Below are 144,179 nucleotides of genomic sequence, written 5' to 3' on the forward strand. Positions count from 1 at the left end.
TTGTGCATGTATATAGCATATTCAAGTTCAATTTCTCTTGTAACAAAATGTATGTAACAAACAAATGCTGGGTTCTAGGTGGTAAATGAAATTTTTCATGGTAATTTTTTCTGTTCCACAATATCAATCGCGTAATCCTGCTTTATTTTCTATATTAAGAGGGAGGATAAATATTACTAAAAATGGTTTTGTTAATCGTTTGCCTAAGTTATACCACTCACTATGTACAGTTGATGGATCTGTTGATATTTTTTTTTTATTCACTTGCTTGTTTCCGTCACAAGATTTTGTCTAATGTCAGTAATATCTAAATGTTGTCTTGTTATCTGTTGATTTTTGCTTGTATATTATATATTATATTTTATGACTTTCAACCCTGTTAATGCTGACGTTTGGTCACTATAGGGTGATGATGAAAAAAAAAAAAATAAATAAATAAAAAATATTTTGGTTTGGCACACATGGCATTTCATAAGTTTAATTAATACTTGAGCTAGAGAGACAAAAATCAAAATGAACATAAACAGACCAATAATAACTACAACCAGACTCATTAGGGCAAGTCTAAACCATTGTAATGTGTTATACACAGTACATTATATAATTGTTACCCACCATCTATTTATTGAACAATAACCAATACTTTATAAGTAAGTTTGTATCACAGTTCACACTTCAACTACAATGTTCTTAAGCTCTGTCTACACTATCAAACTTTATGTGACAAAAAAATGTAATGTGCCCATATATGGACATGATGATGTCATATCATTACCATATTTGAGCATATCACTACCATATTTGAGCATATCACTACCATATTTGAGCATATCACTACCATATTTGAGCATATCACTACCATATTTTGTTTGGTACATCACACTTTTTTTGTCAAACTAGTTTGATAGTGACAGAGCTTTAGCTTGTTAACAAAAATGATTTGAAATGTTTTAAAATAAAATGATATCCATTTCAATATATGTATATATATATATTTGAAACGATAAAGATGAGGAAATCTGTGAGAATGAGAAAAAGTCGCCCCAACCGGGCGGTTTAGAATTAATGTTCTTTGCCTGATTTGTTTATATATATATATATTTGTAAAAGGAATGAATAAATGTGGGTGACCCCCACGAAAGAGAAAAAAAAAATTTATCCAAGAATTTCTCTGTCAATCCACTATTTTACTGCAAATGCTGCAATAAAATATTACTTTAGCTTGTTAAATATTAATACACATGTTTTTGCAGTAAACCGTGTGTATGTATACTGTACCCAAAATACCTAAATAAAGTTAAAGGGTAAACAAAATGTAGTAGTAGTAGTGTAGTAAAATTCACAATAAACTACTTGAATTTATTTTTTTTATACAAATTTTATTTTTAAATCTACCTCTTATTACAAGAAGGGTCCTATATACAGTCGCTGTACCAAAAATACATTAATAATATCTACATTGCTGCGCCGTATAAGAAATGACAAAATTACAAATGAATTATTTGATCAAATTTGGACAGTAAAGCTGCCTGAATTGAAAAAAGAGGTAATAAAATAACCATTAAATGAAACTTCTGAGGACAGGTTATAAAATTGAAAGACAAAATAATATGATTTATATATCCTATAGAGAACAATTTGACGATTTCAGGTGAATTTTGTTTGTAGTTGTTATTGTAAAGGTTACAGTAGGAATTGAGTGAGAAAGATCTTTGTAACTAAACTTTTATCTGTCAGTATTGTGTAGTCACATCACGGATTCTGTCCATCGACTGGTAAAAACCTGGTAAAAACCAGAGCTTAAAACATATATTTTTATGTCAATTTTTTTATTTGACAAAAAAAAGGTAGATTTCTATTGATTGATTATTATTTTCATAGCACATATATTTTTAAATTATTTTTTTATCATTTTACTATACTGGTTATATAATAAAACATTTATCATTTATTTGACATTATAATATTATCAATAATGTTTTTAAAGGTTGACATTTCTTGATAATAGTTGATTATTATTTTTAATAGCACATACATTTTGTATTTGTGTTGTTTTAACAGTTTATTTTGCTACAACTGTCGTGTATGTATTGTCATGTATTAGAGTTTGTTTCTGTCATTATGAAGCGCTTTATAAATTTAATTTATTATTATTATTATTTATTTGTCTAGAACCAAACGCAAACAAAATCTTTTTTCTTTATAAAACACAAGAAAAAGATTCCATTAAAAAAGCAAAGTATAACAGAATACTTATAATTTCAAATTTCCGTATTCCAGTATCAACGACTTTGTCTATGAGCACATGTGCAATTATAAACCAATTGTCATTATAATAATTGCATTGTAAATTAGTTAAATACATTTTAAAGTATGTTTGTTCTGCATAATGCCTGCATCAGTTTTTCTTCACTTTAATTCAATTACCTACTGTCAAGATTTTTACATCTTAATAGCAAGACATGAATACTAGTTCAATCTGAGCAATGACCAATGCAATTTTTTTGTCGTTCCTTTTCAGTAACTGTTATAATTCTGAAATAATTGGCCTTGGGGTAAGGATATTATTATTGTCTTCCTTGCTTGTCTGTGTAACAATTAACCAATGTGTATTCGTTTGTATACTATTCTGATTTGTCATGGGAATATTAAAAATCGCGACCTTTTATTTTCATGACGCGTCATGCGGCTATAATAAAAAGATTGAAAATTATTAAAGTCTTGCTGTGGATTCTATAGACAATTCTCTTGAATTCAAAGAAGACGTCCCATTGGGACATTGGGAAATAGGAAATATCTCCACTTTTGTGGTTTCTCTAAAAAATGATCCAACAGGTAGTGTTGTTAACTCGATGATAGTGATAAACGAAAACAGACCAGAAAACCGGGGTAACCCTTACTTTAATTTCAAAAGATATACTGGGTACACACAAGCCAGATGTGTACACTGGACCTCCTGTTTTAAATCGTTCTCTAAAGAAAGCTTGTTCTGCCACCATAACTAGATCTACAGTATGGTAGAGGAGTGGCTTGAACCTGTGCCAATATTATGGCTGTGGTTTGCAGAGTCCCGGTTATAACCGCTGGGACACTCGACTCGACTGAAGAAAAGAAAACATACATACTATTGATTAATAAGAAACTTCCTGAAAATGAGTAAATACAATCCTAAGTTCACTTGTACTTTTGACAGCATCCTCTTTTTAAAATGTTACTTTCAACATTTTCTAAAGACATTTTAAATATCCTTGGCTTACACTTTGGTAAACAGAAACACAACAGGTTTGCTTCAGTAGAGGGGTAAAAAAACATAAAAACTCTCCCTTTCCACCATGAAATATACGATGACAAGACCAAAGTAGAAAGCAGGTTATAATCAAGTGAAAATACTGCAGTAACATCCTTGGAAAATGATTGGGATGAACGTAAATATAAATATTTCTGGCATAGTAACTGTGCTGAATTGCATACAACTACTTCCATCTCCCCTAAGCAGTCACCAGTTCTTAAAAATGCATGCGAGCCAGTGTGTGTATACTGCACCTCATGCGAGGAAACTTTTTCTACCACAAGTACTATGATTAAGGGGTGGCTTGAGCCTGTGCCAAATTTATGGCTGCGGTTTGTGCGTACAGTATACACAATCTTACGCAAGATTGAAACCATTGCTTTGAAAGCAAAACAAATATCACAAAACTACACATTGGAGTTTGCCTGGATTTGGATCAGAGTCTATCAAAATGATATACACTAGCTAAACCCAGGGGCCCTAAGCACAGCCCAGAGGACGAATACACGAATTAAAATATGTTGAAAAAAGTCTCTACTAAACCAGGAACCTCGGACCTCGGTTACACCAGTGAGCTTGTGTACAGGATTTTGCCAAAATGGTGAGATTTTATGTTACTTTTTTTACTCAAATAAAACATTTTCAGGAATCATGCCAATACTTTGTCCATGGTGGTCATTATAAGTAATAAGATGATATATCAATCTGTTATCAATGTGTATTTATCTGACTTTGGCATTGAAATACTTCATATCACATACACATATATCAATCAGCTATGTCAGTTTTAGTAATAATTATTAGATAGCAGTACATTAAATATGTAGGCCAAGTAAAGAAAGCACTGAGAAAATATTTTTGCGACTGATCCATCAGTCTTAGCTGTCATGTTTTAGATGGACACTGGCATAGCTTCACAAAACGTGGTATCAAACATACGGTATTTAATATAGTAACGACAGGTAACTCTATACAAAAATTCATTCATCATAATAATAAACAGCTGTGATATTTATTATAGATTTATATGGATGGTAGAATAGCCCTATGAATGATTTAATTGACACTCTGATGAACAAGCTTTAAAAAAAATACAGGTTAAATATATATGATTTTCCAAGACACCATAATACCTACATTCATAATTTAAGCTCAACCCCACACACACAAATTAGTTATCTTGAAATTCGTTGTTTAAAAGCTATGGGTTCTTTAACAAACATCGTGTACCTCAAAATGAAAATTATAAACAATGCTATTTACTTATAGATTGTCATGAAGAGACAAATGTCATAAATGCCGCCCTCTACAATGTTCTTGAGGTTGTCTAAAGCTCTGTCTACACGATCAAACTAGTTTGACAAAAAAGTGTGATGTGCCAAAATATCAATTTTTTTGGCCACATAAAGTTTGATAGTGTAGACAAGACTTAAGGTAAACAGGAGCTGAGAGTGGGTAACTAAACAGCTCAGTTAAAACATAATTTAAAAAAAATAAAAAAATATTTTTAACAAACTTTAAAAATTTACGTTGTTAAATTGATTTTATGGAAAAAAAATCACCCCAGAGGGACAACCTTTATCGGTATTTCCCCTGTCAACAAATCTTCTACAGGGTTGTAGCCACCACTATGGTTGGGCTGTCGTCATCGTACAATCTCCATTTACGGGGGTCCAACGGGACTCAAATCGCCTATATTGATAAATCAAAGTGGTTACGGGATCGCCATCGTCTCCCCAGATCAGCTTCTAGTGAGATGGGGGTATAAGGTTTCAACCTGACCACCTTTTGACAGAAGCCTTCAACAAGCCCATGGGCCACACAGAGGATTTTTCCCTCTTAATGTTCGATCAACAACCGCATCACTCCTGTTATAGCTTTGCAATGCATGCTTTAAAGTTAACAAATTATGGTTTTCAAGGTATCACAATTTACGATATTTTATACATTAAGGAAATATGAACTTCCTCTTGTACAGAACTAATGAAGTTAATATTTTTTTCTTCGAAATCTTACTATTTGTTCACAGAGTTATTAGATTAATGCCTTTAGTAGACTTGAGCTGTAAATTAGGCCATGAAATTGCAATATCAATATGAGTATTGGCATTTACAATGAAATCAAAGTAGAGCTGTAGGCAAGTTATGGCTTATACACTGTATGATTTAATTACATCTACATGCTAGTTTTATGCCAATGTTTGTTATTACAGGATCTATTAACCCAGCTCTTGGATGACCTACCACAATCGGCTATGTACCTTTAATGTTGTGATGAGCAAAATTGTTATCTTATTTCTAGTTGGGTTGATCATCAATCAGATATTAGTAAAATACATAGAAAAAGTAGCCCCAAGCTGCATTCATGTATTTTTATTATTGGTTGGCTAATTCTATGGTATCTCTTCCTCTGCCTCAGGTGCGATATTCAACTGCGGTAACTGCCACCTTGGGAATATTTTTGATACATTATATGTTAGCATAATAGCACTCATTTTAAACATGTTCTAATACACTACATTTAAATCAAGTTATTGAACTACTGCAACTAGGAATATTGTTGTAGTTTATCATATATTATATAACACCTAAATAATTTCTTGTCATTTGATTGGACAATTGTAGGTCACATGGTGTGCAATAGTACATACTATTTAACAAAAATGTCCTTTTTTTTCTTTTTTTCGTTTTTTTGTATATGAAATAAAAAAATCTTCTCGTGTACGAAAAAAAAAAGAAGCAAGACCATCACTGTGAATAAACAAAGGTAAACATATATTTTAACACAATGGTCAACCCTTATTGAAGGAACACCCCTATTAAGAGGACACTTGTTGGGTTCCGAATGTGTCACTTAATAGGGGTTCTACTGCAGTCACAAGCATTACCACTGAGCGTTTACGAGTTTAACAACAATCAACCACATTTTAACAAACCAGTGATACCTAACTCTACTAACTACTTGTCGCTTCTTTTAAGTTACATCCTAAAGCTCTGTCTACACTATCAAACTAGTTGACAAAAAAATGTGATGTGCCCAAATATGGTAGTGATATGAACAAATACGGTAGTTATATGATATCATCATGCCCATATATGGGCACATCACATATTTTTTTTCACATATAGTTTGGTAGTGTAGACAGAGCGTTACCATAATAAGAACACTTTCTGTAGCTCCTTGTTTGATTATTTTTCTGGCAAACTAAGAAGCTTGTTCGTATAATATAAAAGAAATTTTGCAAAAAGAGATGAATTTGTTGGTCCATACAGAAATTGTTAAAATCGTGAAACATACCTCATATATAGACAAATACTCCATATTGCCGCCATTTTACAGTATATCGATTGACATGACCACATCACCACTACCAGATTAACATCCTGAAAAAAAAAATGTTTTAGATACTCTACTTTATATTATATAGGGCATTAAAACAAAATATAAATACTGTACTATTAAAATGTTTTCTTCTATACCGGAATCAGTGGCGTAACAGCTAAAAGCGGTCACTGGCTAAACCCAGGGGCCCAATTAGGCTTAGAGGCCCCAGAGCATGAGAAGCCTCAGTGCAATTGCCTAGCATTGAAGAGCCTCTAGAAGTTCTAAACAAGGGCCTTTGTCCCCTGCATTGTGCCACTGATTTAACTACAAGATTTGCAGGAAGGCTGTGCCACAAGGACTTGCTTTCCTCAGCAATTATTGCTCCATTAAAATGCATTTGTTAAGTCAACAAGTGAAGCTGAAGTGCATTACTGAATCTGAGGTAACACTGCATTCATAAGTGTTTGTTTTAGACTAATCATGAGTTTATGAAAGCAAAGAAAGATAATCTCATTCATTGTCTATGTTTTTAAAGATAATGCTATCGAACATTATTCATTTTTGATAAAAATAAAAGCAAACATATACTAACTGAAATTATTTCTGAAGACCTTCCATATATTTTCCACTCACCGACGACCGACGAGATGGAATTGATGCGCAATGAACAAAGAATTAAACTACTCTACTGGGTGTGCTCCACCTAAGAAGTTTCAATAGAAAAAAATATTTATAGAAATCATGTTCACCAATAAAAATATGAATGACTTTTTAAAAATTGCAACTAATGCTCTGTCTACACTATCAAACTTATGTGACAAAAAAAGTGTGATGTGCCCAAATATGGTAGTGATATGACATCATCATGTCCATATATGGCACATCATATTGTTTTTCACATAAAGTTTGATAGTGTAGATAGAGCTCATAGAAATCACAAGTACAAGGGAACCCATATATCTATTTGAAGGTGACGGGTTCAAATCCCACAAGAGGACATTTTTTCCCAGAAGCAACAAGTGACTAGATGATAGGTTATATTGGTGATTCTTGGTGAACCCTTGTATAACAATCATTAAGATATATTTTGGCAAATCCTTCTTGACCAATTTAATTAATCAAAAGAGGCATAGTAAAATTCTTATTGGGGAAAAAATAACATAATATAAAAATGATTATAGTAAAATAACATTTCTGATAAATCATAAATACATACAGTATAAAGTAGGATACAATAGAATAAAATTGTCAGACAATAAATATAGCTAATAATAAGCTCACATATTGTAGAAATAAAGTGCTTAACATACTTGAAGCTCAATATACTTCTTGATCGTCAAAGAAATAACAGACTTTCAGCCGTCAAACGAGGGCAGTATTCAAATTGAAGACGACAATTGGTGCTGAAAAGCTTCTGGTGACTTTACACACTCACTTATCTGTAAACAAGAGGGAATACAAGGAATTTAATGTTTATAATGTTAAAAATAGACAATTTTATTAAGGTCAGTTGACAGGGTAAAATTCATTTAGATATTTTGTGTGTATCAAGAATTACCATCCTGTAAACATTTTAGTATCTCCAACATTAGGACTTCCATTGACTTTTGTTAGCCAAGTAAAACTGATTTGTAATTTTACTGGGCAAGTGGTAAATTCGTAAATCTTGTATTGTATATATGTATATAGCAAGCGTTCATTTCAGGATGGAATACCAAAATTTAACTGATCATGATGAACGGAAAATCCATCAAAGTTCCACAACAACTATGTCTCTTGTATTATGTCTATGGTCCCGAAACAAAGTTTCTATTCTTGTCAATCTCACCAGCTGGTCTGTAGTATAGATCAGTAAATAAAATAAACCACCACAATATTAACAAAATAATGTAACACTAAAATGTGTTTTAAAATTATATTATACAAATTTATTTTAGAAACCGTCTTTAGAAGTAGCTATAGTACACCGCTTAGTAACATTTCCATTATTGAAAAGTTTGTACTCGATACCAAAATAGCACGAAATGGACAGTGAATCTGAATGTAACATACTCTACAAACAATTGATTTCTATATTTATCAAAGAGCATATTATTTAGGTTTACTTTTTTTCTTTGAGCAAAATTGAAATCTACAATCACAATGTTTTGTATGGCAAATTGTAATTTAGATTAAATTTATTAATACTTATTAATATTATTACAATAATTACATTCATGTTATATTTTTATTTACTTATATATATAGTATTTGTTTTACATTAATATTATGTTCTACAACATATACTGTTATGCAAAATACTCAAAGTTCAATCATCTCGTATGGAAAAAACATAACTTTGATTAAATTTAAAATGGTAACATAACAAAAATTCCTTATATCGAATTGAGTGTCACATAATACTGTATATTTTTTACATATTAATGTACAAAATTTAAAAGAGGATGAATAGCACTCTCTACAAATTCGCTTAAATTACACTGATATTTATACAAATTCCTTGTTGATGGCTGATACTAATGAGAGGTTATTTTGTCTTGAAAATACTACAGTAGTTTATTTTTTATCTGTTGGTTTGGCAGTAGGGTCTTTAAGATATACAGAATTGTCTTGGACAGTACATACAGTCCATTGTTGATTGCACGCTGGTTGAATCAATGTCTGAACGACATCAGCAATATTGGTTTGTGGTACTAACGAAGCAGATTTCAAATGCTGGTAATCTGACCTTTTAAACTGCTGTGGAAGTTGCGGCACGTTAACAGAAATAGTTTTCATTACGTGACTGTTAGCAGCGACTTGAGTGTTATTTTCCTGTATGTTGATCAACACTTTATCCGTTTTCTGTTTTGTCTTACTACGTGTTTGTTCTACCAATCTCTGCATTACAGTGGATGCCTCTCCAAGTATAGGATTATGCCTATTTTTATCATCTGTCGGGCAACTTATCAACGTGGGCTGAGATACTGATGATGAACTGGTGCTTTCCTCAGCAGCAGTAGTACACTGGTTTGCAAGTGACCCAACACTTGACACTGCTGGCTTGCTGGCAATCGGTCTTACCTTACGGGACACTCTTGGAGGAGACACTGGAATTAACTGGAATTTTTGCGGAGAAGTTGATAATTGTAGAGATTGATAAATACCGTGTTGAATATTCTGAAATGTTATAGGAGTCTGGACAATAGATGGTTGTGGCGTTTCTGTAGATAATGATGTAACAGCTTTCTGTTGGACAGTTGCTGAAGGAATTAAAGATTTGTCAAAACTTCTCTGCAGATTTTGTTGCAGATGTTTGCTTTGCAGTGTAGTAGAAACAGAATTTGATGTCGCAATGCCTGCATCGATTATGTGAAGAGTAACTGGTGCCTCTGTTGACGCAGTAGACGATAAAGCAAGAGGTTGACCAGGAGGCCCAATTATGCCTTGTTGTTGAGATGTTATCAAAACTTGTTGATAAGTCTGATTTTGCAGTGTTTGAGCAACACTTTCTTTGACTGACTGTACTCTTGAAGCTGTTGAACTATTACCAAGAACATTGTCAATAGACTGTTGCGATGTGAGAGGGATGTCATTGTTTGATAACAGACTTGTTTCCATCCTAGTAGTAGATAATTCTTTATTAACTGACTGCAGGATCTGATTGATCTCTTGCGAACCTTTACTAACAGAAAATCTAACCGAAGTTACTTCAGGACTTTCTCCTGGAACAATATCAATTAGATCAGAATGTCCGTCGCCTAAAATAACAACAGGAGTTTCTTGAAGTTGCAAAACAGCAAGAGCTGTACTTTGCAGAGTCTCTTCCATTTTCATATGTTGTCGTACGTGGCTGTTAAGGGAATCTTTCCGAACAAATGAAGCATCACAATGGGGGCAAGTAAGTTTCTTTTTGGTAGAAGCAGGCAAGGTTGTTAAAGAACTCTTACTTTTACCAATGTTGATCAATTCAGAGTCTTTTAATCTAGATTTTTCTTTTTTTTCCTCTTCTCTTTTCCTTTTGTACAATAACCACTCTTCAGGATGTGCCTTTTTCATATGTCTTTGTTTATGACTGATATATTTTGCTTTAAAATCACACAAGTCACATTTGTATGGTCTTTCTTCGTGGTGTGTACGTTCATGACGCTTAAATGACGTATTATCTTTACACCTATAGTTGCACTCTAAACATTTGAATGGTTTGTACGTAACATGCAAGGACATGTGACACTTAAGTTGACGTTTTGTACAAAAGCTTTCCCCACAGTCTTCGCAAATATATTTTTTCTCTCGTAGATGGTTAATCTTCATGTGAACATTCAAATTACCTTTCATAGAACATTTGTAGTTACACAACAAACATGAGTAGGGCTTCTCTTTAGTGTGAACACGCATGTGTCGATTCAAATCAGAATTGATTTTAAATTTTGCATTGCAAGTTTGACAATGAAACGGTGTATCACCTGTATGCGTTCTAAGATGAACGACAAGCTGGCTTGAGTTTCGACTTGCGTAGTCACAAATTTGACATTTGTAAGGTCGCTCGTTGGAGTGAATTCTAAGATGTTTGGTTAAACTTCCTCGGTCAACAGCTGCGTATTCGCAATCACTGCATTTATATGGTTTTTCTCCTTTATGAGAGCGAATATGCAACGTTAGCTTGTCACTTCTGGTAAATGTTCTACTGCAAAATGTACATGAATATGGTCGGTCACCTGTATGCTTTCTACTGTGTCGTATCAAATCTTTCTTATATCGAGCAGAAAAGTTACATCCATCTTCTGGACACTTCAAACATTTCAGCTTGTTTATTTTTACACTAACATCATTAGTTATATGCTTTGATTTTTTGGGTATTTTCTTGTCATTGGTGACATTTATGACTGGTTGTTGAGGATTTAGTGCCCTATTATTTTGCGAGTCCGTTTCACTAACATTTTTTGGGGTCTCCTTTGATACTGCATTATAAACTTCAAACTGGGGGTCTTTTGAAATGCTTTGGAAGAGTGAATTATGAGAGTAACTGGTAGCTGTACTTTGACCATTTTCAACAGGATAAATTGTCACTTCATCTATTATATCAGGAACACTGTTCTGAATACAACTTAGTCGTTTGTGTGCAAGAAAACTATCTAGTTCTCTGAACTTATGCTTACAACTTCCACAAATGTGAATATCCATTACCTGAAAAAGAAGCAAGGTAGAGTATTAAGTCCAACAATTTAATGACAAGAAAAGTATCATTTATTGGTTGGCTGACTTTTATTTATTTATTTAATTTAATATTGAAATACTAGAATTTATAAATGCAATAAAATAGAAAAGGCCAAGGCATGGATGGAACTTGGGTATTCCTCCATGCATGGTGTGGTGTGTTTTATTTACACTGCACACTCAGAGACTGGAATACTCCACAATTGCGACCATTATTACTAAAACCTTCTCCAAACCAAATTTTGACTAGCTCTCCCCTCCACAACCTCTACCTACACAAGATCAAGATGCACCGTACTAACATTAATTATGTCTCTACTATACATAGCTAGCTACAATATCAGGCGTGGTCATGCCAATCTTTGCCGGTAAATTAAACGTTATATGTCTAAAGGTATGGTAATTATAGCTCTAGGGCACTATGTAAGCATAGATGTTAATCAAATAGGTTATGGAAGTGGTTTTTTGCCAGCTGTGTGGCGTGGTGGTTTGTGATGAGGCTATTGCCTACGGGTTTCGGGATCGATTCTCTGCTTGAACATCTATTTTTTTAATTAATTGATTTTATTTCTGTATTGAAAATTATTTTATGTTTTTTATGTATATGTTTGAAGTATAATGTGTTAGGTAATTTTTTCAATTCACTTGGCCAGTCATTTAGATTTTTACTTGTTTTGATGTTGTGCTCGTTTATTTTAATGTTTTTATATGATGTATTGTGTGGTTCTCAATTTTTGATGTTATTTTTATGCTATCTTTTTAAAACATTTTAAAGATGTATTGTCCCTTTGTCAAATTCCAAAAAAAATAAAAAATAAAAGATTTCGAAAAAAAGTGGGTCATTTTGAAGTACCATAATAGTTACTAACTTTCACCAAAAATTAGTCGAAAAAAAAATCATTTAACTGAAATACAGACGTTTTTTGGTTCAAAAAATAACTTTGACTTCCAGTCAGAGTTTTCGATCAAAACATATCTCATAATGCAACGCGCTTATTTGACTACTCTGTATGCATAATCATAAAACTTCCTCGCGATCTGTGTGAAAACACCTTCTCAACCGTGACGAGTTGTAAACAATCCGAATTAGCATCATGCATAATGTATAATCATGGTTTGAAATCTTTGTTTACTTTCGCTCGCGACAACTTTCCATACGAAATGTAATAAAATTAATTTAGCTGTTAATTACGTAAAATTGTTGTTTTTGGCTCAAATTTTCGACTTAAAGTGAATAACTTTAATATTACTTTGATATGGCCAATTTAAATTTAGAATATTCTGACCTTCATTTTTTTGTGTTTCAAGGGACAATACATCTTTAAATATTATAAGTACCTTTTAATAATGTAAAAAATTGTCACAATTCAGTTTTTCTGTGAAGATGATTTTAATAAATTTACCATTATGAATGAAAAATTTAAGAGAGATTATTTAGAGGCTTAGGTTTTTAATATTTAGGACGAGTTTTAATATTTAGGACGAATTTTAATATTTAATTTTATCATACCTTTAGCAAACGGAAGTTAGGATACGGTACCGTATCTTTAGCCACAGCGAAAATTAAATTAACTCCATATCACTCACAATAACATTACATATTTGTACAAATTTAGAATATTCTGACCTTCATTTTTTTGTGTTTCAAGGGACAATACATCTTTAAATATTATAAGTACCTTTTAATAATGTAAAAAATTGTAGAAAATTAAATTAACTCCATATCACTCACAATAACATTACATATTTGTACAAATTTAGAATATTCTGACCTTCATTTTTTTGTGTTTCAAGGGACAATACATCTTTAAATATTATACGGTACCGTATCTTTAGCCACAGCGAAAATTAAATTAACTCCATATCACTCACAATAACATATTACATATTGTTATTATTAACATGTACTTGATAACATTTTATATCATAAAAACCTACCAGGCGAAGATTAGCATGACCTCTAGCAGGCCTACCTACTGTACCATCCATCAATAATAACGCCGTGGCTAAAAAGATACGTACTGTATCCATACTTCTAAAAACTAAGGGTACAGTAATTATAGACCCCCTAATTCTATAATTACCGTACCTTGGCTTTAGTTTTTAGAAGTATGGATACGGTACAGTATCTTTAGCCATAACGTAAATAATGTCATATAGCCCTCTCTCCTCACCCAGCCCTACTAGTACTAGCTAGGGTCAGGCAGGCCTACTAGCTAGAGCTAGGCCTATAGTAGTAGGCTAGGCCAACTTACTTACTAGCTAGGGCCTACTAGCCTAGGCTAGGCTAGTAAATTAGTAGGCCTAGCTAGGCTAGCCTATTCCTGAATTGATTGATAAACACTTATTTCGTGTTTGCCATAATTACTACTAGGCATAGGCGAACAAGTTGTTGAATAAACATACTTACTCTGCATTAACGCTATGCTTTTTATTGTAGGCCTAGGCTAGCCTAGCTTATTATTTTTAAAGAAAGATGAACGCCGAGAAAATCATCACCACGCCGTGTGTCAGATAGAGCTGCTATGTGGAGTCTTTTTTTGATAACCTGACGGAGAGCAGTTGTTTCATCCTCGTACATCGGACATATCTACTACTAGGCTCGTATGATATAAAATGACATCAGGTACATGTTATTAACATGCTTCAGTGGTAAATTTAACTTATATATTTTTATTTTTAGAAACAAATTAAGGATCTAGGCTAATCATAAAAAAATATCGGTTTATATTGTTTAACTTTTCATTCGTCACGTCAGTGCACACCGCCGTGTTCTTCAACTACAAAAACTTCACTTACCACAGAGGGCGGTCTTTAGTTTCAGAATAAAAACCTAAGTATTTTGACATTTTCACAACTGTATATGTACTGTATTGTATTTTTGTTGTTGAATATATGCTATTTTAATGTCACATTATAATTATCCACTTTGACCAAAAATTAAATCGAAAACAAAATTATTTACCTGAAAAAACTGTAATTTAAAGCAAAAAAATTTGGCTACTGCCAACCAATGGATTTTGGTTTTATTAACTAAAAACATTTTTTTCTACAAGTTATTAACTTTATTAAAACTACAAAATAACCTATTCAGAGTATTAATTTTCATTTTTTTGGGGGACAATACATCTTTTAAAATGTATAATACGTACACTTATATCAGAAAAACATGAAATGTAAATTTAGCATAACAACCGGGCCCATATTAGTATGTATGTGTGAAATGCTATCTTTATGTGTAAAGGTATTATTAAAGATAAAATAATTAGTTATTTTTTATATTAAATAGCCCTGATACAACATTAAAACCATTTGTAATACTAATAAATCAATGTCAAGCACCCATCTTTTTATTATCTGGCTCATTAAATACCGTAATAATTATCAATATTCTATATCACAATCAAATATTTATCATCCTTATCATGTCATTAAGATCAAATTTGAAATGCAACAACATCCAAAAATTACAAAAATACAAAATCAACTGAATTGATTTGGAACAACACCATTTATTTTCAAATTCAATTGTAAAGTACAGTATTAAAAATTCTTAAAATCTGTACAACATGATAATAATTATATAGTAATAATTAAACCCTACAAGAACTAATTTGGCTTTTCTATAAACCATAACACATCACACAGGCCTATATTGCATATGAAGCTTGAATCTGACAATATTATATACGGCATGACATCAAGGCATCATTGATTAAAATACTGTTTGGGGTTAAATTTTAACAAAAAATACTGAAGTTTTTATTATATCGAACGCACATGAAAAAGCCCATGTTAAGAAGTATAGCAAAATTATTTCAAAATCATTTTTTTTTTATGGCAGTGTCATCTCAATGGAAATATAGCACCTCATATTATTTACAATAATTGCTAAATGCAACTAGAAATACAATTCTAATAAATAATAAATTAAATATAATAACACACTTGAATATGAATACAGAAATCTGGTTTAAATTCCAGATCAGATATCAGCTCCAAGTCAGCTGTAAATGAGTACCTGGTTGAAAAATGGAATGGAAAGGAACTGACACCCCTAGCACTTAATGCTAGAGGCTTAGTACAATCAGCTCCTAACAGCTCATTCTCCTATAGTTACGTTCAAAATGAATACGGAACTCAATTTCAATTACCTTGTTATTTATACAGTAATATACTGAAATTCTCTATTTGACTTAACTTTGTACAGACATGCAATAAAAAAAACATCAATTGATAATTGTAATTGTTGAATACGTTTTACCGTAAATATACACTGCTATGTTAACCACTATTTTTGGAGTTTGGAAAAAAAAATTCTATAAATATACCACATTGAATTGATTAACAACCCTGACAAATACACAGCACCATGTAATATAAAGTAACTTAACGTTTCATAAAATAAATGTTATAACTATTTTAAATATCACAAATACCGTAAGTAAGTATACAGTAATATTATTAAATAATTTACTAACAATAACACTTTAAATATAACTCAGACATACATAAGAACTATACAGTACTTAATAGCAAATACAAGCACCTTACAATCTTTTTCTTTACTACGTTATTATCTTAAGAATGGTAGTATTGTACTATACAGGGGGTGGGGGATACAGGGATTGACTTCGGGGCATGCTCCTCTTTGACTGCTAAAATTAAATTAAAAAAAAAATTTTAATCTATATTTGGCAGAATATTGATAGCGTTCCTAGTTCAAAAAACTCTGTTCCTCCCCTACTAAAGAGCAACATAGAATATTTAAATAGGACTAAAGCTTTTAAATATGTTGTTAAATATACTATATATCTCTTTTTCTAATAAGGCCTCAAGTTTGAGAATTTATGTAAGATGGGTCAGGGAAGGATGTAGGGGTGGCGCTAGGGGCGAGAAATTTTCTTCAGGCTTACAAGCCAGAAAATTAAGTTAATAAATAGATTGTACAGTTAGGTTTTTTAAGTCCAAAAAACTGTGGCGAACCTATTGGTTATCATCCTGAATATTGTGTTCCGCTCGGATATGTGTAATGAGCAAGTCTTTGGTGGTACCAACATATCCACAGTGAGCACACTGGTACCGTAGAAGTACTAGATTCTCTTCATTCGCAGTCAGATTGGTTGGCTTGTCCGAATTGGACTTAGCCTCAGTATTTAATCCTTTACTCTGTGGGTCACTTCCTTGCTTTATGTGACTCATGCTACGTTCGTAGTTAAAGTGTGGGTCACTAGCATGCTTCCACATATGAGACTTCAAAGACGGCAAATGACTACAGGTATAACCACATAACTTGCATTTGAAAACCTCACTGGTTGCAGGCAAAGAGAAGTTATACTCTTGCATGTGCGTTTTCATGTGAGCACGCAGACTTTGAGGATATGCTCCGGAAAACTTGCACAAGGGACACTTATGAGGTCGATCCTTGCTGTGAAATTTCATGTGATTTTTAACACCGTTTGCAGTGGCTGAAGAGTAGTCGCATAACTGACATTTATACGTTTTCATGTGAATTTTCATGTGAGTCTCTAAATCATCTTGACTCTGTACAATCGTGTTACAAATGTTACAACTGAATGTGTCGCATTCTTCAGAAGTATCTGTATCAATCAGTGGTTTTGTAATATCTACTCCATCAAACTTCTGATGCACAAAGCTGTGCTTTTCAACATCTTTTTTGGAGGTCGTTTCAAAAGAACAATATTTGCATTTAAACAAGTGTTTATCATGCGTTTGCATATGATTAATAAACTTGCTTTTGAAATGGAATTTAGCAGAACACGTTTTACAAGTATAAATTGTTTTTTGGCAGTCTGTGACCATGTGCGTATTCAATTGCTCGGAATCAACAGCCTGAAACTGACAAAACGGACATTGGTTAGGTTTACTAGCAGTGTGGTATTTCATGTGCCGCTGCATATAACCTGAACTAGTTGTCTTGTATGAACAAAGCTCGCACTGGAAGTCTTTTCTTGCCGTCTTTCGAACATTATTGTCAACATTTTCAACTTGTTTCCGTTTTCTCTTTGTTTTCGGACTCTCTTCATCTGTAGAGCTTTCTACAAGTGTTTCTATAACGCATAAAAGTGAGTCACATATACCAGTTTTCTCACCGTCATCAGATAAACTATGTATGGGACTTGATTGTACAATTTCTTCTCTCACATTGAACTGCTCAATTTCTTCATCAGTGTTTCTTTCATTCAAATTAATTAAGCTTGAATCTGCATTCTCTTTCTCGTCAAGAATTATTTTTGAAATTTCTTCAGAGTTCTTAAGCAAAGTTTCTAGTATTGGAATTTTCTCAACAGTTTCTTCTTCTTTCCTTTCTTTGAACACTGTAACATCATTACATTTAACAGAGTCGGCCCTTACAGAAGATTTATTCTCTTCATCTAACGGAACCACTGATGGAACCAAATCAGTTGGGATTTCAATCTGGTGCGTACTATTCCCTTGGATTTCAACAGCTTGTGAAACAACAATTTCTTCTGGATTTGGTATTATAATACTTCCATCGATGTGAAAGAATATATCTTGGATGGAATTGATACTGGTATTTTGAACTCCTGTTGAACTTCCTACAAATGAGATAGGTGGAAGCGTTTCTGAAAGCAGTTGCACATCTTTTTGTTTAACAATTTCGGATACAGTCTTTGAATTATTATTTGGTTCAGAGATATCTTCGGTAGATGCTTGATGAATACTATCAGGGTTATCTATTAAATTTTCAATAATTGGATAATGATCTTTTGAAACACTTATGGCTTCACATTGACAACTACTGTCATTACGTTTTTCACAACAAGTTTTATTATTATCTATACAGCATCCTACTGCTATTTTTGTTTGTCCAGTTTCTTGCACATTAACGTCATTAGCGTTTGTCGTCACCGGAATTACTGCTTCTTTTAAACTTTCTATGTCATCAATCAGTGGATATGCACATTTTCTGTCACCTGCATGTCTCCATACATGACATTTTAATGTTGACAACTTCTCACAAATATAAGAACATAGTGGACATTTATAGAGGAATACTTGAGTGTTCAACCCATCTTGCATCGGACATACGGAACCTTTAATTCTACAAAGCATGTCATGATTGACGTCTCCCTTCGATGACGCAACTGGCGTTTCCATCAGAGCACAGTGCGGGTTCTGTTTATATTGACTGTTTGGTTGTTGCATATGTTGCCACATGTGTTTACGCAGGCTGTCTTCACATTTCATTGCAAACCCGCAATCAGAGCACTTGAACAAGAGTTCTTGATTTTGGTTGTGCGTCTTTAAATGAGTCTGAAGCTCAGCAAAGTCGGAAACAGAGAGATTACACTGAGCACATTTAAATGATTTGTGCTCATTGTGTGGCGTGTAGTGTACAGATTCATGCTTTAAAATGTTCTGCTGTTGTGTTGTAACAAAATCACACAGACAACACTTGAATATAGTAACGTTAGTGTGAGTACCTAAATGCAAGAGAACATCAGAGTAGGATGAGAATAAGGCGTTACATAGCTCACATTTTATTAATGTTTGATTGACAGTTTTCTCAACATGAAGGTGCTGTGTTGATTTTGATTTTACACAGCAAGGGCATAAAGGATGAACCTTGCGACGAAGTTGTGCTTTAGTAACCGAGAACAAGCATGGGCAGTTGGGGCATTTGAATAGTTTGCATTTTCCTTTACTTTTTGTCTGTTCTAAATTGGTTTCATTTGTGCCTTTGACGTTGCTTTTTGGCGTACTAGATCCTGACAAGTTAGCTTCTTTTGAACTATCGCTACTCTCTACTAATTCTGTAAGCTTTTGAATTACAACAGACAAGACATCATCTTGGTTTGATATCAATTGTTGTTTGCTCGTAGGTTGACTTGATTGAGTTATATTGAACTGTTCTTCTGATGTTGGCAATGAACAGGATTCTTCAGTCTGTGGCACAATCTTTACACATGAAAACGGAATATCAGCAACAGGCATAGAAGAAAAGTCCTCATCTTCTTTAGCTGAAGAATGGGTCTCGACATTCTCACTTATGTCCAGCAGAACTTGCATTTCATGAACTGGCTTAACAATGACTTTGGCATTGTTTGTCGATGACATCGTCAAATACTATAAATCAAATACAATAATCATCATAGTTACGATCTGAAAGAAATAATAAATACAAATAATAAATACTGTTAAATAGATTTTGAGACCAAAGGAATTCATTAGGTCAACATTATTTTTTGCAAATGCGCACAAATTTTGTCATCATTAATTTTAGTAAATTACTTTATTGTTTAACTATTTACTTTCCATCGATCCTGGTAATTACATCTTTAAACATAGGTGACTAGAGCCAGCCAATCATCATCATGTTGGTCCAAAATATAATGGGATCCAATATAATTATCCGCACCCACCCAAATAAAATCCTGCGTACGGCCCTGTTACCTCTAGGACGTGACCCTAATCTAGGCCTATTCTTAAAACGATAGATACGCCTAGCTAGTCAACCATGTTTTTATGTGACTGGTTTTATTTGACTAACCCTAAGCTTATATTAGTCCTATCACCACCACAGGCCTGGTCAGGCTAAGAAGGCTTGCCCCTGCTGGCCCATCTATCATCATGACTTTGACAATTCTAGGCTAGTAGTAGTAGTAGTAGCCTAGGCCTAGTTTATGTTAGAAGGGCGAGACCGAGAGAGGCACGATCGACGACATCAGCCCATCATTTCGTCGTCACCGACTAAGATTTACAATGAAATGCGGTTTTATTTTGATATCAAATAGATAATTATTAAATACACTTACCTTACCTGATAAAGGTAACCACAAAAAACCTAAGCATACATAGGCACGCTAGATCGAGTAATACGATAGTTAAGAAAGCACAGAAAATGTATGTCGCGAGTGAAATAAAAATGGCCTTGAACGTTTGTCAGTCACGTGACAAAGCAAATTAGACAGGTGATCGATCACGTGATAGATTATTCGCGGCAGCTATGAAATTGCGCGAAATTATAATAATATTACAATCCATTCTGTCTATCGTATTTCATGATCGGACACTAAGTATTTGGGTCAACCCCCTTCCCCCGGGGTGGGGCCTGAGGCGAAGCACCCCTAGATGACCGGAAAAGAAACTCTCATGCAGCATGCTACCAATGAGCAAGACGATAACATTTGTTGCAGTGGTGGCGCCAGCCAGCTACGAGGCTCTAGCATACACCCGCCCCCCCCCCCCCTCTCGTCGGGGAGCCTTTGTACTTTTTTGTACTGTGGGGGCACGTATTTGGAGGATTTTCGGAGATGAGGGTGAGGTATTGGGCATGTCGGGGATGGGGGTTCGCAGTCGGCTAAGAGGGGTTCGCTGTAAAGGGGGGTTCGCCCGAACCATAAAAACCCCCCCCTGGCTACGGGCCTGGGATCCGTCATCGAATCCCCCAAAAAATGCCGTTCACAAAAGAGAGTTGATGAGAGTTATTGGAGAAAAAAAATTATCGTTTATAAACATTGTAACGAATCCAATTTCTGATCAGAATTTAGTTGAACTTGCTTCAAATAAAGTAGGCCTAGGCCTACTTACTAGGCCCACTACGAGAAGTCTACTTCAAACAGAAAACAATGTTCGTTTGTAGGAAATTTAATTGGGTTTTGGTCAGGTCAATAACAACATGAGCAATATAGCCTACAAAGACGCCGAATACTATGAGTCGAATGTTTTATTATCCAAATGACTGGAAACAATGCGAAAACCGGGACTGTCTTCAAAGGCCCGAAACTAGGCTTACTTAACAAAATAGGAATAGGCGTAGGCCTATCACAAACTGCTAATATTTACATTAAAGATATCATTATACGGGACCACGGTCGGTAGGCCTACATGCAAGCTTGTTCTTCCCACTCTGACAACCTTCTCTCGAACGTTACATCAAGCGACAGTTAAGATGACGCCCGGCGTCGTGATTGGTCCGAAGTTTTCTGAGCCAGCCCTGAGTTGCGTCCAAGTTGGAACCAACGGCTTAGGCCTACTTATTTTCTAAGTTCTGACGGGACGTCAACACAACCTCATTAATTTCATAAATTAAATAGTGATATAGGCCTAATAGGGAAGATTTAACATTAATGACTTAATTCTGGTCACTTGAATGTAATTGCAATAGGCCTATAGCAAAAATAACGCAATATAATGCAACGAACTCTGCAATAACGAAAAAAGCAAGGAACACTATTTTGGTGCAAAACACCAACACTTTACCCTATCGAGTTTTCAGTAAACTTAAAAACATTTGACCAAATTAAGTTAAATTATCAAAATTGATCAGATATTGCCAATGAAAATGTACTTATCCAATATGCTTTGCTACTTCACAGTTAAACAAAAGCCGAACAATAACAATTCACTGTTAAGCTCTGTCTACACTATCAAACTAGTTTGACAAAAGCTGCGATGAGCCCAAATTATGGTAGTGATATGCTTAGGTAGTAATAAGACATGGCACGTCACATTTTGTTTTCACATGAAGTTTGATAGTGAGACAGAGCTTTATATAATAAGTTTTATTTTAGTATTCCGGTTGCATTGGAGGCGTTTCAATTACTGTCGAACCTATAACGGTTGTGGTTGTTGTTACAGTCGTGGACATGGTGTTCGGTTGGTTTCCAGTTAGTTGCCGTGATCGTCTGTAATCCATTATAGCAAAATACAATCCCCCTGCATATGCCACAAAGGCAAAGAATCCAAATGCCTACAACAAATATGAAAAAAAAACCGATGTAAAACTACTTTCATGTTGATTTTAAACAGTGAGTAGGCCTAAGTTGTGTTTTTTTATTTAAAGCGCGGGCCCGAGTAAGTTGTGTAATTTATTTTCAGTGTATATGCCTAGGTATGTAAAGTAATTTTAGTACCGTCGTCGTATATACATGTTTTTTCATCATCAACATGACCGGAAACCACTGATAATGTCGTATATACTGTTGGTACATAATCAAACCATAATAGAAATAAATTATGTATGTATCCATTACTGGTTGAAATGTCTTTCTAGAAGCCTATGTTCATCCCTAAAAACACTTTCATGATCAATATCATCTCTTAAATGTAAGGAAATCTATCAACGGGAGCTAGTCTTTTGGTCTTATCTGGCTGCGAAAAATACCAACAGTACTGTACTATGTACATAATTCTCCGCGGGGCGCGCGGTGTCTATTGGTCGTGTCGCAGTCACAGACAAACTCTTTGATCTCGGAGTCAATCATGTTGTTAGATTGCCTTGCATAGTATCGCTCGTCTTGCAAGAAGTCATTGACCAATTTAGGTTAACAATAAAAATAACCCCTGGTTGTGTTTTACTTACCGCTCCAGCAGCTAATGAACTATTATAGGCCCAGGCTGCAACTAAGCATGAAGCCAAAAAATAAAACCCTACAGCAAATGCATGGTAAACGACATCCTGTAAGAAATATAGTTTTGTAATAATTAAAATAGTATTCACCATTTCAAAATGCATTACTTAGAACCTAATACTACTGTTAATACATAACTTGGAGAAAAAAATAGAATAATAATCTCTAGGCCCAATGCACATTGTTTAGCCTGTTACTCCTTATTGCTGCTGTACAAACAACTGCAAAGGAACCTCAGCAAATACAAGATAGAAACTATACTCGTGCTATTCACAAGTTCTCGACTGTATCTAGATTTCTACAGATCATCATACAGGAATATTCGGTTATACAGTAGGCCTATCACATAACTCATAGCCTTACAATGATACATGCACCACCATTACATGTGATACAAATGAGATGCTGTATTAACGAATTTTCAACGATACTGAACCCGCCGTCGTAGTAGAGATGATACAGCACTGCCGTATTTTGTTTTAATTGCTTTAATTTGTCTCATTTGACGATTAGGATGGAGTAGTCTGGATTAGCTTACAATCGTTAGTTCACTTGGTCTGGATTGAACCATGGATCTTTTGGAAGTATAACCAGGCAGCATAACCACCGAGCTAAAACAGTGACTACACCTTTCAAAATTGCCACTAAATTCAAAATTATATAAACATAATTCAACTTACAATGATATTCCATGGAAGCGGAATCTTGAATATAAGTTTGGTGCAGATGAGAAATAACTGGATAGATGTCACTACAAGACAAGTCATAGAGACGAATTGAAAGAACTGATAGCCAGATGTATGATGGTAATCCCACCATGGAGCACACGTGACGCACATAAAAGCGATGAAGGAAAATGCCTGGAATTAAAAAAAAAGACAACATTCAATATTAAAGCTTGGTTCCCATTAGGACGCAAGTACAACGCAACCGAATTGACCAATCCAAGCGACAGTTCGGATAACTCATCGCTTGTGACGATTGGTCGCTGGGCTTACGTCCTTGCGTCCTATAGTGGAACCCAAGCTTAACAGAGATAGGTCAAACTTGTCGATATCGATTGGCACCAAACGAAAAACTGACGTCTGATTTGATTTGCCGGCGCCGGACTGGAACCGTGCCGGAACAGGTGTGAAAGACTCTTTAGTCGGTTGAACCGACTAAAGAGTCTTTCACACACAATTTCAATATATAGAACCCGGGTCGGGTTCTATATTGCAATTGTCGTGAATACTACTGACGTTGTCAGAGATTACCTATAAAGGTAAGAATAAGGTGCTGGTTATTTCCAATACGGCAACCACTTCCTCGTTTTATCACAAAGATGCTAGTATGGTCATTACTTACCATTTGGGTCAATTTAAGTAAGCCTTGCACGGACGTGAGGTAGATCGTATCGCATCCGAGGCTCGTCTCATGGCTACGGGATTCTGTGACAGTAACCGTGCCTTTATGTGAACTCTCTGTGGTTCTTACGGGTTCTGACATTCTACGGAAACAAGAGAATGTGCTATAAAAAAGAACACTTATATTCGTCGTCGACCAAAAGTATTTCCTATACACATTATCAACGCACGCCCAGTTTGTTGTTCACACAACATATAGCAAGATTTGTTTAATAATGAGATCTATCGGATAAGTTTAAATAGCCTGGGTCAAAGTCAACATCGATTCATTATCAGGCCTAATTATGTTAAAATATATCGTGAAAACACTTAAGGTAACGGGAAGTAAAGCTAACGCAATGCCAGACACGTAGGCCTACACATAATCATGGGACGTCTTTGTTGTCCGTGATTGGTCATAATACTAGTTTTCATTACCTATGGCCAAATACTACCAATGGAAATTTTGACCATTACCAATGTCTTCGTAAATTCTTTTTGATCATTGGCTTATCATACGTCAAATATACTCATTCGTTTTCGTCTATGGTGCGTCATCGAAACGTCAACATGGGACACCAGGATGTATAGACTATGGTATCAATACAAAGGCCTATTTCATTAACTTATCTTTTAGGCCCAATAGGCCTACATAGCTTTTACTGTACTACATTTCAGGTAATACGCCTAATTATCGGTATATTCTATAGAAACGGGTGCTAGCGACGAAACAGTGAAGTACATACTTACGTTAATTTCTTGTACACATTCTACAGAAGAAAAATACTGAAATTTGTATATTTCACCAAGTGAGCCAATGTTTCAGTCAATAATTAAATCAGTCTCAATACTTGCGGAGACATTTCCGGCACTTCACCAAGATTATTTCCTTAGATTGTTATAACATGGAGTATTATTATAAATTCCTCCAATGGTTGGTGGTAAACATTATGTCACCATAAGGAATTAAAAACTCCATGAGCTCATCGTAGTAAAAATACTACTAATCTCACAAGAACAAAACTGAATTGTTCTCCTCTGCATCGGCGGCGATATGCATTCAAATTCGCGAAACTCACCGTTGAGCTCTGTCTACAAACTAGTTGACAAAAAAATGTGATGTGCCCAAATATGATAGTGATATGCCTAAATATGGTAGTGATATTATGACATCGTCATCATGTCCATATATGGGCACATCATATCAAGTTTGATAGTGTAGACAGAGCTTTAGTAAATACCGATGATGCAAAAACGAGATATACATGCAAAATGCGCATATGAGAGATAGCAAAAATAAAACAAGCGTCACAAGAGGAATAAACAAGAAATATTTCTTACAAAAAACGCTGCTCGACATTTTAAAATTAATCATTGTTCTTTCTTCAGATATATTTATGATTAATTATTAAAAAGATGTCCTTTAATCGCAAAAATACATACAAATCAAAGATAGTTCTTTAATTGTGAATCACATGCCCATTTAAAAATGGTCAATTTTTAACTTTAATGTTTGTGACCTCAACCTGTAGGCATGCAACTGAATACCCTCTAGAGACAACGTGACTTCACGGTGGTACAAGTGAGTAAATTCTTCCACAATCTGTTGATTAATTCGCGTCAACCAATCAAAGGGCGAGAATCTAAAATCGTTCAACAGTGGGCCCTCATAGACTCTCTTTTCCCAGACGTCATTTTGGGTCCAGCAGCTGGGATCTATAAATTATAGTCGAGTTTACAAAGTCGCGAAAGTGTCGGCCTTAGATACTATAACTGCTGCTTGCTTTAGCTTCTGAATGAGTAGCCCTCATGGGACGTAGCTGGCTAGAGCAATCGAAACGTCGACTGTGGTGGACTAACATAAAAAAGACAATAAATACAGTATTGGAGCATAGAGATATTATAATATCTCTATACTTGGAGCTAGAATAACTGCAAAATGGCCTATTTAAAGTATGATTTGATTAATTTGCATTTTTAATGTTTTTGAGGGATAAATACAACTTTATTAAGAGGACAAAAACAATAAACAGTAAATTCATCGTTAGTTTCATTTCAATTAGTTTATTATACAGCAATGCTATAAACACGTATCCACATTAATTATAAGACGTTTTATAAGCATGTATACATTGAAAATAAATAAAACTATACACTGTTAAATAAAGAATTACAAGTAAATATTTATTTAGATCCAGTGCCTTATTTACGGATCTATAGCTGCTATGTGAAATCAAGTCACGGCATTGTTCACACTAGGACGCAACGCAAGGACGTAACCGCAACGCAAGCGAGTTGACCAATGACAATCGACAGTTCGAATAATCCATCGCTTGTGATTAGTCAAATTACTTGTGTATTTCATTTCAGAAGCCTTTTAAAGTAAATACTGTTAACAAACCCTTACATTCTATTTATACTTTTTGGTTATTAACACCTGTATAGACAATACAATTATGTCTATTGTCTTACCCTTAATCAGTGATATGCTTATTGTCAAATGCATTAATACTACACAGTACATGTAATTGTAATTAGCATGGCGAAGATTTAATCTATTAACATATAGCTACAGTACTTTGATGACAAGAATCGACCAATTACAACTATGCACAGGGTACTGACTTTGATTTGGATAGAAATTAAAATAGATGACATCATCATCATAATTTACATATAATTATGTCATTATTTCATGAAAGATAAACACACGTTTACTTTCATATAGAAGTATATTTAGGTCATAGTGGCCTTACTTAATACTTGCATAGGAATTTTAATATAAGCAATATGTCTATATTGTTTAAATTTTACCAACAATACTGTAAAACCAGTGTAGTATTAAAAAGCGAGTTGAACCTTTTATTATGTAGTCACTTTGCTAAATTCCAGCAGTATAAAGCAAATCATCAAACCTATTGGCCACTACAAAACTACCATTTTAAAATTAAAATCCCTTTTTCGTTAAAGATGTATTGTCCCCTTGAAAAAAAAATTTAATTTTTTTTGTTGAATAAGCCATTTTAATGTCATATAATATTTATCCACTTCGACCAAAAATTAGATCGAAAAAAAATGTATTTAACTGAAAAAATTAAAGCAAAAAAATAGTCAAATTGGCTGCCAGCCAATCGATTTTTGGTTGAATTTAACCATTTATTTTGTCATTTTATAAGGGAAAACATTATTTTTTTTGTTTTTTTTTCTGTGGAAGTGATTAACTTTAATAAACTACAAAATAGCCTGTTCAAAATCTGATTTAATTAATCTTCATTTTTCATGTTTTTGGGGGACAATACATCTTTAAGAGACTATTGAGATGTCACATAGGAAAAAAAACATGATGGTTTTCAACAAGGGTCTAAGTTGTTGGGGCCTAGAAACTAGTGTAATCAAAACGTGTCACTGTCCTATCAGCGGTGGCCATAGAGGATTAAAAATGTATACATCATATCAAAATAAAAAAATATCCTAATATGGAATAATATCACTCTTTGTACAGCAAACCTTCGGCATAAACTTATTTAATTGAACTAATAAAAATATATTTTTTTAAAAAACCAACATACATCTGCATAATAACTAAATATTTCAACCAATAATCAAGTCGAAATAAAAAAAATGTTAATTTCACTTCCTTTCATTAAAAAATCTTTAAATTATCTATAAAAATTGCATGATTGCGGTTTTCATTCAACTGTTCTGAAGGTGTAAACAGCAACTGGACGTTTGAATTATCATTCTCATATTAGTACATCACACAATCATGAATATTAATAATAAAGCCCTTATCCAAAAAATTAATTAAAAACCGGACATGAAACTAACACATTTTTTTATTTTGCCTAAACATACCATGTTAAAAATGTCAAAAACCTTAAATTGCATTTCATGGTTCAGTGCACCAAATATTAAGGTGCATGCGAGTTGTTCAAAAACAAATCACACTATTATATAGTATTATAATATTATTATTAACTGTTCAATAATCCAAACCAAGAAATAAATAAGCCAAAATACTGTATTTCAATATTTGCCCATTAAATAGGCCAAAAGGCACTCGCTTAACATTATTTTTTTTAGTAACCAAACTAAACAATAATACAACTAATAACTCACACACAATGTAAAATATACCTTTATGTTTAGCATGGCCTCAATACATGTACAATTATGTATTACAATAATAAATAAATATCATTTGCCAAGATACTGAAAAACATTTAATGGTAGTAGTCCATTAAAATAAAAACGGTGCCTGCAAACAAAATATTATCCCTCAAATATTTTTTCCTTCAAACATATCTTCCCTTAAACATTTTTCCACTCAAACTATTAAATATTTTTAATTTAGTTTCCTCATCAAGAATTTTTTTTCTTTACAGGTTTTACCATTAATGTACCCTTGGTTTTCTTTCTTTTTTTCACATTGATCATAAAACAAATTTACACAAAAGATGCTCTTTATAAAAGAAAATAATCACGTATAATGGGGTTTGAAACAATCAAAATTTGTAATCATTCGAATAAACAGCTTTCAGAATTGAAACCAGTAACCAATTATCGCTTCCTCAAACCTATGTTACCAATTTAATATTGCTCAATATTCTAAATTAAAATGTAAATTTCTGGTTGAAATAGAACATGGTCCCTAAATCATTAATAAAAGGATGGTCCTAGCTTATAAGTCTATTAGTACTAGTAATTTAAATTATTATTATAGTATTTGTCGTCTACCAGCAACAAGTTAATAGTGGTAGCAAATTTATGCAATGAATTATTTTAATATTGATAATATTCGATGCTCTGTTAAATCACATAGACCTTACTTACAGTGTACTGTATCATATAGTGAAATCATGTGGGGTCATAAAAATTAACATCCTTTGGAATAACAATGTATATTTAGATTAACAAATTCGGAGTTGCTGTAATCTAGACTTATTACTTGCATATTATACAGTTTAAAAACCATATAACATAAAACAAAGGATCTATCTTAGTTGTGCGCGTAGTAGCCAAAAAATCAACAGTATCATATGTTCCCATCCACATAATAAATACAATCAACACCATTATTTATTATATGAATCATAATTAATATGATCATAATAAACTTGAAATCAAATCATCATGATCAATGTAATCATAATCAATATCAGCTCTCCTAAAACCAAAATTAGAAGACTTTAAACTAGTATTATTATTATGTCATTTTATTGTGCAGATGTGGGTACGTCCTTTCTCACTAGATTCCGTAACGGTATTGATGGTTTGTAGGTTCAGACGACTGACATCATCAATGTTCTAAGTGATCGCAAAGCAAAAGATTTCGAATATCACAATAACACTTAATGGTATTGACGGATTCTAGGTTCAGACGACTGACAACACAATGCTCTAGGTGATTGCAAAGCGAAAGATTTCTAATATCACAATAACACTTAATGGTATTGACGGATTGTAAGGTTCAGGCAATGACCGACAAGATATTCGAGTATGATCTAGGTGATCGCAAAGCAAAAGATTTCTAATATCACAATAACACTTAATGGTATTGACGGATTGTAAGGTTCAGGCAATGACCGACAAGATATTCGAGTGTGATTTAGGTGATCGCAAAGCGAAAGATTTCTAATATCACATGTCAATAACACTTAATGGTATTGACGGATTGTAAGGTTCAGGCAACGACCAACAAGATATTCGAGTACGATCTATGATTGCAAAGCGAAAGATCACAATAACACTTCGCAGTGTCAATTATCATGAACAACAATAGTATTTCCCATTATTCAAACCATCACATGAAATATATTGTTTGTGGTTAAACCACCCATACAGAGGTTAAATAATAAACCATACATTAAAAGTACATTTTAAAAATGTTTATCACGTTCTTCATTTACTGGGAAGAAAAATGTATTTATTAAGTTCAGCCAGTTTAATTCAAAGTGCAAAGTTAACTTTTTATTATAGGAAAATTGAGACATTACAAAGTGCCATTTATTTTTTAAAACCTGTAAGAGTAAAATGTGTTTTTTAATTTGCGTAAATACATATGTAATAGTTATTTTTTTTTTATTATTTGCACAGAAGCCTTAGACATTAAAGACGGAAATCGCTGATTACTCTAGAACAGGTGCATTATAAAAAAAATTTGTATTCGTTGAACATGACGAATTTGTCTTTTTTGTTTCAAATTCGTTGAAACCAGACTGTTTTTAAAAACTCTGTTTTAGCCTCATTTAATAGGATAGTCAATCTATCCACTCATGAATATGCATGATTTGTATTGTATACTGCCAACTTTAAGCAGACTGAATAGTGATTTCATATTTGCATTAAATACAACCCCACGAAACTAAAGTATGTAAACATTTTCTGACTGACATGACAAAGCTCTTTGTTTACTATAGACTGCATATGCCTACCTTAACGTCTGATCAAACATACAAAAGAACATCATAAAAGGTATTCAGCAACCAACAATCGCCAACCATGACAGTTGTAGCAATATCAACATCTCCTATTGAACCATCACTGCTTTGGGCTTCAGCTCTGAACTAAAGAGAATAGGATGGGTGATTAATTAATAAAGCTAATTCGTTTTTTTCGCCCACTTCAAGTCGTCTGATCTTGGTTTGTGACCGGTTAACTTTTCAAGTAGCCACTCAGCCCTGCTCCAAAATTTCAAAAATTCTAGCGGTCCATTGAGCCAACCGGTGGTAATACAGAAATACGTTTCGTGCGGGGAAACGTGGTGTATTCGGTGGTGTTGCTTCGGCAGTATTACGTGCCATTTTTGGAGAACCTCCACCCACGGTGGTAGGCCGAAATAGGTGTGCGACCACTTGTGAATTTGATTAGTTAGTGTAATAAATATACAGAGAAGAAACAGGAAGCACTCCCAGCTATAAAGTTCACGTATTCGTTCATCCGTGTAAACGCAGAAGGTGAATGCCTGCCAGGCCAATAATGGAATAGCCATCATACAATTGTCTCCATTAGTCTCGATATAATCGTGACGTGTAATTGCAGTCGGGTCAATATGATGCTCTCGAAATGGACGTATAAAATTCTGGAAAAAAAAAAAAAACCAACATTACTACCGGTAATTGTAAAAACCTAAATACATGCAGTGGCTGAAGTTTATATGCATCTTAAATCTACACTATCAAACTTTATGTGACTAAAAAATTTGATGTGCCCAAATATGGACATGATGACATCATATCAGTACCATATTTGGGTATATCAGTACCATATTTGAGCACATCACACTTTTTTTTGTCGTCAAACTAGTTTGATCATGGAGGTATAAAAATAGTCTATTTTTATACCTCCATGGTTTGATAGAGTAGACAGAGCTTTAGTTTAACATTTATCTTTTTATATCATGCTTATAATTAAATTTGGTAGGGAACTCCCATTACTTGTTTTATACTGGGTTGTTTGCACTGTACATCAAATATACCCACTTAATATTTGTACATCACCTGATGATCTTTATCTCCTTGGTAGTGAATGTGCAATAAAAAGTTGACATTTCCAATAAACTTGAATCATTTATTTATCTATATGTTTTACTGTTAACATACATTTCCAAATTGATTCACTCCTACTGAGTGTAAGAATATGTAGGGGTGTAGAACATGAAATCAGGTCCTAACTTAGCGCAGGCCTCGCAGAATCAAGATTGTCATGAGGGTAGCCAGTACCTGAGATTTGGTTGTCGTCTCAATACCGCAGTTTGTTTTTGTAATTTCACTTCCGAGACCTTAGTTGCCCTACAGAGTGGTTGCCCCGGGACCAAGCGCAACTGATTCTGCGAGCCAAGCATAACGCGTGTGGTAAGAAAAAAAAAAGAAAATTACTTGTCCTAAAATTGGAAGTTCTATGGATCCCCAGGAGTCGGCACTCCAGTGAACAAAACCTGAGAGAAAATCAGCGACTACAATGCCAAACACTGCAAAATACAAAATAACATTATTCGAATATCACTTTAGGATGTTATAACAGTATTTTATGAACTGCAACATCAAGGGTCGTGAAAATTAATTTTAGACATGGCATGCTGGTAAGCTCATTTCATTGTATGTGAACATCAGGTATCAACAAGTGCTTTTCCGATTGTCAGAATTCTAAATAAGCTACTTTTTTGTTTTAATATATTGAGATATTATATAGCATAGATGTAGGAGTGACAACTATAAAACAATTCACTGTATTATAAACAGTATAGTATATATATATATATAAGTACACTGTAGTCTCATTGGGGAGGGGAAGGAAATTTGATTGAGCATTTTAGGAATGGAATATACTCAGATTGCATTTATGATTAATAATGGATTAGTCTTTTGTCTGATTAAATTAAAGGGTGGCATTATACTAAGTGCTCAAAATTCACCCTAACAAACTAGCAATTTGCTGGTAGATTATATAATAGTTAGCTAGTATGGGTTGCTCATTTTGCTGGTTAGATTTTTTTCAAGGTTTAAAAGGTTTGCTAGTGAATAAAAAAATCAAATTTCTAGCCCTGATTTAGATTACCTGCATAACAATGGATTTACCAAAGTTCTGAGTTCATTTTTTTTCTTCTAAATTAGGGGATAGGATTGGGATCATACTAGGTCATAGTAGAAATTATGCAATTCATTTGGCTTAGTATTTGTAGTCATGACTGGACAGTATTGGTAAATTCAACAAAGATGAAAGAATTACTCACATGCAGCCGCAAATGGGGCAGCCCAATTTTCAATGCTAAAATGGTAGACCAGTTGAAAAATGTTAAAGATTGCCAAAAACAAACAGGTGTATACACATGTAACTTCTTGTGTACGCTTCCCTGAAAAGAACAACAAGTTTGTAATCAATATTCATTGTTATTGTGTATACATAATCTCTTGCTTTTAAAATGCATTTTATGCCTATTGTTTGAAAACCCTGAAAAGTTTAGTACTGTACAGGTACCCTTGCAGGTTGAAAACTAACTAGTAGCCTGTCATTGCCAAAGTACTGTACTATGCAATTACTGGGATATAAATACTACACAATTTTATTTCTTATTACTTCTTACTATTATATTGTAACAACCTGTATTTAAAATTATCTATTGTTTTTGTAGAGGGTCCTAAAATGGAATTAGTGTTAGGCCTATTGCTATTACCACCAAGGGAGTGTTATTTATTAATACGGTATGGTATATAAACTACCTTGATTATATAATTCATTGTTCAAATCAATGATTCTTTTTTTTTCATTAAAATCTTGATTCATCATCAATTAATTTTATAAAATTGATATTGCCAATATTTTACCTATAAATAACATCATTTTATATACAGTAGTAAAATAATTAAACTTATCCTTTCAAATTTTTTTATAAATCATTTTGCATTTTAATTAGGTCTAGTAATTGTTTTTCAGTTACAAAAAATGTTTCTCTTAGTATTATATAAGAGGAAAAATACATAACAGCTAGTCATACTACTACAGATTATATAATTTAATGTTATTAAGAATCCACTGGCAAAGTAAAAGGCTTCACATTGATTGGTCAAAATGTAGTAGTGTACTACTAATATTGGTATTACTAACTAGGCCTATGCCTATATTTTATGCTAAAGACACTTATACAAAATCACGGCCTAGGCGGGAAATACTAGCCTAACTATTTAGTACTATTAGTCTAGCTAGGCCTACGCCTATTCTATTATATAATATTTTACTTCCTTATTGCCATGTTTTGTCTCATTAATTTTGTTTCAGATTTCTGTTAATGTGTGTTATTAATACAACAAATTAAAAATAATAAATAAATGACATGTTAATTTCCAACCCATTTTTTCCTCTTAAAATTATCCTAAAAAGAATTTAATATTTAATAAATTTGAGAAATTCCCCTAGCTAGCATAGCATCTAGTCTAGGCTAGTACTATATAATATTACAATCAATTATTATACCCTAGCTAAAAAGCTGGGCCAGGGGTTCGACCTAGAAAAGTAATATCTCCAAGCCAGGTTTACCGCCTTCGCCTAGCACACTACGGCCTACTCCCTTGATGAAATTAAGTGACCTGACCAACCCAACATGCTAAACTTATAGTCTGGGCCTACGCTACGTACGTTACGTACGGTAAGGTTGAAACGTAAAATTGATCATATTCTTACCTTTTGTATACAGTCCAGCTAGCTCTTTTGCACCAGCATGATTTGGACCCCATCTTGATACCTTATTTTGTTTGGTAACTCCCTTTTGATTACAGTTTAGGTCCTCTTCTGTCATCTTTTTAGCCTTCGCCACAACCCGGTCGGAAGTCGCCATAACGTCCTCAATGTACTGCATTTGCTACGCTCCAGTGGTAGGTGTATTGGCGACTCTTATTGGATAAGCCGAATAATATAACAAATTCCAGCCAATTAAAAAACTTTTTACTCAAATATTGATAAAGATACCACACCGGTGGGTGGTACGGTTCATGCGCACTGCATGCACATTTAAAGAGCAGATGGTGGATGGCTGAGTATTGGTAGAGGGGGAACTTGCGGGTCCAAACTTTGATGTTACTGCACATAGTATGATATTTTTAGTTGTCTAAATTAGGCATAAATTAACCATCAAGTTGTTCATATTCCGTTAATTTAATTTGTATCATCGATCGTGTTACCCTTTGCTATCAATTTTAGGCCACATACTCTGTGTTAGGCCCTATCCTAGGCAAAAAATTAAATATACAGTTGATCATGTGTACTTGGGATACTAAAACATCAAAGGCCTACAACAATAGGATCTATGATGATGTTGTGAAGGCACATTGTGTTTTATAAGGTAGTAGACTGTTGTACACCTTTGAAGAATCAACAAATAATACATTCAATTATTAATACTTCTTATGTTGTTACAACTTCCTTGTTTGTGTGTGGCATGACTTTTTTCATTTTTCTTGTTAATATAATATTATTGCACATTTAAAAAAATGAATAAATAAGAAAATATTGTAGTGTACTTCTTACTACCTTGCATGATTGGTGAATAACATCAACAATCTATGATTATTTCTTCTTTCTTTCTTTATTTACCCATAAATATAAATTATAAACATATTGAACATACAAATAATAATTATATCAAGGGAAGGGCTAAAAAATAGTTAAAACTAATCAAGTTCAGCCCCTAAACATTGAAATATAAATAGTTATATAAATGAATTAGGGCGACCTTTCTAAAAAATTAATATACATAAAATATTTTTATTTTATTTTTTCTCTCAAATATACAGTATATTGGCCCCCTGGTCCCCAGCCTGGGTTTGCTCGCTTCGCTCGCAATCTCCCCCCCACCCCCCCTAAAAAATGTTCTAGATCCGCCCCTGGTAGTGATGACATCTTCATGTCCATATATGGGCACATCACATTTTGTTGTCACATAAAGTTTGATAGTGTAGACAGAGAGCTTTAGTTTGTAAACTTCAAGTTCGCAAACAACAATTTGGTAACGAATGTGGAAATTGATTCTATTGATTTGTATGAGTCTATTATCATGCCAAAGAGATACAAACCAAAAGATTGAAATCACTGCAATCTCTTTTATTGTAAAGGTTGTCCTTCTATTGACATGGGCCAACTTTCATGCTTCATTAACACAGATAAATAAACTGAATATATTACCTTATATAATATATCCAATATACTTATCGTTTTGATTTAGCTTTTCGCTTTTTTTTTTGTATCTCCATTGAGATCCAGCCACTGATACCCACAGCATTGTCATTTTTTCAGTAATTTGCCTTTGGATTTATATATATATAAACACAAGAGGCAAAGAACATTAATTCTAAACCGCCCGGTGATATACTGAAATTTAATTAATTAGGTATAATCACACTTCTGGTCTAATTCCACCCCCTTTATGTCACAAACAGGCATATCTCCGGGTATAGTCCCAGTATGACTTTGGTCTAGATGTAGGCCTCTCTAGCCAGTTCAGATGAGTTTTTACAAGAAATGCTTACCAATCATTTTTCTTCCTGAACCAAGGTACATAGTCCCACCTATAGTCCCTCAACCCCCCAATTTCGTGTTCTAGGGGTGGGATTATACCAGAGGATATATGGGAGTGTGTTATCTTGATTTTTTTCTTCATTTTCTTTACCATCTTAGGTGCATAGGAAACTTTGGAATGTTTGCATTATATCCAGCTGTAATGTCATATTTTAAACAGTTAAACTGTAAATCAACAAGATGGTGCACTTTGATTCGAATATTCAAGACAAGAAGAATAGGAGAACATGATCATATATCTATAGATTATACATTGCGTCGATATTTCTCAAAAAAACCAAAACTTACAGAAAAAAAATTGGTAAAGTTTTTGTTTTATTTCGTAGTACAAACATTTATAAATGCTTTTAGTTAGGAAGTAAAATGCATGAAAATTTTCATTTTCATTCCTAAATTGGAAAACTGAAATATTGGGAGATTTTATGAAAGCACATCCAAACTATAGAAGGTGCTATAACATTTTGAAAAATACTTTTATTGACCATATTTTAGCATAACATTAACAATGGTTAGCATATAATATATATGGGCCTGTCGCTGTAGTCCCTCTTTACATTATACAAGTATACATACAAATACAAATAAAAATAATACAACACTTAGGCTAATCTTAATTAGCCGTTACGTACATTATATCAGTATAAAAAAAAAAAAGAATACAGTATCTTAATTAATTAGGTAACCATCTGAGGTATACTTCAAACCATTGAGGGCACTATTAAAAATATAAATACATTTATAATAGTCAACATAATTTATGGTGTACCAAAAGCGGAAATGCTTTGGTAATTCATTATTTCAGTTCTTTCATTATTATAAAATTGTATTAGTAGATTACTATTCTCATATCATTAAAATACAAAATTGTTGGATGATAAAAAAAGTGATGTTACTCATTTTTTTAAACATTCAATAATTATTAGACTGAAAAATTCATTGATTGGCGGAAAGTTGTGTTCATTGGAGGGGAAGGAGGGGATGGTTGCATATCTATGAGACGAGAGGCACATGTGGAATTTGGAGGCCCTGATGGTGGAAATGGAGGAAATGGGGCAAAGGTCATTGTACGATGTATGTAACACTGCAGTTTGAAATTTAGTTTAAGCACCCAATTCTTTCTACTGCATCTCCACAAAATGTATCACATATAGAAGTGCCTGTATTTTTAAAATTAGGGTTATGTTAAGCTCTGTTTACACTATCAAACTACTTTGACAACAAAAGTGTGATGTTCCCAAATATGGTAGTGATATGTCCAAATATGGTAGTGATATGACATCATCATGGTTTTTTTTGTCCCATAAAGTTTGATAGCTTTAGACTTATGACCTATGATACAGGCGTGATATACGTGACACTGTATTACAGAATTTGCCTATGATACTGGGAAAAACTTTCCTTTTAGCATCCAAAAAAATCAAAAGTTTGGATAAAGTTGTATCAACTTACAAAGGAGAAAATGGTGTAAGAGGAAGCAGCAGTAATAGCCATGGGAAGAATGCAACGCACACAATTGTTGAGGTAACAGTACAGTATCTCAGGGTCATAGTAGATGTTTAGATGAATAACCTACAGACCACAATGTGTACTACAGCTTCTGTCTACTGACTTGCACTTGCATGGGTCCCAACTTGGAAAAATTACACATCGGGAGACTTTATACAAGTATGGCCTATAGAAGGTGCTTATAATTTGTACAAAATATACCTAAATCTAGAGGATGAGCTCTTTCTAAAAATCTGTGGCAACATATATATCAACAGTGGGTATCTCAAGCAGGGATGGTTTTGTATATTTAAAATAATCTGGAGAAATTGCATCTTTAATGGTGATACTAAAAGTATCCTGCAGTCAGAAGACTTGGAAGATCTGGACTTTTACAATGTTTATTCTTCTCTTATTAATGTAGGTACCTGTTGGAACTATGATAAAGGAAAATGATGTTTGTATAGTAGACCTTGAACATGATGGTGATGAGGTAACTAATAATGTCACTATTAGCCCTACATGTACACAAATATTGTGTACAATAACATAGAGATAGATCCAGCAAAAATATAATAATATCCTGGATTTATAAAGTGCCTAACTTTTGTGAAACCTCTAAGCACTGTACATATTATTATTACCCTGGTCATTTTTGGATCAAACATGTATGGAAATATACTCGTAAAGAAGCAAAAAAATAAATAAACAATGTAGTTTATAATTTAAAAATGTGTCATTGTACAGTAGTTTTTAATTTTTATTGATATATATACCAACAGCAACCACTATATAACAATACTTTTATAATAATAATAATAATAATAATACAGTTTTGTACATAAATTTGAATCTTATTATCTTTTATTTTTAGTTTATTGCAGCTCGTGGGGGCGCTGGTGGAAAAGGAAATAGAGAATTCTTATCAAATGAAAACCGAGCACCGACAATTGCCACACGAGGTATGAGAGGCGAACAGCGAATTTTAGAATTGGAATTGAGGGTTATGGCGCAATTTGGATTGGTAAGATTAAGTATTGTGTTATTCCTTTGATATGTTATATCCAGGTTTCGGGCAGCGGCTCCAGTATATTTGTATGGTTTTTGAGAATTCTATGACCTCTGGGATTGTTTGATTTCGGTAAAATATTGATTGACTGAATCGTTAACTTGCAACTTGCGGTGAATGTGCAGATGGACCGTTACAAGTACTCGTTCTACCCAGCTGGTATAAGGCATTATAACAAAAGATTTGTTAGATAGTTCTTTTTTTGTTAGGCAAGCCAAGATAATTTATGAGCATTGTCATTTCCATTTATATTGGACAAATCTGTATCTGTGTCTGTATGTGTGAACATAATTGATGGGTTTCTGCTGTTGGAGTGTTATATAAATAATTGTTTACAGTATATCAATCTGTTCACATTTACTGTATCTAGATTGGGTTTCCAAATGCTGGAAAATCTACGTTATTACGTGCTTTGTCAAGAGCTCGGCCAGCGGTTGCTGCGTACCCCTTCACCACTCTGAATCCACATGTGGGAATGGTGGAATATGATGATATGGAACAAATAGCAGGTGAGTAGTCTATTTTTAACTAAATCTATTATTGAGTTAAAATAACGATTATGAGGCATTTGATAAATAGGCAAACTGCCTTAAAATGTCTTGACATGTTTCGAGAAACTATTCTCATCATCAGAACAGAAAACAACACCTAGAGTACTTATACAGGTTGTATGCAAGTGAGGAAGTAATTAGAATGATAAAACAACAAGGAACATAGGCAACAAACAATCATATGCCAAGCGTGACGCTTAAGTTATAGATTTGTTTGTTCAAGGAAGGTTTACTCCCCGTGATGTGGATTATTATATTATACTAGTATCTTTTTTTTATAAAATATTTTATAAAAAAGACACGACCTTGAACCAATTGTGTTGAATTAATAAATAGAAATGAAATAAATACCTGTATGATTGCACTGTAGGAAGTAGAAGTTCCTAGAATGAAGTACCTGTAAGAAAATATAAAATATTAACATTTAGTATTTCTTCATTAGTTGCAGACATTCCAGGACTGATACAAGGTGCGCATTTAAATAAAGGCCTTGGACATTCGTTTCTTAGGCATATAGAGCGATGTCTTTGCTTATTGTATGTCATCGACCTCTCTCAACCAAACACGCTAGAGCAACTTCAGCACCTTAAATATGAATTGGATCAGTACTTGCCAGGCCTAGCTGAACGGCCGCATGCAGTTGTTGGAAATAAGATTGACATTCCAGAAGCTAAGCAAAATCTTAAGATAATTCAAGAAAATATTAGCTTGCCTGTTATTGCAATTTCTGCACATTATAATTTGCATATACCAGAACTTAAAAAACATTTACGTGAACTTTCTAACAAATATGTAAATAAGTTAGAGGAGACTTCTGAAGAGCATCATATCATTTAATAAATATTTTATAGTTATAATAATGATGTCATACTGTATATGACGCGAGTATAATCAGGAGGCTTGGGTACCAAAGAAAGTAAGAGGTAGGAGATCATACTAAGATTAACAATGGGTTTATCCAAGTCTTGTGTCCAAATTTAGCCTAAATTCGTGGGTGAGATATACTCGGATGGTCATGTACAGAGTAGAACAATATGTTAGTTTAATGGTCTGAATATGTTAGTAGTAATGTATGTCAGAAGCAATTTAATACTTCCGATTACTATATCAAATCCATTGATAAAATACATTGAAATATGTGAAGAAAATGAGGATAAAAGTACAAAGTACAAAGTACAAAATACCAATTATCTTTTCTGAACTGAGAAATACAATATCCCTATGCTAAGAGTCACAAAGACAAAGTGATGAGTTTTAATGCATACATATTAGGATTATGATGGAAGAGCATGATGATGTGATATTTTAATGCATAAACAAGATTGCTGCTGACTCAATGAATATATTTAAAACAAATTATGAAGATTTTATGTTGGAAATAAATTAACTTTTCTATTAAATATTATTGTGTGCTATTTTCAATTATATTTTCCCTACTCCACAATTTTATTTTAAACAGCTATTATAAAAGCTTAAAATAAGATTTGCCTTTTGCAAGTAACTATAATACATTAATGGCGTTCCATACGAATTGCACTTAATGCGCGCCATACTTACGAAGTGTTCACACACGCCACGTCGCATTTTTGTGTACGATCGAACGTACGTCTGGTAGCGGTGCTCGACTCTTTCTCTCCGCTCTCGCTAGGCCTACGTAAAGAGTTTTTTTTTTAGTCCCAGTGCAAGACTTACTTTATTTCACTATTAAAATGTCGGCTAACTTGTCCACAGTAGTGCAGAAAATTTACAATGAATACATGACAAAGACATCGCAGAAACTGAAAATTATTGACGTATATTTAACTTACATTCTGTTAACAGGAATCATCCAATTTGCCTACTGTTGTCTTGTCGGAACGTTTCCATTCAACTCTTTCTTGTCGGGATTTATTTCAAGCGTAGGGTCGTTTGTACTGGCAGGTAAGCCTAGGGCCAGGCCTAGCTAGAAAGCTCACTAGCTAATTAGCTAGCTAAATGTTTTTAATTTTGAACCCACACTACCATTATTATGCCTGAATTGAAAGGCCAGTTAATTATTTATGGCCTACATAACAACATTATGGTTATTTTTAATAAACAAAAATGAAAAGCATGTTGTTTACTTTTTGGCCTCTCTCTAGCTAAGCCAACTAAGCCTAGCTAGGCTAGAGAAAGACTTTATGCTATTTCATCTTTTCTTTTTTTATTAGTTTGTTTCAGGCTACAAGTAAACCCTCAAAATAAAAGCACATTTCAAGGAATATCATCTGAAAGAGCATTTGCAGATTTTATTTTCGCAAGCGTTGTTTTACATCTTGTGGTTATGAACTTCATAGGATAAAAAATATTCTGGTAAATTTGCTATTTTATTATTCATTATATATATTCTCTCACAACAATAAATTGCTTGTACTGTAATTTGAAATCACACAGTTGTAAGTCTATTTCGTGCATACTAGCTTACCTGGATAAACCGACATTGGCCTATTCTCTCCGAGAAGAGTGCTACAACTTGAATATATAAAATTTTAATAGACACCCCTATCAAATAATGGTACATACCATCAACACACAACCATCATTTTTTCCATATTTTCTTTTCAGGATCAAGAAAGGAATTTCAATCAACAGAAGTACCAAGTGCAGACTGCATTGTACCATGTACAGTAAAGCCTAGGCCCTACTGTATATATAAACTTCCAGATTAAACAAATAAATAAATCTGAACTATCTGTTTTTTTTACACTAAGCATACTAAACTCTTAAAATAAATAAATCTGTTATGGATTAATTTGAGGTACAGAGATTAGATCTTTTGTTGATTACTCTGTTTTACAATTTAATTGACATCAAAACACTCAACAGCACTACATGGTAACTAAAAAAAAACACAAATGAATCCTCTGAATCTTGGCCAGTGAACATTCCGAACTTGTTACGGTACTTACTCTTTTTATTTGTATTCTGAAAAACCTGTACGTCAACAATGATGTCTGGTTTGAGATATTTAACTTTTATCAAACCTTTTTAAACAATTGGCATGTGACATATTATGAAGTGAAAACTTACAAATTTAGAAGAATGATTGGTCAAGAATAATGAAAATTATATTAAATTTAGCTGTTATGGATATTATTACATTTTACATAGATTTACTAGCCATTGGACATTAATTCCTGCACAATGTATTGTGTAATTTGTCCAGTCCAGTCACTGTATTTAAATACTGTATTATTAACAAAATAAATGATGAAAACAAAAAATCAGCCATGTGATACTCTTTGAATTTGTTTTTATTCGTTTAACTTTCTTGAAAAAAATCAATTTTTAAAAAGGCGTAGGCCTACCTAGTGTATGGATATGATGGGGCCCCACAGACGGTACATTTTGTTTTAGATCTAGCCTACTGTAGGCCTTCCTGCTCTTTCCCAAGGAAGGCCCCTATATACAAGTGTCTTGGCTCGGTTCGTGATTTCCTACAAGATGAGATATTAGCGATGTTTTTGTTGGGTCTCACAATGGAAACCAAAGAATTAATTAAATTAAAGAGTCGCTATCCAATAAAGTTCGAACAATACCATGAAAGCCCCAGTGGTCTAATGGTTAGGACAACTGCATATCAAGCAGGCGGTGCGAGTTCGAGTCTCGGTTGGGGTGACTTTTTCTCATTCTCACAGATTTCCTCATCTTTATCGTTTCAAATTAATTAATTAAATTTCAGTATATCACCGGGCGGTTTAGAATTAATGTTCTGTGCCTGATTTGTTTATATATAGGCCTATGTTTACACTCACGATTTGTCAAGCTTTCACACCACGTGTCATCGCGACGACGGTGCCTGATGCATGATTGGGTCATATTTGGAAGTTGTTCTGATTGGTCGGTAGTTCTTATCATCCGGGGACGGCGGATGAATGCGAGAAAAGTATATTATATTTTGTTATCACTGAAGATGGCACTGGAGTATTGATGGCTGCCGATGAATTATCGACCTTTTGAACGCTAGAAATGTAATTCATAATCTGCTTTGTATTGTTAAGTACATCGCCCTCTATAAACGGATTGTATGGCTTTTATAGTGATACGACTATTACAATTCACAAAGTTGACAGTAGGCTATATACAAGATAACTTTATTGTCAAATAGTTCATCAACGAAAAATATGAAATTGGCTTTTCTCATGGCAACTTAATATAAAAATAACTAACTGTAACATATGTACAGATAAGGATAAATGCTATCAGGTGTTCCCAGGTGTTCGAAAATACAATTATTTGTGTTTGTCGTCATTATATTTAAATATACATTGTGGGACAAATGACAGTCGGTACCGTGCTGTTCGTAACCTTGATGGTACTCTTAGTCTACACCCAGTACGATTAAACACGAAGGATGTACGGAGTGGATGAGTATCATCAATATGAAGTATGTCTACAACACTTAACTCGAAAATAATAGGCATATGTAGACCACTGGATCACACATTAGAAGGAAAACCTCAAAAGGAATCTTATGTGACGATCATAGGGACCGTTCCCAAGCCCATTAAACAGACTATGTGCAAATCACTGAAACGTACCGATTGGGATTACATAACAGTTACCAAGCAAATAGCCTATAGATAAAATGAAAGGAAAGTCTAGAATGGGACACTGGTGCACAAATACAATATGAGAACAACAATGATTCTTGTACAGGCTTCAGTAAACACTACAAATGCTATGCAAGTCAGGAACTACGAAAACCAACACGTATTTATAGGTGGTATCAATAACATACGAGCCAAGAGAAGCCTACGTTTTTGACATGACAACAAAAAAGGGACCAACCAAAGTCATAGTATTCTTAGCGTGTTTGACGTCGATGGTCGTTGGTGGTAAGTTCCTTTCACCCGGGCCAAGCTTTGTTAGTCACGAAATGTCTATCTCAAATTATTTTAACTCTTTTCCATTACGTCAGTCTTACTATTAGTAGCATCACGTAAATGGGTTTTTTTTAAATATCCGTACAGACATTTTAGATAAGTGTAGATTTGAGAAAATCATTCTCATTCTCAATTTGCTGCTCCAATCAAGGAGATAATCTCCCTGTAATCTAAGATTCTTCTGAATTTACTCTCAGGGAGAGTAGCATTTTATGGGGTCCTTTTCCTACACACAACCTGTTCCAAACAGGGCCGTGCGAAGGAGGCAGAGGTACGTGGGCGTGTTAAATATTATGACACCTTAGCCCAGCCTTGCCTCTAGAGAGAACACCCCACCCAACCCCCACCCCCTTTACATGTATTATTTAGGAGAACCTAGCATGTTATGGAAACATTTTCAATCCTTCTTGCAGGTAATGTTGCATATGACTTACGCTTAGTGAACGGTAATTCAAAAAATGAGGGTCGTGTTGAAATACTCGTGGACGGCGATTGGGGGACGATATGTGATACAAACTGGTGGACAGAAGAGAGTGATGCGGTATGTGTAAAACTAGGCTTTGCACCTGGATCTCAAACGTATACAGACGCCCATTTTGAAAAAGGACAAGGTCCGATTTTTTTCTTCAGCGTCAATTGTATTACAGGCATGGCATTTGATGATTGCACGTTTGTTCCTACGTCGATTCAACCTTGTTCACATAATAATGAGGTTGGAGTAAGATGTAATACCGGTGAGGAAGATGTTGGTAAGTTCAAACACATTTTAAAACAAAGTTTCTTAAACATATTTACCAACGTCACTGATATATATAAATACACTTTATTTATTCACGAGACTGAGTACAGCATAACTCGTTCAATCAATTGATTGTTTTTACACAAAATATAAATATGAAAAAGAAAGAAAAGATTTGAAAAGAAAATGACAGCAGAATCCCTTCCATCGGACACCCCGTATTTATGGGAAACCATATCGGTGTTTCCTGCGTAAACGGGAACCCCTATCCAAGTGTATCTTTTATAGGGATCCTACTGTAGTACGGTACATAATAAATGGTTTTTGTTTTCATTTTTATCTAAAGCGTGGTTCCCACTAGCGACGCAACGCAACGCAAGTGAATTGACCAATCACAAGCGATGGCTTATTCGCTTGTGATTGCTCACTGTCTATAACTTCGTTTGTCATTGGTTAAAACGCTTGCGTTGGGTTTAGTTCTAGTGGGAACCAAGCTTTAAAATAATAAGTTATGATGTATGTCAAAATGATTTACCAACATCGCTGCCTTAAAATAATTATAGGCCTACGTATGTTAAAATTTGATTACTTAACTGAACTTTTATTTTTTTTATAGGGCCTACATATAAAGATAACACACGTGTTGGATTAACTAGTATTGGACTTGGAACGTTCGGTCTCCTGTCTGTCTTAATGTTGTTTTGTGGGATTAAAAGACACCATCGCTACCCGAATCGGACGCAAACAGTGCGACAAGAACCTCAATTTGCACAGACACCCAATTATGTGGACATGCCAACAATAATGACAGTCGATCCATGTCCAGCATATTCGGAAATTTCAGATACAGCACCACCGGAATCACCATCACAGTTTCACAATTTTCCTTATAATAGCGATATAATACCACCGCCTTTATCAACAGGCGAACAATCCCACTTAGATAGGACTAGTTACTTTGATAGACAACAACGCAGTGAAGAGGGTAGAAGACGCCGTGGCATGATAGATCCTCCACTATCGTCGGGTGATGATGCATGTGTTGGTGATCACATGTCGATTGAGGAGAGTGTACCATATACAGGAGAACCACCCCCTCCGTACACGGCACCTAATGTGATTGCACCACCATCAGATACATCAAGTGTACCGCCTACATACGAAGAATCATTGGATCACAGAGTTGTGTAGAATACGAGATTTAAAACATTTGTCTTTTCAAATTCGTGAGCCTTTGATCTTAGGTATCTTTTCTATTTTAAACGAAAAACGTATATATTTGGACATTGGAACACATGTATCTCGTCATCCATTTACATTATGTACAGTATAATAATTAAAAATGTATAAAATAAAACTTTAAATTGGCCATTTTGTAGTTTTAATACAGTTATTCGCTTTTGCCAAAAAAAACCCAATTTTTATGTCACATTAAAATGGCATATTAAGCTCTGTCTATATCAAACTTTATGTGACAACAAAATGTGATGTGCCCACATATGGATATGATGATATGTATGATATATCACTACCATATTTGGGCATATCACCACCATATTTGGGCACATCACACCTTTTTTGTAAAAATAATTTGATAGTGTAAACAGAGCTTTAGACTATAGTTTCAGAAGGAAAATATCTTTAAAGTTGATACTCATTATTGTAACATAAACCCGTTAGCGAGGACACATAATATTTATAAGATTGATGTAAACATCAACATGTATCGATTTAATTTATCTAATCACATTATATGGAGACCCTACAACCTATTGCATTAATATCACAATTGTAATTTACACCTAATAATTTCATATATTGGAAATTACATTAGTTCTTGAAATCAACTTAAAAACGTTGCTATGCAAGATATCTTCATTAATTACAATAATGACAAACTTGACACGTGATTACAATACAGCAGTGCATAATCAAAGACTCCATTACATAATTATTTCTAATTATAGGTTTCTGTTCATTTGATTAACGTCACATAACAAGTATCATTTATCATATAATTTTTTATCTTCAGTGAAAGGTAGAACACAGCCGATATGTATAATAGTACAGTACATTGTATTAAACTACTGTGGAGTAGCTTTGCGTTAGGGAGTTGAGAATTGGTCAGATGTTTTGCCCTACTCTGACGTAATTTGTACTTCATACTAAGTACATTTGAGAATACTTGAACGCCAGGCTAGTGATCTGGAGATCGTGGGTTCGAGTCCCACCCGAGAATTAATAATTCTTTTGCAAGTATTCTCAAATGTACTTAGTATGAAGTACAAATTACGTCAGAGTAGGGCAAAACATCTGACCAGTACAGTACATGGTATCATGTCACCCAAAACAAATAGCATGGCTTGCAGACACATTGACATCATCAGTCCTCTCATCACATCTACATCACAATATTTCTCCAGTATTATGCCAAATTCCGTAATACATTATCACAAGTGACTGTCGATAGTCAAATACAATCTATCTCGTGACGCTTTGTAATGGTAAACTATTGTGATCTGCTAAAATGTTTTGAATATAGCAATGATTTAAACCCCTATAAACACGTATGTTGTATTGTTAATCTTTCTTTTCTATACAGAAAAAAATAATAAAGAGCAATTATCACAATGCGGTCTAAAAATGGAAACGATCCAATACATCGATTATCATACAGTCTATTTCATAATCACAATATAGTCTCATTAACCTATAAATACTCCGTGTATAAACAATGTATAATCGTAACAAAGAGTATTAAAAAAAACAGTTGTAAATTAGTATTTTATAGTAAACTAAGTGACATAACCATGATGAGATGAACAGAAATATAATACTCCAATAGTATGTCATCGAAAGAAATGTTTACAATAGATTGTACTTCATTTCACATTTGGTGCATAGGCCTTGTGTTTTTTTATATAAGACCGATGGAAACCGTATCCTGTAATATATATTTGTTGCAATTAAATTTGAAGAATATTTTATACTCTGTTTATACATTGGTATTGAGTGGCCATTCTCTTCCAATAACAAACCTACACGTGTTGTGCGATGATTGGAGGAACCATGATATAAGTGCATGATGCGCTCTTGTCGAGTTTACTACCAAGTTCACATTAAGCCTATCTATTTTAAAAACATCACTGGGAATGACCATCCTTTTACAAAATGTAAGTATGCTTCATATTTATTTTAAAATATATTTTATTTGTTTTTAATGAACATTTTATTGCAAATAAATATTAAATATAACGGAAAGAGAAATCGATCAAAATAAGTAGGCATAACGTGTATGCGGTAAAGACAGTCCAATTAAAACCCAATTATTGAACATATTGGTATAGTAGGCATACCTTGGATACACAAGCATAGAAGGTGTTTTAATGCAATATGTCTATCTGTCTTAAATGTAAATCCAAAGGCAAATTACTGAAAATGACAATGGTGTGGGTATTATCACTGGCTAAATAGAGATACAAAATAAAATAAGCAACGAAAAAATGACATTGATGTGGATATCAGTGGCTGATTCTCAATAGAGATACAAAATAAAATAAGCAAAAAGCTAAATCAAAACGATAAAGTAAAAGAACCAGAAAAATTAGCTTCGGGTTTCATCAGTGAAAGTGTCTTTTATAATATATTTCAATAAATACGTTTTATTCTTGAGCGTTTAACGTTATTCAACTCATGAAGAAATAACTTATTTCTCCATGTAAAGACCTTTTCACTTTATTTCTTTACGGACGGACAGAGGGGAGGAATCTCCAACCACCTATCGACAATGCACAGTGAATGAGAGAATATTGTAGGGGAATACAGTAGTATTAACTGGTAAAGGCCAATTTACACGGACGAGCGGTAACTGTAAAGCGGAAAACCGCGTAGCTTGTCGCACAACGAATATGTATCTATCCTGAGCGGAAACCGCTCAGCGTTTTGTGTAATGGTCATAAGAAATAACATAAATTTCTAGAGCGCATCCGTAGTTCGTAAATTATTATGGGCTTCACATTTTAAAGTTTTCGATAAAATAAACAGAAGAGTAGATGATAACAAAAATTCGAACTGGCCTCAAAAGACATTTACTAGAACAAAAACCCCCAAAAAACTATTGATTGCGAATGAATGTAAACCGTTTATCATTAAATATGATACCACCCTCGTATAAACTAGCCTAATCCTTTCATTTATCATTTCGGTATTTTAATAATAAAGCCCAATAATGACAATAAATTGTTGTATCCATGCAACAACAGTCATGCAACGAGGTCTTTATTAATAGATTTAAAAACATATGTTAATTTCCATTGTTAAAAAAATATTCATGGGCACGATAGAAAAATGGGTAATCATACATAAAAAGATAAGAGAGAATTATGGTAAATAATGATAATGGAAAAGATTACAACAATAATCATGATATACACATGATAACAAAAATACAATGTTTATAACAAATATGCATAAATTACTATACAGTATTTATATTAAAAATTTATATGATGGAAATAAAAGTGGGATGATCTCACATAAGACAAAAAAATGGGTAATCATTATGAATATGCCGAGTATTCATAACCCGCGCAGTATACAGTAGGTCAACGGCTATTTTTGTAGGTGATTTGCAAGGGATATTTCTCGATATTTACCGGTTCACATAATTTCTTCGATTTCTAATTCTAATAGATATTTTTTATATCATTTTTAGTTTACCTTATATGGACGTATGTATAAAACAACATGAACCTGTTGATTGGAATCGTGTTGTCTGGTATCATGTTGTCCGTGTGTGTGTTCGGTAAGAACTATTTTCTCTGATAGCTTATTCTTCCTTATCCGTTATTACTTATCTTGCGTTGTCTTAACTTCCAACCAGCTGATCATTAAAACGTTTCAAGTATATGGCGTAAATGTGTTGCTTTGCTTTTATAAACATAATTTCGGATTTGTGAAGATGAACAACGGTTGGAAATGTCTGTCTTCGTCCCCTTTTCAATAATAGTGTCCGTTCTGTCTAAACGTAAATTATTTTTTTCTCAATAATATGTTTGTTACAAGGCCTATAATGTATCCAAAACTCAGACAGCGACCAATCGTCTCGTCGGAAGAAAATAAAATTGATTGTTTTACCGACGACCTAAAAAACTACACCCGACGCTATCTCAAGAGGACTAGTCTCGTAGGGATTCAACTCAGACAGCACGACAAGTTAAGACATTTTGTCGAGCCTCGTCGTACAATGCCGTCTGAGTTGGCCTTGAATCATCCCGACGAGACGAGTCGTCTTGAGATAGCGTCGGGCGTACTTTAGGTCGTCAAAAACAAAAACAACTTTTACCTCATCGGACCTCGTCGTCGTACGACGCTATATGAATAGGCATATGTTACTGCAAAAAAACTTCCAACCATTATCATCTTTGTCTCTCGCAGCGGCAACGGAGTCATGTACCGCGCCCGAAGCTCTTGGCGTTGAACAGGGAACTGCGGAGCTGACGGCTTCTAGTGAATACAATTACGAACGTAGAGCCGATCGTGGACGTCTTAATATGCAAAATGATGGTGGAGGAAGAGGAGGTTGGACTGCAGGTGCTCAAGACAATAACCAATGGATACAAGCTGATCTTCTAGAAATCAACAAAGTAACTGGAGTAATAACACAAGGAAGAAGTCATGCGTCTTTTTACGTGACGTCATACAAAGTTCTTTACAGGACTGATGTCAGTTTACCGTTGCAAAATATAGTGGATGAGTTTGGATCAGAAGAGGTAGTAAGTAGGCTAATTATTTAAGCAGATGGCGATATGAATTACCTGTATATATAATATATAAATTCTCACAGATTTCCTTATCTTTATCGTTTCAAATTTCTGTGTCTTATTTTATATGTTCTGCTTTTGAATGTTTTGTTTTGGCGTCCCTGACACAAGCTTTTGCTTTTTTGGTGACGCCACCTTCTTGGAAATAAATGTTGATTTTGATTGATTTGATTGAAATTAATTAATTAAATTTCAGTATATAACCGGGCGGTTTAGAATTAATGTTCTTTGCCTGTTGTGTTTATATATAAATATACATATATTATAAGTTATTTAGTAAAAGCATGGATATTCAAGTTTTCTGTAATTGTTAATAAAGTACTGGTAACGATATTTTAGGTTTTTCCAGGAAATTCGGATAGTAATACCCAGGTAACAAACACATTTTATCAGTCTGTCTTGGCTCGCTTCATCCGTATCAATCCAACGGGGTGGAGTGGCTATGTCAGTTTACGATTTGAAGTTATTGGATGTAAAGGTAATATTTTTTTATATTTTATTTACTACTAGGAAACTTTAGAAAATCAACTCTACGATAAGTTTGTTTTCAGTATCATTAGAACATCGTCGTGTAGCCTCTGTTGTCTAAAGCTCTGTCTACACATTTATGTTTAATGTGATGCGTCAATATATGGGAGACGATGATGTCATATCAATACCATATTTGGGCACATAACACTATTTTGTCAAACTAGTTTGATAGTGTAGACAAAGCTTTAGAATCATCTCTACACATTATTATTATTGTTGTGTTTGTAGTAGCAACAACAGCAAACCCGACAACGGCGACATCAACCACAGCAAACCCGACAACGGCGACATCAACCACAGCAAACCCGACAACGTCATCAACTACGGAGATCCTGTTTCTTTCTGCCGACGGTACTATTGTAAGTTTTAATTTCAATGCTTTTTTATAGCTCTAACAAACTCTAAATTGTTTTCTGAATACTGACTGATGTGTGCTGGAAGTTCTGGAACCAACCTCCGATGAACCCCTCTCTCTCTCTCCCTTTAATCTCGACTCAAACCCCACCAGTTATCTTTATTCATTTATTTTTGTTTTATCTGTCATTTCTTTGGATATGGTGTTTCTTAAGCGCATATGCTAAGGAACGATTCAATATTTGTTTTACAGTTTGTCAATTTTTAAATCTAAATTTCTTACAGCTACGTTTACCATTTTGTATGTTTCATATTTCTCTGTGTTTTAACGTATATATTTATATCAAAATATTTTTAAGGCATCCTATAATTTTCTATTTTTTCGCTGTTGGATGTAGTTGAAATAAAATAAAAAATAAAATAAAACGGTTTATAAGTGCATAAAATATTATCTCATATGATAAAAACATCTGGTTTTGGATATTCATTATTAATTATTTTCGAAAGACTAACCTGCTTGGCAATTTTACTGTCCTTCTCGGACAGCTTCTTCTTCAGAAGAAATGCAGGTTAGATTCGCTAATGTTTGTTTTTTTGTATTCATATTATCTCTTATAAACTAAAATATTTTGCTATATACTAAATGCAGTTAATGTTATTTCATATAAAGGCTGGGCAATCACTGAGTTCATGGATGGCGTCAAAAGAAGTTGATATTGTACATGCCCTGAGGAGTTCAGAAAGTGATGTTATATCTTTTGAGCACCAGTCAGTCTGTGAGTTTTATACTTAAAAAATAAATTTATATTTATCTATTCTTAGTAGTACACACTGGTTTCCTAATCTATCTATCTATCGATGACAGAAAATCAATTAATGTTGTTTTTATCAATATTTTTACCAGGGTAATAAAATGCAGTAATTGTCTCATCTTTTAACAGAAAAAGACTAAATTATGTTTTTCATGGTAATAAACAATTACCGTATAATAAAAAAATTATAATCGGAAAGTTGAATATGTTTGATACCTAAATTCCGTGAAATTAATTTCAGATTCAAAGGCCTCATGGATTGGCAATCCAAGCAGCGTCGTTCACCAGGAGATTAAAACTGCCAACGACGAATCAGTGTTTTTCAGCGTTAAAGTTTCGGCAAACAAAGGTAAAATACAATTTTGCATTTAGAAACAGGGACTCCTAGAGACTTGCCCCAAGTCTGTAGTTATTTCGAGTACACGTATGAAACGACATATGTGCCAATATTTTTTTTAAAAATTAATTCAAAACTCATCTGGAACCCAGACTAAGGGACTCCTATAAACAATATACAACAGAGGACGTATTATACAAACAATAGCAAGTAATACTTTGGAAAAAGTACTAATCAATCAAACAATCGTGTATTCTAACAACTATCCCACAGCCGAAAGCGTAAATTACCAAGGTTACCAGTACAACTGATTGAAATTAATGTGATACGGGATAAATTATAATTTGCATAATTTTAAATATACTGTACTCTTTTGATTAACCTGCTCGTCACTAACACCGTACCTAATTGGAATATAACATAACAAACGATTTCAATATTTTATGTTTTAATAGAAAACTATATAGTGGTACCGGTACTGGTTTCCGTCTATTTTGAACGTGACGTAGTGGCTAACGGACCAGATGTCTACGTAGATTATGATCACACGACGTAAGTAAAACGTTAATACTTTGATACAATCTAATTTGAACATGATTAGTGGCTAACGGACCAGACATCTACGTTATAACATTACATGAATTAGTAAAACGTTAATATTTTGATACAAACGTATTGTGAACGTAGTGGCACACAACGTAAAGTAAAGATGTTGGTATAAATACCAATGACAAAATAAAGTTTCTTCAACCATTTAAATGGTAAATCGTCTGTAATGATCTTTGACCATGTCACTCTGACTGTTACAATTCATAATGGATTCTTTAATTTTCTTCTCTTCTCTTTCAAAATTCCACTAACTTAGGGAGCTTTCAATTTGCGTGACCAGGAGCATCATGGGTAATTTAATCTGTACAAACAATCTATCTTTACCATTTCCTAATATGTATGATCATGGAGGAAAAATAATTATTCTTTCTTCCATGGTATAATCAATAAATTTAATTTTGCAGCAATGATTTACACGATGGAGATGATATGTTTATACTCATTAGTGGGTTAATATCGATAAGTATCTACGGAATAAACGACACCCTTATTGCCGGACAAGTGGAGTTAAGTTTGCCAATCAACCCATTTGATGTAAGCTAAACAAATCACTTCTTAGAAATAGTACAGAGGTTTACAATAAATATAACAATGACGCACATCATAAAATGTTCTTTTCAGAACTTAATATACGTGGTGTACCGCAAACTTTATATCAACAAAAATGAGAATCTTAACATTAATCCAGATGCATGATGATAAAATCAGTCGGAGTGACGTCAATAATACAACAATACCTTTCTCTTACAGGAATCATCAGAATATATAGAAAAGCATTCCCTGTGTGTATTTTACGATATAAAATCGAGGTAATTATATTTCGTCGTTGTAGCATAAAATTAGAAAACTGAATGCAATCTACAGACCGGGTACTCACCAACATTGTAGCCGAACAAGGTACTATATCTGGATTTGTCCAGTTTCCCTGGACAATTCCGTGATATTAAACCTCATGTGTTTCAAATGGAACGCATGTACGGTATCATGAAAATAACATTTTATTAAAAAATATATGTGGAAATAAAACACTGAACGCCGGGTGAATACGGGAGCCAAATCCTTTACATCATACTAATACGCCTAAATATTCGTGATTCCTTGAGAATATTATAAGTTCAGTTCGAAAAATTAACTTGTGTTCAACTTTCAGCAAATGGTCAACAAGAGGGTGTCAGATGCTCAACTACAATTCTACAACACAGGTTATCCACTGTTTCTGTTCTCATATGACAAGCTTTGCTGTTCTTATGCAGGTCTCGGATGATGAGGTATAATAGTACATATAGGCCTACTTTGTTTTAACAAAGGCAATCTAACAAAGTTGGACATTATGTAATAACAGGAACAACACATTTATACTGTATGTTTTTCTTACCTTTCAAGATGTCAGCAGAAGACGACGTCATAAATTCTTGGATTACAATAATTGGACTAAGCCTATCGGTTGCGACGTTGATAATATGTCTATTGGTATATGTTGTATTGAGGTATTTAATTCGTTTCAACAACCTTAGCATGGCTTCCATTAATTCACTACTGTACTCCATAGAATTGCTTTGCAAAAGCGTACATCATAGTCATCACAATAAAGGCGCGTGCTGATATGTCGTGGTCCACCTGTAATATTTCCAAAGTATGCTAGGCCAGTGTTCTTCGATATGTCTGAAAAGCTGCAACCACCATTTAAATGGTCTGGCCTGACGTTGTATCTAGCTTGACGGTGATTTGATTTGATACATCAAACTAACGGTTTACTGTCACTAGGAGGTCAGACAGTAGCGGCGGTTGTTTTAAAATGATATCGAACCATGCTCGCAAATTCCAAAGTAACTTGTTAAAAAAATTCGAAGCTCATGTAGGCCCTAACATTATGATCAGATATAGGTGTCAATTTGGACACTTTTAACAAATAAATGAAAGAGAAAGAGGCTTATGATTCACTTTCTCCTCTTCTTTTATTGGTAGATGTGACAAAATGTCTGTGCGTCACAAGATCCACGTCAATCTTATTGTGTGTATGCTTGGCGTTGACTTGCTTTTTCTGACTGCCATTAACAAAACAGAACAAAAGGTAATGGTTGAAAGAATGACCCATAAACCACTAGTACTGGTGAGATCAGTGACATTCAATGACAAAGATAGAGTAGTTGCCCGATACCGAAAGACTGACTGACAAACCGACGTAAATGCTTATTTTTTATTCTATTATAGTCGTGTAAGTTCGTTGCGATTCTTCTGCACTATCTCATCTTCTGTATGTTCATGTGGATGCTGGCGGAAGCATGTTTTCTCGTCATTAAAGTGATCAAGAACGCATCCAACAAATTGAAGCTGATGCATTACATGCTATTTTGTTACCTGACACCAGCATGTTTCATCGGCGTGTTTGCTGCAGTCAGATATGACTGTTATGTCACTGAAACAATGTAAGAGACAGCTCACTAAATTATTTTGAGAGGTGGAAGTAGAGAGATTGCTTGAGAGTGGAAGAGTGGGCCTATTGCTTTGAGAGACGGAACAGGTTGGATTTGGATTCGAGATGCTAGGTGGCCAAGATGGAAAGAAAACGATGGATGAAGTGCGTAAGAGTTGATAGATACCGATAAGGGAATGTGACAATGGTGGATGTTTTGATGGAGATATAACCGGAAGTTAGGAGGAGAGTTATAGTTCGATTAAATTGTTTAACATATTAAGTGTGACCATGCAGTTGGCTCAGGTAGACCATAAAAAAAACCACGAAAAACTAATATCAAGTTGAGGTTACGATCTTCATTGCATTTTTAGGTGCTGGCTGAGAAGTAGCTGCCGATTGGTTTTTGCAATTCCAGCACTTTTAATAGTTGGGGTAAGCTTTTATTTCAACAACAACATTAAATAAATAAAACTGTGTCAGTTTGTACAGAGAACCTACACCGTACACTGGAACACCATCGTCACAAACTCGCAAGTCACAATTCATAATTATATTACAATTATTACAGGTAAATATAGTAGTATTGGCAAAAATGGTTTACGTTATTTACAAAAGATCGGGACCAATGTTAAGAAAACCGCCGAAGATACAAAAGGAATATAAACAACTAAGGTAACGAAATTTGTTTAGTTCTGTCTTGTCTGTTAGGCCCTATGAACTGAATCGGAGACAACCAAGCATGCTACTGTATCAACGTATTTCGTTATACTCAAAATGAAAATTTAAAATAATACATGTGCCTGTTTTGTATTGGAAAGATCCATCGCAGACTTAAATGAGTTTAAAGTTACTGAAATGTATAACAAGAATAAAAAAATCATATACAACGAATGTAAGGCAATGTATCTTAATGTTACACTATAATTATCCTACAAACTGTACAAGAAAAATGAGAGAGATCTGTCAATCATAAATAAGTAAAATAATTAGATTTGAAAAAGCAATTTGGTAAAAGCTAATAACAGTTATACAATCTAGGATAGGCTGGGCATACTGCATATAATAATTAAAATAAAACCTCATTGTAATGTAAATTTTCTATAATCAATCTAATGTGCCAAGAAAGGACAATATCATTATTAACGGATGTAATTTGTTGAAATTAGAAATAATCAATACAAATTAAATGCATACAAAGTTCCATATCCGTAACAATCTGGCCAACAACAATGTGTCAATAATAAGATAATTGTGTATATCAATATATATGAATTATTCATTTCCTTCGTGGTATAACTACGTATTGTAATAGATGAAGTTGTGGTTATGCCACGACAGAGAAAAATAATAACTGGGTATTAAGGAAATTCGTGACCTGTTTAGGGAAATATAGGCCTATTGATAAAAATAATGAATATGGTAAGTTGAGCGGTACACCTCGTATTATTTAGATCTAAAAAGAGTAGCTTATTAGCTGTTTTAATGAATATGTACAGTTTGATATCTGTCAGTGACAGAGCCATAGTAGCCGATTCTCGGTACTGTTTCTAAATTTGACCAGGCAACTTTCGTGATACATTATCTTATGTGAAACATATGTAAATCATGTATCAATTCATAACCTAACTCTTAACTTAACCGTCCATGATACAGGCATCATATCTGAACGCATGGGATGCTGTATTACGGAATTTGTCTATGATACTGGACAAATATTGTCATATGCAGATACCACTGGTATAAATCAGTGATTTTGAGTATCTTTTATGAAACCACCTCAATGTGATCTATTACAATATTATGGTGACAATACTAGAGAAACATAGTAAAATATAAAGTACAGATACATGTTTCCACATATTTTAACACCCTGATATTGCCATTTTTAGAACCGCTGTCAGAGGAAGCTTCGTACTTCTCCCTATTCTTGGTGTGACGTGGGTATTGGGAGCTTTTGCCAACGCGAGCCTGTTTGTTGTCTACCTCTTTAATATTCTGAACTCTTTACAAGGTGTTTTTGTATTTGTTGTTTGCTGCCTGCTGGACAATGAGGTCAGTAACAAAAAAACAAAAACATATAGGCCTAATAAAAATACGAAATCACGAGATGTTCTGTTGGTTATTTTTAGTAAAACTATTGTTAATGATTGAGTTTTTACCGTTATATTACTGATTATTTTGTTTTTAGTTATCATTTATATTATAGATAAATATTATTTTACAGATCTGCGGAGCTGGGAAAAAATGGATGGCAAAACACTTTCGATTGAACAACAAGATCAAAGATCTATCGACCTCTCAGGCAAGTACAGAGTTATAGTCATTAATTACTACTGAGTATTATCAGATCAATTTCCTATCTGTGTAATGTTTTTACCTATTAGGGAGGTTTCGCAACCTTACGAATACGATAACGAAAACGGATACGTCATACATTTGTGAAACTTTTGAGCTGATCCCCATTTCATATTCGTAAAGCGTATTCGTGTTGACGAATATCACCAGTCATATTCGTAACTACAAAACGAGTATAGTTTTTGATCTATTTTGCACATTTTGCATTTGAATTAGGAATGATTCATGATTATAATATAATTATAGATTTATTGAAAGTAATTTACTAAAGTAATTTACTAAAATGCCAGATCAATTTTGATAAATAGCAGTTTTTAAAGTCCTCACTCGCTTTGATGTTACGCTAGGCCTAGGCAGCCAAGCACCAAGCAACACGTACCTGCGCTTCGCTCAAATTTACCGCAGTCATATTTTGGACGCGCCTCAATATTTCGTTGCCATGCGAAACAGATTTTTTTTATGGCTTACGAAAACGAATACGTGTGCGTGACGTATCCGTTTTCGTTATCGTATTCGTAAGATTGCGAAACCTCTCTATTATCTAAGTTAATTGATTTTTTTTTACAACAGGGGACTAAAAGTACTAACGCAATGACGACAGCAGGACATTCAACCGTTGCTCAAAGTCAACTTTAAAAAGTTAAATTCAAAACAAAATGGGAATACTCTCGACTCCATGTATTATAATTATTAGTATTTCAATCGGGGATCGTGTGTATAGACACCACAACTTGAATACACTCACCTAAAATTGCAAACTTTAATAATTGAACTGTGATATTTGCATTGTATGCATCAGTTTACGTATAATGTACGTAGATTAGTATCTATATGTATATATATATATATTGCAACGAGGCATTAAAATACCATTTTATTTAACTATTGTTAATCTTACTAGGAATATTTAAAAGGTAGGCCTAGTTAAGGTACAAATCTACTAAATCAAAAAGTTAGAATTTAAAAGCTAGAATTTTTAAATCAATCAACAATTGTTTGTATAATACGATATAAGCAAAATGTCGGACATTTAGACAAACTTTTCAGACATATAGTTGCAAGTTTGTCAAAACGCTAAATGTATATTAGTCTGAGGTTAAAATAATATCAACATTATAGAAATCTAAACTTCTTTCGTTTCGGTTTCTTCAGGTTTTTGTGCTTCATTTTCTACGAGTTCCTTTTCATTAATAGGCTTTGTCTGTTGTTCCTCTTCTTCTGATTTAATTCTGCGATGCGCATGCTCATTACGAGCTCTTCTTCTGTTGCGGATTATATGAATTCCGAAGATCACACAGACAATAACTAACAGAACAATGACTATTACGCCCACCAACATTTTGTTGTTACCAGAACCTAATAAAAGATATCAATTCACATTTAAAATGTTTAATTTTTTAGGTCTATAGAGAGTTTGTTGAACATTAAGTCTTTAAAACACTTACGGTGATTTTTTTACTGTATAGATTGCCTATAGGTTAAGCTGTAAAGTTCTAATTAGCAGCATATAGGCCTAAATTAAATGATTGGAGAATTTTTTTCTAATTGCCTATTGTTTCTTGAGTACGTCTTTCCGTTGTTAGACAATAGGATGTTTAAAACTTACCATCATCATCCTCGCCGGTATTACATTTTACTCCAACATCACGATGATGTGAACAAGGTTGAATCGACGTAGGCTCAAACTGGCAGTCATCAAAGTCCATACCTTTACTACAATTAACGCTGTAGAACAAAATCTGATCCGGTCCTTCACCGAAATAGGCTCCTTTATACGTGTGAGATCCATGTTCATAGCCTAGCTTTTTACATACGGCATCGCTCTCTGCTACCCACCAATGTGTATCACATATCGTGCCCCAACTACCGTCCACGAGTATTTCAACACGACCCTCATTTTTTGAATTACCGTTCACTAAGCGTAAGTCATATGCAACATTACCTGCAAGATGGATTGAAAATGTTGCCATAACAGGAAAGGTTCTCCTAAATAATACATGTAGACCTTTTGTTATTTTGTAATAATATATAGGGCCTACGTATTCTAAACACACTTGGTCACCTTCGTCGTGTGACGTTTGCCGAAATGTAGTAGATTAGGCCTACTATATATAGGCCTACTAGTCGTTTTCCCAAACGTACCGTCCGACCGTACACTTAACATCAAATCATTGCATTACTTTGTAACAGCGTATCCGGAGCGAAATACGCGGATATCTTTTGATTCCGATTACAAATTGCCGGGTAGGGTTCGTTTGCGGTGAGGTAGGGATACCGACAGACAACGCCGGCTGGCACTACCGTTACTACGTAGGCCTACCCTGGCATCAGCCTTCACTGAATCAGTAGCCAGAAGTATGGATATACGGTATGGTACCGTATCTAGGCATAGAAATGAACATTTCTCAGGCTATTTAATAACTAGCCGCGACCTACCGTACCTACCTTTTAGTAGTTGCCTAGGCATATTAAAAAAAATAGGTAGGAATATGTAGGCTTAGGCCTAGTACTTAGCACTAGGCGGACTGCTTGCATGTGAACTATGCCTAGAGTCTAGCCCTGGTCACTTTACTAGCTAGGCCTCTACTCTAGGTAGAACTAGGCTAGATAGACGTCGACAGCCCCAGCCGGCCACTTATATTTCTGTGCGCAGATTAAGATATGGGCCTACTTACGTTGCCTTGGTTTTGAGGCCTAGCTGAGCTGCGTCTACTACTGTAGGTAGTCCTAATTTTATGATAAAATGTTGTATTCCTAGATGTTATGTTCCTGCCGCGATAGTCTGCTGCATGTGCTGCTAACTAGACTGCTGCTCGCGCTGCTGTCTGTTGAATTTGCACACGTGACGACGACACGTGGTGTAGGCTACGACACGCGCCGCTCTTTTTTGAAAAGTTTTGAGTAATTAATTATATGCTACGCATGCGCATTTTTAGACGTTAGCTCGAGATGCATGCTGGGTAATAAGATACATAATGTCATATTCATAATTCATTCTCACGATCCATACGATCTCAGGACGGATTTGTTGGCTATACAATTATTGTTTAATGGGTGCACGTGATTTGTTATGCTACCTGTGTGCTAAATCATTTCTTTATAGTAAGTTTTAGTACAATTGGCTATCTATAGGCCTACAGCAGTTCATCATTTCCGTCTTGTTGACTTAACCCAAGTACTATTTGATTTGTTTGTAGGTCTATTTTTAGACTTTTTTAAATGGTGCATGAATAACCGAAACATTTAGCGGTAGCGAAACGTAACATTAGCGGTAGAGTAAAGTCGGAATTGTTATCGGTAATGTGAATAGACAAAGCGCTGTTACAAATGTATGGAATGTATTCTCGATAAAGTCTGGTTGGAAAAGAGAAAGGTGAAACATAAGTATTTAGAATAAAACATTTTAGTCTACCTTTGTTTTTTTACTAAAACAATTTTAAAAGCTACTTACTACCAACCGTCAAAAGAACTAATAGTATTACAATGTGATGTCTGGCACTACATTCTCCACTCTGTACGTATTTAGTCATCTCAGATGCCCCCTTGAACGATAGTACCGTAATTTATGTCGTCTGGTTCTGTACGGATCCTTACCGAGAGTGAATTTTATATGTTGCTTTTATTTCCGTGTTATACAAAAGAAATATTTAGTTCTTCGTTTTACGGTTGAAATGCGGTTCATTAATTGTGAGTCATCTATAATTTATAGTGAGTAGGATTAAGGGCATTGTTCTATTCATTGTTGGTATATTTGGTTCTGTCTATTTAGTGTTTTATTAATTCATTTTTAGATTACGTCGGTAAGTCGTTTTGTAGATTAATTTCAAGGTATCTTTACCTTTAAGTTGTTTTAGATTACTTTTAAGTTGTTTTTACCGAAGGATTCGACAATTAAACATTGTAAGGAAGTTGAATCAATTTGTTGCATTTAGTAAGATTTGTCAATAAATAATACTAAGGTATAGTTACAGTACCTTGTAAAACATAGTGTTACGCGCAAATCCAGTTTTGATGATCCATTGCTTGTGATTGGTCAAATTAGTTGCGTTCATACTGTACGTCATAGTGGGAACAGAAGCTTAACCTATTGACATTTTGAATTGGTCAATAATGTAGAAATATTAACTTTCCGAAAACAAATCGAACAAAAACAAAACCTCAGTAATAATGTATACCGCAACTGTGTATTGCCTATGCATCGTACATCGTTGAAATATAAAATTCACAAAATTCGTATATCCTTCAGATTTAGTGTCAGGATTTAGAGCGACATAAACGACCAACCGTGTACAACGAATAAAGTGTTCCTTGGAAATTTGAAGAATGTAGGCCTATATGATTTATAGTTTTTATTAATATTTCATAAACATAAATCTACGTCACATTAGGCCTACTATAGACTTGCCACAAATTCATTGTCATTTTTATGTTATTCCACCAGTCGGTGCTTCGATTTTTGTCTGAAAATACGAGCTCATGTATTATACGTATGAAACGCCATATGTGCCAAAATGTTTATCCTTTTACTAATTTCTGTCTAGAACCTAGACTAGTCCTACTACTACGCCTATAGTATTATAAATGATGTGTGTTGTGTAATTAAAAAGCCTTAAATTACTAGCTTAAATATCATGATTAAGAAGAAGTATTAACTTTACACATTGCTGTATGTATAAAATAAATTCAAAGTTATTACCAAACTTACAGGTCTCAGTTTATTTGCTGTATCAAATTTATTTGATAACATAATTTAATAATAATCATTTTTATTTATTAAGTACAAAAATTAAAATTAATTTTGTTTTTAATGATTTGTTATTTGTTACACTTACAAAGTTTGGCAGTTGACTTATCCAATATCAAATAAAGGATATCAATCATTTTAAATACGTAAAGCTTCTTTGCAATAAAACACATCTGGTAATCAATATATGTTGCGTAATTAGTTGGGGGGGGGGGGGGGGGAGGTATGGTGTATAAATATTATTTTATTTGGTTAAGGACCAATTGGTTTATTGAATATTAATCAATCAATAATTAATAACTACAACAGTGAGCAATTCAAATACAGTAGGAGCCATACTTTGCGACACCCCTTTTAAGGGACATTTTTTTGTGAAAAGAATTTGAGGCAATATATAAAACTACACCCCTATTTATATCAATGGACACTCCTATTAAGTGGACAGATTTTAGTTCCTGACGAGTCCTCCATATAGGGGTTCTACTATATTGAAATTATTAAGCCAACATTTTAAGCTACAACCAACACTGATTCTTTAAAGGCAAACTCAGACAGCATCGTACAACGAAACATCTTGACTCGTCGGTGCTGCCCGAGTTGAATCCCGACGAGACGAGTCGTCTCGAGATAGCGTTGGGCAGTAGTTTTTAGGTCGTCCTGAGAACTTTAAACATATTTTTTTTTTTTTCGGCGAGGCGACTCATCGGGCCTCGTTGTGTGATGTTGTCCGAGTCGGCCTTAACAGTTGCATTTCTGCCATTGTCTTGTGCTAAGATGAACCACAAACAACAGCATTTAACCTGACAGCCAGATCTTGCGGTAATGCTGCCAGTAATCTATTGAATTCATCTGGATTTTGGGTATGAATACTCTGTATAATTTGAATAATAAGTCCCTGCGTCTCTGAAAAACAAAAAATTTAACCATGAATATTAAATATTTAAAAAAATGAAATTAATTAAATTACCGGATGCACTGTATCTCCATAATGGCATTATCTGTCCAATATCATAGGAAAATTCAGCAATACAGTGTCACACATGTATCACATGTGGCACCTATACTATTTTAAGGTTTGGGTAGGATTATGGTATATGATACAGGCGTCACATGTGATACATATGTGATATGGTATTACAGAATCTGCCTATGACAAATTAAAGATACAGTACCAAGCATCGGCTACCTCTACTCTTCAGGTAGTTTATTATTGGTAAGATTTTTTTGCCCTACTCTGACGTAATTTGTATTTTATACAAGTAAATTAAGAACACAACACAAGCAATTCTCGGGTGGTGACCTTACTCAACTCCACGACGCGAAACTACTCCACGGTAGTTAAACACAGTTACAGTTTATTATTGATATCAAACATTTGGTCTAGCCTTGTCTCAAATAATAAACCCATGCTATACCTTCTTTGATTTGTGTAGTACCAAGAACTTGAGCAAAGACGGCTAGTAGCTGTGGTATTAGAGAAGGGATTGCTTCATGGCCAGAACCATATAAATGATGAATACACTTGAACACGGTGTTATTCTCCTCTTGATCCTCCTTCAATGGTAGGAGCTGCACAAGACGTGGCAACACCTACAAAAGAGTTTATTAACATATATTATTGACGTATATGGTGAGGAGAAGAAAAAGGAAAAGATGTCAGATCATTTGAAGAGTAAAGAGTATATACAAGAGTAAGTTATAAACAGTGTTGAAAGAAAGAACGAAAGAGGAAGAAACTATGGGCAGATGAAGAGCCAAAGATGAAGAGTGGTAGGAGGATGTCATGAGAGAGATACAGTAGAACCCCAACCAACCCAGTCAATGATTACCTGGGCAACTGGTACTGCTTCAGTGTTTGTCAAGACCAACCTTGCAACAGCTCCACAAATATTATCTATTACACACTGGTCATCTTCTTTTCCAATTAAACCTGATATAACACTTAGTATGACTGGATAATGTCTATGTAAAAGTTATAGGAAATGTATACATAATATACAGTATATCAATTATTTGTATATAAAAGAATGAAAATTTAACCAACAATGATATAAAAATTATCTTACATAGAAGTGAAGATAGTGGTTTAAAATTGTACTGGATGGACAGCCATGCTGGCAAACCTTTGATAATGATGATGATGATATAAAAAAAAACAGTGACTACTATATGCATATTCAAAGTCATGGAATTATTTACAAGGGTCTAAAAAACAAATAATTCAATGCCAGACCGAGTATTGTCCAAACTATAAAAGTGTTGTAACATCTTTTAAAAGATACGTAAAAAGTGTTTCTTTTCCATGTTCTGCTAAGACCCCGATACCGAAGACTGCGTTGCTGCGTACTTCTGGGTCCTCTTCCTGCATACCCTGGACGAATACTTGGACAAGGTGACCGGCAAACGGCTGAATACTATCTTCCATAGCGATGACTGTTTCAGAGAGTGTCCCGATTGAAAATGACTTCTCTGCCACTGTGCATGTCTTTTTCTAATAATGAAGAGATTATTACATTACTATATTATTAAATTAGTTTGACAAGTGTGATGTGCTCATATAATGGTAGCGATACGCCCAAATATAGTGATATGACATTATCATGTCCATATTGGCACATCACATTTTTTTTGATAGTGTAGACAGAACCTTAGAAATACTATATACTTTCTTTTGTATACTATTTTTCTACTAATGGTGTCGGGTATTTTACAATAGATTATTCATGCTTTATTTCTGAATAATTGTGTCCGGACCGGATGGGTTGAGTTAAGTGGTCAAGGGCTCTCCTTGACCATATTGTAGTCCTGTTGGCACTACTCTTTAATATTGCCGGTCTAGTGTACACATCTTGTATGCAAAATATACCCAGTGCATCTAAAAAACCTTTTGGGCACAATGTCCCTGATAACTGTGCATTACAGTTTGATACATACAGTTTTCATGACAAGTAGTGGTAATGCCCCTGCTAGGTATGGTCCAAAGGCCTGGCCACCCATAGCTTTAGCCAGTGATGGTATGATTTCTCCAGCATACTCTATCAACATTTCATCATGTTCTGCCTGCTGTGGGTCCTCATCATAGTCATCCTCATCATCCTCATCTTGGCAAGCAGTCTGAAACACACATAAATTCAATTGCTTTACAAAATTAATACGATATAAGGGCATTTTCCTTTTAGCAACTGTATGAATTTGTATTATTGATTGATCACTTTATTTTAGAATAAATATTTCATATATACAACAAATACAAAAGGGAAAATCATACTAAAATAGGATTTTCCCCCATTTAGTGAAGAGATTTTGTAGAACAGATAGTTCGTAGTACACCTTACAAGATTCAAAACTCTTATTCTAAAACCATAGACGCACATACGTACATGCTCATAAGAATTCTCCTCGTGGCAAACACGTTACTAGCACTACTACTAGCAACATTCTCAATGAGTTGTTATAGTACACCTCCAGCGTAACATAACATATAAGATTAAGTTAGATAATGGCCTATGACGCCACATGGCGTCACATGTGAAAGACATGTTATTCTGTATCATAATAGAATTTGCCTATTGTATGATACACAGTAGCATCGAAAATTGGCTACTTTTGAACACACACTATTAGATTATTAGGGTCAAAGTTCATGCTATATGTTCACCTTTAATTGAAGCACATTTCTTATTGCACTCGTAATACTTGAAACATGGCTTTGCTCCGACACCATTGAACTACTGCCCTCTTTCAGCATCTCATTTATTGTTTCTAGCGCTGCCATGACAACTGTTCGTTCCGAATCTGTGTTGATAATGTTGATAAAACAAGGTATAACCTTCTCCAAAGCCTTTGCAAATACTGCAATTTAGAAAATTTGTAATTAATTAATAAATATGAATATTCATGATGTACAGCATGTGACCAAGTTATATATAAATATAGTGTAGCCTTTACCTTCACCTCCGTTGTCAACTGCGTTTTGCGCTCTTGAAAGTACACGACAGATTGTACCCATACAACAGAGGGCGGCCTTACGGATGTTACTGGCAGGATATTCAATTAGCTTCATTATTTCGGAAAAGCATTCATCGATATGTGGTAAAAATGCCAAACTAAAAGAAACAAAATTGATTACAAAATATTTTGACTTTATTATACAGACATGCCGAGTCTACTATATTTTGAGGCCACTATCAGTAGTACAGTAATAAACTTAGCAAGGGTGGGTAAATAAATATCTAATCATTTAGTATAAAGGCTTTATTACACAGCCATGCCGAGTTTACTATACTTTGTGACCACAATCAGTAGTACAGCAACAAACTTAGCAAGGGTGGGTAAATAAATATCTAATCATTCAGTATAAAGACTTTATTACACAGCCATGCCGAGTTTACTATACTTTGAGACCACAATCAGTAGTACAGCAACAAACTTAGCAAGGGTGGGTAAATAAATATCTAATCATTCAGTATAAAGACTTTATTACACAGCCATGCCGAGTTTACTATACTTTGAGACCACAATCAGTAGTACAGCAACAAACTTAGCAAGGGTGGGTAAATATCTGATGATTGTAACAAATAGTTGATTTAGCAATATTTTCTTACCTACTGTTATCAGCTATTTCTCCTAATGCATTGCATGTGTCTTCCTTTTCTTCAAGATAAGCATTCTCAACACTGTATCTGCAGAGTACAGAAACGTGTAATATTTTTACAACAGACTGATATAAAGCAGGGAGAGAAAAAGATATAAAAAGAGTATAAAAATAATATACTAAAAGGAACAAATCTATAGTAGTACCCTTCAATATCTTCCTCTTCATCCTCCTCTTCTATACTGATGTCTTCTTCCTCGTCTAATTCCCCATCATCATCACCAAACACTTGCAGCATTTCATTCTCATCCTCTTTGAAATGAGCCTACAAGAAGCAGAATACAGTAAACATGATCAAATATAAGTATCGTACATGTGACTTCCCATCAAATTTACATACACACACACAAATATTTTCTTAACAACCCTACATCAGAGAAAACCTTTCCATTAAAAAACAAAGCTAAACTGAGGGATCCAGGTACTTACCACAACTCCTTCTGTTGACTGTAAGGAGTCTATCATAAGCTTTACAATTGTATCTAAGTGAGGCGCCATGCCTTCTTTGATTACAGTAGATATCGAAGCAAACAGACCATACCTATCAAATTAGAAAAAAAAGATTTTTGTCACAAACTGGTTACTTTTTAATTAGAAGTTTGAAGTGTGTAAAATTGTCCAAAATTTGTCTTGAATTGGAATATAGTTATCTACTTACGTGCATCTCCTTAAATCAGGGTCGTTGACCTCATTAATTAACTGTAAACCCAATTGAATACTCTCATCTACTAATGGTATGAAATTCTCAGCTCCTATTGTTCTTGCTAATACGCCAAGTGTATCTAAAACAGAAAAGAACACCAGAAAAATAGGATAAACACCAAGACGAGAAAAAGATCAGAAAAAAGAGAACCCACTAGGCCAGAATACTGTCTGAATTTAACTATTATTGGGATGATGTTGGGCCTAGGCAGATAATGATGCATGCTGAACTAACCAATACAATATTCAAAGCGAGAATACTCAGCTACAGTAGGCCTAGCCTATTGCAATGTTCACTAATCCCTCTACAAATTGTAGAAAAAATAATTTTATAAGTATATTTGTTAACATACCTACAGCCTGAATTTTTAAAACTAATGCTGATCCCATATCTGATTCCAGTAGGTAACCTCTGAGCGGCTCCATAATCTGAAGAAAATATGGACACATGTTCTGCTTCGCTGCATTTGCTGCGGCACCTGAAATACAAATGAACAGATGGTCATAGCATTGGAAACCTTAATAAATATATTATGTAATTAATAATATGTATTTGGCAAATTTTAAGCACAACCTTGCCAGGAGTAAGCATAGGCCTGAACAGATTTAACTTCTCTTAATAATAATTTATGCGCATTAAGCATTAAAGTAAACATTCTCACACCAGTAGTAGATGTCTACAAGTTGTGAAATGGCATGGCATCATTCTTATGCAAGCCACACTAAACACGTCAGACTCACCAATAGCACTAATTGCTAACTCTCTTGTGTGTACTGCAGTTGATGTCTGCAAATTGTGAAGTAGTTTTTCCATTAAAGCTGGTAGATATGGTAGAAGTTCATCTCCTGCAAAACAGGCAGCAACAATTATTTTTATATTTATTTATATATATCAGCACATTTTATGGTTGGTTTTTCATAAATCATACAGAGTAATTGGAATTTTGGAAATCAAAACAATGATGTTAAGTATCTCGATGGATTTCTTACGGTTACGATAAAATATAGCGAACATTGGTGACCCTTCTAGGGTCATGTGGCAATTAATGACGATGATACCAACCTAAATTTTCACAGAACATCTCCAGTGCATAGTATGTTCGTGTGATGCCAGCAGGATCTTTATCTGCCGTCTCTGATGCAAGGCCCAGATACCTGAACAGCAGCGGTAGGATGTGGCTATGATACTTGCTTATGTCAGGCTGAAGGTGCTCGGAGAATTGGCCTAGAGCAAAGAGTGCCGCATTGTGCACAACCTGGCTGCCATCCTCCATGCCTTTTGATATATATTGTAGCATTACTTCTAGATGTCTGTAAAACAGAACAAATACATTTTGCATAAGCTTTGTCATAATGAAAGAAACTACAGTATGTACTATTTGCCTATTACAAATTTCTAAAATGACTGTATGTAGTGGACAAAGTCTAATACCAGTCCTATTAAAGTTATACAACTATGTAACTTTACAGAAGACACAGATTTAGTAATTAAAGATAATAACATTTTGTGATACTGCAGTGATCTTTCTTTAGTTAAAAACATTTTTATTTCCTGTTATTTTGTATATGTACAGTTCATTTTAGAAAATTTAGTTTTAAATTTTATATACTTTATATAACATACTTATTTCTTATATAATCTGCACATCCTTCTGCTAAAACAGCTATACAAATCAGACCGGCCTTTCTGTGGTATGGATCCGGATTTTCCAGGGCGGGTCGGACTATTTGCATTAGAGGGGGAACAATCTTTTCAGGTGGTAAATGCAAGGCAAGTATATCTATTACCTGTACAGAAAAAGATGTAGAAATAATATCGTTTTATATTCAACCATCTCCATGTCAATAGTGTTAATATCAATCAATACTATAAATTATTATAATTAATTCCATCAATATCAATCAATCAACAAGTATCATTAATACCATCTACATCAATCAATCATCATTAATACCATCAACATCAGTCAATGCTATAAATTATCAATAACAATCAATACTATCAATTATTATCATTAATACCATCAATATCAATCAATACTATCAATTATCATAATTAATTCAATCAATCAACAATCATCATTAATACCATCAACATCGATCAATGCTATAAATTATCGTCATCAACATCAATCAATACTATCAATTACCATCATTAATAAAAGCAATATCAATCAATCAATTTATACCATTAACATTGATCAATGCTATCAATTATCGATTAATTAATACGGTCAATATCAATCAATACTATAAATTATCATCAATAATACTATTAACATCATTGTGGTCATCAGTTCTACTTGCCTGTGCACCATAAGATGCAGGATGGCTGGATTCAGCATCCTCACCAATTTCTTCTTCCTCATCCTCCTCCGGTGTGGCGGACATGATTGGAAATATTGCTTTTAAGATCGGACTAACAAGCTTCTGTTTTAAGATTGTCTGAAAAAACAAAAGGGAAATTCTTCAACAAACCAAGCATCTAAAATCATTGAACTTTAAACAATCAATCAATGTTTTAGTACTGTTTGCCGAACATAGCAATGTGGCTTAATTTATCCACAATCACAATGTAACATAGCAATGTGACTTAATCTTTCTACATTCACAATAATTAATTAAAATACCTTTTTCTTCATGCGTCCAAGACTAGTGATGAAGGAGAGAGCTTTTACTCTAGCGTTTCCACCAAAGTTTGGATTTGATGCAACCTGGAATGACAATAATAACATTAAAAACCTTGCTTACACTAAGTGGGTCAGTCCAGGATTAGAATACAGTAGAACCCATCTTTTGGGACACTCGTATTGAGGGGAAAGTCGTATTCACAGGAAACTTTCATGTGAAACAAATGTGGGGCTATATATTTTAAAAACTAAAGCCAATCCCTATTCAGGGGACACCTATATTAAGAGTGCACTTTGTTGGGGCCCAAAAATGTCCCCTTAATAGGGGTTCTACTGTATTTGTTAGTAGTAGTTTGTATTTGTCAGTTATAATCAAACATATTTAACTGCTTTTTGCACACTGTATGCTCAGGTGCATGTTTCTTTACCTCTAATGAAAAGTAAACAATTTCTTTGATGTGTGGTACAATGACGGAGACTTCACACTCAACTAATTCGTCAAAGAGCTCCATAGCTTCACAACCCTGGTCCTCATCCACCACCAAAAGACGTTTTGTAACAAGAATCACTTTTGGTATTAAAGCTCGGAACAAAGGCTAAGACGGAGACAAAATAAATATGTATAAACAATACAAAAGAAAAAAAATGCAGCCATTAAGACTTATTGCTATATCCTATATATATATATATCTTCGTGCACTGATGAAGGGCTAGTGTTGCCCGAAAGCTCTGCTAACTTTTCTGGCTGTTTTACTTTATCATTTTGATTTAGCTTTTCGCTTTTCTATTTTGTATCTCCATTGAGATCCAGCCATTGATACCCACAGCATTGTCATTTTTCCAGTATTTTGCCTTTGGATTTATATATATCTTCAAATGTACATCTCACTATTTAAATTGTTTTTATTATGTTCTATTGGTTAAAAAAATGTTACCAAATAAATAAAATACATAAATGTGAGTAGTAAAAAAGAACGTCACTTACTACTTCGTCTGATCCTATAAATGTGACTAACACTGTCATAGCCCTGAAAGGTAATTATATATGTAAAAGATAGTCCATATTTAGATATGTTCAAGTCTTCTACACCAGATGGAAGACACCCACCTATTTAAGGCCTTTCTCTGTCCAGCTCACCAACCAACACGTGGCAATTGGAATACCTTTATGGTCAAACAAACAACTGCATTTATGACTATAAATTTGGATATTTTAAGAAACATCGTTCAAACAACAATAGGCATAATACAATACCTTTGGCCAGACAAAAACACTGTTTTATGTTGGGTTTTTATTCTATAATTAGAATTGTCCACCATATTTTATACAACTTACTTGATTGTGTAGTAGGGAACTATCTTACTTTCTGTATCCTCCAGAAGCACTGAGAATATATTAAAAAGAACTTTGAAATGTGGCTTCATACACTCTGCAGCAGAAACTGATACTGAACTTAAAACTATAGTTCCAATCTAAGAAGAAAAAACATGTGTTGTGATTTTAATCAGGTTTATTGCATAGCACAGTTTAATATAACTCTATTGTCTACATAACCCCGTTGTTTGAATTGAAGAATGGTAAGCTATGTCTACACTATCGAACTAGTTTGGCCAAAAAAGTGTGATGTGCTCAAATATGGTAGTTATATGCTCAAATATGGTAGTGATATGACATCATCATGTCCATTATGGGCACATCTCATTTATTTGCAACATCAAGTTTGATAGTGTAGACAGAGCTTATATTTGCCAAGGAGTTGTTTTAGCAACATACAATTTTGTTTTACAATTTTAAATATGAAGATAATATCATTTATTATTCAAACTTTCTTACCTCTCGAACTTTGACATTACCACTTTTAAGACATACATTAAGATTTTGGTAAAATTGTTCCCATCTGTTGTAAGGTAACTCTCTTTTTGCAATGGCTGCACAAACCTGTGCCAATGCCACACGTACGATATGCCTAAACAAATAACATCAACCGGAGTGAGCAACAATTGTACTTTATAATATTACAGGCCTCTTATTTCTCCATGGTTACCAGTAAAACATTTGTCAATTGTGTAATAATATAGTATATAGTATAGTACAATAAATAGTGTTAGTTAACGGCAATGTACCCATATATAACCTATACATATATTTGATTTGGTGTTAGTTCAATACCATAGAGTAATAACAAGCTGAAATGAAAAATACTTCAGCCTGGCTGTTTAATGTTCACACACATCCAACTATACATACACTTTTATGCCAATCTGTCACATTTATAAAGTGAACCTCGAAATCTAAAAGTTACTTACTCTGGTTCCTCTTCCATCATTCTAAAAATTGCTGTTTTTAATCTGTAAAATATACAAATAAAAGCGTTTGACATATCTACTTTCCAAAATTTACGCACATGTGTGTTCAACAGAGTTTACACCTTTAGTATGGTATGATTAGAATCGGTACTTACGAAGCCTGAAACTCTGAGGGTAAATTTTTCCATTGTTTTGTAATCTTGCGTCGCATCAAAACTGCTGCAAATTGACGGATCTTTAAACAACAATGTTCACAAAATACATACGTCAGTTAATAGTATTGGAGAGATAAATGATAGATAGAAAAATAAAATAACAAACAACAACACATAAATATGTGGCAGGATTTAAATTGTAACTAGGGCGGACCCATACAGAATTTTTTATTTTTATTTTATTCAATCGAAACCAACAGCGATAATTACCGCCACTAACAGGTTTGATACAAACAAAGCCAGGACTGTTTAAAGCACCTTGATCGATCCTAACATTGATCAAGGGCTTCTCTCGTCCAGTGCCCACCTTGATCAGAGGAAAGGCATAAACCAATACGTCTGAGGCAAATACTAGATGCAGGGGCTGCCATAAGAGTCAGCAGTGCTGATTTCAAATGCCTAATGGGACCCCAGCTCCATATACAGCACCCGATATTCCCAGATGGTCTCCTATCCAAGCTCTAACCAGGTCCAACGTTGCTTAACTTCGGTGATCTGACGAGAACCGGTGTTTCAACGTGGTAAAGCCGTATAGACACAAATGTTGACCAAGAAATGGGATGCTTATTCAACTTGGCAAATTTTAATTTATTTTAAAAGATCAAACCATCTAAAATAACTTTTCATTCTCCCATAATTATAAAAGATTTTAGATTACAATTTGAATTGTAGCATAACCTTACCTGAATTTCAGAGGAGGCAGAAATAACTGTAGCTAGAGCCATCACTAACGCCTTATGTTTAAACAAGAGTCTAAGGTCTTGAGTTGCCTAGTATAAAAGAGTGTATGATAATGATGTATGCAATTTGAAAGATTTGCACAATTTGAATCCAAAACAAATACTTGATTTGAAGTGCAATGTATTTTTAATTACTTGATAAAACAAAAGATTGCAGTATACGTTGTTGAGTTACAGTAAGTGCTATCGCCTGGAGTGCATAATATACAGAATAGGGATTCCCAATTTATTTTGTGAAACTTATCCCGGCCTTTTGAGCATTGTGGAAGACTCTTCATGATGAGTTATTTGATATTGATTTATGTAATTTAATTTTCAAAATAGCCAAACTAATATTAAATATTATTTATTAATAAAACGTCCGCCTAGGCCTACCTACAGCTTGTTTAACCATCTATCTACAGAATATCAACTATTCAAACTAGCATAGGCTAGGCCGGGTCTACGGATTTATTATGTGACAGAGAGATGGGTTTCTGGCCTAGCCGAGCAGGGTCAGTCCTTCTCAGTCTATCTAGGCACTACTAGGCCTAGTAGTAGTACTACTAGGCTAGGCCTCTCTAGTAGTAGGCTAGCTGTCATGTGTATTTATTTCTTTCTTACCTGCTGAATTATTGAATTATCAGGTGTTAATAGATTTTGCATGACAATCATCAAGCGTCCTGGCAGTTCTTCGTAGGTAATTTGCGACATGATGTTTTAAAACGAAGCTATTGTTATTTTAATAAGTACACAGGCCTCCACCACCTAGCCTAGGACTCGGTGAGAGAGAGAGGAGAGTGTGGTAAATAAATTTACCACATGTCTGGAAAACCTCTTGGTCAAAACTAACGCGCATGCTTTGAATGATGACGTAATAGTCCCCCAATAGGCCTACATATTATTAACCCCTCCCCCTCCCCCTCCTCACCATTTCAACAATTTGTCTTTTATCTAGCAACATTAAATTCCAATCATCAAATCCAGTCCAAATTCAGTTCAGTACCAATAGGCCCAAATGCACTGATAAAATTATACTAATACTAACCAAGGGTCGATAGGCCTAAAAATACACGACACCAATAAATGAGGAACTATAGTCTTTCGATTGAATTTAAATTACATTAAAGATATTGTCCCTCTGAACAAAAAATTGTTTATGCCTATGTCGATTTGACCAAAAATTAACTTTCTGAAATGGGTTTATTCAACGTATTTTTTTTTCTTTTTCATTAATCTTCATTTTTCATGTTTGGGGGACAAACAATAGGCCTACATCGTTACCAATTTTAATTATTTTATTGGTGTAATATAGCTGTATGTAAACACAATAAAAAATAAAAAGGCGTACTACTATATTGATTGTTTTAATATTATTATATATTATTTCAACATCCATGAGGATAGATACAAAAACACCATCTATAAAAATATTTAGCCTACAACAAAGATTTACACAAAACGTACGTATAGGCCTACTGTAATTATAACTACGAGCGGCTAGCATTCGTTTCATAAAGATATGCCACTTTATGAAAGATGCATGCATTGATACATTGCAATAATATTAAAAAGGACAACAATAGATAGATGTTCATTTGTATTATTATTTAGGGTATGATCTTGGTTTTTTTTTTCTTTATATGGACTTGTTCCAAAATAAAATTTAATTGGATTTTACTGGTGATAATGTAATCCATCTATACTAGATCTAACTTGGCGTAAAATGGTAAACGATAAATAATGTAAAGTAATTAATCATTAAATATATTATGATAATAATAATATATATGATAATAACAAATAGGCCTATGTATTTATATTTATCATTTATTTATTCAACTTTGTTTTACAATGGTAGCTCTAACAGATACTACAGCAGTAGGCCTACAGCTGACGTGAGGCCCTCTAAATAAAGAATAAATAACATTAATATATTATTTTCATCATCTATGATACAAGTATTGTAATACTTAATTAGTCCAGTAAAAATATGGTTGAACCTAGAACAAATTGCAACAGAATTTTTTTTTGTTTTATTTGGTTGATATGGTGAACATGAACATCATATCCAAAGTTTACCAAAATCGGACATCGGGAAGTGGGTTAATTAGCATAAATTCAAAATGGCCGCCATTTGCTATTTTAAAGCCCCATATCTCCTTAACGGTTGGATTTAGACCACCTAAGTGCATTACGAGTGGATATAAATGTGATATTAAACATTCTAATTGGCATATTTAAATTTCCATATGACGTACCTATGACGTCATATGGTAGTTGTGACGTCATAAATTATGTTATAAATGCTTAAATGACATTATACTATGCGAACAATTTAGAAACTGCAGAAAAACAAGTTACCTAACATTCTCCTTGTTGAAATGAACATAATTTCCAAAGTTTACCAAAATCGGACGTCAGGAAGTGTGTTAATTAGCATAAATTCAAAATGGCCGCTATTTACTATATCATTTTGAAGACCTATATCTCCTTAATGGTGGTTTTAGACCACCAAAGTGCATTGCGAGTAGATATAAATGTGACATTAAACTTTCCAATTAGCACATTTAAATTACCATATGACGTAAATATGACGTCATAAGGTAGTTGTGACGTCATATATTATGTTATAACTGCTTAAATGGCATTATCCCATGCTAAAAAATGTAGAAAAAAAACTGCAGGAAAACAATTTTCTAACAATTTCCTGTTGAAATGAACATGATATCCTAAGTTCACCAAAATCAGACTTCAAGAAGGGGGTCAATTAGCATAAATTCAAAATGGCTGCTATTTACTATAACATTTTGAAGCCCTGTATCTCCTAATAGCGGTTGGGTTTAGACAGCCTATGTGCATTACGAGTAGATATATATGTAAAAACCGTTGAAATTTATCATTAAGTTTCCATTTACAAAATCTTATGAAAATAGTTAGTCTACAGAACCGTATAAAAGGTGATCATCAACTGTATTTCCGAAACTGATTTGTACTCAAGCGCACATCTTGTTTTGTGTTTCCTAAAACTACATCTTTTAGAACTTTATCTCTTTAAATTGGTAAAGGAATAAAAAAAATATTGTAATGAGGCGATTGTCTGTGGGTCAGGCTATTCAAACCCATCACTCCCACAAACTCATCTCAATTCCCCAACTGGAAATTGAGATGATACATGAAATGATAGATGTCATACTGTAGTTTTCGGTATAGTCAGCATCTCCATTCTGCTCTTTCAAAGTTGCTATTTCATTGCATCTGTTTGGTGTCGATCATTTATGAGACAACAACTTTTTATGATGTTTTATATAATGTTTATCTTTTGAATGATGTTTCCAAGATTCAATGAGCATATAACAACGACACTTCATCCTAGTGTTAACTAGGATGAAGAACCATCAGTTAAAGATACACATCAACGGAATCCAAAAGGGGTTGTTAAGGTAATAAAGTAATTTTCAAACTTGCCACTACTAATTACAGTATTTAATTTTTCGACAAGACAGTATTCAACTTCCTTGACAGAAAATGTCAGAAAAATGGAATAGAAACTTTGAATGCAGATGGGGATCTATTAAATATCTTACTTTGCCATAATTAAAAAAAGCGATTGCGTTTTAAGACAGAAGAAGCAAAAAATAGTGGAATAATTGGTACTTAAAGAAAACATCTTAAGGAGCTTTGTAATGCTCTGCACTTACAAAGAAACAGGGGGATGCATTCTATTCAAAGCAAGAACTGTTCGGTCCAAAATTAAAAAAGACATCAGAAAAGCCAATGAAGTAGACTTGCTGTGCCTACATGTATGGTGGAAGTATTTTGACGGCGCCAACATTACATTTTCTATGTATGCACTTTGGATGGGAGACTTACTGTGATCCAACTCCATATTTAGGATGGGGTCGAATTATTAAATCCCAGACTCATTACAGAATTAAGAATCCTGTTTCTTTAAATATAATTGAGATATATGAGATATATATGCAGTTATAAAAAGTTGCAGAAAATTAACTGGAATGTTCTATTGCATGTTGTGAAGGGTGGCCGAATAACTTCTGATACCCATGATCTTAACCTGGATGTGGTAAATGTTCTACTATTTTCATGAGATTAAAAACATTTTTTCCTTTCGGTTTCTATATTTTCCCCCTAGAATAATGCCAATTGAGCATTATTGTGACAAAATACATGACGTCATATGTCTTATGACATCATAGGTACGTTATATGGCAATTTAAATATGCTAATTATAAAGTTTAATATCACATTTATATCTACTCGCAATGCACTTAGGTGGTCTAAAACCAAGCGTTAAGGAGATATGGAGCTTCAAAATGGTATGATAAATAGCGGCCATTTTGAATGTATGCTAATTAACCCACTTCCAGACGTCCGATTTTGGTAAACTTTGGAAATAATGTTCATTTCAACAAGGAGAATGTCAAGAAACATGTTTTCTTGCAGTTCCTAAATTGTTCGCATAGTATAATGTCATTTAAACAGTTATAACATAATATATGACGTCAAAACTACCATATGACGTCATAGGTACGTCATATGGGAATTTAAATATGCTAATTAGAATGTTTAATATCACATTTATATCTACTCGTAATGCACTTAGGTGGTCTAAATCCAACCGTTAGAGAGATATGAGGCTTCAAAATAGCAAATGGCGGCCATTTTGAATTTATGCTAATTAACCCACTTCCCGGTGTCCGATTTTGGTAAACTTTGGATATGATATTCATTTGAACCATATTTACCAGACAAAACAAAACAAAATTCTGTTGCAATTTGTTCTAGGTTCACCCTATTTTTGACTTATCTTTACTGGACTAAATGTGCTAATTAAAAGGAATGACGCTATTTGTTAGCCTGGTAGAACCTCTACTCTAAGGTGACACCTTTGGCATCTAAAATTTGTTCCCATTAGGGGGTGTCCTGAAGGATGGTTTCTACTGTATTTAAATGAATAATTTTATTTATATTATCAAATTATTATATTTTTAGAGAAATCTTCTGTTCTTCTTTATTGTATCAAACAATTAATCAATACTAAAAGGTAGCCAAGATATAGCCGAAGCTAATCAAGCTTGGTAGTACCTTTAAAAACATCTTAACTAACTTAAGCTACGAAATTAACAAATAAATAACAGAACTTAAAAGAAAATAAAAATTTGATAACGTCAAAAACAAAACAAAAAATTTTGAATAATAAATAAATAACATAACATAACATAAAGTGCTGTATGTACTGTACTGTAATAAACAAAACCATATCAAATATAGTATAGTATAGTCCACCAAGTATAACATAAAAGTGTTATTTAATACATAACAGTTACTAACAATTTTAAATCTAATGGATCATATTTTTTAAGTAACAAATTGTTGAATAGGCATCTTCTTCTTCTTACAGATGGCTTAAAAGGTGTGATGTTCTCAAATACCATGGTAATTGTATGACATCATCATGTCCATATATGGGCACATGACATTTTTTGGTTAAATAAAGTTTGATAGTGTAGACAGAGCTTAAGAGTGTCCGAGCAGCTGTACCAACGATGGGATTCCTCCATGTCTGAAGATCCTGTTCCAGGAAGGTCTTTGCGGTTACACCTCATCAATCCATCTTTTGCCTTCCCCGCAATCGTTTTCCTTCCGCCGCTCCCAGTAAAATGTCTTGCTCTAGTAAGTTCCCGATGTCTAGCGATATGTCCGTAGTATTGTAAATTTTAGACATGTAAAGATTCAAAGAAATATGGAAACGATACATTAAACTTTCAGGTTTACAGTGAGCCTGGACACTCATTGCAGACTGCAATCTGTGAACAAATTTGTGTGATTGTGTGCCCACATGTTAGTGTATCTTTAACATTCTAGACATTTCATTTCTGGCTTACTTCTTAACCATCCTCTGAAAGCTTCTGTATTACGTGTTACTCGTTCATAATCTACATGGTAACTCTTTTACATGCCCACAAATTAGTGTCTTTGTAACCTTTTTTGTGCAACTATAATTGTTACATTTTTCGCTACACTTTCGTTGACACTGATGTCCACACGTTAATGTTTTTTGACATGGTGCTCTACAAATAATATGTTTGCCATCATCATGATGGTGGTTGAAATTTTTTTTGCATTTATAGTTTTCGCAGAAGTTACCGCAAATGTTTGGACATTCATGACCACATGCTAGCGTCTTTTCACATGGTGCCTGGCAGAAATGTATGTAGCATTGAACATTAAGACTGTGACCACACGGAGAAAACTGTTTTGCGGTAATTTCTAAACATTTTGATGTACATTTTTCAAAGCATAGATTCTTGCATTCATGACTACACTCCAATGACCTCTGACACGGTTTTTTACAATCCACTCGGCTTCCAGTTGTACCACACTGTATCTTAGCCTTATGTTGACATTCTAGTGTCTTCCTAATCATGACTTCACACGGTGGACAATCTTCAAAACATTTTAGAGAACATGCATGTCCGCGTTCACATACTCTACGACAATCTTTTATACATTTATATCTCTTCAAATCTCTTTGATCCATAAATGGAGAGACATGTCCACAATTCAGTTTCCACAATCCCAACGTAGACCTATGCTTACGTTGTTTATATTTCGCTTCCAGGTTGGTATGGGTATGATCCCTACCTCTTTTGTTTTCAACCGACGAATAAACAACCGTTCTTTGCCGTTTAGCAGAAGGGTCGGTTGTTGGGGTCACATTTTCAGCAGATTTTCGTTTTTGTGAGTGACGTTGTTTATTTGCACTAGCACTACACCGTTGGGAACATTTTCCATCTTCAGATTTTAAAATCACTTTGAAAGGCTTAGATATTGGCAAGCAAACATAGGTACTCTTTCCTGGAGCCGAGCATTCTTTACATTCTTCAATTATTTCGTTAACTTGAAGTACATGACCGTAACGACACGTCGACCAGCGTTCGTGGGAAAAGCTTAAGCACTGGTCAACAGTTCCTTTTGCTACCTTTACTAGTGACTCTTCTGAATTCATTTTTAATTGATTACCCTTTTCAAGTAGATTGAGTTTCTCTTCCATAACTTCACCAATCAAAGGTAATTTGGTGTGGAGAAGGGTGGATAACAAATCATTGATATCATCAGAATGTTCAGAATCTGACTGAAGTTTTATTAACTGATCACATATGGTTAACCGCTGTAGTTCTGAGGATATATCAACAACAACGTGTTCAGAGGCAATGTTTTTCGAATTCCAAATTCGTTCCTGAATATTTTCTACTTGTTTAACAATATCCATACTGTACGTTGTGGCATTATCGCTCTGGTTTAAATCACGAATCATGTTCACTCTTCTTAGCATTGCAATCATAATGTCTAACACAAGCAGTCGTTCATATTTAACTCCATAGCGTGAATTCATTTCTTGTTGAATACGTCTTTGGTCGTTTGTGCCAAGAGATGGTAATTGTGAAACAATCTTCCGCCTCATATCTTGCACTCGATCTAATAATCTTTCAGTATGCATCTTCTGCTTGATTTCAGCTATTCTTCTGTTTATGGTTTTCAGAACATTTCCATATCTTGGGCTGAATCGTATGGTCTTACGACATTTAAGACATTGCTTTAATCGAATACCTTCATCCTTATCCATATATTCATCCATTTCATCCATTTCAATTGCGTGATCACAATCATACAAAAATACATAAATGAATCTAGTTTCTTCAGCTGGGAGATATTTAGCCGCATAGTACGAAGCTGGATCACATACTAAACATTTACTTTGACACTGCTCACCACACAGACCATAACATCTATGTCCACAGTTAAGATTCTTTCGACATGGTTGGTTGCACCTCTTACGATTACAAAATTCATTGCACAAATTTGTACATTTTAGGTGAATGCATTGCCATTTACATGGAGCTTTACATGGTTCGCAAATATCGGAACAGGAACGCTGACAACGTTTGTGCCAACAAGCAGATTTACAATGCTTTTTACAGGGTTGACAAGGAATAATTGAACATGATTGTTGACAATTATGACCACAGATAAGTTTCTTGTTACAACACTTTGTGCATTCCTTATGTAAGTTGTCTTTACAATCTATACATTTTCCTTGGCATACGTGTCCACAGATTAAAGTTTGTTTGCATTGTTGTTGACAACTCTCATTGCAACACTGTTCTGCACACATGTTGGTGCAGGGATGGCCACATGTTAGTGTTCTTGAACATCGCTTTGTACAATATTCATGCTCGTCTACCAGGTTAAATGCAAATGCTGCTTCCCCAATAGTCATCACCTCTGAAACATCTAAAGAGCATGGCACAGACTTCATATGTCCACACTTCAGTTTCTTTTCTACTCCCACATTACACTGTTTCGTACATGGCTGGGAACAAAGTCTTTTACATTTGTGTCCACATAGCAATAATCTTGAGCATTTCGTGTTGCACAATTTGCTCTCTGAACAAATCCGTCTGATTTTGTGTCCACATTCTAATGTTTCCTCAACATTTTCAAGACAGCCAGTTTTGTAGGGTCCCGAAGATTTCCAACAATGTATTGTTTGTTCATGTCCACATTGAAGAAATTTAGTAACTTCCACATTGCATCTTAGATCAAACTCCAAATACGTAATGTATTTGGGATCTACATAACATGGTAGCTCTTTCTGGTGTCCACATTCAAGAGTTTTAGTAACATTCTCATGACACTTTCGAAACGTTTGTTCAGGATCGTCAAAACAAAGTAGCTCTTTCTCATGTCCACATCTAAGTTTCTTTATTACTACTTCTGTGCAAGTATCTCTGGAACATGTCTCGTAACATTTTAGTTTACACTTGTGGCCACACTGCAACAATTTTGAACATGGCTGTGGACAGGTTTGTGTAAAGCAACAAACCCTTACGATATGTCCGCAATCAAATTTCTTCTCTATAAGCTCAGTGCATTTGATTGTACAAGTATCGCCACATCTTTCTTTACACGCATGACCACAGGCCAGTGTCTTTTCACAAGGTAACCCGCATGTCATTATCGTTATGTAGCATTGAACTTCTGTTTTGTGACCGCATGGAGGAAATTCTCTTGTAACAATTTCTAAACATTCTGATGTACATTTTTCAAAGCATACGTTCTTGCATTCATGACCGCACTTCAATATCATTTTACATGGTTCAGTACAATCTGGCGTTCCAAATTGATAACATGGTATTTCAATATCATGTAGACATTGTAATGTTCTGCTAACCATGACTTTACACAGAGTACAATCTTCAAAACACTTTCGATGGCAAGCATGACCATTTGCACATAATCTTGCACACTTCTCTGTACATTTATATCTCTCATGAGTTGAATATGGATGACACAGCCACTGGCAGACATGACCACATTCTAAACGAGTTTCACACTTGCGTTTGCATCCACCCATTGGACATTGTTTAAAATCTTCAGCGGAAGATACTTTAACCTTTGTATCACGATGGTTATGGCAGTACAACTCCAGATAATCTCCTATACAATTTAATGGTTTTATGTCTTGAACTATTTTCATCCAGAGGTCACTCTTTTCAGCGAGAAGTTTAAAGTTTCCAATACAGAACAAACCTTTTTTTGCTCTTGATAATGCCACACACATTCTGTTTGAAACTTTTAAAAACCCAATATTCCCAGCCTCATTGCTTCGTACAAATGACAGCAATATAATTTCGTTTTCTTCACCTTGATAATTATCTACGGAACTTACATAAATATCATGAAGACAAGCATACGATTCCTTTCTGAGTATTCGTTTGAAGTTTAGTACCTGACCAGTGTACGTCGTCAAGATGGTGATACTAGATGCATCGTAACCTTGATGACATAAATACTTAGCAAGTGCCACACAATACTCAGCCTCGTGAATATTTGACTTGCTTAATATATCTTCCATGGACTCCTCTTGGATATCATGGTTGATGAAGAACATATTATGAGACACACCTCGAATGTTATCAAAATGATTAACTGACTCGTCGTCGAGCAGATGACTGTAGAAGTGTTTCCTCATGATTTGTGATATTTCTGGTCGCATTCGGTGTTGTGACGACAGTTTTTTACAGGGAACACCATTAGTAAGCATGCGTTCAAACATGGATATGTCAAGGTTGAATTTAGTGGCAAGTTTGTATACGGTAGGATTAGGCTTCAATTGCTGGTGGTCTCCAATTAGAATTAGATGTTCGCATTGTTTTGTTAGGCTTGTCACAATATGTGCTTCCAGAATTTCCGCAGCCTCTTCAACAACAACTATTCTTGGTCGTATTTCATTTAGTAAGCCTTTATTCCTAGCAGCACCAGTTGTTGTTATTCCTATTACATTCATACGTTGCAGAATGTTAAGTTTCCTTTCATTTTTTTGCTCAACACTACTGAGTAACATCTCATCATAAGAATGCTGTTGTTCAAACAAATTTTGTCGTAATTGACATTTATACTTTCCTATCCAATATCGGTATAGACGCCATCTGTCATGTATGGATAACTTGCGAATATTTACTCTGCTTGCTTCATGTTCTGACATTTCGTCATCAACAATAGACAATTGTTTTCGTACCGTCGCTCTATGCCTTTTTAAAGGGGCGTCTTTACATTGCATTTTCGGATCATATGCAAGCTTAGAGGAAAGATCAGTAATTATCGTATTTTTCTTGGACTCGTAATCCTGTTTTGCCCTGACGTCATCATAATCTCGTTGATCCAATATCCTGTCAAATTCAGTCGTGATATTAGTATTACCCTTGTTGTTTTCGTCATCATCTTGTTTGTCGTCATCAATTAACACGTCAACTTTTGTGTAATTATCAGATACAGAAAGCAGACCTAACCACATAGGCAAAGTCGAACGGTGTCCATCCACTCCATATTCCTCTCTAGAATCTCTCAGACATTCCAGATGTCGAGCATCTATGGTATTTTCTAACGTAAATTCACTCACAATGTATTTATCACAAAGTTTCATCATTTCTTCACCTGCTATCATCTCTCTGCTAACAAAATCTGCAAGTTCTTCTATTCTTTGGAAGTCATGTCTAGTCCTTCTGTTCATGCGCCTTATTAATTCTTTCAAATTATATTGTTCAAGCTTTGTGCTTTTTGACCGTCCGCCAATTCTCACTAAATTATCACAAAATGGCAGTATACCTTCAAGAAACTGGTCTAAGGCATGATTTGTATAACATATCACCATTATAGCATCACTACCACTGACTTCGCCTAGGTTATTCATGGCCCATTGGTGTTTGTTGATAAGCAAAGTCTCAACAACCTTCAATCCAATATAGGTTTTCCCGGTTCCTGGTGGCCCTTGAATAACTGCTAGTTCGTCTGTTAAGGCTGATTTTACAGCACTAACCTGTGATTCATCAAGTACAAGTTTGTCAATTCCTGGCCAAGCATTTTCATCTAGAATATCTATCTTGTTTGTCTGAACGTCAGCCTTTACCAATGGACTAATGTCGTACTTCATTCTTGTTTTATTAAGAAGATACTTCGGTCGTCTTATGTCATGCGATGCTTGTATGATATACCTATCCATTGGTATACAGTTGACGTCATCAAACTGTTGGAGAACTTGCAAGACAGCTCTATAATTCTCAAAGAATGCTGTAGACTCTACCATAGTATAGATGCGGGCTATCTCCGTATTGGGCAGTGCATTGAATTTAATGTCAACACGACCTTTGTAACAATCTTCTCTAGTGCAAATTGTACCAAATAAAAGCGTTTGGAAATTGTCGTGAGATAAACATACAAGTGAACCAAACATCAACCTTTTTGTGTTTTTCCATTTTACGTATTTTAGATTATTAAGACTAAAGTGTACGCGATGAAGGACTCCTTCCTCTCTCTGAGAAAACACTGGATTGATAATCTTAACATCATAGTATAAGCGAACATCTGTGTTTCTCTTCCTTTGATTGCGTGGAAGTGGATTTGCTAGACTATCTAGATGTGTTTGAATTCCTTCACGCAATGGACAAATAAAGTCTTCACGTAACAATCGGAATTGTACATCAAGATAATGGTACTGGCTTGCGTAGCTTCCTTTGCTTATGTTTGGACGAAGGAATGGAGGCTCTGTAGAATGGACATCATATGTGGTTGGCAATATCGGAATGTCCCGATAGTCATTAGGCGGCGGGCCATCACATGTCCCTTCTCGTTTAGTAGATTCGCGTTGCCTATTTTTCTTCTCTGCTTCCTTAACATCTGATACGTATTTGTCTGATTCTTTTTTGAAACGCGCTACAGCAATGAGAGCATTTTGAGTCAACTTCTGTTTCTCAAACAATTCTTTACTTTGGATGTCAAGTATGGTTGTAATCAGTGCTAAATCATTTATTTCTTCATATTCAGAACTCATCATCCCTTGTAGGAAACTCCATACAAGTTTAATACACATTTCATTTTCCTTCCGATTACTTTTCTTAAATCTATCTCCTATATTTGTGGCATATGAAATTAGAACTTTCTTTGAGAAATTACTAGATTTTATGATATCTATCATTTTCTTTCGGCTGTCAGATAATTTACACTGGAATACTTTTACGTAAATTTGAAGCAGGACCTCGACAACGTCATCGCCAAGTTTCTTTGCGTTTACCAAGTCTGTGATGTCTTCAGCAGCATAAGTATACTTGGATAAAGTCGTCACAACATCATTTTTCGATTTCGCTTCTAATATACTTGTGAGATATTCCTCTATGAAAAAAGTTAAATATTTAAATCAATGTATACTAGGCTTATTATCTAATTAAACATAAGCATACCCGTACAGTAGATCCCATCGTATCTCATTTGCAATCTGATTTAAATAATGTTCAATTGGTTTTACTATTTACCATTATATGGAAGTCCTAGCCAAATGGTACTACCTCTGGCCAGTATATTAAGCAGTGCAGATTTTCTCTTCCAGTCACTGTTTTACATGTAGTTTTTCTGCATTTTTGGATTACATTGTGTGTTTTCAGAGATTCCAACATGTAAATTTCTTCTTAAAAAGGCGTATTAACTTGAACAACGCAGCATGATGTAAAAGAGATTTACTTACGCGTTGCTGCTTGACGTCTTTTGGTGACATTTTCGTTAGGACCATTTAATGATGACCATACATCGGTTCTAGAGAATATTAATTATAGAGAAAATTACTGTTTTATCACAGTGTCTTTCAGTGGGTCAAACCTCAGCATGTTATGTGTAGCCTACACATCACATGTTAGGTAAGTAAGGCAATCTAAAAACAGGACACAGGAGCTCGCCTTGCCAAGATAGGGACTCGTAACAGTCGTTTGATCTTATGTCTGGCTGCGACAAATACCAACAGTACTGCTATGCACATCCTCCGCGGCTCGCGGTTTCTGATCGTGGAACTGATTGTCGCAGCCACAGATAAATCCTCCGGAGCTGAGAATCCGGTTGTTAGATTGCCTTGGTTTTACGCGTATCACGCACATTTTAACTTATGAACAACACATATTTAGCCAATGTCTGACCTTATTCTGGGCATCTAAATTCTTTTAAAAAAAAAAACATGAAGGACCAAGAAACTATACATCAAAGTTATGATATCAAAGAGTCGAGTACAACGACAATGGATGTATATCCTCAAAAGGAGACTTATTATATAAAATATAGTTTCAGACCATATAGGCCTACCCATGGTAACTGCCTCTTCCTCTTGTGGTTCGAGTATGTTTAAAATTTCCTCTCCCTCTTCTATTTCGAGTAGGCCTATACGGTCTTCTAAAGTCTTTTCGGTGTTTGAGCCAACGTTGTTGAGAATCATCTTGCGTCTTACGTATTCTTCGGGATATGTTGTAGAGAACAGGATGTCGTCGTGGATCTTTAGGACGAGCACCACTCATTATATATCAATCTGTAATATACAAACTTAGCATAATATGTAATGGAAATAGACAAATCATAAAATAACCTAGTGATAAAAAAAATAATAAGAAAAAAAACCCCGCCCTTCAAGATCGGAATAAACTACAGTAACACAGTGATTTTGAATGGTAGGCCTACGTATTTAGGCCTATAATATTATATAATACTGAAAGCTATGTGTATAATAAAATATCAAGTTCATTATACATATATCGTATATTAATCTAATATTATTATTTGGTTTTATCATTCAATCACAATACAATCCAGGCCCGTATGCAGCATTTATATTGGGGGGGGTGCGAGCGAAGCGAGCTACTACAATGGCTGGGGGCCAGGGGGCCGAAGGCCCCGGCAAAATTTGCGCTATTTGACGTTCTAAAGACTGATTTAAGACTCTTTGTTGTGGCTTGGGCTAGTTGAACGATGGACACCAGAACTTAACGCTTTCATGATGTTTAAAGGCCAACTTAGACAGCGTCGATTTTCCAGCAGCTTTCCGCTTTCTAGCTTCCTGCTTCCTTCCCATGTTTAGGCGCCGTATTCGATAGTGTCTGTATTTACCGCCGGTTGTCTGTATTTCCAGCATGCAAAAACACTTTACCGCGTACCGCGTACATGAAGCGCTAAGCTATTGCTTGTCGTCACATGATCGACTGCGCATGTTTCACATCGAATTTGTAGTCAGTTCAGATTCCGTAATTTAATTACCGGTATTTTTTCATTTTATATTAACATATTTTTGTTTGTATACCATTGATAATGTAAATTTTGTATATATATAATGATTGTCTTTAGTTAAACAAGACAAGAAAACATACCAACCGAGGAAATAGTGGACCTTTTGGGACTTGGGGGGGTGCGTCTGCACCCAACGCACCCCCCCTGGATACGGGCCTGCAATCATAACTATACTATATGCCTAAGTATATATACATATAAAATAGCTCGTCGATTCATTACTTACGCCCACACGTCACACTCACACACATCGCCATATGGCATATATTCTTTGTAGGCATTCATTACTGTAGGTGGCCTAGTAGCTAAGTATAGGCTTATATATCTGTAAATGTACCTTGAAAGACAATACTTACCATGTAAAATACTGTAAAATTACATTGCATTTTATTCAGTATTGTCTGGGGTAGGCTAGGCCTAGTTATCGTCTAATGGCGTTTTTGTGAATTCTACTACTTTGGGAATTTCCGAGGATCACGTGACTTTGTCATATTATGAACATTACGTCTCATGTACACGTCTTTTGATTGGATGGATTCCAGGAAGGAATATCATGAAATATTGTAAAATACAGTTTATAGGTCCAATGCACTGAAAATAATGTTTAATTTAATGGAGGATCGATAATTGACTATAGAGTTCTGAGGTGCTGACGTCACGACGGTAGGTGGCGCTGCGTGGACGGTAGCGTCAGAGCCATATATATAAAGAGTTACGACATTGGATTATAGCCACGTGATATGCAGATCAATTTGTGTCAAACTTGTCTCCGTTATTGCATGTAAAGTATAGGAGCAAGAAAATACTTTAAACTTTTTCTTATATTTAAAAAAATGTAATTGCACATTTTACGGTAAAATATCGATGTGCACAGCGTACAGAAGTACTTGCGGCAAAGAATATTGCGCGCGCGTGCGCTAGTACATTATAAAGTTCGATTGATTGATTTTGGAATGAAACATCCCATAACTACATCCTATTAATAACAATTATGTAATATTTTCAATTCATAATGCATGCTTTGATGACTAAATAAAATAATAAAGTGTCGTGGATATATTTGTTAATATATTGAAAAGGGTATGAACAATATTAAAATAATAAAGGCAAATTATTACAAATGAAATGATGAACGAGTCTCTGAAAGTTTGTGTCAAAAACACACAGAGAGCCATATACTGTATAAAAAGAGGGGTGAATTTGTGTGTTTTTTGTATTGGTTCATGCTTTGATGTATCCTGACTTGCATGTAGGCCCTAGCATTTATTCTTTTGTTATTATAGACACAATATATATATGTTACCAAATTAATACCATTAATAAAATTAATTACTAAAATAAAAACGGAATACAAGCGTTATTTCATAGACAAAAAAAATCTAAAAATAATGCATGAACTATAGGAAAACGCTAAACAAAAGAGACGCGCGCGCCCTCAGCGTGCGAATTCTTTGACACAAAAATGGCTTCTAATTTTCAATGTCGTAACTCTTTATATATATGGCTCTGGGTAGCGTCAGAGCCATATAATATATATTCTGGGTAGCGTTGAACGCATTTTTTGGTTGGCCCAACCACGCAGCCGCTGCGTGGTTGCTCGCGGCGCCATCTATCGTTGTTACGTCACACCGCATACCTCTATAAAAGAGGAAGTTTCGATTGGATCATCAGCATTTAATGCAATAACTGTATGTAAACACAATAATAAATGATTTAGGCCTACTAATGATTGCTTTATAATTATTTTTTTTTATTATTATAATATTAATTCAATACTGTATTATCATCCAGCATTCATGGGATTCATACAAAAACATACTTTATATGTAGCCTACAACATAACATTTACAAGGTATAAAAATTGAAAATTCCCATTAAACCTCATTGGAAAATTCAATATATTATTGAATGGGTTCCAATCTCAGGGTGTCAAGAGATTGAATGGGTTTGAATCCTGGGGTTTTAACAGGTTGAATGGGCTCCAATCTTGGGGTTTTAACAGATTGAATGCGCTCCAATCTTGGGATTTTAACAGATTGAATGTTCGATTCAAATCCTGGGATTGAATGTGTTTCAATCCTGGGGTTTTAACAGATTTAATGGATTCGATTTCAATCCTGGGGTCTTAACAAATTGAATGAATTTCAATCCCAACTGGGTTTCAACTTCAACTGCAGAACGTATCAATTAACAGCATTAATTCGTTTTATAAAGATGCACTTTATAAAAGATGAACTAAGTCACCATAATGTTTATCAAGGATACAAACATCTTGCACTATTTTACTATAATGTTTCTGTATTTACTTTAGAAATTGTAATCCATAAATACGAGAACTCAAGGCGGCCTTAACATTTAAATTGGCGTATAATGGTAAGTGATAAATAATGTACTGTAATAATCAATTATGCATTCTGAATATATCATTTAAAAAAATAAACTTAAAGATGTATTGTCCCCCTGAAAAATATTTTTTTTTACAATTTTTGTTGTTGAATATGCCATTTTAATGTCACATAATAGTTATTGACCTCGACCAAAAATTAGATCGAAAAAAAATGTATTTACCTGAAAAAACTGGAATTTAACGCAAAAAATGGTCAAATTGGCTGCCAGCCAATGAATTTTTGGTTGAATTTAACCATTTATCATGTTATTTTATAAGTGAAAACATTATTTTTCCCCGTTCTTTTTTTGAGTGATTCACTTTATTAAAACTACAAAATAACCTATTCAAAGTCTGATTTAATTAATCTTCATTTTTCATGTTTTTGGGGGACAATACATTTAATTGATCTATAATACAATTTTACTGTACTGTACTGAACTTTTTAATTAAAACATTATAACATTAAGTCGTTGCACTTAGACTTAAAAAACATCATTTTGCACTACAGTATATACTTCCACTATACTTAAGTAATTTTCTTTGAAGTACTACTGTACATAATATAAGTGATTATTTTATTTACATTATTAAAATCCGAGCAGGTGCTGTGCCAAGGTTGAGATATCTCCATTACTGATGATCCTGTGCCAACTTTCCACAGTTGTACAACCAGTTTGCTTTAACTCCGTCCATCCATCTTGTCTTTACCTTGCGCTGCTCCCATTATGTCTTGTTCGATGTCTAGCGATATGTCCGAAATATTGTTAATTTGTTTTTTTAAAGAATTCCAAAAGCCTCCAGTTTGTCATACCATCGGGAGATCAAGACGATTTACATCTTTTAGGTTTACAGTGACAGACTGCAATCTGTGAATAAATTCGTGTAATGTGTGCCCACATGTTAGTGTATTTTCAACATGTTAGACATTTAATTTTTGGCTTCCTTCTTAACAATCAGTCTGTATTACGTGTTACTCTTTCACAATATATATAACATGGAGAATCTTTATCACTGCCACAAATTAGTGTATTTTAAACCTTTTTTGTGCAACTACAATTAATAATAATAATAATAATAATATAATAATTTTTCGCAACACTTTCGTTGACACTGCTGTTTACAAGTTAATGTTTTTTGACATGGTGCTATACAAATAATATGTTTGCCATCACCATGATGGTGGTTGAAACCGTTTTTGCAGTTATAGTTTTCGCAGAGATCACCGCAAACATTTGGACATTCATGACCACATGATAACGCCTTTTCACAAGGTGACTGGCAGGAATTTATATAGCATTGAACATTGAGACTGTGACCACACGGGAAAAACTCTCTTTTGGTAATTTCTAAACATTTTGATGTACATTTTTCAAAGCATAGGTTCTTGCATTTATGGCCACACTCCAATGACCTCTGACACGGTTTTTTACAATCCACCTGACTTCCAGGTGTACCACACTGTATCTTAGCCTTATGTTGACATTCTAGTGTCTTCCTAATCATGACTTCACACGGTGGACAATCTTCAAAACACTTTAGGGGACATGCATGTCCGCGTTTACATACTTTAAGAAAATTTTCCCTACATTTATATCTTTTCAAATCTCTTTGATCCAGCCATAGAGAGATATGTCCACAATCCAGACTAGCTCTTGACTCATTACCTCCTCTTAACGTAGACCTACGTTCCTTATTGTCTTTAGTAGTAGTAGTCACTTTACATTTGACTTTCGGATGGGTATTGGTATAATCTCTACCTCTTTTGTTTTCAACAGACGAATAAACGACCGTTCTTTGTCGTTTAGCAGGAGGGTCTGGTTGCGTCGAATTTAGGGTCCATTTTCTTTTTTGTGATTGCCGTTTTTTCTCGCTACTGAAACTCTGCCGTTGGTAACATTTTCCAAGGGCTTCCTTTTGCAGAGCCGCACATTTTTGACATTCCTCAGTTATTTCGTTAACTTGAAGTACATGACCATAACGACACGTCGACCAGCGTTCGTGGGAGAAGCTTAAGCACTGGTCAACAGTTCGTTTTGCTATCTTTACTAGTGATTCTTCTGAATTTATTTTTAGTCGATTACCTTTTTCAAGTAGATGGAGTTTCTCTTCCATAACTTCACCAATCAAAGGTAATTTGGTGTGGAGAAGGGTGGATAACAAATCATTGATATCATCAGAATGTTCCGAATCTGACTGAAGTTTTATTAACTGATCACATATGGTTAACCGCTGTAGTTCTGAGGATATATTAACAACAACTTGTTCAGAAGCAATGTTTTTCAATTTCCAAATTTGTTCCTGAATGTTTTGATTAACAATAATGCTGTACGTTGTGGCATTATCACTCTGGTTTAAATCACGAATCATGTTCACTCTTCTTAGCATTAAAATCATAATGTCTAACTCAAGCAGTCGTTCATATTTAACTCCATAGCGTGAATCCATTTCTTGTTGAATCCGTCTTTGGTCTTTTTTGTCAAGATATGGTAATTTCGAAAGAATCTTCTGCCTCATATCCTGCACTCGATCTACTGATCTTTCAATATGCATCTTTTGCTTAATTTCAGCTATTCTTGTGTTTATGGTTTTAAGGACATTCCCATATCTTGGACTGAATCGTATGGTCTTACGACATTTAAGACATTGCTTTAATCGAATACCTTCATCCTTATCCATATATTCATCCATTTCATCAATTTCAATTGCGTGATCACAATCATACAAAAACACATAAATGAGTCTAGTTTCTTCGGCTGGGAGATATTTAGCCGCATGATACGAAGCTGGATCACATACTAAACATTCACTTTGACACTGCTCACCACAGAGACCATAACATCTATGTCCACAGTTAAGAATCTCTCGACACGGTTCGTTGCACCTCTTACGATTACAAATTTCACTGCACAAATTCGAACATTTTAAGTGAATGCATTGCCATTTACATGGAGCTTCACATGGTTCGCAAATATCGGAACAGGAACGCTGACAACGTTTGTGCCAACAAGCAGATTTACAATTCTTTTTGCAGGGTTGACAAGGAATAATTGAACATGATTGTTGACAATTATGACCACAGATAAGTTTCTTGTTACAACATTTTGTGCATTGCTTATGTAAGTTGTCTTTACAATCTATACATTTTCCTTGGCATACGTGTCCACAAATTAAAGTGTGTTTGCATTGTTGTTGACAACTATCATTGCAACACTTTTCTGCACACATGTTGGTGCAGGAATGGCCACATGTTAGTGTTCTTGAACATCGCTTTGTACAATATTTATGTTCTTCTACCCGACCAAAATTGAACATCGTTTTAAATGCAAATGCTGCTTCTCCACTAGTTAATATCTCTGACACATCTAAAGAGCATGGAACAGACTTCATATGTCCACACTTCAGTTTCTTTTCTACTCCCACATTACACTGTTTCGTACATGGCTGGGAACAAAGTCTTTTACATTTGTGTCCACATAGCAATAATCTTGAGCATTTCGTGTTGCACAATTTGCTCTCTGAACAAATCCGTCTGATGTTGTGTCCACATTCTAATGTTTCCTCAACATTTTCAAGACAGCCAGTTTTATAAAGCCCCGAAGATTTCCAACAATTTATTGTTTGTTCATGTCCACATTCAAGCAATTTAGTAACTTCCACATTGCATCTTAGATCAAACTCCAAATACGTAATGTATTTGGGATCTACATAACATGGTAGCTCTTTCTGGTGTCCACATTCAAGAGTTTTAGTAACATTCTCATGACACTTTCGAAACATTTCTTCAGGATCTTCATAACAAAGTAGCTCTTTCTCATGTCCACATCTAAGTTTCTTTATTACTACATCTGTGCAATTATCTCTGGAACACGTCTCGTAACATTTTAGTTTACATTTGTGGCCACACTGCAACAATTTTGAACATTTCTCTTTACAAATAATATGTTTTCCATCATCATGATGATGGTTGGATTGTTTTTTGAATTTTTCTTCTAAATTAGTTTGTTTCGACCAGGAAGCGGATAAAGCATTATCATCTTTGAAAAAGTGGTTTGCTTTACCAAATAGCGTTGGAAGTTTACTTTCCACCATTTCACCATCAAATTCCTTCTGTATATCGTCAGTGCAATTGAATGTACAGACATCGCCACATCTTTCTTTACATTCATGTCCACAGGCCAGCATTTTTTCACAAGGTAATCGGCAGGAATTTATGTAGCATTGAACTTTAGTTTTGTGACCACATGGAGAAAATTCTCTTGTGACAATTTCAAAACATGTTGATGTACATTTTTCAAAGCACGGGTTCTTACATTTATGGCCACACTTTAAAAACATTTGACATGGTTTATTACAATCCATCGGAAATGTTACCGCAAATTCATACCGGCAACACTTTATCTTAATCTCATGTTGACATTCCAATGTGTGACTGACCATGACTTCACAAGGAAGACAACGTTGAAAACACCTTTGATGACAAGAATGACCATATTCACATACTCTTGCACACTTCTCTGTACATTTATATCTCTCGTGAGTTGGATCTGGATGACAAAGCCACTGACAGACATGACCACATTCTAACCGAGTTTCACACTTGCGTTTGCATCCACCCATTGGACATTGTTCAAAATCTTCAGCAGAAGATACTTTAACCTTTGTATCACGATGGTTATGGCAGTACAACTCCAGAGAATCTCCTATACAATTTAATGGTTTTATGTCTTGAACTATTTTCATCCAGAGGTCACTCTTTTCAGCTATAAGTTTAAAGTTTCCAATACAGAACAAACCTTTTTTTGCTCTTGATAATGCTACGCACATTCTGTTTGAAACTTTTAAAAATCCAATATTCCCAGCCTCATTGCTTCGCACTAATGACAGCAATATAATTTCGTTTTCTTCACCTTGATAATTATCAACGGAACATACATAAATATCACGAAGACAAGCATACGATTCATTTCTGAGTATTCGTTTGAAGTTTAGTACCTGGCCAGTGTACGTCGTCAAGATGGTGATACTAGATGCATCGTAACCTTGATGGCATAAATACTTAGCAAGTGCGACACAATATTTAGCTTCGTGACTATTTGACTTACTTACTATATCTTCCATGGACTCCTCTTGGATATCATGGTTGATGAAAAACATATTATGAGATACACCTCGAATGTTATCAAAATGTTTAACTGACTCGTCGTCGAGCAGATGACTGTAGAAGTGTTTTCTCATGATTTGTGATATTTCTGGTCGCATTCGGTGTTGTGACGACAATTTATTACAGGGAACACCGTTAGTAAGCATTCGTTCAAACAGGGATATATCAAGGTTGAATTTGGTGGCAAGTTTGTATACTGTAGGATTCGGCTTCAATTGCTGGTGGTCTCCAATTAGAATAAGCTGTTCGCATTTCTCTGTTAAGCTTGTCACAATATGTGCCTCCAAAATTTCTGCAGCCTCTTCAACAACAACTATTCTCGGTCCTATTAAATTTAGTAACGCTTTATTCCTAGCAGCACCAGTTGTTGTTACTCCTATTACATTCGCCTGTTGCAGAATGTTAAGTTTAATTCCATTTTTTTGGATAACACTACTGCGTAACATCTCATCATAAGAATGCTGTTGTTCAAACAAATTTTGTCGTAATTGGCATTTATATTTCCCTATCCAATATCGGTATAGGCGCCATCTATCATGTACGGATAACTTGCGAATATTTACTGTACTTGCTTCCTGTTCTGACATTTCGTCATTAACAATAGACAGTTGTTTTCGTACCGTCGCTCTATGCCTTTTTAAAGGGGCGTCTTTACATTGCATTTTCGGATCATATGCGAGCTTAGAAGAAAGTTCAGTAATTATCGTATTTTTCTTGAACTCGTAATCAAGTTGTGTCCTGACGTCATAATCTCGTTGATCCAACATTCTGTCAAATTCAGTCGTGATGTTAGTATTACCCTTGTTTTCTTCGTCATCTTGATTGTCGTCATCAATTATTACGTCATCGTTTGTGTAATTATCAGATACAGAAAGCAGACCTAACCACATAGGCAAAGTCGAACGGTGTCCGTCCACTCCATATTCCTCCCTCGAATCTCTCAGACATTCCAGATGTCGAGCATCTATAATATTTTCTAACGTAAATTCACTCACAATGTATTTGTCACAAAGTTTCATCATTTCTTCACCTGCTATCATCTTTCTGCTAACAAAATCTGCAAGTTCGTATATTCTTGAGAGGTCACGCCTAGTCATTACGTCCCAGTTCATGGTCCTTCTTAATCTTAATCTTACTAATTCCTTCAAATTAAATTGCTCAAGTTTTTTGCTTTTCGATCTTCCACCAATTCTGACTAAATTACGACAAAATAACAATATACCTTCAAGAAACTGGTCTAAGGCATGATTTGTATAACATATCACCATTATAGGATTAGCCAGCATACTCCCGGCCCATTGGGTGTTGTTGATGAGCAAAGTCTCAACAACCTTCAATCCAATATAGGTTTTCCCGGTTCCTGGTGGCCCTTGAATAACTGCTAGTTCGTCTGTTAAGGCTGATTTTACAGCACTAACCTGTGATTCATCAAGTACAAGTTTGTCAATTCTTGGCCAAGCATTTTCATCTAGAATATCTATCTTGTTTGTCTGAACGTCAGCCTTTAGCAATGGACTAATGTCGTACTTCATTGTTGTTTTATTAAGAAGATACTTCGGTCGTTTTATGTCATGCGATGCTTGTATGATATACCTATCCATTGGTATACAGCTGTTGAAGTAATGAAACTGTTGAAGAACTTGCAAGACAGCTCTATAATTCTCAAAAAATGCTGTAGACTCTACCATAGTATAGATTCGTGCTATCTCCATATTGGGCAGTTCATGGAATTTAATGTCAACACGACCTTTGTAACAATCTTCTCTAGTGCAAACGGTACCAAATAAAAGCGTTTGGAAATTGTCGTGAGATAAACAGACAAGTGAACCAAACATCAACCGTTTTGTGTTTTTCCAATTTACGTTCCTTAGATTATTATGACTAAAGTGTACACGATGAAGAACTCCTTCTTCTCTGTGAGAAAACACTGGATTGATAATCTTAACACCGTAGTATAAGCGAACATCTGTATTTCTCTTTCTTTGATTGCGTGGAAGTGGATTTGCTAGATTATCGAGATGTGTTTGAATTCCTTCACGCAATGGACAAATAAAGTCTTCACGTAACAATCGGAACTGTACATCAAGATAATGGTACTGGCTTGCGTAGCTTCCTTTGCTTATGTTTGGACGAAGGAATGGAGGCTCTGTAGAATGGACATCATATGTGGTTGGCAATATCGGAATGTCCCGATAGTCATTAGGCGGCGGGCAATCAGATATCCCTTCTCGTTTAGCAGATTCGCGTTGCCTATATTTCTTCTCTGCTTCCTTAACATCCGATATGTATTTGTCTGCTTCTTTTTTGAAACGCGCTACATTAATGAGAGCATTTTGAGTCAACTTCTGTTTCTCAAACAAGTCTTTACTTTGGATGTCAAGTATGGTTGTAATCAGTGCTAAATCATTTATGTCTTCATATCCAGAATTCATCATCCCATGTAGAAAACTCCATACAAGATTAATACACCTTTCAATTTCATTTTGATTTTCATTTCGATCACTTTTTCTTAAATCTCCTATATTTGTGGCATATGAAATTAGAACTTTCTTTGAGAAATTACTAGATTTTATGATATCTATCATTTTCTTTCGGCTGTCAGATAATCCACACTGGAATATTTTAACGTAAATTTGAACCAAGACCTCAACAACATCATCACCCAGTTTCTTTGCGTTTACCAGGTTTGTGATTTCTTCAGCAGCACGGGGAGACTCGGATAAAGTCATCACAATATCATCTTTTGATTTTGCTTCTAATATACTTGTGAGATATTCCTCTATAAAAAAAATTACAATATTTTAATCAATATATTATACTATCATATAATTTCACATAAATATAATACCCGTAGTCATCCATTGTATTTTATTTGCAATCAGATTTGAACAATATTGAGTTGGATTTAACCATGTGAAGTCCTAGACTAATGATGATATTTTTTCTTTATGGATCAAATAAATTGTCTTGTATATCAAGCAGATCAGATTTTCTCATCCAGTCACTGTGTTACCAGGGAAGGTAATTTCACTCTTCCCTGGTTTTACATGTACCTTTTCAGCATTGTTGGACTTGTGCAGTTTAAATGATTACTTACTAGTGTGTTTTCATAGATTTCAAAATGTAAATTTCTGCTTAAAAAGACGTATTACTGTGATCTGTTAAAAATACGCATGTGTACAAAAAACTGTAAAGTTATTCTATTGGATTTGAACAACGCAGCTTGCTTTAAAAGAGGTTTACTTACGTGTTGTTGTCCGACGTCTTTTGCTGGTGACTTTCTTATTAAGACCATCTGACCATACATCAGTTCTATAATAAAATAAGGCGTAACACGCACTTGTTAACTTAAACAATATTTTGTTTGGAATTTTGTAGTGACGTCACACATCCATATTTAAATGCCGTGAAAAAATAAGGAAAGTGTGATATCCCTTCCCAACAATCGACACTCAGCGACGTGTCAGAAAAAAAATCATTATTTCATCAAATTCTTAAAATAATAAAAGACGTAGGCATAATATTTGTTATTAAATTAAATTAGATAATTTCATGTCGGCAACGCAAATATCAATGCATGGTACTTATTTAAATACAGAAATGGTTTCACTAGCCCGAACGAAGAGTATGCCTATCGGCAACGAAGTATTATTAATAATACAAATATTTACTAATAGGCTTAGGCTTAGCTAGTAGTATTATTATACTATTTAGTTCGTAGTAGTATACTAGCCTATAGGCTACATCCCGGGACGCGGGGAATATTTGATTAGATTTGACATCCCCGAGGGAATGATATTTTGCTCGAGGGAATAAATATTTACCGAATCGCAAATATTTCACCGATATAAAAAATATCTGTTATTTTATTTCCAGTAGCTGGCCTGGCCATTGTGTGTAGGCTATATAAACCTGCCTAGCTAGGCCCTAGGCGTTGCGTTCCCGCGTTCACCATACCTTGTATGATTCCTTGAAAAATATTCACTTAGGCTAAGCCTTGTACATTAACAGAAGAATATATCTTAAGAAGAATAATTCTACACTTTATATTAATAATATTACTAGGTAGCCTAGCCTAGGCCGAAGAAAATAATAATACAGTAATAAAAATTCTTCTTTTTCGAGAAGAATAATTAATTCACCACCACATCATGGAAATCCGCGCGTACCGTACCAGCGGACGATCGTGAGCATTGACCAATCACAAACGGTCTTTCGTCACATCTTATAGAGGGCGAAACAAAACAAGGGGGAGATATGTATGCATAGTTTAAGAGAGCCATGGCTACGATAGTTAATAGTTTAGTTGAAATACGTAGCGCGGCGTGTAAAACGTTGTCTCGTGATGGGTTAGATCTTGAGTAGAAGACTTTTAGGCCTATTTATTTGACGACAGACGCGAGTTCTCACTCGAAAAGTACACAGTCAATAAAACTCCTCGAGAATTTGCTTGATTTTATAATTATGTTTAATGATCAGGGACACAAAAATCACCCGAAGTAAATCCAGCCAATAATAAGACGGATTACGATCCTCGGAGCAAGTCATGTTATGCAGTTAGTTTCAACCAATCACGTTCACGTATCTACATATATGTAAATTATAAAATATAGTCAGACCATACCCATGCATATGTTTCTGATTTCCTCTGTCTCTTCCATATTCATCGCGGTGGTTGGGTCTTTCTATTTGTTGACCGACATTCCAATACGGTTGTCGAGTGTCATCATTAGATGTGTCATATCTTCCAAAGCAATGACTTTGTCGCCTAGGTGGGCCTATTCGTCGAGATCTGGCACTGTTGTAGTGAACAGGATGTCTCCCTGGATCTTTAGGACGGGCACCACTCATTATACACTATAATATTAATCTGTAATTAAATAACTTAAAGTATGTCACCCAAAAACATGAACAATTAAGATGAAATAAATCAGGCTTTGAATAGGTTATTTTGTAGTTTTAATAAAGTTAATCACTTCCGTAAAAACAAAACTATTTCACTTGTAATAAGACAAAAAAATGGTTAAATTCAACCAAAAATCCATTGGCTGTTTTTTGCTTTAAAAGTTTTTTTCACGTAAATAACATATTTTTTCGATCAATTTCGATCAAAGTGCATAACTATTATGTGATATGTGATATTAAAATAGCAATTCAACAACAAAAAATTAAGAATTACTTTTTACACCTTTAAAGCAAAAAAAGGTTTTTGGTTTAGAAAATTGAAAATTCATTCATTCATTTCCTTTATTTCGGATAGTAGGCCTACATTCATATACAAAACATACAAAACAAAAAGAAAACAAAATTTCACCACAAAAAACTATCCTATATAATATGTTTCGAGTCGCGCCTTTAGTCAGTTGTAAGAGGACGGAAGCATTAGGAAACAGTATCACGCGAACTGTGCATGCGCAAACCCCAAAGCACGTATGGGAGAAAAGATTCTATGAGGTGTACATTATGCAAACAGTATTAAGACCTATTCAATGTTCAATAAACAATGTTTTCGTTTTGGCTGTCAATTTTTCTTTGTCAAAACAATCCTTCCTCTCAAATATTTTTGGCGAATGTGTATATAGATGAAGAATTGTTTGATTAGTGAGTACGTTTGGCGGTGGCTGGTAAATTAGAATTTTTATTGGAATGTTGGGGTACTGTATGTGGGTCAAACAGCCTTAGGGAGAAACGCCTTTACCCCGGAATATGTACTACTAATACTATAGATTAGTTTTGTTTAGGACTATATTTTACGTTACACAAAATATAACCCTATTCACGGAATATTCAATGTAGTTCATCATTATATTTTTTTTTGTTATTATTCATATTTCATACAGAGAAACACATAAGGAAAAAAAACAACAAGACGTGTCATCATTATATTTCGTAGACCTATACTTATCCTATCATACTATACAGTACGTGATATGCTATAATAGTTAGTAGGCCTAAAAGTAGACAATTCAATGTCAAAGTGGCCTTTAATTATTGAAAGATAATATGCCTTAAAAAAGATACTATACTTACCTTATGAAATACAGTAAAATGACTTTATACATTCTGAAATAGTCATAATATAGCTGTATGGCGTTCTTGTGAATTCTACTACTAGGCCTATAGGTGGGGAATTTCCAACAATCATGTGATTTGGTAATAAGAAAATTACATTTCTGTAGACGTCTTTTGATTGGATGTCATATAATCATGAATATTAAAGTAATGTGTTTTTTTTTTTACTTTTCAACGGAAACAACAAGAATATCAGAGACAGGAAATGATGAAAACGAGATCAACACTAAACACGTGTCAGTACACAGGCCGGTAAAAATGTTACATTATGACTTTTTTACTTTACTTAGTAGATTTGTAAGTAGATTATGTTAAATAATCGATCACCATCGAGAATGCGTCAGAAATGCGTGTATTGCATCAACTCAATGTATTACGGTAAATACAATGTTGACGCAATTATTAAAACATTGATTAAATCTCAACAATTATGGGAAAACAAGTATGTAACACTGGATGGCAAATCAATGTACTTCTGCTCCTGGTTAAATTCTGGTATCAAAACAATCAATGATATAATTGTTGATAATGAACTAATAACATATCAAAGGTTGATTCCAATGTTATGTAATAAAGAAAACGGGTTGATTGAATACTTTGCTGTTATCAATGCCATACCGCATCAATGGAAAAAACACCGAATGTTGAAAATGAAATAGATAAAACATTTGACATGCTTACATTTTATAAACAAAATAAATCATCTACGTTTTATAGATATCTTATTAATATTAAAGTCTCTATCCCAAGATCACAAGTGAAATGGGAACAGGAATTTGATGTCGATTTTAATTGGCAAGCAATATGGTGTAATAAAGTTTTAAACACCAAACATATTGTAAAAGTTGCTCAATTCAACTTTAATTGTTACACAGAATTATAGCATGTGATAGTGATATATTTCAAAAATGTAAAATAAAACGAAAAACATATGCTTTATACATGTAATACAATTCAGCCAGCCCGGAGAAAGTTTAATTCAATGATTGTTAAGTGTTTTCCTGTTAACGAAACACAACACAACTTTTCAAGTTGGACTAATATAGTCACTGGAAATACAAATAGCAAACTCATCAATGAATTAATTTCTATTTTTTGTTTTTCAATATATAAATCATGTATAACATATAAAATAACGTTGAAAAACGAAAATGTACAAAGAACGATATGGAACCTATACAGAATAGAACTTTTTAATTTAATTAAGAATGAATACGCATGTAACATTATCAATGCTAGAAAAAAATGGGCTAACGTCAAAGTAAAACTATGGCAAGCCTCAGCTGTCTGAAGTATTCAAAATATTATATTATTATATCATTTTTTTATTATATTATATATTGTATTGTAATGAATTATACGTTTTGCATTATATTACTTGGTTTTAGCATTATATTATATCTATTTCTAATATATTATGTGAAAAATGTAACAAATTATTTACTTTTTGTATTATATTATTCGGTTTTGGCATTATATTATGAACATTTACTATTATATTATTAATAAAATACATTATATTATAATATAATTGTATTATATTAAACGCATTTACCTTACTTTATAACATACAACATTATTATATTATACGGATTCGTTAGTTATATTATTATTTTGTATGATGTTTATTATACGTCACGGCTCATTTCAGTTCTTCTAACTCTTTCTCTCCCTCCCCCTGTTCACTAGCAATCAGCGGCAGAATCTGAATTGTGTGACTGTTGAAGAATAACTATACTACGTACTAGGCCTAGCCTAGGCCTACTAGGGGATCTAGCCTAGACGTAGCTAGTTAGACAAGTGACCAAGGACCACCGGACAGCTACAACTAATACTACAATACAATAATACTACTAATGCAATAACTACTACTGCTAATACTTAGGCCTAGCTAGTAGAGTACTAGGTAGGTTAGCTACTACTGGGCTCTAGGGGGGTTAGGGCGTATGTATGATGTTAACTACTAGGCCTAGGCCTACTAGTACTAGGCTAGGCCTAGACTTAAGTTGTAGTTGGCTAGGGCCGGGCCTGCTGCCTTAGGCTAGGCTAGGCTACTACTACTACTACTACTAGGCAGCCAGCCCATGATGGTTACGAGTAAGCCAAAATTTTGGATATAAGTAAACCAAAATTTGGGTACGAGCGAGTTGGCATGGGTACGGGTTGACCTGTATCCTTCTTTCTAGCTAATCGTACTAGGCCTAGGCCTCAAGTAAGTCTACGCTACCCAGTCCGGCTACAATATGGTCTATTTTGTTTTATAGCTTTATTGATAGCTGGGTTCAAATCTGGGTTGGGACGGCTTTTTCTCATTCTAAAACAGAGTTCCTTATCATAATAAAATAATATATGAATTTATTTGTAATAGTACCTAGGCCCTAATTGCCATTGCATTTATTATTATTAATTATATATTATACGGTTACCCCTTAATTATACTATAGTATAATTTCTTTGTTATATTTTACAATATTTTCTTTATAATTCTACAATTTTGTCTTTCACAGCACAAATTTATCATACTGTATTTGTCCAAGCTACTCCAGCTACATGGTATTGCCTTGAGGCTAAACTACACGGTATACTGGCACTACCATCATTCCTGGCTCGTCAACCTGGACCACATAAGCACAGTTTCAGTTTCAGTTTATTTACCATTTCAATTTCTGAACATAAGAGATGAACAACTTATATGGATGGATAACCATAAGAGCGAAGCTCGTTTACCGGTCACCCGTTAGTGCAGTGACATTACGGACAACATAAAGACAGGACAAAGGTGCAATACATAACAAGACATGTGAACACTTGTGTTTGCAACCCCTTGGATAAAATAATATATTTATATAAAGGAGAAAGATAGATATTATAATATTTCTTTTTTATCATACAATACATAGTACCTATTGGTATTATATCTAAAAATACAAAGGCGGCTAACACAGATAGTTCCATATATACAGTACTCTCTTATAAATAGATGTATCTCTCCAATCTACCTAATCTAATAATAGTACTATTAGCATACTACTATACACTTTGTAGACAAGAAGTAAGTTGTATACACCTAGAGGACTTATGGTAGTACAGTCGAACGCCCTCTCACTGGCCCGGTCAACATAATCTATACCTAGATTATTACAGTAATTAAAGTACATTATTACAGAGATTTTTGATTTTTTTTTTGCAGAAATCAAAGTTATGTGTATAGAAAGCAGTACTCGTATTAAAAACTAAGCAGGTTGTACTCTTGAACGCAAACTGGCAGGATATTTTGAATATTTTTTATTGTTGAAATGAATGGAATCCTAACTTCTTTGCAACAACTGGAGACGAAGACATATTATGACCCTTTTATTTAAATTTATTTGAATAGACCTCCATGTAAAGTCATTAAAGGCTATATGTTTGTTTTATATTTTAATATGTTATAGTAGAAAATCATTGTGTATAATGAGGACTAAGAATCTGATATTCACTTGCATTCTCATCTTTTAAAAATTTTATTTATAATGCTGGTAATGAGTTTAAAATTTAATTATATTGACTAGTTTTGATAATCATTATGTCCTTATAAATTCATTTATATTTCTTTTGTGTAATATAGTTCATCTTTTATGTATTGAATAAATTGGTAAGGCCCTATACTGTTATTATTTAAGGAAAGTTTATATACACTTATTTTATGCCTACTTAGTATTAATTGTTTATATAAATATTTTGTCTAATTGCCTTGATTTTTTGTATAGGCCAATGGCATCAATGTTTTTCTCAACGCAAATTAGCCTAATAATGCCACATTTAAACACATGATTCATTGATTTCTGATATTCTGTACTTGTGTATGCATTACTAAAATAACCAAGTAGTTAATATATTTCATTTGTAATGTATGTATAAACATTAAGTTTTTTTTCACATTTTTAAATTTAAAAATTATTACAATACCTACCTTTCTGATATTGTTACTATTGTATAATATATTTTGAGGCAGCAATAAAAAAAAATTAAAACAATTAATTTGACTTATACTGTACTATGTTAGTTCAGGATATGAAATGTGTGTGGGCATCTGGTGTGTTGGAGGTTGGTGGTGTGAGGTGTATATTTGTCACTTTAAGACCTAAATTAGATGTTTTCTGAAGAAAAGAAGTAAGAGGATACGCTTTCAAACAATTCCAAGAAGATTCACACAAAAATAATTACTTTCCAATAAAATAGTATAACAGTGTATATTACAGTACATTGAATAAACTCGAGCGGAAAAATAACGCACATAAAAAAACACTCATATTCTTGTCGAAAAGTGCCCTCTATAGTTTTCTATTAATTTATTAATAATTATTATTAATTAATGAGTAATATGAACATATTTTTAACATTCAATGCTGGAAACTGGTTCTACTCCTAACAAAGTTTCATACCTCCAAATTTCATCAACGTATTCAAAGCACTTCAATATTAAATATCACATTTAACATAAAAAATTCGGGTTTTGGATAGAATTTTGCTTAAAAACATACACAAAAAACATCGATAAAAAATACTTTTCGTATTCAAAAACAGATGATACTTGGTATAAATGTTCACTATAGGTTGCTCTATTCACAGAAACAAAATTGCATTCATGAACGTTTTTTGTTGGTTGTTTTTTCAAAATAGTTATTAGCTTGAAAAAAATGAGTTGGAATTGTATAGTCTTTCATAAGTGTACATTTTGTAAAAACGTAAATTTAAAAAATCAGTGATATGGCTTGATAGTTATTTTTTTTTTGCAATATGGTTGGAGCAACCTATATTGAACATTTATACCAAGTATCAAATGTTTTTGAATACGAAAAGTATTTTTTATCGATGTTTTTTGTATATGTTTTTAAGCAAAATTCTATCAAAACCTGGATTTGTAATGTTAAATGTGATATTTATTTAAGTGCTTTGAATACGTTGATGAAATTTGGAGGTATGAAACTTTGTTAGGAGTAGAACCAGTTTCCAGCATTGAATGTTAAAAATATGTTCATATTACTCATTAATTAATAATAATTATTAATAAATTAATAGAAAACTAGAGAGGGCACCTTTCGACAAGAAAATGAATGTTTTTTTATGTGCGTTATTTTTCCGCTCGAGTTTATTCAATGTACTGTAATATACACTGTTATACTATTTTATTGGAAAGTAATTATTTTTGTGTGAATCTTTTGGAGTTGTTTGAAAGCGTATCCTTTTACTTCTTTTCTTCAGAAAACATCTAATTTAGGTCTTAAAGTGACAAATATACACCTCACACCAGATTCTGCCCACACACACTTCATCTCCTGAACTAACATAGTACAGTATAAGTCAAAATAATTGTTTGTTAAATTTTTTTTTTATTGAAAACAATCTGCCTCAAAAAATATCATACAATAGTAACAATATCAGAAAGGTAGGTATTGTAATAATGTTTAAATTTAAAAATGTGGAAAAAAAATGAATGTTTATACATACATTACAAATGAAATATATTAACTACTAGGTTATTTTAGTAATGCATACACAAGTACAGAATATCAGAAATCAATGAATCATGTGTCTAAATGTGGCATTATTAGGCTAATTTGCTTTGAGAAAAACATTGATGCCATTGGCCTATACAAAAAATCAAGGCAATTAGACAAAATATTTATATAAACAATTAATACTAAGTAGGCATAAAATAAGTGTATATGAACTTTCCTTAAATAATAACAGTATAGGGCCTTACCAATTTATTTAATACATAATATATGAACTATATTACACAAAAGAAATGTAAATGAATTTATAAGGACATAATTATTATCAAAACTAGTCAATATAATTAAATTTTAAACTCATTACCAGCATTATAAATAAAATTTTAAAAAGATGAGAATGCAAGTGAATATCAGATTCTTAGTCCTCATTATACACAATAATTTTCTACTATTAGTATCACATATTAAAATATAAAACAATCATGTAGCCTTTAATGAATTTACATGGAGATCTATTCAAATAAATTTAAATAAAAGGGTCATAATATGACTTCGTCTCCAGTTCGTAGAAAATGAAGTTAGGATTCCATTCATTTCAACAATAAAAAATATTCAAAATATCCTGCCAGTTTGCGTTCAAGAGTACAACCTGCTTAGTTTTTAATACGAGTACTGCTTTCTATACACATAACTTTGATTTCTGCAAAAAAAAAAATCTCTGTAATAATGTACTTTAATTACTGCAATAATCTAGGTATAGATTATGTTGACCGGGCCAGTGAGAGGGCGTTCGACTGTACTACCATAAGTCCTCTAGGTGTATACAACTTACTTCTTGTCTACAAAGTGTATAGTAGTATGCTAATAGTACTATTATTAGATTAGGTAGTTGGGAGTAGATTGGAGAGATACATCTATTTATAAGAGAGTACTGTATATATGGAACTATCTGTGTTAGTTGCCTTTGTATTTTTAGTTATACTGTAATACCAATAGGTACTGTGTATTGGGATGCAATTCAACAGTTATGAATAAAAATAGTCCTATGTACTCTGTATGTTGGAGGAAATAAGCATAAGAGCAAGTCTTGACCACAGGGTGTAAGTCAGTCACTATTTTGAATCAGTAGTATGACTTCTTAGGATTTAATTAATTTTAAAATTATCATTGTATGATCGAAAAGAAATATTATAATATCTAACTTTCTCCTTTATATAAATATATTATTTTATCCAAGGGGTTGCAAACACAAGTGTTCACATGTATTGCACCTTTGTCCTGTCTTTATGTTGTCCGTAATGTTACTGCACTAACGGGTGACCGGTAAACGAGCTTCGCTCTTACGGTTATCCATCCATATAAGTTGTTCATCTCTTATGTTCAGAAATTGAAATGGTAAATAAACTGAAACTGAAACTGTGCTTATGTGGTCCAGGTTGACGAGCCAGGAATAATGGTAGTGCCAGTATACCGTGTAGTTTAGCCTCAAGGCAATACCATGTAGCTGGAGTAGCTTGGACAAATACAGTAGAAATTTATGAGACTTGGTGTGTGATGATTCAGTATGATAAATTTGTGCTGTGAAAGACAAAATTGTAGAATTATGAAGAAAATATTGTAAAATATAACAAGGAAATTATACTATAGTATAATTAAGGGGTAACCGTATAATATATAATAAATAATAATAAATGCAATGGCAATTACTTATATTATGTATACATTACAATATTACAAATAAATTCATATATTATTTTATTATGATAAGGAAATCTGTTTTTGAATGAGAAAAAGCCATCCCAACCCAGATTTGAACCCAGCTATCAATAAAGCTATAAAACAAAATAAACCATATTGTAGCCGGACTGGGTAGCGTAGACTTACTTGAGGCCTAGGCCTAGTACAATTAGCTAGAAGGATACAGGTCAACCCGTACCCATGCCAACTCGCTCGTACCCAAATTTTGGTTTACTTATCCAAAATTTTGGCTTACTCGTACCCATCATGGGCTGACTGCCTAGTAGTAGTAGTAGTAGCCTAGCCTAAGGCGGCAGGCCCGGCCCTAGCCTACTACAACTTAAGTCTAGGCCTAGCCTAGTACTAGTAGGCCTAGGCCTAGTAGTTAACATCATACATACGCCCTAGAGCCTAGTAGTAGCTACCTAGTACTCTACTAGCTAGGCCTAGGTAGTAGCAGTATTAGTTATTGTAGTAGTATTATTGTATTGTAGTATTAGTTGTAGCTGTCCGGTGGTCCTTGCTCACTTGTCTAACTAGCTACGTCTAGGCTAGATCCCCTAGTAGGCCTAGGCCTAGTACGTAGTAAAGATAATTAGTTATTCTTCAACAGTCACACAATTCAGATTCTGCCGCTGATTGTTAGTGAGCAGGGGGAGGGAGAGAAAGAGTTAGAAGAACTGAAATAAGTCGTGACGTATAATAAACATCATACAAAATAATAATATAACTAACGAATCCGTATAATATAATAATGTTGTATGTTATAAAGTAAGGTAAATGCGTTTAATATAATACAATTATATTATAATATAATGTATTTTATTAATAATATAATAGTAAATGTTCATAATACAATGCCAAAACCGAATAATATAATACAAAAAGTAAATAATTTGTTACATTTTTCACATAATATATTAGAAATAGATATAATATAATGCTAAAACCAAGTAATATAATGCAAAACGTATAATTCATTACAATACAATATATAATATAATAAAAAAATGATATAATAATATAATATTTTGAATACTTCAGACAGCTGAGGCTTGCCATATAAAACTGTCAGATTTTTTCAGTAAGCTTTAATGGAAATAAAGTATATTGTCTGTATGTATACGTATATTATACTTTTAATTTGTGTATATACATTTCCATTTTATTACTTGACAGTTTTTATAGGTTTTTTTATGCCCGTGTATATAGGTCTAATGTATTATATTTGTGTATATTTTTTATCGTTCTTGGTTTTAATGTTAATTTTATGCATATGTGTATATATTGTATGGGTATATATGTGTGTATATATATATATGTTTGATATATATAGATATATATATTTCTATATATATACGTGTAAATGTATCGATATTATATATATATATACAAATATAAATGAAAAATCAAGACTCAGGTTAATAATTCAACATATTTATTAACACTACAGAGGCTTACATTTGGCTAATACTTGCCATTTAATATTATATTTAATGTTGTCATCTTTAAGTTTCCAAACATGTTGGCTAAGCGCTGTACTATTTTTATACTTTTCATTACGGAATGAGCTTGTATGCTCATTGTATCTACACTTAAAAGTATTTTCTGTCAGTCCAACATATGTTTCAACTTTGTTAGTGTCATTTCTTGTGACAGTGGCCTGGTATACTACACCACTTGTTAAGCATTTCCCATCTAAAGGGCAAATCAAATACAAATATATAAACTGAAAGATACACAAATTATGATAAATAAGTTAACAAACGTTTCAAACCTAAACAACTTTTTTTAATTTTTTAAATATATTTTGTAATAGATAACATAACAAAAAATATGCAGAAAATAATGTAAATATAGGCCTATATGAGATTCTGTAATTGTTGTTTATGTAACATTGAATGAATAAAGGTGGTAGTTAACCACAAAAGATAAAAAAAAAAACATTGATTTTAAACATTTTTCACAACAAAATTATCGCTCTAAAAATTTTGATTTTATTAATGAAATGCAATTAACATTCTAAATATATCCTATTTTGTATAATTTACACTTTTTACTGGTGATCCTTGGTTATAACTGATGAGATTGGTAGGGCTCTTATATGTGTTTTAATTATTAGTATTTGTATTTATTTAAATGTTGTATTCATTTAGTAACTATCTAGCGTCTGTTATATTATTTTATGTTTTATTTTATTTTATTTCAACATTTACAAGGCCAAATCCAGACAAGCGAAATACACTTTCTACCGTCGTGGCACCACCACATTCACCAATCGCGTATGTGTCTTTTTGGGCATTTAAACCAATGACCTTTCGATAATCCTATAGCCTTTACAATTTGTAGCCGTTCTTCTTCTGATATTCCAGGAACTCTGCCGCAATTATCTCGTATATTTTTCAAGCATTTTGTTTATGTCATCTTCTTTTAAAGGGCCTACATCAGTGAAACATTTTTCGACTGTAGTAAAAGAATTAAAGTTAAATTGTTGCGTATCTCTCTGTCAGATAAATCTTCAGGTTCACTTCTCAATTTTTTGTTATCGTCAAAGCTAATTTGTCCATTTACTTTGGCTTTAACACACACGAAATATAAGTATCGACATACATACATAGACATACTTTTTTTTTTACTTTTTTGGCAGTTTTTCTGTGTTCTTTTGAGGACAAGCCACAAATATACATAATGTAAAATAAAAAAGTTATACGATTGACATTTTAACATTTTTATATCCATCAAAAATTGAGGAAACAAAAAAATCTAACATTTTTTTTGTTATTAGTGAAGCATAACCATTCTTTATGGCAAGCCTCAGCTGTCTGAAGTATTCAAAATATTATATTATTATATCATTTTTTTATTATATTATATATTGTATTGTAATGAATTATACGTTTTGCATTATATTACTTGGTTTTAGCATTATATTATATCTATTTCTAATATATTATGTGAAAAATGTAACAAATTATTGACTTTTTGTATTATATTATTCGGTTTTGGCATTATATTATGAACATTTACTATTATATTATTAATAAAATACATTATATTATAATATAATTGTATTATATTAAACGCATTTACCTTACTTTATAACATACAACATTATTATATTATACGGATTCGTTAGTTATATTATTATTTTGTATGATGTTTATTATACGTCACGACTTATTTCAGTTCTTCTAACTATTTCTCTCCCTCCCCCTGTTCACTAACAATCAGCGGCAGAATCTGAATTGTGTGACTGTTGAAGAATAACTAATTATCTTTACTACGTACTAGGCCTAGGCCTACTAGGGGATCTAGCCTAGACGTAGCTAGTTAGAAAAGTGACCAAAGACCACCGGACAGCTACAACTAATACTACAATACAATAATACTACTACAATATTAATACTGCTACTACCTAGGCCTAGCTAGTAGAGTACTAGGTAGCTACTACTAGGCTCTAGGGCGTATGTATGATGTTAACTACTAGGCCTAGGCCTACTAGTACTAGGCTAGGCCTAGACTTAAGTTGTAGTAGGCCTTAGGCTAGGCTACTACCACTACTACTAGGCAGTCAGCCCATGATGGGTACGAGTAAGCCAAAATTTTGGATAAGTAAACCAAAATTTGGGTACGAGCGAGTTGGCATGGGTACGGGTTGACATGTATCCTTCTAGCTAATTGTACTAGGCCTAGGCCTCAAGTAAGTCTACGCTACCCAGTCCGGCTACAATATGGTTTATTTTGTTTTATAGCTTTATTGATAGCTGGGTTCAAATCTGGGTTGGGATGGCTTTTTCTCATTCAAAAACAGATTTCCTTATCATAATAAAATAATATATGAATTTATTTGTAATATTGTAATGTATACATAATATAAGTAATTGCCATTGTATTTATTATTATTTATTATATATTATACGGTTACCCCTTAATTATACTATAGTATAATTTCCTTGTTATATTTTACAATATTTTCTTCATAATTCTACAATTTTGTCTTTCACAGCACAAATTTATCATACTGAATCATCACACACCAAGTCTCATAAATTTCTACTGTATTTGTCCAAGCTACTCCAGCTACATGGTATTGCCTTGAGGCTAAACTACACGGTATACTGGCACTACCATTATTCCTGGCTCGTCAACCTGGACCACATAAGCACAGTTTCAGTTTCAGTTTATTTACCATTTCAATTTCTGAACATAAGAGATGAACAACTTATATGGATGGATAACCGTAAGAGCGAAGCTCGTTTACCGGTCACCCGTTAGTGCAGTAACATTACGGACAACATAAAGACAGGACAAAGGTGCAATACATGTGAACACTTGTGTTTGCAACCCCTTGGATAAAATAATATATTTATATAAAGGAGAAAGTTAGATATTATAATATTTCTTTTCGATCATACAATGATAATTTTAAAATTAATTAAATCCTAAGAAGTCATACTACTGATTCAAAATAGTGACTGACTTACACCCTGTGGTCAAGACTTGCTCTTATGCTTATTTCCTCCAACATACAGAGTACATAGGACTATTTTTATTCATAACTGTTGAATTGCATCCCAATACACAGTACCTATTGGTATTACAGTATAACTAAAAATACAAAGGCAACTAACACAGATAGTTCCATATATACAGTACTCTCTTATAAATAGATGTATCTCTCCAATCTACTCCCAACTACCTAATCTAATAATAGCATACTACTATACACTTTGTAGACAGGAAGTACAGTAAGTTGTATACACCTAGAGGACTTATGGTAGTACAGTCGAACGCCCTCTCACTGGCCCGGTCAACATAATCTATACCTAGATTATTGCAGTAATTAAAGTACATTATTACAGAGATTTTTTTTTTTTGCAGAAATCAAAGTTATGTGTATAGAAAGCAGTACTCGTATTAAAAACTAAGCAGGTTGTACTCTTGAACGCAAACTGGCAGGATATTTTGAATATTTTTTATTGTTGAAATGAATGGAATCCTAACTTCATTTTCTACGAACTGGAGACGAAGACATGTTATGACCCTTTTATTTAAATTTATTTGAATAGACCTCCATGTAAATTCATTAAAGGCTACATGATTGTTTTATATTTTAATATGTGATACTAATAGTAGAAAATTATTGTGTATAATGAGGACTAAGAATCTGATATTCACTTGCATTCTCATCTTTTTAAAATTTTATTTATAATGCTGGTAATGAGTTTAAAATTTAATTATATTGACTAGTTTTGATAATAATTATGTCCTTATAAATTCATTTATATTTCTTTTGTGTAATATAGTTCATATATTATGTATTAAATAAATTGGTAAGGCCCTGTACTGTTAATATTTAAGGAAAGTTTATATACACTTATTTTATGCCTACCAATATTAGTATAATTGTTTATATAAATATTTTGTCTAATTGCCTTGATTTTTTGTATAGGCCAATGGCATCAATGTTTTTCTCAAAGCAAATTAGCCTAATAATGCCACATTTAGACACATGATTCATTGATTTCTGATATTCTGTACTTGTGTATGCATTACTAAAATAACCTAGTAGTTAATATATTTCATTTGTAATGTATGTATAAACATTCATTTTTTTTTTCACATTTTTAAATTTAAACATTATTACAATACCTACCTTTCTGATATTGTTACTATTGTATGATATTTTTTGAGGCAGATTGTTTTCAATAAAAAAAAATTTTAACAAACAATTATTTTGACTTATACTGTACTATGTTAGTTCAGGAGATGAAGTGTGTGTGGGCAGAATCTGGTGTGAGGTGTATATTTGTCACTTTAAGACCTAAATTAGATGTTTTCTGAAGAAAAGAAGTAAAAGGATACGCTTTCAAACAACTCCAAGAAGATTCACACAAAAATAATTACTTTCCAATAAAATAGTATAACAGTGTATATTACAGTACATTGAATAAACTCGAGCGGAAAAATAACGCACATAAAAAAACATCCATTTTCTTGTCGAAAGGTGCCCTCTCTAGTTTTCTATTAATTTATTAATAATTATTATTAATTAATGAGTAATATGAACATATTTTTAACATTCAATGCTGGAAACTGGTTCTACTCCTAACAAAGTTTCATACCTCCAAATTTCATCAACGTATTCAAAGCACTTAAATAAATATCACATTTAACATTACAAATCCAGGTTTTGATAGAATTTTGCTTAAAAACATATACAAAAAACATCGATAAAAAATACTTTTCGTATTCAAAAACATTTGATACTTGGTATAAATGTTCAATATAGGTTGCTCCATCCATATTGCAAAAAAAAAATAACTATCAAGCCATATCACTGATTTTTTAAATTTACGTTTTTACAAAATGTACACTTATGAAAGACTATACAATTCCAACTCATTTTTTTCAAGCTAATAACTATTTTGAAAAAACAACCAACAAAAAACGTTCATGAATGCAATTTTGTTTCTTTGAATAGAGCAACTTATAGTGAACATTTATACCAAGTATCATCTGTTTTTGAATACGAAAAGTATTTTTTATCGATGTTTTTTGTATATGTTTTTAAGCAAAATTCTATCCAAAACCCGAATTTTTTATGTTAAATGTGATATTTAATATTGAAGTGCTTTGAATACGTTGATGAAATTTGGAGGTATGAAACTTTGTTAGGAGTAGAACCAGTTTCCAGCATTGAATGTTAAAAATATGTTCATATTACTCATTAATTAATAATAATTATTAATAAATCAATAGAAAACTATAGAGGGCACTTTTCGACAAGAATATGAGTGTTTTTTTATGTGCGTTATTTTTCCGCTCGAGTTTATTCAATGTACTGTAATATACACTGTTATACTATTTTATTGGAAAGTAATTATTTTTGTGTGAATCTTCTTGGAATTGTTTGAAAGCGTATCCTTTTACTTCTTTTCTTCAGAATACATCTAATTTAGGTAAGTGACAAATATACACCTCACACCACCAACCTCCAACACACCAGATGCCCACACACATTTCATATCCTGAACTAACATAGTACAGTATAAGTCAAATTAATTGTTTTAATTTTTTTTTATTGCTGCCTCAAAATATATTATACAATAGTAACAATATCAGAAAGGTAGGTATTGTAATAATTTTTAAATTTAAAAATGTGAAAAAAAACTTAATGTTTATACATACATTACAAATGAAATATATTAACTACTTGGTTATTTTAGTAATGCATACTCAAGTACAGAATATCAGAAATCAATGAATCATGTGTTTAAATGTGGCATTATTAGGCTAATTTGCGTTGAGAAAAACATTGATGCCATTGGCCTATACAAAAAAATCAAGGCAATTAGACAAAATATTTATATAAACAATTAATACTAAGTAGGCATAAAATAAGTGTATATAAACTTTCCTTAAATAATAACAGTATAGGGCCTTACCAATTTATTCAATACATAATATATGAACTATATTACACAAAAGAAATATAAATGAATTTATAAGGACATAATGATTATCAAAACTAGTCAATATAATTAAATTTTAAACTCATTACCAGCATTATAAATAACATTTTTAAAAGATGAGAATGCAAGTGAATATCAGATTCTTAGTCCTCATTATACACAATGATTTTCTACTATCACATATTAAAATATAAAACAAAGCCTTTAATGAATTTACATGAAGGTCTATTCAAATAAATTTAAATAAAAGGGTCATAATATGTCTTCGTCTCCAGTTGTTGCAAAGAAGTTAGGATTCCATTCATTTCAACAATAAAAAATATTCAAAATATCCTGCCAGTTTGCGTTCAAGAGTACAACCTGCTTAGTTTTTAATACGAGTACTGTTTTCTATACACATAACTTTGATTTCTGCAAAAAAAAAAAAAATCTCTGTAATAATGTACTTTAATTACTGTAATAATCTAGGTATAGATTATGTTGACCGGGCCAGTGAGAGGGCGTTCGACTGTACTACCATAAGTCCTCTAGGTGTATACAACTTACTTCTTGTCTACAAAGTGTATAGTAGTATGCTAATAGTACTATTATTAGATTAGGTAGATTGGAGAGATACATCTATTTATAAGAGAGTACTGTATATATGGAACTATCTGTGTTAGCCGCCTTTGTATTTTTAGATATAATACCAATAGGTACTATGTATTGTATGATAAAAAAGAAATATTATAATATCTATCTTTCTCCTTTATATAAATATATTATTTTATCCAAGGGGTTGCAAACACAAGTGTTCACATGTCTTGTTATGTATTGCACCTTTGTCCTGTTTTATGTTGTCCGCAATGTCACTGCACTAACGGGTGACCGGTAAACGAGCTTCGCTCTTATGGTTATCCATCCATATAAGTTGTTCATCTCTTATGTTCAGAAATTGAAATGGTAAATAAACTGAAACTGAAACTGTGCTTATGTGGTCCAGGTTGACGAGCCAGGAATGATGGTAGTGCCAGTATACCGTGTAGTTTAGCCTCAAGGCAATACCATGTAGCTGGAGTAGCTTGGACAAATACAGTATGATAAATTTGTGCTGTGAAAGACAAAATTGTAGAATTATAAAGAAAATATTGTAAAATATAACAAGGAAATTATACTATAGTATAATTAAGGGGTAACCGTATAATATATAATTAATAATAATAAATGCAATGGCAATTAGGGCCTAGGTACTATTACAAATAAATTCATATATTATTTTATTATGATAAGGAACTCTGTTTTAGAATGAGAAAAAGCCGTCCCAACCCAGATTTGAACCCAGCTATCAATAAAGCTATAAAACAAAATAGACCATATTGTAGCCGGACTGGGTAGCGTAGACTTACTTGAGGCCTAGGCCTAGTACGATTAGCTAGAAAGAAGGATACAGGTCAACCCGTACCCATGCCAACTCGCTCGTACCCAAATTTTGGTTTACTTATATCCAAAATTTTGGCTTACTCGTAACCATCATGGGCTGGCTGCCTAGTAGTAGTAGTAGTAGTAGTAGTAGCCTAGCCTAGCCTAAGGCAGCAGGCCCGGCCCTAGCCTACTACAACTTAAGTCTAGGCCTAGCCTAGGCTAGTACTAGTAGGCCTAGGCCTAGTAGTTAACATCATACATACGCCCTAACCCCCCTAGAGCCTAGTAGTAGCTAACCTACCTAGTACTCTACTAGCTAGGCCTAAGTATTAGCAGTAGTAGTTATTGCATTAGTAGTATTATTGTATTGTAGTATTAGTTGTAGCTGTCCGGTGGTCCTTGGTCACTTGTCTAACTAGCTACGTCTAGGCTAGATCCCCTAGTAGGCCTAGGCTAGGCCTAGTACGTAGTATAGTTATTCTTCAACAGTCACACAATTCAGATTCTGCCGCTGATTGCTAGTGAACAGGAGGAGGGAGAGAAAGAGTTAGAAGAACTGAAATGAGCCGTGACGTATAATAAACATCATACAAAATAATAATATAACTAACGAATCCGTATAATATAATAATGTTGTATGTTATAAAGTAAGGTAAATGGGTTTAATAAATACAATTATATTATAATATAATGTATTTTATTAATAATATAATAGTAAATGTTCATAATATAATGCCAAAACCGAATAATATAATACAAAAAGTCAATAATTTGTTACATTTTTCACATAATATATTAGAAATAGATATAATATAATGCTAAAACCAAGTAATATAATGCAAAACGTATAATTCATTACAATACAATATATAATATAATAAAAAAATGATATAATAATATAATATTTTGAATACTTCAGACAGCTGAGGCTTGCCATAATTCTTTATGAAATTAGGAAGTTCTATTTTGTAAAGTTTCTATATTGTTTTGAGTACATTTTCTTTTTTTAACAATATTTTATATGTTATGCATGACTTGTAAATACAAAAACAGAAAACAAAAATTAGCTCATTTATTAGTTTGCTATAATTTATATTTCCTGTTACAATATTGCTCCAACTTAAAATATGTTTATTAGCAGAAAAACACAATCATTCAGTTAAATTGTTTCTATGCAGATTCTATTTCAACATTACATAGTTTAAGTCTTTTTCTACATGCTAAAATTTGATGAAGTAATTTAAAATTGAATTGGGAAACTGCTTATTGTTTACACCATTATTGCTCCGTAATTCAATTCTATTCCTAATTCTGTTTCCCATTTTGTTTGTTTGGGATAGAGGCTTTATAGTGAATAAGATGTCTATAAAATATACAGGAAAAAGATAGTATACTTACCATATGAAATACAGTAAAATGACTTTACTTAACATTCTGAACTAGTCATGGGCTAATATAGCTGTATGGCGTTCTTGTGAATTCCACTACTATTAGGTGGGGAATTTCCAACAATCACGTGATTTAGTAATAAGAAAATTACATTTCTGTAGACGTCTTTTGATTGGATGTCATATAATCATGAATATTTAAGTACTGTGTTTTTTTTTTAATTGACGTTTCAACGGAAACTGCAAGAATATCAGAGACAGGAAATGAGATAGAAACGAGATCACGTGTCAGTACACTTTTATAATAGCACACTTAACTTGGATATAATAAAACTGTACATGCAGCATGCTGGTATCAACTTGTACTAAATTACAAAATGTAAATTTACAGAGGCCTTATATGGTCGTATTAGCCTACAATTAGGTTACGAAAACCACAAATAACTATATAAAATACAGTTAAATGAACATAGGCTATACAGTATATGATGATAAACTGAGCCGAAATACTATGCTTTTACCAAGAAATAAGTTTTAAACTTAATGTCAGAAATTATATATTTTTTTACACATTACAGTATATAATTTGCTAGATTTGTTTGATTCGACCAGGCGGCATATCGAGCGCCATCCATTTCACCAGCAAATGTGTTGTCTTCTCGAAGGCAGTGGTTTTTGCCTCCAATATTGGATCCGCATTCAGGACATGTTGCTTCCTCCATAGCACCACCGCACCCACCAATTGCATATACGTGGCCTTTTGGGCACCTAAACCAAGAGCCGCTTTTTAGATCCATTGCCTTTACTATGTTAACCCGGTCTTCTTCGGATATTCCAGGAATACTGCCACAATTTTCTCGTATTTTTTCCAAGCAAGATTGTATGGTCTTTATTTCATCTTCTTTCAAAACGCCTACTTTGGTGAAAATTGTGTCAACCGTACCAATAGATTCTGTTACAGACTCTTCCCTAATTTCAGACGTTTGCCATCTACATTTAAGCACATTTAGTTCCATAAAGAAAGAAATACGTTGAAGTTCAGACGATATATCTTCTAAAAGTTGCTCACTAAACCTACTTCTTGGTTTGAGGATACATTTTTTTAAGGTTTTGAGGTCTTCTGTTATCTTTCTTGTTATTGTCTCGTATTGAGTACCGATACCAGAACATGCTCGGCTAATAAGTTCTAATCTCATAAGAAAATGTATTCTGTTCTTCATATTACCAACCTGCTCTAGTGTCTTTATTTTTTGGAGTTCAGTGCGTAGAGACTTCTGTGTCTCTATATCAGACAATTCTTCAATTTCTCTTCTCAAATTTTGTTGATCAGTAGAGGTTGTTTCTCGGTTTACTTTAGCTTTAACACGTTCTATATCTGTTTGAAGTTGTTTAATGATGTTTCCGTACCGCAGATTCCTTCTGATGGTAGTTTTGCACACTGGGCAATGTTTTGGTTGCACACTTTTGTGTTTTCCGTCTTCTTGATCCATCCATGTATCTAGTGCTTCTGATTCTATAACATGTCCACAGTCTTCTAACTCAATAAATCTTGCATCAGGTTCATCTTCGTTACCAAACAGTATAGTAGTTAACTCTTCTTTATCACAAATCAGACATTTTTTGGGACAAGGTTCGCCGCAAAGGCCAGCACAAACATGACCACATCGCTTAAGGGACTTCTTACATGGTTTATTGCATCTGTTTCGGTTGCAGAGTTCTCCACATTGCTTAGTACATTTATGATGTTCGCATTGCCATTCACACCGCATTCGACAAGGTGTACACTTTTCTCCACATTTTTTGGGACACTTGCTATGAACACATCGATTCTCACATGGTTTACTACAAGGTGGACAATTGCGAGTACATGGTTCTATACAGTTATGACCACATACCAATTCCCTGCCACATTTAGAATCACACTGTTTATGCAGACGGCCATTTTTACAACCTCCACAAGTTCCTTCACAGAGATGATCGCATTTCAAGAAGAATGCACATCGTGAAGAGCAGTCTAATGGATCAGTCACGTAACATTTGTATTCACCATTATGTCCACAAGGTAATGATTTATTTACAACCTCATGACACACAGCTGTGCATGGTTGGCCACATTTTTCTTTACATGCATGTTGGCATCGCAACATCTTTTGACAATCAGACAAACATACGACTGTACCCTTATTTTTAAAGCATGGTAGTGTTAGTGTATGTTGACAGGGTAAATGTCTCTCTATCTGAACATCACAGTTGTCTTTACATTTCTGATAACAATAAAGTTTACATGGATGTCCGAAAGCACATGTCATTCTGGAACAAGGCTCTAAACACTTGATATTCTTATGTTCGGGATCGTATGAGTGACATAGCTTCTTACAGACGTGTCCGCACTGCATTTTGTAACTACAAGGCTTTTTACAACCTCCCTCTGGACAATTTTCGAAATCTTTAGGTTCACGTATGTCGAGGCTTGCTTCTGGGTGGTTTTGGCAACACAATCGAATGGTGTCTCCAATCAGTTTCTTTTGTTTAAGGCCTTTGACAATCTTGCTCCAATTTTTGTCTTTGGCGGCTAGAAGCTTCATATTACCAATGCAGAAAAAACCTTTCTTCGCTCTCGATAAAGCAACACACATCCTATTTTTCTCTTTAAGAAATCCAATTTTACCTTCTTCATTGCTTCGAACAAGTGAAAGGAGAACGATTTCATTTTCTTCACCTTGATAATTATCAACAGTACAAACATGAATACCGTTGAACAACTTAGATGTCATTAGTTTCTTAAACTGAAATAGCTGACCTGTATAGGTTGTGAGGATTGTAATCTCTATTGGTTTGTAGCCTTGCTGAATCAAGTACTTAGAAAGGTTTACTAAGAACATCGCTTCATAGATGTTTGATTGGCTAAAAGCATCACTGAGAGCTGTTTCCTGATGATTATGTTCAATGAAAAACATGTTGTTTGATATTCCTTTAACATTTTCATACAACTTTACATTTTTGGCATCTTGAAGTCCATTGTAAAAATAGTTCTTCATAAGTGAAGATATCTCTGGTCGCATTCTATGTTGAATATCCAGCCTGTGACAACTCATGCCGTTTTTTACCATCCTCTCAAAAAGAGAAATCTCCAAATTAAACTTTTTGGCAAGATCATATACTGTTGGATTTGGTCTGAGTTGTTGGTGATCTCCTATAAGTATCAGATGTTCACACCCTTGAGTTATACTTGATACTATGTGAGCTTCTAGTACCTCAGCAGCTTCTTCTACAATAACAATCTTGGGTTGGATTCTTTGAATCATATTTCGGCATTTTGCAGCTCCAGTGGTCGTCATACCAACGACCTTAGCATCTTTCATCAGAAAAAGATTTTCCTCTAATGTGATTTCTTGAAGTTGTTTCCCTAACTCATTGTATTTATAATTATTCGCAAATAGTGTCTGACGTTCCTGGTTACAGTACTTTGATATCCATAATCGATATAAACGCCAACGACCATCCAGTCCAAGATTCCATATGTTATCCACTTTGGTAGCTTCGATATCTGTCATTTTGTCAGAACTTTGTAATTGCCTTTTAAGATATCGAGCTTCCTTCTTATTTTCAGTCAACTGGAAACCATACACAAAGGTCTGTCTTAAAGTATCGATTTCTTTTAAATTAAGAGTTTCATCATTAGCATCATCAGTATCAATTAATCTCTGTTCTGTTAGTAAATCTTGTTCTTCAGCAAAATTCATTTCTCTGTCGTCGTCTTCTTCTTTTACAGGCTCTTCATTAAGTTTGTTTGCAATATTTTGACAAGAATCAACAACTGTGTCGGTAACTATAGTCTCACCCAATCCTAACCAAGTCACCACTATGTTTTCATTGTTTATTCTATTCTGTGTCAATGATTTGTAATGATCACATGACATCCATGTTTCTAGGTACATTTCACAAAGAACACCTCTTGTTGTTAATTTGATTCTTTCCTCTGCTAGATCCATAACACCTCGTAATTCACGCATTTCATGTTCAATGTCCCTTTTTCTATCAAATATATATCTGGGTACTTCTTTTACCTCCCTTAACTTTTTTCGAAGCTGAGAGAGATTGTAGCTGTTTAAAATTTCACTTTTACTTCTGCCGCCAACTCGTACAATACCTGTTTGTACAAATGAGTGTATGCCTTCAAGAAATTGATCAAGCGCATGATTTGTGAAGCAGACTACAAATATAGGGCTATGTTTTACCCTATGATGAACAGCGTCAATTGTCCAGCATTCACTGTTGTAAAGTAGTGCTTGTACAATCTTCAATCCTATGTACGTTTTGCCAGTTCCAGGTGGTCCTTGGATGACTACAAACTCTTTCGTCAACGCATTTCTGAAGGCAGTAAATTGCGATTCATCGAGTTGAAGAGATTTAGCAGTTGGCCATGAATTACCGGCTAACCTTACAAGACATTTGGTAGTGTCATTTACCAATGGTGTAAGGTCATACGTCATAGTCATGTTGTGACGAAGGTATGATGGAGCTTCAACTTTGTGGTGGCCTTTGATAATGTAGCTTTTCATTGGCATGCTCGTTTCTGTAATTTCTTGCAAACTCTTCAGAACGTGCCGGTAAGCCTCAAAGAAGGACGATGTTTCAACCATGGTATAGCGACATTCGTTTAATTTCTCTAACTCTTCTTCGTTTTCTAATTTTAAATCTACAAAACCATTCTCAAGATCCTTTACATCTCTATTTGCAACAGTAGCAAAGTAAACTGATTTGAAATCGTCTGGAGACAGGCAGACAAGTGATCCATAGATCAGGCGTTTTGTGGATTGCCAGCGAACTCCCTTCAATCGCGACACATCAAAGTGTACTCGGTATAATACACAATCATGGGAACATACTGGATACTCGATGGTTACATCGTAATATATACGTATGCTAGTTATCCGCTTGTTTGAGTCATCTTTGGTATGCAGATACTCCTTAATGCCTTCTCGAAGTGGTCTCACCAAGTCCTCACGAATTAAACGGAAGTGGACATCTAGATAATGGTCTACGTCATCATAACTACCACCAAGTCTATTCTTCCGTAAGTAAGGTTTGTAGTCTGCAGTAAGATCGTTTATTGTAGGAAATATTGATATCTCCCGAAAGTTGTCTGGTGGTGGAGTTTCTCCATCGACATTGAACTTCTTTTTCCGTACAGCACCTTGAGTATTCTTAGACAGCTTTTTGAGTTCTTTGAAACTTTCCATGACATACTCATTAATTAACCCTTCTGCAAGTAAATCGTCAGTAGTCGCAGTAAGAAGCAGTATAGATGGTTTAACATCATCTATGGCGTCTGGGAGCCGGTGGATCATTGTCCGAATTACAGTAATGATATCCTGTATTTCGACTTCATATTGTATCTTGTCATTTCCATCATCTTTTAATGACATTATATGATGCTGCACATGATAGAAAAACTCGGAATTCTGAAGTTTGCCTAAAAATGAATTCAACGAAGCTTGTGCAGTAGTACACTCGCACGCACAAACAATGGCGCGTAAAATTAAGGCGCGAAGATCTCTACGAATTTCTCCCTTTTGGTTTAGAAGTTCTTGAAAACCAAAATTAGTTGATGAAAGCTGAATAAGTATTTCTTCTTTTTCTTTACTCAGAAGTTCTTGTAGACGTTTATAGCCTAAATGGAAACAAGAATGAATTGGTTAGTTTATCAATAAATAAATAAACAAATAATATGAAATATCAAAATTACATTAAATATTGGAAATAGTTCTGTAGCTTGATGATTAACATGCTTGCCTGACTATTTTCTCCATTTTCTAAGCCTTATAGACAATTAGTTTATAAGTATGATCATGACAGTATATCCATTCTGTAATTGGCGAGTTACTTGCTGATATGTGCTGACATTTTTTATTAAAGAATATAGTTAATGCCCATGTTAACAGTGCTTCCATGGTTAAATATTTTTTACTGACATCCATATTATAAAAAAAAAATTGAGATACTGTACTTCGAATAGATAAGTTCCCAAAATAACTAAAACAAATAACAATTTGTAAAAATGAGGAAATCTACCAAGTAATCAATGACGTCTCAAATGACGACAAAAATTAACTTGGCAACTCATCTTGATTTTAATTTATAAAGAATACAGTATAATGCACCTGTTGGTCTCAGTTCTTTGTTAGACCAATGACCTCTTTTTTTCGGAGGTTGTCCCTCTTTGAGATTATTTCCCTCTTGACTATGTGGTCTTTTCAGACTACCACTGCAACTGTAGCTTCGTCTAGGGTCACCAATATCTCTATTACGGCCGTCATTTCTTCTCTCTGCATCACAATGTTTGCTAAAAATAATTACCAACTACTACTGAAATGTCATCATTAATATTATAACCATACTAAATTAAGCTTTTTTATGACGGTTAAACTTTACATTTGTTTTGTATGTGTAGCTTATCATCACATCACTGTGATTCTAAAGCTTTGCCTATACTATCAAACTAGCTTTGAAAAAAAATGTTATCTACCCAAATATGGTACTGCTATGACACCATCGTGTCCATATATGGGCACAACACATTTTTTTTGTCATATAAAGTTTGATAGTGTAGACAGAGCTTAAGACATCAATTTTATTCAGTAGGTAAATGACTGAAAGTTTACCTTTCTGTTGATCTGTAGCTAGATTGTCTATCACTCTGTAACGAACTTCTGTGTTCACTTCGGCCACTGCGGTGCCGATTTTTGTTGTACTTATTACCGTGAGGAATTGCATGTCGGTCTACAACAACGTGTCTATAAAAACATGGTGCATCAAATAGATAGTTCTTATTTTCAAATTAAAACTGATGTATGCAATCAATGTGGATCACTGGCGGGACTATCAAAGATTAGTTTACTTTATAATGTAACCTCTGGACAAATTCTGAACGTAGTTAGCTTATCATAAACATAGAACTTAGGTGTTTATCATGTGAACAACAATCCCATTTCTCGACCCCATGTCACTTATTGGCTACACTCATGGCTGAAGCTAAATATACTACATGTTTTTCTCAGTAGATTTTCGTATTTAATATATTTACCTTTCTGTTGTTGGTCTATATGCATTGCACCTTGGTCTTTCCTGTGACGTGGTTCTATGTTCACCACGGTCATCGTTACGTTGGACACTGCGGTGTCGATGGTGGTAGCGTCTTTTACTTTCAGACATTTGGTAGATTCGAACACATGCCTGTGTAAAAACATAATTGAGGATTATCAAAATTGATTACAATCATTATGTGAAATACTATCCAGTAAAGTGAGTGCATGAACAAAATAGTTTGCCATTTTGTCTAGGATGAGTTTTGAGTTGACAAAAAAAGTTACAGTAAAATATATAAAAATGGTGACTTAATTAAATGAATTCTATTTATTTCCTTCATCTGGCTTTCACGTTATAGCTCTCGGCCCTGACTACATACACAAAAAAGATAGGCCTGCTTACCTACTGTGTTGCTTTTTTAGGCCTTTATCTGACTATCTATATAGGCTACGATCACTACATCAGTACAATAGTTTACCAGACACTGTACTCATGTATCTAGCCTTTTAACAAGAAATACATAACCCGATCCTTTCTTAGTTTAATTATCTAGACATTAAAGTGTGCCCGATATTAAATGTACTGTACCTGATATATTTTACGTTTAAAACAGTTTCCGTTTCATAGAAATGGAAATTCCCAAACAATCACGCATGCGTAAACATAATAATTGATACGGTTCAGTGAAAACAAGACCTCTGACGCAGTTATTACGTCATATATTATGGGGCGCCATAAGCAGCAAATGTGTATGTGTGTCAAACACAAGTTTTTGGCTGTAAAATGAATGTGTTCATTTAAAATTAAATATTGTAAATATACACATACATTTTATAGCCACGCATATACATTTTCTGCTTATGGCACCCCATAACAGAGACTGAGATCATATTATATAATCCTAACGGCATCGTATCATACACATCATTCTCAGTCAGGTGTTTTGACTTATGGTTGATTTTAATGGTGTGCAAGCTAAAATAGATCATTTCAAGTTGTTTAAAAAATCACAAGAAACTACTAAAGCCTTGTTTTATTTTGTTTTATTAAGAGTGTGAAAAACTAAATTAACTTAATCATATACTGTGCAGAGACTAGAGTATTCCCCAATTAGGAATTATATAAAATAAATACAGACATTAAGTTACAATTACAGAATGTATTGCAAAAGTACTTCAAGAACAAACAGTTCCAAAAAGCATCTAAAATAATATTGGAATGTAAAGCTATGTCTACACTATCAAACTTTATGTGACAAAAATGTGATGTGCTCATATATGGACATACTGTCATATCACTACATACATTTGGGCATATCACTACCATATTTGGGAAAATCACAATTAAGTCTTAAAAAAACATACATGAAATTAGCATGTATTATTTCCTTGTGTGTTTGCCTTTATAAATATTACCTGGCTGAGTACATTTGAATTATGGTGCATCATCATTACATATAATATAACAGAAATATATAAATTCATTTTTTAATTGTTGAAAGTGTTAAAACATACAATAATTCATAAATTATCTTTTAGTTAACATAATGGACTACTATGTGATGAAAATTGCAGCTCTGCTATTAAAATAATAATTATAAATACTAATAAATTGATTAAACTGAAAAAAATCTAAACTGTGTTAATATTTATGGATATTGCATCACAACTTAAACATTTTATTAATTGTTTAATCAATTATTAAAATATATATGAAATTTACCTATGCACCACTCACACTAGTAGTATGGGCCAAATGGCATTATAATGCACCTCTGTTATTACATACAGATACATTATAATTCTCATGCACCCCTCCCAATGGTCGTATGGGCCAAATAGTATTAATATACATTAAAAATGATATTATAAACATAAGTTTCTTAAACAATCTTATCTAAACTACTATTTTAAAAGCAAACTAACTTACATTACATTGCTATTATGACTAAATTATGTGTTAAACACATTCTACATTAAAAAAAACTGACATATTACATACATTGTGCTTTTTAGCCTCCCCATCCCTGACAGCACCCAATATAATGTTACTTAAAACTTACAAAAACTATTAATTTGTTTGAAAGTAAAACAACTTACATTGCTACAATAACATTGCCGATTAAGCTTGTGAGCACAATGCAAATAAATTGACCAATCACAAGCAATGTGTTATTCAAACTATCGCTTATCATTGGTCAACTCGCTTACGTCCTAGTGGGTACCAAGCTTTAACATAACTAAAGTATGTGTTATACACTCTACGAAAACTGACATAGTACATATGCTGTGCAACATTTATTATTTTGCAAATGTACTGTAAAACATAAGGACAAAACTAAATAAAGATAGTTTAACATTTTATAGATTAAAACTGAAAAATAAATAAAGCACACCAATTAAAAAGTGCATTTTCAGGTACACATATTTCATAAATTTATGGCGCAGCAGAGGCTAGATTGTCTTGTTTAAAGTCTAAAAGTATAATACATACTTTAAACAATGAAATACATGTCAATATTTTAATTTATAATGGGTGGCTGCTTCACTCAGAAAGCCCAGTACAACATGTCAGAATTAAATAAAATGACATTAAGTATGTCATCATATCTTCCAGGAATCACAAGTACTTTCAAAGTATTGAATTCTGGCATGACGATGTGTATTTCATTGTTTGAAGTACATATTATACTTTTCTACTAAAGTAAATGGACGTGTTTGTATTTAATCTACAACTTCTTTAAAAAGATAAAAGTGAAAAATGTCCTAAAATTATTATATACACACAAAAATTGTTCATCAATTAATCCTTTTGAATAAATTCATACATCAACAATATTTGTTTTATCATCATTAAAAAAATTATCACAAAAATATAACAACTCTTTTTATTTATCGATCACTACATATTTACAATGATTAAGAAAGTCTAGTCAAGGCAACATTTCATTTTTAAAGCATTTCTGTTATTTAAACTACAAAGAACAAGTTTTCAAGTATAGTAATACAGTAATGTAATTACAATTAGATCATAAAACAAGATGCATCTGAGATAGAAGTGAATTAATTTGTAAAACTCGTTGTTTTTTTAATAGTCTTTAATTAATTTTTCTTTGTTGGTCAATTTGTTCTATTCATTTCAACCTAATACTTGCCTAACAACCGAGACATAGGAACATTCCAAACTTTACTTTATTTTCTATTTTGTATTCGGATGTATCTAAAGATCTGTCTACACTATCAAACTTAATATGACAACAAAATTAATATGATACATTGTGCGAGAGGTTAAAAACAGACATGGCAAAGTATACACAATTTGACGGTCTGTACTTGGAAATGGAGTGGGTGGTAAAAATTCAAATTTTCATGTTGGCTTTGGCCCTGGTGTCCATATATGGACACAATGACATCATACCACTACCATATTTGGGCACATCACATTTTTGTTTGTCAAACTAGTTTGATAGTGCAGCGAGATTTAGTTTATACTACAAAATAAATTTCTTTTGAGTTGTAAAATGTTCTTCCCCCCCCCCCCCAAAAAAAGAGAGAATATATGGAAGCCATAAAAAAGGAACACAGAATGAAGGCAAGTTATTATTACAAGTACCTTACAAATTGTATTTAAAATTGTTCTGTTAAAACAGTACTGTAACTTATTTCTAGTATTAAAAAAAGTTACAATTATGATTACAATATGTCTAGACATAAATCTAACCTCAATAAATGAATTAGGTCAGTTGCAAATTGTAATATACATACTGTAATTAATGCAGCTTATTAGAAATAAAAAAACAGACAGTCAACAGATAGGAAAGTTCTTAAACTTTAAGATAAGTATGTTTACAGTACTTTACTGTATTTTCAAATTGTTTTTTAAATGTTAACTAGCTAAAGATTTGTCTTTTACATACTAAGAACATTATTCTATGAATAAACAATTTTTATAGCAAATTTCAATGTATGCAGAAATTTGACAATTGCAATCCTACATTTGTTTATAAGTAGCACATTTCATTTCTTTAATGAACATTTGATAACCAATTATAAAAATTAAGCTTTAAAATATATCATAGGGTAGATCTATGACAACAAGGAAACACTAGCAACACTAGCTAGCTAGCTACACTAGAGTGGCTTAAGGCTTTTTCTAAAGTATGGCATGTACAGTATACACGTTTGAATGAATACAGTGTTGTAGCCATGAGAATTAGTGAGTGAGGTGGTCGCAAAAAGAGGGAACAATCCCCAGTCCAGGCCACACAGTTGATTGAGTTATAAAGTGGTCAGGTTGAACCCTTACCAACCGTACTGGTGGCTATGGCCCTGGAATGCATACCTAAGCTCTGTCTACACTATCAAACTTTATGTGACAAAAAATCATATCACTACGATATTTGGTCATATCACTACCATTTTTGGGCACATCAAATTTTGTTGGTCAAACTAGTTTGATAGTGTATACAGAGCTTTAAGCATGCTCACATGGGTAATGGTACTATATTGCATTAATAAATGGGGGCTTATTTATTAACCAGTCATATACTTTTATATTGCTATGTAGTACTAAATGCATTTATTCTGCCTTCTTTTACGCAACACAATTAAGAATGTTAACCACAAGAACTGGAATGTATTCATCTTCCTATTCCAACATTTTGCATTTATAACTGTTGCATCTCAACGCCTCAATATTTAGTACTGCTACAGGCTATCATCATTTGTGCCCAGTAATATCTACTAGTTTGCTTCATGCAGTGATTGTGTCATGTCTGTACTGCAGAAATCACATGACCCTTAAGCCTTGTCTACAGTATCAAACTTTATGTGACAAAAAAAATGTGATGTGCCCATATATGGACATGATGATGTCACATCACTACCATATTTAAACACATCACTACCATATTTGGGCACACCACACTTTTGTCAAACTAGTTTGATAGGTGTAGACAGAGCCTTAATAAGACCGTCAACACAGCTTTTCACTTTTCTTCTCATGCTCTATAGATTCTGATGCGTTTTTCAATTGTTTATGCATAGAGGAATTGTTTGAGCTGTAAACAGGAATTTCGTTTGGTTTTGTTTGGCATTCTTTGTTGTTGAACTCTATTACTTTGTCCCAGCTCCCATCACTTTCTATACTTGGTGTTTTTGGTCCACTAAAATTATATTTAAAAACACAAACAAGAAAACATTTACTTAAACGGTAGTATATAAATTCTATATAAATCATACTGTCACACTATAGAAACAGTGCTCATATTCGGAACAATCGCGTCGAGCATAGCTAATTGGCGAAAGTTTCATATTTTTTTAGTTGTATGAAAAAAATGTCTCTGGCAGGATTCGAACCTGCGACCTCTCGCTTACAGGGCGAGTATCATACCACTAGACCACAGAGCCATATATGGTATTATCACAGATTTTTACCCCATAAGTTCTACATATTTATGTCAATCAAAAGATATCTTTTTTAAAGAACATACCATTATTAAAAAAATAAAATTCCATGCAAACTTTTACCAATTCTAAATAGCAGGTATTGTTGTTGGAAGCAGTGATATAAATAAAAAGGAAGATGTGAAAAAATTACTAATGGTAAGTATTGGAAAAGAAAAATCATGCACCACCACAATGTTACCACATCCAGTCAACTGTACCAATCTCAGGAAACTTTTTACCTCAATATGTCTGATTTTGCAGACAGTCAGGTCTTTTATTTATGCATTTTATAAAATATTAGAATTTAAGAATTTAGGATAATTAGGACTTTGATGAAGCATAAAAACTCTGGTTTGGGATAATTTTTTATTTTTAAGGAGTCTGGTTTTGTTTATCATCATGCAACCATTTTCATTTTATCAATAATGTTCATGCATTAATATTATTTTTGCAAACAATAGCAATATAGTAAAACTCCACCTTTGCCACCTCTATTAAATGGACACTTTCCTGTGAAACTAACAAGGGGAAATATATTTTTAAACACCATGGCCAATTTATATTCAGGGGACACTTTGTTTGGTCTCGAAGTGTCCCCTTATTATAGGTTCTACCATACTTAAATTTAAACAAGCGATTAATATGAAGTAGCTAAAACAGTACACAAACATAAGCACCACCTCATACTAACATGTTTCTTTACCTTGGGTCTGTGGAAATAGATGCTACAGTTTTCTCATTCTTTTCATTTGTATCATGTGTCGTTTGAGGGTCAGAGGTTGGCTCATGTGAACTTTGACCATTTGGGTAATGCTCACATTCAACAGGTTCATTCTCAGTTAGTGAGCAATGACCTTGTGAATTTTCAACTAATGATGAATGATCTTGAATTGAACTTTGACCCAATGAACTCTGATCCGCCTCGACACATGAGTGATAGTCGCCCTCTACCAAGCTCTCTTCGCTCGTCTGTGAAGAAGAGCGAGATGCTGATGTGTGCACACCACCATTCCTACACCAATGAAATTAGCCGTTAATAATACATGCATATTATTGGTTAGATGATTGGCAACAGAAAAATAAAATGTATTGAAATGAAGCGTAAAAACAATGATCTAAAAATGGCATCAATTACTACTGCAAACCCAACAAAAATAGTTAAAAATAATAATAATAATTTTATATTAAATCTGACTTGTATGGTCTTTGTTATACTCAAATGTATTAGTCATCTTTTGCTTTAAAGCAACCAATCAATAAACCCAAACGAGAAAAAAAACCTGCAGAAATACTAATGGCTTAGTCAATAATACAAGTATATTAATAATGTCTGTATCATCAATGCAAAGTGCCAATCTAATTTAATCAAATGTTAAGAAATGTTAACAGAAAACCCTGTCAGAATACGTACAACAACTGCGTTGAGAGTTCTTCCTCCCTAGCCTTGCTTTTACGTAGTTCTTGCTTCAGTTTTATAACTTCTTTCTCCTTCTGTACTAGGTCTTGTCGTAGGTTATATATAGTGTCTTCAAGGGAGTCACAAAGGGCCTAGAAAATTAAAAATATCAATTATATAAATCTCTATGCTGTATGTAGTATGTATACTGTATATATACTTAGACACAAAATAGAGGGCACACCAATACCATTTTATTTTCTTCAGGTCACATATGGCATAATCTTTTTTCTGTCCCTAATATCCTAATGTATGACGTGCACGTGGCATTTGCGAAGCGGATAACCTAACTCGTCCATAGTGACGAGTTCAAATCTAGTCTTTTTCTTCTTCCCTTCTGCAATTGTTGTGTCTCGCATATCTCTAAAACTTGCATACATAACATTTCGTAACTTTCTCAACATATTATCATTCATGTGAAGTTGTGTAGCATAACATTTTCATGACGTTTACAATTGCGCAACATGACTTACGCGCGATCAATAGTGATGTTGTACACTGAATCAAAAATCTGTTCTAGTAATGTATATTTTGTCATACTGTAATGAATAATCCATTGCATGAATCTATTCTAAATTCAAGATGGGCTTATCTCTCCTGAGATGGGCTTATAAACAAATCACTATCACATATTTGTTTCTTACCCTGCTTTCTTCTAAACTATCATGTGCTCCAGGTTGGTCGTCTAAGCAGAAAAATTCCCTTGTAAATTTGCTGGGGAAAAAAAAAAGATGTTTTAATGAGATAAGACTAATGTGTTATAAGATCTTCTTTGCCATGTGTGCTATTATCCCATTTTGTGGTTAATTCTGAAGGACATTGAACTTTAACCCCTGCTATTTTACCTTCCTGTAAAAGTGGATTTTAATCCTTTTGAACTTCAAACAGTGTGAAGTTGTTAAAGAGATTATTGATGATGTTTAATCATTTATTCTTCTGTTAGGGATCATATAAGGTACCATTGTCCATGTCTATGTGTGTAAAATTACCATATGGTTGCTCTTTTTTTGCATCTTCAACAATTGTAAACATAGCCACGAATAAAATAAGTTAGTTATGCTCAAGCATGTATATACATGTATATGAAACTCCATGTGTGTCAAAATATCTTTAAATTTAATCAATAATCCAATATAATATTAAGTCTAGAACCTAGTTGTGTTGTGGGTGGATATGCCCAGTGTATTTGTCAATAAAGTAGTCTGACTGAAATTGTGTGTGAAATATGACCCAAATTTTGATCATTTTCAGTCAGTAATTTAAATTTCTATATCAGAACAATATAAAAACAATGACCATAAGTTTTTATAATATTCCTTTACAGTATGGTGTCAAATTTCTTTTCTTTTTTTGTACAAAAATTTGATTCAATTTAATTTTTTTTTTTGCCATTGTAAAACATACAGTAGCCATGATTAAAATACTAAGAAAGAGAATCTAGACTATGTTGTGGGTGGATCTGCCCAGTTTATTTGCCAATAATAAAAAAAACAATGACCATATTTTAAGCTTTTATAACATTCCTTTGCAGTACAGTATGGTGTCAAATTTAATTTTTTTTTTTCATCAATTTACTTTTTGTTTTCTACTGCTATTGTAAATATATATATTGTATATATATTCTATAAAAATTGCTTTGCAATTATTAATTATTATAATAATAATAATAATAAAGTTTGCAGTATGTTAGACACAATGACTTTGCAGGTGGACTTTGACTATTAACCTGAAAAAGTGGGGCTGTGACAATGTACTGTAAGTCACATTATCACTCACATGATGCCTTAAGTTTACTTATTCCAAAAAGTAAACATTTAGCCAGCATAATGACAATATTACTTTATTTAACAAAGCTTTTTACAATAAGCATTGGAGTGAGGCAAGATAAAATCAGAATATTGTATGATGCAACAATCCTCACCCACGTGAATGTAATGTGGGAGGGGTGGGGGGCAGTGGGGAGGTGGATAACCTGTGAATTGTGCACAGGTGTGGATGGCACAAACATACTGCACAAGTGCACATTGTTTTAGAAAAATATAACAAATTATTATTATTATATAAAGAATTATGATATAAAATAATACAAAAAACAAACCATTGAAGGATATCTTTATGACTGGTAACATTGTTAATAAATGCTTGTAGGCCTAGCTGTCGGTCCTCAAGAAAATTAGGATCGTAATTGTCACCGAACCACCTCTTAGGAGGCAACGCCAACCGGAAGGTTGGAAAAAACCTCTTCAACTGAAAATAAAAAAACATAATTCTTAAATATTATTTTATTTATTTATGTATTTATGCACATGTGGTCAAGGATTACCAATGGTTAAATAAATCACTGTCCTATCAGATAGGTGGTAATCCCCCTGATACACTGTACAGGGCTATTTTGACAAACAGTTCACCAGGGTAACTCGTCCCGAATAATGAACTGGGTTCTTTAAAGTGCACACTGACATGACAAACTATGTACACGGGACCTACAGTATGGTTTATAGTCCTTTTCCGAAAAGATTTTATTTAACAGGGATATAAATTAGCTACAATAGAGAAGTACTGTAGGGGTGGATGTCAAAAAGATACAGTAAGGGTGAATGGGCCAAAACTAAAGTATTATATGTACAGTACTTTCATGTACTGTAGTGTACCCTTCTTGAATGGGTGTTATGTTGAAATTAGGCTCAGGGTGGAAGTCCACCTTTACTACAAAGGTCATGACTATAGTTTAAGAACTACACTGTACTTAACCAAAACACAAACATACAGTACTCAGGCCTTGTCTTTTGAAAATTAAAGGTGTGCTACAAATTGCACTCCTCAATACATTCAGGGGTGCTGTAGGTGTGCTGTTTGTATTTTGGTGTGTAGAAATTTAAGCGTGTTGTCCTCAAGGGCAGTTTAGGAGTGTGTTAGGTGAGTGATCACACTTGCTCGCCTTAAAAGACAAGGCCTGAGTACTGTAACATCATGAGTTCATCATATGCTACAATAAACTCACTCAATACCAATGTCATACTGTAACTGAACTTTACCCTTTGAGAAAAACCAAATAGCCATCTTACCACAAGACAGAAAGTTAATGAATACAGTTATTAATGATTTATCTAAGATACAGCATCAATATGTTATGCAAATTTCTACTATAGAGATAATTAGTTTTAGTTATCAGAAAATGTCACCATGTGTTAGTGCCATACAGTGTTCAGACTGTGTTGTTTTATCAGAATATAATATTTTGACCAACAACAGTAATGTATACAGTACCATAAGACCGGGCTATACAATTCAGTAAGGTTGGAGGCCTACTATAAAGCACTTGTGTTAGATTAGATACAAAATTAATGTTACAATTCTAACCTAAAATCATACAATTTTATTTAATCAATTTGAATATCATAAATTTAAAATAAAAGTTACTGTACCTTTGTGTTTAATCGGACAAAATCTGTGTATCTTCGGAAGACAAACCAATTTTCAGTTGGAGATTTTCTTACATGGATTTTAAATACCTGTAAATATGGAAATATACAGTAGTACAAATAAGAAATAATAGTTAATGAATTATATTATTTGATGACTGTACAGTACTGTCATTTGGCCAACACACACCCTCTCATTTTTTTTGTCAAATAAAGTTGCATTGTGTAGACAGAGCTTAAGGTAAAGAATAGTAAGAAAAACAAAATGACAGATCAAAGTCATCCAACCATGGACCTATATGTCCATGATCCAACCATCAAAAAGTTACAATATAATTCATTTGGTTTAGTACGAATTTTAAATTAATTTTTGTCCCCGGTTATTTTTATACTGTATCTTCATGTTATATGCTTATATACAGAATGAACTATTATTATTGTCTAGTATTGTATTGTATTTGCTCTGAGGGTCCCTAATGATCAGCTTCGGCTGGGTGGACTCACCCTAGTTAAATATCGTTGAAGTGAAATAAAATTCCATTTGAGCTAAAGATATTCTCTATGATTTGAGTCACATACATTTTGCACTAGCATTCCAGGTTTTGTGCTGTGAAATCGGTAATTTACGCAACTCACTTTCAACTACACTGTATCACTACACATTCTTTTCTATTTTTAATAAACCAATGTATTGTTGTACCATAACCTCACTATCAACATCCTATTGAAATATGCCTTGAACTTGAACACAAAATAACATTTTCTAAACAAAATGTAAGTTACTCAAAGACTGTCAATTGGGCCAAGGTTACTAATAGATAATGGTTATTGTGATGACATGGAATCCTGCTTTAACATCACAAAAGAGAGATTATTGATGAAGTATCAACTTTACTAATTCCCTTCAATAAATAATGAAAGTCTGTTGTCAAGCTGTTTATTTCAAGCCTGTACAAAATCAATACAGTATGTACTGTACAGTACAGTAATAATACTAATACAGTTTTTTTTTATCCCAATACATTTAGCCCATAAATTTATACTACTGTATACAGTACAATATTATAATTAATATTATCAATATTTTACCATTTACAGTGTTACTACTGTACCGTATGCTACAGTATGTTTTTTTTCCTCAAAGACGGGATACTTTTATAGGGCTGAAGGAGGGTTGAGTATGTTTTAGAAATTTAAATTTTATACAATTACAGTATGTTTACAAAAGAGGTACTTTTAGGGCTGAAGGTGGGGTTGTACTTTAGGATGAAATTCTAAATTGGTTGTGATTTGTATCATGTTGAATGTTGGCACATCTAATCAAAGTCTCAAAGCCACTGAGTAAATGGTATACAAGTATGTCATCAATAAATAAATGTGTAATTGTCAATTGAATACAGTAGGACAGTGTCCTCATTAATTTTTGAATAAGTAACCACAAACAAAGTACCTGCAACAAAATGAGTTCCTGTCAACAATGTTTACAGAATCTCAAAATATAAAAGAATGGTTTATTCAAAAATACAAAGTGCAGGTACTATCTTTGATCTACACATTGGTATTACTAAAAACATTCTATTAAGTCAATTATTGCCCAGATTTTTTAAAATGTTCTTTGTACAAATTTCTGCCCAAGGAAAAATTATGTACAGTAGTACTGCATGAATGACAAACACTGTATTATTATTACTTGGACTGTATTAAGCTCTGTCTACACTATCAAAACTAGGTTGACAAAAAAAGTTGTGATGTGCCCAATGGTAGTGATATTCCCAAATGTGGTAGTGATATGACATCATCATGTCCATATACTGTACAGTATGTATGGGCACATCACATTTTTGTCACATAAACTTTGATAGTGTAGACAGAGCTTTATAGAAACCATTGAATTGTTACTGTACATAAACAGTTAAAGCAAGTTTTTGAAATTCTATGAAAACTTACATTACCGCATCTTAGTTATAAATAGCCAATGTTGTTTATGACATTATAAGTTAAGGAAGTTAATAATATCAAATTCAAGGGGGAATTTACTAATATTACAGCTTTGAGAAAGCCATAAAACTAAAGAAGGAAGTTTAAATTCTAAACATTAGCTTAGACTGTAATTATGTGGCTTAACATTTTACTGTAGTAACTACTGAAGTAATTTAAATAATTTCTCTACTCTAACGATAAATACAGTGATTGCCCTCTAAAGCTCTATCTACACTATCAAACTAGTTTGACAAAAAAAAGTGTGATGTGCCCAAATATGGTAGTGATATGCCCAAATATGGTAATGATATGACATCATCATGTCCATATATGGGCACATCACATAACGTTTCATAGTGTAGACAGAGCTATAAGTTGAAAAACATGTGAATCAATGAATCACATGTACAGTAGGTAATACAAAAGGCAATTAAGCATGGCATCATATTCATTGACCTGTGAGATGTCTGAAAGTGACTTTGAGAAATGGAGTACTAAAAAGGGTATTAAGAAACAATACTTCGATCAAACTTTAATAATTCCAATGTTCAAAATAACAAAAAAAAATGTGTTTAATCCCATTAACTTCAAAATGTGATAATTCAGGGAGAAATAGAATAGAACTATAGTATTGAAAGCCATTCAGTAAGGAGGACACTGAACTGTATAGTTTGAACAAACACAATAAACTTGTTTGAGTACAAGTATAATATTTGTTTACAACTTGTTGATTAACCTTCAGTAGTGCACAACATCACACCTGGTTTACTTCCAAACAACATTATATGTGATTACTCAACCATTTTTCTCTCTTTTTAACAACGTTAAATGTATTTACTCAACCATTTTAAAACATTTTTCTGTCTTTTAAACAACGTTAAATGTGTTTACTCAACCATTTTAAAACATTTTTCTCTTTTTAACAACGTTAAATGTGTTTACTCAACCATTTTTCTCTCTTTTATAATGTACTACAATGTACAACATAAATTGTACAAATTCCAAATCTATTTGAAATTCTATTTTATTGATTCTGAAAAGGAATTCGTCATGGTTGAATGCTTACCGTGAATCTTGCTCTTTGCTCCATCACTTCGTACCCCACGATGGGTACATAAAGATCTTCGATTGAAAGTGATGACACATCCGTTTGTGAACCACATGAATTGGCACGCTCTCTTTCAATTTTGATGTCATCATCTGACAAGGTATCTTCCTCACCATTAAGTAAAGAGCTACTTCGTACCGGCTCCGTGTAAAACTCCTCCGAGTAAGACTCCTTATCTAAATCTATATCCATGAGAGAAGCGGGCGACATCGAGCGCGGTACTAAATGTGATGAATCGAAACTACCCACCACAGTGTCTACAACCGATTCCATTGTCTTCTGATAATTGCTTCTTACTTCATTTAAATATCTAAACAGGAAGAAATTGATGAAATGTATGTTGAAATATACAAAGCTAGACAATAGGTACTTTCTGTATTTATTTTATTTCAACAATATTTTACTAGTGTGGTCCATCCAGCCGAAGCTGATCATTAGGGACCCTTACAAAAATACAACATGACGAGACATACACTGTATGCAACAATTAAAAATTAAATAAATAGAATTAACAAAAGATTAACAAAACCTATAAAGTAAAAGTTTATAACCAAATTAAATCAATAAAACACATTAGTACTTCTATTACAATTTATGGATACTTACAGTTCAAATGTACAGGCAAACTCAGCCATTTTAAGGAACAGGTATCGACAGTGGAAAAAGGAGTTCACTTATAAACCGTTACATTAAATTGTATATATTTATAGTATTTGTATTGGAACAGGATTGGATGGATTTAAAACAAAAAAATCTGAATGCCCTAATGATTTTCAACAATTGTTCATTATGGGTCACTTGCTAATTATTGTTTTTGTTTGATCCACCTTGACCTTAGAGAGTCTGTACACACAGTCCAGTTTAAAATAAACCAAGGATTAACAAACATACATTATAAAACAGATTTTTTATTTATTTAATGGTTTTTTTGTGTGCATAAATAAAATGTTTTTTTGTAGCTTTTATTAATGTCAACAAGATGACAAAAAAGAGTAGAAAAAGCGAAACTTGATAGATTGAAAATGTCTATTGTACGACGTTCTTTTTAACCTAAATAAAGCCTAGACTAGGCCTAACTAATAATAATACTACTACCTAGTTACTACTTTAGTAGGCTAGCGATCCGGCTAGCATAAGACTAAGCGTAGCCTAGCCTAGCCTCTAGCCTAGCGAGGACTGGTCCTAGAACGGATACTATTATAATGCTATATAGGCCTAGTAGTCTACCTGGTTAGTAAATTCTCGGCCAGAGGATGAGTCGAGTGAAGCCTACTTAATGATTCGTTCATTCAAGAAGGCCTCTAGTCTAGGCCTAGGCCTAGTCTAACTAGCCTAGGCCTAGAGCCTAGGCCTAGCATACTACTACCAATTCATAGTAATAATCATAATAACTTTTATATAAAAGCAATCGTCTTACTTATAGTGTGTCCTTTTAGTTTAGTAGGCCTCTTGCTATCATATTTAGGCTAGTTCTTTTGAAAAAACGTAACATACGAACGACGAAGCATACAGTCAGTCTTTTGTTTATGTTGCCGCAACAAAAAATTCCGCGTGAGAAAAAATCATCAATGTTTTTGGCGATCTATAGATGGCGGTATGATAAATTTGTATAAGTAATTACTTATCAAACTAAAAATGTTGGATTGATATTAATGGACGTATTAGAAATAAGACTGAATTTGAACAAAAAACTCTATACTCGTTAAGTATGCGTATTGAATTTAAAGTTTTCAAAGAATGCGTATTTCAATACAATATACAAACAAAAAAACAATTGTCAATTAGTACGATTTAAAACATTTTGTTTATTATAACTATTATAATCAATATAATATTCATCTATATTTTTCTTGTGCAAACTATAAATGTCGATTTTGCATGCAAAGAGTAGTATTACATTAAATCTATTAGACCATAAAATACTAGGGGAAAAGTAACGGAGGAAAAATAGATCATGAATGTGTATGATCAGGGAAGGGAATAGGGCCTACTCTTTCCTGGGCATGATCAATCTTTTTTCTGTGGTCCTTTTCAGGATGAGCCCCTGATTACTTGCTTGGGCCTGAAAGACTTTTATCCATGAAACGTCTCTTAATAAAGCACAACCACCATTTGCTAGGCTTGTCTGTTGCGGGATCAATCACTTTCTCGACGAGGCGAAGACCAGTCTCTTGACGGATTTGTGTCAAATACTGTCGCAGTGTATCTATAATACAAATTCATAGCATCAAATTATAAACGTGATATATACTGTAAAAATGTAACCGTATATCTCTAACCATACCTTGATCACCTCTAGCCGGTTTTTGATAAAGGGCATTCAGCGGGAATCTAGCATCTCCAGGTAAGTCAAAATTCTCAATTGCAAGTGTCTGCATTTCTTTCAACGCGTTGTTTTTGGAAGAAATCTAAAAATAAAACGGCGCAAATTAAATAAAATAGTATACGGACATTCACAAACTATATAGGCCATTGTTTTGTTTAGTAAACCAATTAAAATGTTAAGCACATGTAAAGCGTTTATGGTAAATTACAAAAAAAAATCGTGTTCTGCTTAGGCGACCCTTCCCGCTAAATACGAAAATTACAATGCAAAATGATATATTATTATGAGATATTATGAGAGCACAGTTTCTTTACTTTGCACCCCTATTTGAAAATCATGGATCCGATTCCTACTGTACTATTCATAGGATAGAGGTTGTTTAGGAGGAGAGTTATTTCCAAGATAATATCAAGATCAATGAAACGTCGAGATTTTAGTTAGTCACTCACTCTTTGTAATCTTTTCAAACACTCAGTAATGTACAGCGTGATGTAGATGAGGACTCTGTCTGCTGAACTCTGTGAAGAAAACAATAAACGCTTCGGTAACACAATACACTTAGCAAAGACACTTACTGTACAGAATAGTTAAAAGAACTGACAAAATATAGAACCATATTTAATGAGGGTGATCCATCCAGCAATTGCTGACCATTAGGGACCCTCAGAGGTTCACAAGACAAACATATACACAAGATGCTCTACATAAACAAAGTCTTATTACAAGTCTCTGGGAGTAGAGTTGTAATGTTGTCTTTAGATAAAATCCTGACATGTGACGGGACTCGAACCCAGGACCCTTGGAGTGGTAGCACATGAATCCGGCGCAATATGTAACACAACGGCCCACCCTCTTTTAAGGGCACGCATTGCTTTATGGAGGTGAGGTGTTCCCTACCATTTCAGGCAAAAATTGAATTAGAACAAGTAGGCCTATTTGT

At 33.7% G+C, this 144,179-nt stretch overlaps 17 protein-coding genes, 1 non-coding gene and 1 pseudogene across 20 annotated transcripts in view; 5 read left to right on the plus strand and 14 right to left on the minus strand.

Moving 5' to 3' along the window:
• Positions 1 to 9,169: 9,169 nt before the first annotated feature.
• LOC144850430 (uncharacterized) lies at positions 9,170 to 14,350 on the minus strand. Its single transcript, XM_078707707.1, has 2 exons — positions 14,220 to 14,350; positions 9,170 to 11,779 (listed from the first exon to the last, which is right to left on the minus strand). Exon 2 carries the CDS (start codon positions 11,774 to 11,776, stop codon positions 9,170 to 9,172), a length of 2,607 nt encoding a protein of 868 aa, XP_078563833.1. The 5' UTR covers positions 11,777 to 11,779; positions 14,220 to 14,350.
• A 934-nt stretch (positions 14,351 to 15,284) lies between these two features.
• On the minus strand, positions 15,285 to 20,692 carry LOC144850902 (uncharacterized). The gene is made up of 2 exons (XM_078708408.1): positions 20,616 to 20,692; positions 15,285 to 19,957 (listed from the first exon to the last, which is right to left on the minus strand). The coding sequence occupies exon 2, from the start codon at positions 19,910 to 19,912 to the stop codon at positions 16,796 to 16,798; it is 3,117 nt and encodes a 1,038-aa protein (XP_078564534.1). The 5' UTR covers positions 19,913 to 19,957; positions 20,616 to 20,692; the 3' UTR covers positions 15,285 to 16,795.
• Positions 20,693 to 21,566: 874 nt separating this feature from the next.
• Positions 21,567 to 25,485, minus strand: LOC144850241 (CKLF-like MARVEL transmembrane domain-containing protein 4). Of its 2 annotated transcripts, XM_078707480.1 has the most exons (5): positions 25,344 to 25,485; positions 24,556 to 24,697; positions 23,889 to 24,068; positions 23,160 to 23,255; positions 21,575 to 22,547 (listed from the first exon to the last, which is right to left on the minus strand). In XM_078707480.1, exons 2-5 carry the CDS (start codon positions 24,694 to 24,696, stop codon positions 22,365 to 22,367), a joined length of 600 nt encoding a protein of 199 aa, XP_078563606.1. In that variant the 5' UTR covers position 24,697; positions 25,344 to 25,485; the 3' UTR covers positions 21,575 to 22,364. The 2 variants fall into 2 exon arrangements, with proteins under 2 accessions (XP_078563607.1, XP_078563606.1); XM_078707481.1 differs by lacking the exons at positions 23,160 to 23,255; positions 25,344 to 25,485 and having other exon boundaries at positions 21,567 to 22,547; positions 24,556 to 24,900.
• A 1,156-nt stretch (positions 25,486 to 26,641) lies between these two features.
• LOC144850935 (plasmanylethanolamine desaturase 1-like) lies at positions 26,642 to 35,150 on the minus strand. The gene is made up of 4 exons (XM_078708453.1): positions 34,770 to 35,150; positions 33,325 to 33,444; positions 32,471 to 32,562; positions 26,642 to 31,674 (listed from the first exon to the last, which is right to left on the minus strand). The coding sequence occupies exons 1-4, from the start codon at positions 34,942 to 34,944 to the stop codon at positions 31,195 to 31,197; spliced, it is 867 nt and encodes a 288-aa protein (XP_078564579.1). The 5' UTR covers positions 34,945 to 35,150; the 3' UTR covers positions 26,642 to 31,194.
• On the plus strand, positions 35,069 to 41,158 carry LOC144850933 (mitochondrial ribosome-associated GTPase 2-like). Of its 2 annotated transcripts, none has more exons than XM_078708451.1 (8): positions 35,069 to 35,174; positions 36,759 to 36,960; positions 37,583 to 37,730; positions 38,065 to 38,180; positions 38,569 to 38,637; positions 39,019 to 39,168; positions 39,584 to 39,722; positions 40,207 to 41,158. In XM_078708451.1, exons 2-8 carry the CDS (start codon positions 36,778 to 36,780, stop codon positions 40,599 to 40,601), a joined length of 1,200 nt encoding a protein of 399 aa, XP_078564577.1. In that variant the 5' UTR covers positions 35,069 to 35,174; positions 36,759 to 36,777; the 3' UTR covers positions 40,602 to 41,158. The 2 variants fall into 2 exon arrangements, with proteins under 2 accessions (XP_078564577.1, XP_078564578.1); XM_078708452.1 differs by lacking the exon at positions 35,069 to 35,174 and adding an exon at positions 35,334 to 35,427.
• A 191-nt stretch (positions 41,159 to 41,349) lies between these two features.
• Positions 41,350 to 42,601, plus strand: LOC144849571 (dolichyl-diphosphooligosaccharide--protein glycosyltransferase subunit DAD1-like). Its single transcript, XM_078706522.1, has 3 exons — positions 41,350 to 41,684; positions 41,954 to 42,095; positions 42,348 to 42,601. The coding sequence occupies exons 1-2, from the start codon at positions 41,474 to 41,476 to the stop codon at positions 42,082 to 42,084; spliced, it is 342 nt and encodes a 113-aa protein (XP_078562648.1). The 5' UTR covers positions 41,350 to 41,473; the 3' UTR covers positions 42,085 to 42,095; positions 42,348 to 42,601.
• A 1,774-nt stretch (positions 42,602 to 44,375) lies between these two features.
• Positions 44,376 to 46,779, plus strand: LOC144850195 (uncharacterized). The gene is made up of 3 exons (XM_078707428.1): positions 44,376 to 44,620; positions 45,082 to 45,417; positions 46,024 to 46,779. Exons 1-3 carry the CDS (start codon positions 44,551 to 44,553, stop codon positions 46,596 to 46,598), a joined length of 981 nt encoding a protein of 326 aa, XP_078563554.1. The 5' UTR covers positions 44,376 to 44,550; the 3' UTR covers positions 46,599 to 46,779.
• A 3,353-nt stretch (positions 46,780 to 50,132) lies between these two features.
• Positions 50,133 to 51,208, plus strand: LOC144849605 (retinoschisin-like). The gene is made up of 2 exons (XM_078706570.1): positions 50,133 to 50,211; positions 50,844 to 51,208. The coding sequence occupies exons 1-2, from the start codon at positions 50,154 to 50,156 to the stop codon at positions 51,200 to 51,202; spliced, it is 417 nt and encodes a 138-aa protein (XP_078562696.1). The 5' UTR covers positions 50,133 to 50,153; the 3' UTR covers positions 51,203 to 51,208.
• Positions 51,209 to 53,654: 2,446 nt separating this feature from the next.
• On the plus strand, positions 53,655 to 59,737 carry LOC144849614 (adhesion G protein-coupled receptor L4-like). The gene is made up of 12 exons (XM_078706581.1): positions 53,655 to 53,815; positions 54,277 to 54,406; positions 54,623 to 54,681; positions 55,023 to 55,140; positions 55,256 to 55,359; positions 55,838 to 55,943; positions 56,084 to 56,298; positions 56,660 to 56,720; positions 56,857 to 56,960; positions 58,178 to 58,340; positions 58,513 to 58,590; positions 59,214 to 59,737. The coding sequence occupies exons 2-12, from the start codon at positions 54,302 to 54,304 to the stop codon at positions 59,277 to 59,279; spliced, it is 1,179 nt and encodes a 392-aa protein (XP_078562707.1). The 5' UTR covers positions 53,655 to 53,815; positions 54,277 to 54,301; the 3' UTR covers positions 59,280 to 59,737.
• Positions 56,738 to 62,242, minus strand: LOC144849615 (macrophage scavenger receptor types I and II-like). The gene is made up of 3 exons (XM_078706582.1): positions 62,095 to 62,242; positions 60,250 to 60,585; positions 56,738 to 59,999 (listed from the first exon to the last, which is right to left on the minus strand). The coding sequence occupies exons 1-3, from the start codon at positions 62,171 to 62,173 to the stop codon at positions 59,767 to 59,769; spliced, it is 648 nt and encodes a 215-aa protein (XP_078562708.1). The 5' UTR covers positions 62,174 to 62,242; the 3' UTR covers positions 56,738 to 59,766.
• Positions 62,243 to 62,804: 562 nt separating this feature from the next.
• Positions 62,805 to 75,399, minus strand: LOC144850024 (importin-4-like). Its single transcript, XM_078707187.1, has 25 exons — positions 75,239 to 75,399; positions 74,579 to 74,665; positions 73,836 to 73,915; positions 73,681 to 73,722; positions 73,208 to 73,340; positions 72,710 to 72,846; positions 72,359 to 72,401; positions 71,802 to 71,969; positions 71,374 to 71,457; positions 71,051 to 71,188; positions 70,368 to 70,531; positions 69,807 to 70,054; positions 69,485 to 69,589; positions 69,097 to 69,222; positions 68,700 to 68,823; positions 68,471 to 68,582; positions 68,188 to 68,306; positions 67,992 to 68,069; positions 67,336 to 67,493; positions 67,046 to 67,239; positions 66,322 to 66,501; positions 65,670 to 65,878; positions 65,217 to 65,349; positions 64,803 to 64,977; positions 62,805 to 64,290 (listed from the first exon to the last, which is right to left on the minus strand). Exons 1-25 carry the CDS (start codon positions 75,326 to 75,328, stop codon positions 64,157 to 64,159), a joined length of 3,261 nt encoding a protein of 1,086 aa, XP_078563313.1. The 5' UTR covers positions 75,329 to 75,399; the 3' UTR covers positions 62,805 to 64,156.
• On the minus strand, positions 74,313 to 74,430 carry LOC144851191 (5S ribosomal RNA; annotated as a pseudogene).
• Positions 75,400 to 80,425: 5,026 nt separating the features above from the next.
• Positions 80,426 to 88,116, minus strand: LOC144850431 (NFX1-type zinc finger-containing protein 1-like). Its single transcript, XM_078707708.1, has 3 exons — positions 87,981 to 88,116; positions 80,783 to 87,364; positions 80,426 to 80,442 (listed from the first exon to the last, which is right to left on the minus strand). The coding sequence occupies exons 1-3, from the start codon at positions 88,114 to 88,116 to the stop codon at positions 80,426 to 80,428; spliced, it is 6,735 nt and encodes a 2,244-aa protein (XP_078563834.1).
• A 4,242-nt stretch (positions 88,117 to 92,358) lies between these two features.
• Positions 92,359 to 101,691, minus strand: LOC144850432 (NFX1-type zinc finger-containing protein 1-like). The gene is made up of 4 exons (XM_078707709.1): positions 101,465 to 101,691; positions 100,088 to 100,152; positions 92,801 to 99,619; positions 92,359 to 92,420 (listed from the first exon to the last, which is right to left on the minus strand). Exons 1-4 carry the CDS (start codon positions 101,689 to 101,691, stop codon positions 92,359 to 92,361), a joined length of 7,173 nt encoding a protein of 2,390 aa, XP_078563835.1.
• An 18,380-nt stretch (positions 101,692 to 120,071) lies between these two features.
• LOC144849986 (NFX1-type zinc finger-containing protein 1-like) lies at positions 120,072 to 126,036 on the minus strand. Its single transcript, XM_078707134.1, has one exon. It carries the CDS (start codon positions 125,838 to 125,840, stop codon positions 120,984 to 120,986), a length of 4,857 nt encoding a protein of 1,618 aa, XP_078563260.1. The 5' UTR covers positions 125,841 to 126,036; the 3' UTR covers positions 120,072 to 120,983.
• Positions 126,037 to 126,534: 498 nt separating this feature from the next.
• LOC144850433 (uncharacterized) lies at positions 126,535 to 127,786 on the minus strand. The gene is made up of 3 exons (XM_078707710.1): positions 127,499 to 127,786; positions 127,077 to 127,208; positions 126,535 to 126,757 (listed from the first exon to the last, which is right to left on the minus strand). The coding sequence occupies exons 1-3, from the start codon at positions 127,624 to 127,626 to the stop codon at positions 126,535 to 126,537; spliced, it is 483 nt and encodes a 160-aa protein (XP_078563836.1). The 5' UTR covers positions 127,627 to 127,786.
• Positions 127,787 to 132,330: 4,544 nt separating this feature from the next.
• Positions 132,331 to 142,522, minus strand: LOC144850918 (uncharacterized). The gene is made up of 8 exons (XM_078708433.1): positions 142,331 to 142,522; positions 140,872 to 141,223; positions 137,829 to 137,915; positions 136,502 to 136,650; positions 135,048 to 135,117; positions 134,359 to 134,495; positions 133,651 to 133,959; positions 132,331 to 132,664 (listed from the first exon to the last, which is right to left on the minus strand). The coding sequence occupies exons 2-8, from the start codon at positions 141,184 to 141,186 to the stop codon at positions 132,475 to 132,477; spliced, it is 1,257 nt and encodes a 418-aa protein (XP_078564559.1). The 5' UTR covers positions 141,187 to 141,223; positions 142,331 to 142,522; the 3' UTR covers positions 132,331 to 132,474.
• Positions 132,837 to 132,908, minus strand: Trnat-ugu (transfer RNA threonine (anticodon UGU)). Its single transcript has one exon. It is a non-coding gene; the product is annotated as a tRNA-Thr (tRNA).
• A 98-nt stretch (positions 142,523 to 142,620) lies between the features above and the next one.
• The window catches only part of LOC144850030 (actin-related protein 2/3 complex subunit 3-like), a 3,226-nt gene continuing 1,667 nt past the window's right edge, over positions 142,621 to 144,179 (minus strand). The window contains exons 4-6 of the mRNA XM_078707194.1: positions 143,689 to 143,757; positions 143,198 to 143,321; positions 142,621 to 143,119 (exon numbers count right to left, since the gene is read on the minus strand). Of these exons, the coding sequence (XP_078563320.1) occupies positions 142,962 to 143,119; positions 143,198 to 143,321; positions 143,689 to 143,757 (351 nt within the window). The 3' untranslated portion in view covers positions 142,621 to 142,961. The remainder of the gene's footprint in view (positions 143,120 to 143,197; positions 143,322 to 143,688; positions 143,758 to 144,179) is intronic.

This window comes from Antedon bifida, chromosome 8 (assembly GCF_963402885.1).
Source record: "Antedon bifida chromosome 8, ecAntBifi1.1, whole genome shotgun sequence".
Taxonomy (NCBI): domain Eukaryota; kingdom Metazoa; phylum Echinodermata; class Crinoidea; order Comatulida; family Antedonidae; genus Antedon; species Antedon bifida.

Excerpts from the sequence above, each read along its gene's own strand:
- LOC144850430 (XM_078707707.1), bottom strand. The coding sequence starts at position 11,776 with ATGGATATTCACATTTGTGGAAGTTGTAAGCATAAGTTCAGAGAACTA.
- LOC144850902 (XM_078708408.1), bottom strand. The coding sequence starts at position 19,912 with ATGTCATCGACAAACAATGCCAAAGTCATTGTTAAGCCAGTTCATGAA.
- LOC144850241 (XM_078707480.1), bottom strand. The coding sequence starts at position 24,696 with ATGTCAGAACCCGTAAGAACCACAGAGAGTTCACATAAAGGCACGGTT. Across the intron at positions 24,069-24,555 it reads TACTTAAATTGACCCAAATG|GCATTTTCCTTCATCGCTTT; the intron begins GTAAGTAATGAC and ends TTTTAATTCCAG. Across the intron at positions 23,256-23,888 it reads CGCTTCCATGGAATATCATT|GATGTCGTTTACCATGCATT; the intron begins GTAAGTTGAATT and ends TATTTCTTACAG.
- LOC144850935 (XM_078708453.1), bottom strand. The coding sequence starts at position 34,944 with ATGCAGTACATTGAGGACGTTATGGCGACTTCCGACCGGGTTGTGGCG. Across the intron at positions 33,445-34,769 it reads AGCTGGACTGTATACAAAAG|GGAAGCGTACACAAGAAGTT; the intron begins GTAAGAATATGA and ends TGTTCTTTTCAG. Across the intron at positions 31,675-32,470 it reads AACTTCCAATTTTAGGACAA|AATTTTATACGTCCATTTCG; the intron begins GTAATTTTCTTT and ends TTTTTTTTCCAG.
- LOC144850933 (XM_078708451.1), top strand. The coding sequence starts at position 36,778 with ATGTTTGCATTATATCCAGCTGTAATGTCATATTTTAAACAGTTAAAC. Across the intron at positions 37,731-38,064 it reads GGCAAAGGTCATTGTACGAT|CATCCAAAAAAATCAAAAGT; the intron begins GTATGTAACACT and ends CTTTCCTTTTAG. Across the intron at positions 38,181-38,568 it reads CAACGCACACAATTGTTGAG|GTACCTGTTGGAACTATGAT; the intron begins GTAACAGTACAG and ends TTATTAATGTAG.
- LOC144849571 (XM_078706522.1), top strand. The coding sequence starts at position 41,474 with ATGTCGGCTAACTTGTCCACAGTAGTGCAGAAAATTTACAATGAATAC. Across the intron at positions 41,685-41,953 it reads AGGGTCGTTTGTACTGGCAG|TTTGTTTCAGGCTACAAGTA; the intron begins GTAAGCCTAGGG and ends TTTTTTTATTAG.
- LOC144850195 (XM_078707428.1), top strand. The coding sequence starts at position 44,551 with ATGACAACAAAAAAGGGACCAACCAAAGTCATAGTATTCTTAGCGTGT. Across the intron at positions 44,621-45,081 it reads GACGTCGATGGTCGTTGGTG|GTAATGTTGCATATGACTTA; the intron begins GTAAGTTCCTTT and ends TCCTTCTTGCAG. Across the intron at positions 45,418-46,023 it reads TACCGGTGAGGAAGATGTTG|GGCCTACATATAAAGATAAC; the intron begins GTAAGTTCAAAC and ends TTTTTTTTATAG.
- LOC144849605 (XM_078706570.1), top strand. The coding sequence starts at position 50,154 with ATGAACCTGTTGATTGGAATCGTGTTGTCTGGTATCATGTTGTCCGTG. Across the intron at positions 50,212-50,843 it reads GTTGTCCGTGTGTGTGTTCG|CGGCAACGGAGTCATGTACC; the intron begins GTAAGAACTATT and ends TGTCTCTCGCAG.
- LOC144849614 (XM_078706581.1), top strand. The coding sequence starts at position 54,302 with ATGTTTATACTCATTAGTGGGTTAATATCGATAAGTATCTACGGAATA. Across the intron at positions 56,961-58,177 it reads AAGGAATATAAACAACTAAG|AACCGCTGTCAGAGGAAGCT; the intron begins GTAACGAAATTT and ends TGCCATTTTTAG. Across the intron at positions 58,591-59,213 it reads AAGATCTATCGACCTCTCAG|GGGACTAAAAGTACTAACGC; the intron begins GCAAGTACAGAG and ends TTTTTACAACAG.
- LOC144849615 (XM_078706582.1), bottom strand. The coding sequence starts at position 62,173 with ATGACTAAATACGTACAGAGTGGAGAATGTAGTGCCAGACATCACATT. Across the intron at positions 60,586-62,094 it reads AGTTCTTTTGACGGTTGGTA|GTAATGTTGCATATGACTTA; the intron begins GTAAGTAGCTTT and ends TCCATCTTGCAG. Across the intron at positions 60,000-60,249 it reads TACCGGCGAGGATGATGATG|GTTCTGGTAACAACAAAATG; the intron begins GTAAGTTTTAAA and ends ATCTTTTATTAG.
- LOC144850024 (XM_078707187.1), bottom strand. The coding sequence starts at position 75,328 with ATGTCGCAAATTACCTACGAAGAACTGCCAGGACGCTTGATGATTGTC. Across the intron at positions 68,070-68,187 it reads GAAGAGGAAGATATTGAAGG|ATACAGTGTTGAGAATGCTT; the intron begins GTACTACTATAG and ends TGTACTCTGCAG. Across the intron at positions 67,494-67,991 it reads GAAATAGCTGATAACAGTAG|TTTGGCATTTTTACCACATA; the intron begins GTAAGAAAATAT and ends TGTTTCTTTTAG.
- LOC144850431 (XM_078707708.1), bottom strand. The coding sequence starts at position 88,116 with ATGTGCGTGATACGCGTAAAACCAAGGCAATCTAACAACCGGATTCTC. Across the intron at positions 87,365-87,980 it reads TGTGCATAGCAGTACTGTTG|AGGAATATCTCACAAGTATA; the intron begins GTATTTGTCGCA and ends CTTTTTTCATAG.
- LOC144850432 (XM_078707709.1), bottom strand. The coding sequence starts at position 101,691 with ATGAGTGGTGCCCGTCCTAAAGATCCAGGGAGACATCCTGTTCACTAC. Across the intron at positions 99,620-100,087 it reads AAGACGTCGGACAACAACAC|AGGAATATCTCACAAGTATA; the intron begins GTAAGTAAACCT and ends TTTTTTTTATAG. Across the intron at positions 92,421-92,800 it reads ATGTCAAAAAACATTAACTT|ACATCGAACAAGACATAATG; the intron begins GTAAACAGCAGT and ends ACATATCGCTAG.
- LOC144849986 (XM_078707134.1), bottom strand. The coding sequence starts at position 125,840 with ATGTCATTAAAAGATGATGGAAATGACAAGATACAATATGAAGTCGAA.
- LOC144850433 (XM_078707710.1), bottom strand. The coding sequence starts at position 127,626 with ATGTCTGAAAGTAAAAGACGCTACCACCATCGACACCGCAGTGTCCAA. Across the intron at positions 127,209-127,498 it reads TATAGACCAACAACAGAAAG|ACACGTTGTTGTAGACCGAC; the intron begins GTAAATATATTA and ends ATGTTTTTATAG. Across the intron at positions 126,758-127,076 it reads AGCTACAGATCAACAGAAAG|CAAACATTGTGATGCAGAGA; the intron begins GTAAACTTTCAG and ends AATTATTTTTAG.
- LOC144850918 (XM_078708433.1), bottom strand. The coding sequence starts at position 141,186 with ATGGAATCGGTTGTAGACACTGTGGTGGGTAGTTTCGATTCATCACAT. Across the intron at positions 137,916-140,871 it reads AGCAAAGAGCAAGATTCACG|GTATTTAAAATCCATGTAAG; the intron begins GTAAGCATTCAA and ends CCATATTTACAG. Across the intron at positions 134,496-135,047 it reads ATAGTTTAGAAGAAAGCAGG|GCCCTTTGTGACTCCCTTGA; the intron begins GTAAGAAACAAA and ends TTAATTTTCTAG.